This window comes from Medicago sativa, chromosome 3 (assembly GCF_051527215.1).
Source record: "Medicago sativa cultivar Bolivia chromosome 3, Bolivia_mono, whole genome shotgun sequence".
Lineage (NCBI taxonomy): Eukaryota > Viridiplantae > Streptophyta > Magnoliopsida > Fabales > Fabaceae > Medicago > Medicago sativa.
Window position 1 is genome coordinate 82,814,421 of NC_140751.1, and position 142,178 is coordinate 82,956,598.

Consider the following 142,178-nt stretch of genomic DNA (forward strand, 5'->3'; position numbering starts at 1 on the left):
TGTGGAGAGAAGCAATGAAAAACGAGATCGAATCGATTGAGAAAAACAACACATGGGAACTAACTATCTTACCTGCAGGTTTTACACCAATTGGAGTGAAATGGGTGTATAAAACAAAACTGAATGAAGATGGTAAAGTCGACAAATACAAGGCGAGGTTGGTGGCAAAGGGATATGCTCAGTGTTATGGCATAGACTATACAGAAGTCTTTGCTCCGGTGGCGAGGCTCGATACAATTCGAACTATACTTGCAGTTGCAGCACAATCAAATTGGGAAATCTTCCAATTAGATGTCAAGAGTGCGTTTCTACATGGGGAACTAAAAGAGAATGTGTATGTACGACAACCGGAGGGATTCATAAAGAAAGGAGAAGAGGAGAAAGTGTACAAGCTGAGGAAGGCATTGTATGGGCTCAAACAAGCCCCGAGAGCTTGGTACAGCCGTATTGAAGGATATTTCTTGGATGAGGAGTTCGAGAGGTGTCCAAGCGAGCATACTCTATTTACCAAGATGAAAGGAGGTAAAATTCTCATTGTCAGCTTGTATGTTGATGACTTAATATTTACTGGAAATGATAGGGCTATGTGTGATAAGTTTAAGAAGTCAATGATGATGGAATTTGAGATGTCAGATTTGGGAAAAATGAAACACTTTCTTGGGGTAGAGGTGAAGCAGAGTGTTAATGGGATTTTTGTTTGTCAAAAACGGTATGCTCGTGAAGTTTTAGCAAGGTTTGGAATGGAAGAAAGCAATGCTGTTAAAAATCCAATTGTGCCGGGAACGAAGCTCACAAAAGATGAGAATGGCGAGAAGGTGGATGCAACTATGTTCAAGCAATTGGTTGGGAGTCTTATGTACCTAACAGTGACTAGGCCGGATTTAATGTATGGTGTATGTCTCATAAGTCGATTCATGACGAATCCAAGGATGTCACATTGGCTTGCTGCGAAGAGGATCTTAAGATACTTAAAAGGTACAATCGAACTTGGAATCTTCTACAGGAGAAGTGAAAGCAGCAGTGCGAGACTTATGGCATTCACGGATAGCGACTACGCCGGCGATTTGGATGATCGGAGAAGTACATCAGGCTATGTGTTTTTGATAGGGTCCGGTGCAATTTCTTGGGCATCGAAAAAACAGCCTGTTGTCGCCCTTTCCACCACTGAAGCCGAATATATTGCTGCTGTCTTTTGTGCTTGTCAATGTGTGTGGATTAGAAGAATCTTAGAGAAGATTGGAGCTGAAGAAGAATCTGCAACCGTCATTCATTGTGACAACAGTTCGACGATTGCTTTGTCCAAACATCCAGTCCTTCACGGGAAAAGTAAGCATATCGAAGTAAGGTTTCATTATCTCAGAGAACTGGTGAATGGCAAAATTGTTAAGCTGGAGTATTGTGCTACAGGAAACCAAGTTGCGGATATCTTTACGAAGCCGTTGAAGCTGGAGCAATTCGAGAAGCTGAGAGCATCACTTGGAATTGTTAACTTGTCTGAAGTAAGCTTAATTCAGGAAAGTTAAGCTTAAGGGAGGGTATGTTGGAGTTTGAATTTGTCTTAATTAAATAAGTCATCTACAGCTGTAGTGGAGTTAGCTTTCTGTAGTGGAGTTAGCTTTCCTTGTTTCCTGGTTAGTGGATGAAGTGGAATTTGCTTTTGTTATTTTGTTGTTTTTCTCCTGTAAGGCTATATAATGCCATTGTCTTTGGTTTAATAAATATCACTTTCAGTTTATATTTCACAGAATTGCTGCCATTTCGGCGAGTACAGTGTTTTTGCAGTTCAGTGTTTTTTAGGTCATATTTCGTTCACTTCCACTGGCGATTTCTTTCTTATTTCTACTTGGTTTTGTTCCTATTCAACGTTTTGAAAGTGATAGTGTTCCTTTTTTTTTTTTGACAAGTTTTTGGTCTATACGTAGCTAACTCAGAAGGTACTCCCTCCGTCTTTTTTTATAAGCAAAAAACACTAATTCACACTTATTAAGAAAACCAATACTTAGTGATTTGAGATATAATTTTTTGTGTTCTCCTTGGAATAAGTTTCATGGAAAGATGTAAAAATAATTCTCATTGGTTAAAAATTATGGAGAAAATAAAAAGAGAAACAAATTGAATGCAACATGCATTTAATTTTATATTGGAAAAGATGATTTGTTTGAAAAAACACAATAATAACATAAAAGTTGGTGTTTTTTGCTTATATTTTGATACAAAGAAAATGAAATTTTTTTGCTTATATTTTAGGACGGAGGGAGTACCAATGTTACTTATTTTACGTAAAATTATTTGGATGGTATTTTAAGAAAACTATTTAAATGTTATGAATATTATAAGTGGATGTCCATATAACAATTGGGTTATTGGGTCATACTGTTTACTTATTGGGCTATATTCTACTTGCCCACGAAGTCATTGTATTTCTCTATAAATAGAGCTCATATGTAACCTAATTGTACACCACAATAGAATAATAGAATCATCTCTCTTCTCTTTCTATCTCCTTCTCTATTTCTCTTTACTTTATTCTTGTTCCTATTTCTTTAGTTTCATAACACGTTATCAGCACGAGACTCTAACCAGCTGAGGTATGTAGTTCTTTTTAATCTATTTATATGAAAATAAGTTTTAATTTTTATATCGATAATTATAGACTATATTATTACAATTTCATCAATTGGAATCAGTTTCTTATAGATACATTGTATTATATTATTGTGTTTATTTATTCCATATGCATTCCTGAAGTATTGCATAAGGATTGATCTCATATTATAAAATTAAAGAGATCTATTATGTAGTTCCTGAAGAACTCAATATTTTTTTGTGAATTCTGGATGAATTCATCAAAAGAGTTACATCTCTACAGGATGATTTAGAAAATTAATCTTATTTTTTAAATTTGTTGTATAGTTCCTGAAGAACTTAAACAACTCGATTTTTTCTCAATGAATTCCTGAAGAATTCAGTAGTGATACATCCACGAAGTATCATACAAATAACAGATTAAATCTGTTATATAGTTCTTGAAAAACTTAAAAATCAACCAATTTTATTCTCCATGAATTCCTGAAGAATTCAACAGTGATGCATGGATTGCACAAATAATTGATTTGATTGTGAGTAGTTCCTGAAGAACATAAAAAACTCATTTTTCTGTTGTGAATTGGTGTGTAATTTTTTTCTCCAGATTTCCATGTTTTATTGATTTATCCCTTGATTTAATTATTATTTTATCTTTTGGTTTAATTTTAAAACAAATCTCTATTAGATTGAGTTTGTTTCCTTTAATTGTGGATTGTTTTCAAAATGTTTGCTAAAACCAGTTTTGTTGGGTTTAAAATAAACCAACTTGTTTTTATTTGGATCTAAGTTAAAAAAAAATATATATTATTAAAATTGATTTGAAACATATCTTTAAGTTTGAGTTTGTTTCAAATATAATATTAAATTAAAAATCTAATTTCTCTTCCTAAATTTAAGGATTCAAATTGTATCAATTATTTTTTTTTGAAGATTTGATACAAAATTATTTTCATAAAATTATTGTTACATTGGGAAATAAATTACTGAAGGCTCCGGAAGAGCTAATTTATTGTTACATGGAGGAATAAAGTTACACATTGAGATTGCATTCTCATAAAATTTTAATGTTAAATATCTCTATATTACGAGATATACTCTCGAGAAAACAAGTGTAGTGAAAAAAAAAATATTTTTATCTTTGATTCATACTACACTTATCTTAGTGCGATGGAAGCATATATTATTGTAAACCTGAAGTTTACATATTATATTATTTGTGCAATGGAAGCACATAATATCGTAAACCAGAAGTTTACATATTATATTCAATTTATTGTTGGCAAGACCGGTTGGGTTATCCCGGATCTATTATGATGCATAAACTAGTTGGAAAAAAAAATTATTATGGATATATATTGAAGAGCCAGAAGATTCTTCAATTTGAGTGATTTTTGTGTTACTAGTTCCTAAGGGAAGCTGACAATTTAAAGGAATGATGTCTCACTTATATAAGGTGTTATTTAAATTAATACACTGATCATGAGAATCACTTGGATATTATATGATTTGAATCGATGCATCAACTAAATGATCACATGTATATTCACAACCAGAAGTTTGTGAGATTATTATGACAACAAATTTGACTAAGAGTTTATTTTCTGAAATTTTTCAGAAATCATTTGATAAGTATCATTTTTCAATTGAAATTGATATTGAACAAGCATATGCTAATCAAATGGACAGGAAGATCCATTCTTTAGACGTCTAAAGTTAATTGTATGATTGATACTTATCAGATCATATCTTATAAACTCTATTTTGGTTATGAGATCATGCCTTATAAACTCAATTTTGGGAATCAATAATCTTGTATATTGAGATATTGATATGCATCAAGCCAACACATTACTATATGTAAGTTCTCCCCTTAATTTATCATTGGTTTAAGGTTAACAACCTGATATTTCTCATCTAAGAGAATTTTTGGATGTGTTGTGTATGTCACAATTGCTCCAATATAATGCATTATGATAAATATTGAAAGAATATTGGAAAAATATATTTGATATAAATCTCCATCTATTATAAATTATATTGAGCCAACTTATTTACAGCCTAGTAGGCTGATTATCAATTGATGGATTAGTTTTCCCAATATTAGGGGGAGGTAATAAGCAGCTGCAAATGTGAACCTGAAGTTCAAATAAATTATTTGAAAGGAAATATTATTGTCTCGTCTTAATCCTCAAGATATAACTCATTTGCAAAGGTAAACAAATCTAATATCAGCTGCTAATGCTCCAAACGAAATAGATGTCCATATCGGATAATTTAATATTGCAAATGAGTTTCAATCGTGCCTGAAGCATGATAGATCAATCGGTTCCAAATATAAAAAGCCTTGAATAAGAAAAGGAGCTTAAAGGAAAGATAACCCAAACAAGGATATAGAAACTCTAAAAAGAGTTTTATGACATAATTGATTTTATCAGTTCCAGAAGAACTGATCAGGTACCTGAAACTTATGAAATATTAATAAATTATGTCATAAATAAAAGATCTCAGTGGAATGAGATGGAACCGAAATGAAGTCAACGTTGACGTGTTTTTGCATATAATATAGCGCTATATGTGATTAGTAATAATGAGGATCATGTGTTAAAGTCGACTAAAGATTATAGATAAAGAAAATATCTACAGAAAGGAAAGAGACAATTCCAGTGAAATCAAACTTGCTTCGTAAAGCATAATTTTTTTTTTGGACTTGTTATCTACACACTTGAAGGTGTGAAGATAAATGGATATATATGATTTTTCGCACGAAAAGGAAATTAAAATGGTAAAATACTTATATATAGAGTTTGATGTGTTCACTGGAAGTGAATCAATAAATGTCTACCATTTAATTTTAAAAGACATATTCACCTGAAGTGAATTCAAGAACTTTTTCATACTTGATCAAGTTCAGTAGCACATGAAAGGCTCAAATTATATGAAAGATGTGCTACAATATATTTGTATGGCTCACTTGATAGTGGTGATTATATGAAACTCCGTGAAGGATTTCATCTGCGTAAGACACACAATCAAAACTATTGATGAGGTGACATCATTTGTCCATTTTAAGGATTTAGAAATGAATTTGTTATAATCGATTTTATGATAATGGTATAAATATTATTAGAACTCCTGAAGAGATTCTAAAATTTGTTATATAAATGTTGATATGGACAAATTTAATTAATTATATACTTGAATGATTGAGATGTCACTTGTGTAAGTAAAAATCATGTCCTCAACAAAATTATGAACAACTTGAATTGGTCAAGTGAGGACACTAATGTATTTCACTTATTATATATATCGTGGTATTTTGTTTTTGTGAATATTAGTAAATGCAGATAATCAAGGAAGTGGAGAATGTTCTTTATTAAGGATTATGATTTTACACATACAAGAAACTTGCGGTTTTCTAATTTTTAAAGGAGGTTCTTTCAACAACTCAATATGAAGATATCTCAAGAGCTGCTAATTTAGAGAAGAATATGGAGATAAATCAGATCTTTCTACAAAGTCATCATCAAGTAAAGCTTTTGAGTAACAAGCATAAAAGATTATTTGACTTTCTTCGTCTCAAATATAATTTTCTTTATGAGGGGGAGAGATAAATGTGTTATGCACTCTTTTTCCCTTAACTATGGTTTTATCCCACTGGGTTTTCCTGGTAAGGTTTTTAACGAGGCAGATTATCACACAAAAGGATGTTGTACTCTTTTTCCTTCACTAGAATTTTTTCCCACCGGGTTTTTCTCTAGTAAGGTTTTAATGAGGCATATCCTGGATGGACATCCAAGGGGGAGTGTTATGAATATTATAAGTGGATGTCCATATAACAATTGGGTTATTGGGTCATACTGTTTACTTATTGGGCTATATTCTACTTGCCCACCAAGTCATTGTATTTCTCTATAAATAGAGCTCATATGTAACCTAATTGTACACCACAAGAGAATAATAGAATCATCTCTCTTCTCTTTCTTTCTCCTTCTCTATTTCTCTTTACTTTATTCTTGTTCCTATTTCTTTAGTTTCATAACATTAAACAAATTGTTTCCTTGGTTCTTCTATTGTAAATTTTTGTATGTTCTAATAGTAGAGAGTTTCTATTTTGTGAATTGTTTAATAGTAGAGAGTTTCTATTTTGTGAATTGTTTAATGGTGGTGAACTCTAATAGTAATAAGCAACGAAATCAGTTTACATTGATTAATTTTTTTTTAGGGAATATTGATTAATCTTATAGTTAAATATATTGTTGGTCCCTATAAATATGTTAACTTTTCGTTTTAGTCCCTCTAAATTTTTTTTCAACTTTTAGTCCCTCAAAAGTTTTTCATCTTCATTTTTGGTTCCTCCTTTAAAGTAAACTCATATGTAAAATTCATATTTTTGAATAAAATTTTGGAGAAAAATTTATAATATTATAAGAATCTCCTCCAAAAAAAATTAGAATTTTTTAACTTAACATGAATTAAATATAATTTTTTATATTTTTATGGTTAAAAGTTTATATTTAATTTATGTTTTGTTAAAATATTCTAATTTTTTTGTGAAAGATTTTTACAATTTTCTACACATTTCATCAAAAAAATACAAAAATTAACTTAAAAATAGAGACCAAAAGTAGTAATTGAAAATTTTATAGGACTAAAAGTCGAAGGAAAATTTTAGAAAAACTAAAACGAAAAGTTGATATATTTATAGGGACAAAAAACATATTTAGCCCTTTAATTTTAATTTTAATTTTAATTTTAATTTTAATAGACATTCTTTACATTCTTTAATTGTTGCGGACCTAACATTAACAAGAAGCCAAAAAAGTTTTCATTATTTTTTTTAAGCAAAGTTTTCATTATTTAATGGCTGTGGACATTGTTTAATTTTATTTAACTTTAGTTTACATTGTGTGTTAAGGTTGTAATACAACTTAGTTGCTTTCATCTACTATAGTGGTGGTCATCTTTCATGATGAAATACATGAATGTAGTGGTAGACAACATGCTTTCATTGACATTGACTTCAATAACGTCAAAAAAATAGACATTGACTTAGACAATTGTTTGAATTGGTGACGTTGTTCAAGAACATGTTGACTCGATGACTATGCAGTATGCACTACATCCAATTGTCCTTCAACATTATTAATGGAGAAAATTACATTCACCTTTTTTTAAGGGTCCGTTTGGTTCAACAGATGTGAGAAGAGGGCAGGGATTTTAATGGAGGGGAAGATAGGGGAGGAAAAATGTGATATTTTAATTAAATATATGTTTAGTTCAAAATATATGTTTGCAAAAAAAGTAATTTTCATGCTCCACGGTAGTTAACTATCGTTGGAGCTTTTTATTTTCTTAAGTTGTGTTGGTATACATCGATAGTTAGCTATCGTCGACGAAAACCGGATGGTAGTTAATTACAGTTGGGGACAAAAACGTCATTTTCATATGTTTTTAAGAAGTTTTGTATGTCATAAAAGCAATTTTCATGTTTCTTGGCTTGAATTGAGCTCTCGGCCCATACTATTACTTGAATTGGTCCAAAGCCTAGGAGTGCTACTTTCCTCATCCTCCAATATCTGCTTAGATTAAAAGAAAAATATCATAAAATTTGTGTGGTATGTATGTGTGATTGTGAACAATTTGTGTGAACCATATGTATATTTCCAAAATCATAGAGTTTTTACTTTTTAAGCAGTAGTGGAAAAAACATGCTGGTGAACGTGGGTACATGTGTTGGTAATAGTATGATGAAGCATCAAATGCACGACACATGAGGATTCAGAACCCACCAAGATTCTTCCCAATCTATCTGGATAGATAAATCATAATTTGACAACCCAATAATACCATAGCACAAAAACATGTATCAGTTAACTTGCAGTATATTGATATTGAGTACAGCTCAGCTCACAATCAAAAAATGATTTTGGAAACACCAAACATGAATGAGTCAAATCATAATATATATGAGTAATGATATTTTGACATCCATTTGATAACAACTTTGTTGACAACCTTGTTTTTCTCACTTCTTATTGGTCAAAAACAATGGAAAGAGAAAAAGGAAGAGAGATGATAACAACATCATGTGAGTATGAGAGAGAAAGTTGTCCAAAAGTTGTCAAAAAATGGTTGTCAAAATATCATTTCTCAATATATATAGCACTTCCCTACAAAATTTATAGATCACACAGTTGGTATGTATAACTCACTCTTTTGTCTAATCTATTGCCTATAAAATGTTTCTTGTCGCTTATGATTGTGACCTTTATGCATAATTGTGATTTCCCTCTTGCAATAGAGGACGTAAACAAATAGAATTCTATTGCGATTGTGACGTTTATCACGAATGAAGATTTAATTTGATCTTTCATAATTTTTTCTTGATGGTTTAATTTAGTTATGGACAAAAATCAAATCAAATTAGTCATTAACATTTTTAATTAAAGACAAACTTGTTCTCGTATAAAAATGTCATTGGGCCGCGAGAAATTTACAAGGAATCAAATCGAGTCTTTTACTGATTTTTCATTCCAAGTCTCCATCTAGAATCGACCAAAAAGTGCACCATGAATAGGAATGTAGACCCACTGCACTGTACTATGAATAGCATTTTCCTTTTGTCTACCCTCTAGGTGAACAATAAGTTGTGAATAATTTTTTTTGGTGACCGAGATTCGAACTCCGCACCTTGCATATATTATGCAGTGGCGGAGCCAGGAAATTTATCGAGCCTGAGCGAAAAATTTATCGCAAATTCACACGTGACATAATATATATAAATAGTCATATATCAAAATAAAATAGGATCGTCATTTTTTCTACAAAAGTACATGTTGAAATAAGAGAAATGAAATATAACCTGTCAATAGTGTGCTAAATATAATTAGGAGGTAAATGCCCTTTCCGAGACTTCTTTCCGGTGAATGTTCGAATAATATCAACATCATCAAGTGACTTGAATATCTCCCGCTCGGTGTAACATATCATCAAGTCATTTAACCACACATTGTTGATCTTGTTGCGCAATTTAGTCTTGATAATCTTCATTGCTGAAAAGGCTCTTTCAACGGATGTTGTCGACACCGCCAATATCAAAGCCAACTAAATGAGTTTGTAGACCAATGGAAATACCAAATGTTTCTCAGTTTGAACCATGGCCAAACTTTGAACATCATCACAAGAAGAAAAGGAAGCATGCCTTTTCACTTGAAGTACATAAGTGTCAAGTTGCTCCCTTATTGTTCCACGATCATCATCAGAAAAGTTTGCATGATAAATATCAGCAAGACGAGCAAGCTTATCAACATCAAACTTGAAGAAAGAGTTCTTGGGGTCAAGACATGAGAAGCAATTAAGCACAATGTTACTTCCTTCACTAAAGCGATGATCCATCTCCACACATATTTTGTCAATAGCAACATAAAAAATCTCGGCCCCATCATATCCTTGCCCTCGTATCCTTGAAATAGATAACTTGTAACGATCAAGAATATCGTAAAGAGCATTTTTTAGTGCCTCGGAATAGTATATTTGACATGATGTAGAGCAATAAATCGTTCCACAACTTCCCCTTTGTCGTTCAAGAACCTAGAAAACAAATTCAACAAGGTTATACTAAGGTATGGAGATAGATAGTGGCTGTAATTATTTTATGTGATGGTCAACAAATTCAATAGCTTCTATTTCAGATCATGGCATCAACTAGTGTCATTGCAATTATTTTCTGTGATGGATTCTGCCATTGTGTATCAACTAGTAATAGCTTCTAGGTATTACTATTTCTCATCATGATATCAACTCAAAACAATAGATATCAACTACTGCCATTGTGTATTTTATTATTAAATTGTGCACAAAGAATTGGAAAACAGATACCAATAGATATCAGTTACTAATGTCATTGCTTCTATTTTATTATTACTAATGTCAATAGATATCAATTACTATATAACCATATCAAGAAGCTTAAAGAATTTGTCCAATATTTTGTTTTTTGAAGTGTGTTAATGGGCTTTTTTGTTGGGCCTAGTATGCAAAAAAAATTGAGTGAGCCCAGGCGACCGCCCGGGGTCGTCGGGCGGTGAAACCGCCCCTGATATTATGCATTGTCCATACCAACTGAAGCTCATGACAATAAGTTGTGAATAATTGAAAACCAATTCGGCATGAGGATTAATTTGCTTAATTTGTAGCAAACACTAATTTCTACGGACTATAGGTACACTGCAAAAGAAAAAGGAGCATACTAGAGATGTATGCCCTGGCTTTGCTCAATTTCCAGCTATTATAAATTTTTTAAATGCACAAATTAATGATTAATTATTCAATTGTGAATAAATTCTTATAAAGTTATATATGGATTTTTGTTTTTGTAGAAAGTGATTTCATTTTTCAGAATTATCAAAGAAAAATAAAATATTCATAACAATGATGAATCGAGGAAAGAAATGATTTGTGAAATGTGACAATTGACCGAAATCCATGAAAGAAATAGGGTCGGATGTTGGAGGTGCACCTTGAAACACTTACACTCTAACCTTCAAATAAGTATAACAATTGTGCCATTAAATTTTGAAGGAAATTACATAATTACCCATGATGTCGTTTTTGTGTCAATATTTTTGTGTTCACTTATCATTTATCTAACAATAAGTGAGTATACGGGACTTACGTAGGGCTTGTTTGCTTAAAAATTTAAAAATAATTTTTTATGTTTTAGTTATTCTTGTGTGTAAGCCTTTTTTTAGATGTCATTTTGTTAAAATATGATTTTTATGTTGAAAACGAAATAGCTATTTTGAAAGGAAAAAAAATTAAAAAGTAATAGAAGAGAGAAAAGTTATAGGTTATTTTTTTTTTGTGGGAGAAAAGTTATAGTTGATTGTGTCTATGATTTTTCAACTATATTAATAAAAATCTACTATTTTACCATACGTAGTTTTTCAATTTGAATATTTTTGCAACCATAGTTTATGTTTTCATTAAAAATATCTAAAGAACAATCTCTAAATTACTTACGTCAAAATCACAGCTATTTTTTTATTAGCAAAAATTGCATCTATTTTGATCCATAATAAATGAAACTATAGTTTGAAAGAGATGATATTAAGCTTAACTGCTTGTAGGGTTGGGAATAGGCCAGACCGGCCTACAGGGGCCTACGGCCTGGCCTGTTTTGGCCTGGCCTGGCCTGGCCTGTTTCGTAGATAGGCCTAGGCTTAGGCTTTTTAAAAAGTCTGTTTAGTTAAATAGGTCAGGCTTAGGCTTCCAGAAAAGCATGTTAAGCCTAATAGGCTGGCCTATTAATACTATTTATTAAAAAATGTTTTTTTTTATATTAAAATAATTGCATACATTAAAAATATAAATATCTTTTTCTCTATCTATTAGTCCCTTAATAGGCTTTGTTGTTATAGGCTTTTAAGTAGGCTTTAATCTAGTTAAAATTTACTTGTAGTTAAATAGGCTTTTAAGTAGGCTTTAAGGCTTGTTTAGCTTATTTAGTAGGCTAAATGAACTATTTGATGACCTTAATATAAAGTAGGCCTGTAAGTAGGCTTTCAGGCCAGTCCAGGCTTTTAAATAGGCCAGGCCAGGCCCAGAAAAACGGCCTATGATAGGCCATAGGCCAGGCTCAGGCCTGTAAATTTTTTCGTAGGCCAGGCTCAGGCCTATCAAAGCCTGGCCTGGCCTGGCCTATTCCCACCCCTAACTGCTTGAGTCAACCAAAAATATCACTCCGAAAGAAAGTATATAAGATTTCTTCTGAAAATTGAAACGCGAAAGCTAAAATGTAGAAGATGAATCATTAAAATAACCTTGTGATCTAGAAGACCTGCTAAGCAAGAAAGTGAACAAGTAAAGGAACCCACCTTGCTTTTCTTGTCCTACCTTTTTCTTTACAATTCTAAGCAATGTGAGACTTCTTCAATATATATATTCAACCAACACTAACGACCTCCGTTACCTCTTCCTTTACAATTCTAAACAATGTGATACTTCTTCAATATATATAGGGATTTGCTAGAACATATCCACTAGTTTTTATGTGGGAGTGTTTTAGCAAGTTATAACTAAAAAGTTAATAAATACACATTAAGGTGTATGTTGCTATAACACACCTTCTAACAAAAACAAGTGGGTGTGTTCTAGCAAATCCTACAGGCATTTGCTAGGATACACCCACTTATTTATTAGAAGGAGTATTTTAGCAAGTAAATAACTAAAAAGTGATTAAATACACCCTAAGGTGTAGCTTTGCTAAAACACTCCTACATAAAAACTAGTGGGTGTGTTCTAACAAACCCCATATATATATATATATATATATATATATATATATATATTTCCGATCAACACCAACGATCTCCGTTAGAATTGACTTTTTTCTCTCACTATCTCATAGCTGCTGAAGAAGATGCTTTAGGTCTTTTGAAGACTCTTTAATTATTGTTGGAGTCAGGATACTCTAATGTCACTTTTTTTTTTTTTTTTTAAAACGGCTCTAATGTCACTTTTAAAGTTAATTCTCAAATTATGGTTCGTGCCTTCGTGGTATTTCTCATCCTAAACTAAGCAAATAATATGATTAGTCCTTGCAAAGGAATCGCTACCCATAGCATGTCCCCGTTCTATTTTGATTTTTTTTATTAATGAAATGCATTGATTTTCTTTTGTGAAAAACAAGTAGTGATGTATGTGAATATTTGTAGGGTTAAATATGTGATTCGTCCCTGCAAATAGGGCTCGCTTAAAATTTCGTCCCTGCAATCGCTAATCCTTTTTTTTTGCCCCTGCAAAGTTTAATCAGTTAAAAATTCGTCTCTTGACCCAGTTAATGACTGTCACGTCATCAAATTAACAAAATGGCATGAGAATTGACGAAAATACCCCTGGCTTGTTTTTTTTGTTTTTTTTTCCTTCAAAAAAAATTCATTTTTTTCCCGAATTTTTTTTACGATTTTTTCCCGAAAATTTTTCAGTTTTAATTTTAACAGTTTTTTTCCGAAATTTTTTTTGACTTTTAATTATTTTTTCAGATTTTTTTAATTTAAAAAAGAATTGTCAAAATTTTGAAGGAAAAAAAAATTAGCCCAGGGGTATTTTGGTCAATTCCCATGCCATTATGGTAATTTTGATGACGTGGCAGTCATTAACTGGGTCAACGGACGAATTTTTAACTGATTAAACTTTGCAGGGGCAAAAAAAAAGGATTAACGATTGCAGGGACGAAATTTTAAGCGAGCCCTGTTTGCAGGGACGAATCACATATTAAACCCATATTTGTAACTTACTATTAGCCATTTCTTTGACTGACCAATATATTTATTTGAAAAATGGCAGAAAAATAAAAAAAATAAAAAACAAGCCAGCTCAAATTGGTTATTATTACTGATCTTTAACTGATTCTCACCTTATATAAATAAAGATGTACTCCCTCTGTTTCAAAATGAGTGTCGCTTTAGCCAAAAAAATTTGTTTCAAAATGAGTGTCGCTTTACATTTCCAATACAAGTTTAATTTTTTTCTTCCAACTTTACCCTCTCCAACTTTTCTCTAACACAATTTTCAATGCAACTTTAATTTTGTCTTTTTCTAATAAAGTAAGGGCAGTTTAGTAAAAGTGTTATGTTCAATGATTATTTCATTCTATTTCTTAATCTGTGTGCCAAAGCTTAAAGCGACACTCATTTTGAAACGGAGGGAGTATAATAAGACAACACAGGCATACACATAAATAGAGACACATAAAAAGGAGAGTTCAAGCTTTTTTTTTTCTGACAGAAGAGTTCAAAGCCAAATTCAACACTAGTTATTATTTTTTTGACACATTTTTATTCAGCAAAATAAATAAAATAGTTTTGAAAATTAGTATAACTTAGATTAGATAAGAAATTGTTTATTTCTTAATATGATTGATACAAAAGATACATATTAAATAATACAAAAAACTGGCACATGTTAAATATTTAGATTTTTAAATTAACACTTTTTCAATTTAACTTTTTTATGGTGGTGTGTGTTCTTTTCAAGGAACATTTTTTAACATAATGGGTCCCTTGCTTATAAAATAAGGGAACTAAAGAATAAAAGGGTTTGTTTGTGTTGTCATTTTTCAGCAATTGGGAAGGGAAAGGAGAAGACATGAGTGGAAAAACCAGACTAGAAAGCCAAAGCCAAGGCCAATAAATTTCATTTTGGCTTCTACATAGCACGCTTGGCCCCCAAAGTTATTTTCACATGATATTTGAAAACATATATGCGGGTGTATGTACTTTTAACCCCACACAAAGAAAAATATGTTTTCTTTTTGGAAGAGTAGGGTCTTATAATTGAGTAAAAGTGCACCCTTACGGGGCTGTATATTGTCGTGCATGAAGATGCATAATAGTATATAGTAGTTCTTTCAAAAAAAAAAGTATATAGTAGTTTTTTTTTTTTTTTTTTACAAAATTATTTAGTAGTTGTTGAACAGTTGTATATTTATATATAGTTGAAGTTTAATTTATTATTCAAAATCTAATAAAGGGATAAATTAATCATTAGATGATGGGTGGATTGCTGTGGTACGGAAATCTTCATTCCCAATTAGTTTATTCTCTCAATCATATAGAACAAAGCAATCAATAAAAAAAATGGCACCAAATTATTCACAAAATATTTATCATGATATGTATTGTTTTAGGGGCTTATAGTAGTTCCACAAGAAATGTACCCTAAAAAATATGAGGAATGATATTTTGACAATCAATTTCCAACAACTTTTAGTGACAACCTTTTTCCTCTCTTTTTATGAAACAATAACAATAGAGAGAGAATCCAGAAGTCCTAGCTCAACTGGCAAAATGCCGAAATTGTTAGGCCGGATGTCATGACCGGGGTTCGAACCCCGGTACCTCCACTTGTGTGTGTGAGTTTATAATGGCTTTGCCATTTCGTCTATCTACCAAAAAAAAAAACAATAGAGAGAAAAAGGAAGAGAGAGAATAAAAGTACAATGAAAGTATAAGAGATAGAGTTGTCACAAAAGTTGTTAAAAATGGATGTTTAAATATCATTTCTTAAAAAATATAGAAAGGATTAAGTAAAAAGTGAAGGAACAAAAGAAAACATGCACGAGCAAGCAGCGTAAAATATGAGGCATTATTGCATTGGTTGTGTCAGAATCCAAAGAGAATTGGTTTACACTAGATTAAGCATTGTATAGTTGGTGGCGGCTAAAAAAGAAATAAACTTCAATTAAAACTAATCAACAATAGATTCTTGTGGAAAAAGTGTAGGCTAGGACCATGAGGTCAACCGTAGAACACAATAAAGAATAAGATTAGAATCTAAATTTGAGTTATCTTCTTTGTTAAAAGATGTTTTTTCTCTAAGGTGAATGGTAAACCCTACCAAAAGTTAGATTAAGCATGTGTTTGGTTTGGCTTTTGAGGCTGCAAAAACACGTCTAGATACGATTGTGTTGTGACTTTAGATAATGGACTTGTAAAACTAGTGCAATTTTTGAGTAACCGTAAAAGAAAAAAGGTGAGGTGAGCATTCACTATTACTGAGTTCAAAATACAAATTGAATTAAAATCTCGTTATCTCCTATTTGTAGGTGGACAACCCTACTCGAAGAGATTTCCTAACAATTTGAGACAATTAATACAGCTTGAGATATTGTTTATAGTATCGTTTGTGCATGACAAAAATCACACTTCTTGCTTAGACTTACCCACTAAAGATATCCTACTTATCTAAAGTGAGGAGTGCAATTGAGAATATGAGAGCACAATATGAGTCTATGTAAGATCAAAATCGGAAATTGACTCTTTAAAAATTGGAAATTGTCTTGAAGAGATCACTCAACGATTCGAGACAAGAAATGCAACTAGAGATATTATTTATGGTATTGTGAGTGAGTAAGGCAAAAATCACACACTTCTTGACGAGGTTTACCTAGGAGAGATATCCTACTTATCTAAAATGAGGAGTCCAATTGAGAGAATTCTTGCAATATTAGGTTAGATAAAAATCGGAAATTGACTCTAACTTTGATATTTGATGATGACTTTACTGATTTTAGCATATATAGATTTAAAAAGAGATGGATTAAAGATTAAAATAAATTATTTGGATATTTAGAGAGAAATGGTTGGTTAAAATAGAGATGAAGAGAAATAAAAGACAGAAAGGTAGATAATAATCATTTTTCAGTAAAAATCACACTTCTAAGTTGAACCTCATGAGTTGCATATGCTATTATCACCGTACCTGATAGCACCATGGGTGCTCTCATAGCTAGCATTGTACTAAGCAAAAAGACAAAGAACTTTTAAATAAATAAAAGTGCAAACACTAATTAAAAAATGTCATAATAATTTATAAAGGGAATAATTATGCTGAAATTTTGCAACTGTTTCTTTTCAAAGTAGGTGCTTTTTAATTAAAGAGTACTTTATTAAAATAAAACTATTGCATCATAATACATACATGTACTATATAAACTGTCCCAAACCATACATAAGATCAAGTGCAAAACCAAAGAAAAAACCTGAAAACCAAGTAAGGTACCATAAATATATGACAATGGCCTACATCACCAAGGTTGGTAGTAGCAGCATGACCAATGGTGTAACCACAGTGGATTGTCAAAAACAAGTTCGATCATGGAGGCTTCTACGTTCACTCATTGAACTACTAATCCCTACTTGCAACTGCACCTTAGTAGAACAAGAACAAGACCAAGATATTAGCATTTCAAAACACTCTCACCAAAACTATAACAAATATCCATCATCACATTCTTCACTCATGACATCTACAACAATTACTGGCACGATATTCGGATACCGTAAAGGAAAAGTAAGTTTTTGTATTCAATCTAACTCAAATTCCACAAACCCTATTCTTCTTTTAGAACTTGCAATTCCAACAAGTGTTTTAGCAAAGGAAATGAGAGGAGGAACGTTGAGAATTGTGCTAGAAAGTGCTTGTAACAATAACAGTAACTTGTTTTCAACTCCTCTTTGGATTATGTATTGTAATGGGAGGAAAGTCGGGTATTCGGTTAAGCGTAAGCCTTCAAGAAGTGATTTAGAAGCACTTAACTTGATGCGGTCGGTTTCTGTTGGTACTGGTGTTATAAATGGAAAAGACATTTGTCAAGAAGATGATCAACTTATGTATCTTAGAGCTAACTTTCAAAGGGTTCGTGGTTCTTCTAAATCTAACTGTGAATCTTTTCATTTGATTGATCCTGAAGGAAGCATTGGTCAAGAGCTTAGTATTTTCTTTTTTCAATCAAAGTGACCTTGTTAGGAAGTCGTGTCCACTGCATTTTTTTTCTGAGGTATTGTTCGCTTTGGATCTTGAGTATGCCCTCGTGACTTTGTCCTTAAATGGCGTGTGAATAGGTTGGAGAGACAGGATGTTTATAAACTACTAGTATTAACCTTGATTCTCAAGTCATGTCTGATTTTTTGGTGATCCGGACCGGTTTCAATCATTCAACTTGATTAATTAATTATCCCTTTTTGAGCTATGCCAAGCTATTGTGGTCAATCATGGCTTTAGCAGACATGGCTTTATGATTGTTAATAGGTTTAATTTCTTTTCTTCTTTTTTTTTTTTTTTGTTTTGAAAATGTATTTGTACTTTTTTCTTCATTGGTTGTACTAGCTAGGACCAGATGGGGTGACAAATTGTGAGAGAGAGCACGCCAAGCCTATAGGCTTTTTTTCCCTCTCTTCTAATGGAAAATAAGAGTTGTGTTGTACCTAATAATACTTACAATTTCCATTTAGTAGTGTGTTTTGTTTGAACATTAATCACACTTGGATTTTACTTGTTGGCTATGTATGAACCTATTCTTACAAGAATACCATCAACAATTACCAACTTTCCTAGTGTTCTAATTTGTAATTTCTTTTCTTTCTGTTATTTTCATTTTCTTTTTCCTAAGAAATAATATTTCAATTCACCTTTGTATCACAATACATTTGTCGACGAAGTGTTAACTTAGGAAGAGTCTTTATTTGTAACTTCAAAGAAAAGAGTTCAAATCCCCTCAAATTGTAAAATGATCAATAATGTCACTTTACTCAATAACAATTCATTTGACATATAAAGACCAACAAAGGAGCTATTTATCTATTTATTTTTTGAATAAGGGAGCTATTTGACATGAGGAATTTTTTAACATGCATATTCAACCAAATAGTTTATCAAAGCGAGATTAGATTTCTTATTCTAAATGTTTATTGAATAAGAATTTTAAGCTATTTACTTGCGCCTTCTTGGAAGTTGCAGAAAGACAACTATGTAGGAAAATAATTCAACACATCATATCATATATGATACTTAAAACTTCTATGGATCTAATAGCATTTGAATATTTTAGCATAAATGACAACTCATAATATTCTTATTTTTTTACAGGGCATAATATTCTTCTTAGTACGTTATCACCATTAAGCAAAGCAATGTTGGAGAAATTGTTTATAGCATACAGCTTTAGCAATTTAAATTAGAATTCAAAAGACATCGCATAGAAAATTCAATTTGAGAGATCTATGATGAATTAATTTATATAATTCTCCACCTTTGTCTAGAAGTGGACAACACAAAATTAGTGGTTTTTCTGGATATGTATATCAAAAAATTTGTTTGTAAAATGACCTTGAATATCAACCCAACTTATAAGTTTTATTTGAGTGAGTATGCATAACAGCATAAGTGGTTCACATCCTATATCATTGCATTCTTCAATTTCCAATATAAAGTTAATGGCAGAGTGAAACAAAAAATCTTGAAACAGCTGCATCAAAAATGCCTTCAATCTAAGTAAAAGTTGTCACAAAAAGTAAACAAGACAAAACCAGGTGAAAGCCAATCCAAAGAGTCCCAAAGTGTATATATTCTGATTGTTGGGTGATAACCCTGCAAAATCAAACATGTAATTTGTTAAAAATATGACAACTATATCTGCAATAATGTGCCACCAAATCTATAGTCCTTACCTAATTGAAGATAGTTGTTCCTAATGTTCCATTCAAAATCCCAGTGCTCCCTGTCATTTTTTAAAGTCCAATAACACCAACCAAAGGAAACTGCATTATAGACGTCTAATTGTGCCTTTCCAAAGTCTTGATAATCTGTTAGGGATCCGCTTGTCACATCCCACTCATTCACCCACTCTCCTGATATTTGAGATTCAAATTGTGAATAAGAAGACACCGTTTTCAATCATGTATCAAATTTTATTAAGAATCGTAAGATACGTGATCGATAAAAAATGTCATTTTAATTAAAAACAAGTAGCATACATAAAATACATAAGTTGATTTATCATATGCAACTTCAAAATAATTCAAGTCATGAATCAAAGTGACAAAAAAACAGTTGGCTACACAAAGTTAAAATATTCAACCTCTCAAATAAAAAGCACATTCTATCATAATGAATAAAGATTCATGTTCGAAAATCGAAATAGATAAACACAACAATCTGTAACTATTGGTTTAGATTTATTTCAAACCGAGACACGACTTGAAATGACTCCTGTGTGTCATTAGATACTGTTAAATAACCATGTCTGAAATCAGACCATTTTCAATTTATGGCCACTTTAAGGAGAAGAAAAACATGACTTTACAAAAAAATGTATTACAGATTCAGATAATTATGCATTCAAGGATTTTCATGAAGTTGATTGAGGTTTATAACTGTGATGAATCTATTGTAGTGTCAAACAAAACTGAAAGGAGAATTGTCTTACCAATAAAAATTAGCGGGCCATTTGAATTGTTGAAGGCCTGCAACAGACCTTCCCGACTTTTGAATATGTATTGTACATTATCACCAGCACTCATATTAACAAAGAATGTGTCAAAGAGGTTGTAGAAATGCAAATCCAAAACTAAGTTGGTAGATCCTATGTTGGCTTGATAAAGCTCCAAAGGATCTGCATTGCCAATTCTCTGGCACATTATCACATAAGCTGTCGACGAATATTTCCGAACGATTTGGTAGCCTTGCTTGTAATAGGAAATTAAAATATCTAAAGAAACTGTGCCAGATGATGGTTCATTCAAAAGCTCAATTCCCAGCAAGGCAGGATGCTTTGCAAATCTGCAAATCACAAAGTCTATTCTGTAAGGTCGACAAAGGTTTGTGAAGCATATAAGCAAATGATATGTTACTCATACTGTAAAAGAGATGATTCAACATATTGACTGATTCTCAGTAGTAACAAGAATTGCGTTCAACAGATAAATTATGACGAGCAAGTAACTTTACCCTCTAATTGATATTCTTGAGTACATGGGAGTTGTTTACCCAATAATAAGAACTTCTACAAATATAGTTAGCACATCCAAAACATACCTAGAAATTAAAAATTCAATAACATGTAATGACTTTGAAATGTAATCTGGAGAAGCTGGCCAGCCTGTAAAACCATCTCTGCTTGCACTATGCTCCATTCCATTTTGGGAACCGGGAGCAGCATGAAGGTCAATAATGCATTTTATATCATATTCTCTGCAACATAATAATTAAGCACATTCCTCAAAAGGAAAAAAGAAGTTTCAGTTGTGCCGTAATAAACCCTGGATGATAAATACAGAGAAAGTAAAACCTACTGTGCCCATGAAAATGCATTATCTAGAGCTTCAAGACTTCCTCCAATAAATGGACTTGGAGGATCAGGATCAAAAGCAATCCACCACCCAACCGGTATCCTCACAGTATTTATTCCATGTTCATATAGAAATTTGAAATCCTCTACTGTAATATAGCTATTTCTATGTCTCTGCAGTTACAGAAAGCGGAACAATTAACTAGGAAACAAAATCTGCTATTTTGTTTTTCAATATTATGTATGGTTTTCACTAATAGAAAGTATATCGCATAAATCAATACAAATAAGTTGGAGGAAGTAAACAGACAAATTTGTGGAGACTTAGGGCTTGGATTGGTTTATTTGAGTTTACCTACGGACATAAGCACTTGTGAGACTATTTGGGAAAGCTTATGGAAACAGTTTATGATATTTCCACAAGTTGTTTTCATCTTATTTCCATAAACTCTCCAGTATAGCTTATGAAAACAGCTTGTAACATGCTCATAAGTAGTTTTCTACTTACTTTCAAAAACTCTCCAGGATTGCTTTGAAAACAGCTTATAACTTACTGAAAAGACGGTGAAAACTAGAATGTTTTAAACACATTATGCCTTTACCGATTTTCAATGTGATAGTCATAAAAGATAAAAACTAAATAATGCCTAACAAGCCTTAATTGTGACAGTAGATAACTATATAGAAAAATATTATACAATGCAAGAGTTTACCCTAAGAACATCTTCGGCGCTCTCATGTCCATAACCATTTGCTAACTGGTAATCTCCATGTAGGTTATTAGATACAATTATCATTTCAAATGTGGCTGAATTATCATCCCACCCTGGTACGCCTGGATAGTCTGCTGTAAGCTGATTACCAGTTGTAGCCTATAAAGATAGTGGTATAAGCAGTCATGTGAATCTGTTAAAAGTCTAAGATCAATATGGTTTGCCATAGTAAAGCAACTTCATATAACATCTTAAAAGTCTTTAAAATAATGTTAAATGATTTATAGAGAGACTAACATGGTGGAGTGTGTTAAAACAGCATTACATTTTTTATGGAACTAATTGACTTCCAATTTAGCAGAAAGCAAAAGGATAAATACCTGCAGATAGGGTCCATTCTTTATCTTGATGTGAACCTTATTTTTCTCATTACGCTTAACTTCAAATGTCTCAGACGTTGAAGGCGATTTTGCTGTTGCAGAGACAGTGCAGCCTCCACCGTCACATGTAAGAAATGGGCCTTGATTGGTACGGAATTGAAATTCAGATTCAGATACTCTCCACAACTGCAACAGGAAAAAGGTCAATCTTTTTATAAAACTTCAAGTTCTTCACACATCACTCTAATAACTTCAAATTAAAATCATATTGAAGTTCACAATCAACAACGTTTATACATTCAGAAATTCAACTGATTTAGGTATGAAACCGTGAAATGGATAAAGTAAGCACAGGAAATGGACTGACAACTAGACACATAATCCTTAATCTGAAAAAATCAAATCGTAGCAACATATAATGCTGGATAGAAAATTAAAATATAAGACAATAGTAATTTTAGATCTTACCCTGAATGTTTCCCATGAAGATGGGGAATCCCTGTCAACTGTCACATTCATTCCTCCCCCATTGTCTGCAGATACATATTTCTGCAATGTCACTGACTTAAGCTGCACTTCTGTCCCATCCTACATTTTGTACATATATCATCAACACATTGATCATCCAGATAAGTCAATTTAGTCCCACAACGAGCGAGGTGGTGTCATTATAATCTCTGGATGTATCAACATTACTAAAATATCCCTAAATGTATCTTCTGTTAGTAATTTCGTGCACAAATTGACTAAGGGAAGACACACATCAACAACAACAACAACAACAACCAAGCCTTATCCCACTAAGTGGGGTCGGCTACATGGATCAAATGACGCCATAGTGTTCTATCAAAAACCATATTTGGATCCAACTCATTGACCTCTAAATCTTTTCAAATGGTTTCTCTAATGGTTTTCTTAGGTCTTCCTCTACCTCTTTTAACCTGACTCTCCTCCATTTGATCTACTCTTCTTACAACGGCATCTACGGGTCTTCTCTCTACATGTCCAAACCATCTAAGCCTATTTTCTACCAACTTTTCTACTATAGGTGCTACCCCCACTCACTCTTTTCTAAGGGAAGACGCACATGAGGACCAATTTAACCAGAAAACATGTAAGAGGACCAAATTGACTAACAAAAAACACATTCGGGTATGTTTTTGTAATTTTGATACATTCAAGTTCTGCAGTGACGACGACTCACACATTCAAGAACCACATTTAATATTTACTCAAATAATAAAGTATCTTGCTGAAAATTGAGGGAAACAAATGTAAAGTAACTCACAAGCATGTCTCCATTGGCAATGCCATCAAACAAAGAAGGTTTGATCCAACCTTCAATAACAAGCCACCCTCCGAAGTTCACTCCTCTAACTTTAAATCCACCATGTAACCCCTCCACTTCAAAGAAACAAGAACAATCAATTCAACAAAAAAGAAACAAATGAGATATTAGATTCATAACATAACATTGTAATGAAAACATTGAAGTTAAACAGAATTTACCTTACCTGAATATACTCCAGAAGTGATGAAAAAACAAGACAGTAAAAAAATGCATGCCCATTTGGTAAAAACAAGTCCCATCAAGAATGCTAGCACCAAGAAAGCGAAAATGCAGAATCCATCATAGGAAAAAGAATGTAATGTTGAAAACCGTATTCAATGAAATGAGGATGAAAAAATAAATAAATAAAAAAGAACCGAACCTTGTGGAGTGGGAAGAGTATAAAGGGAAGGGAAAAGTGTCTCAAAAGGGAAACTTTGCTTGTGGGATTCTTTCTTCTAATAATTAATTAAATAAAATTAATAATAAAAAATTGATTAATTACGAATGTTAACTTTCATTATCATTAGTTGGACTTGAAGGAGAAAAAGAAGAGACGGAAGTAGGAAGGACAAGGTGGTTAATATCTTATCTAGATCTTCAATGGTGGTTGGTGGTGGATAAGGATTGAGATCTTAGCATAGTATGATTATGATAGTACTATTGAAGGGACTAATTTTCTTTCTCCTCTGCAATAGTTAGTTAGTTAGTTAATAATGCTAATGCATGCAGTTAAGGAGAATAAAAATGCACTATGCATTTTTGAACTTCTTGCCTTTTCCAATTAGTTGAAAACATAAATTTTGTATGACTTGTCAAGGCATTAAAAAGTGATGATTCTAAGTAGACAAATGCTATGTTGTGCATTGATGTTCGACGATTGTTCAAAACTCTAATCAATGTTGGTTCGACAAAAAATATAGTCAAAGTAAATTATGTAAATAATGCATATTGTCAAAATGCGACATGTATTTTGGAACGGATGAGATAATAATTGTGTAAACATATTAAAACAAACAAGAATCTCCTTTCTCCTCATTTCCCCTTCTCCTCATGTCCTAAATCATTCATCTCAATGGTAAATCCTTCTTCAAATAACTTTTTATATACTCACGAATATTATATAATTAAACTGACATTGACATTGGCATTTTAATTTGTGTATTTTGGTACCAGTCAAAGACTAGAAAAGCATCCCCTCAAAAAAAAAAAAAAACTAGAAAAGCATGAAATAGACTTGAACGCTTCTCATTCTTATTCTCATGTAGTCTAAAAGCAAGTTGCAACTTGTCCAAAAATATATGTTAGTAGTTGATTGATGTCGGTTTAGTTGATAAGAAATTGACTTATATCTCGTAAAATTGAGGTTTCAACTTTCGTTATCAACACAAATACCTTTTTGCTCGATAATTTATAAGTACATATGTCAGCGCTCTATGCGTATTGAAGTTTATCCTAACCCTTAAATTCAACTCACCTAAATTTAATTTTATCGACAACAAAAAAAGTTGGTACACTGAGAATAAAACAATTGATTACATGACTCAAAAAAATTGAGGAAAAGCTGAGTCAATTCACAAGGATGTTCGTTCAATTTATGAAAGTCCAAATTTTACGGGATATATTTAGACAAAAGATTTCATGTTATGAATTAAAAGAAAAATGAGGTTGAAGAAAGAAAACATGTGGCGTGGCTTTAGTTTTATAATGAGATAGGAATCTCTCTCACTACTAGTAGTAATTTAATCTATATAGTTGAATTGATCCAAACTTGCAAGCAAGGTATTTTTCGAAGCATCAAAATCAGAGTTACTTACAAAGCAAACATATTCCTAATCACAAAAATTACTGCCTCTTCATCACGCTTTCTCCTTATGAATTCAATGCTCCCACACAACTACCAAGTCCATAACCTACCACCTTTTTTCCTTCCACGCCTTAAACTGCATATCTTCCTTTCTTCCTTGAAATATTCAACATTAGTCCATTAAATTAACCCATAACTGCATCTGTACAAACTTCATCATTCATCATAAAAAGATTGAACTTTTAATGGGTGGCCAACAAAAGAAGATTAGTCAAAGAACAAGGAATCATGTTATGGGTTTCAAAGTTTCTCACAAGCCTGCAGGGTTTGACCTTATGCAGAACTGTGATCTTCCTCCTCCTTCCAAGGTTTTTCTAGGTTCAGATAAGACCGTCATATTTTCCATGAATAAGGTCTGTAACATTTCAGGCAAAGAAGAGCAAGATAGCAAACAGTATGGTACTTACCAGCTCAAAAATGGTGATGCTGAAAAGGATAACATGGAGCTTCTTAAAGCGCTGGAAGAATCTCAAACACGGGCCAGAGAGGCAGAAAAGATGGCTGCAATTCTAAGAAAAGAAAGGGATGGACTCTCTATTGCTTTGTTGGAAGAGGCCATGCAGTTGTTTGCTTGTCGCCAACAGATGAGAATGCTTGAGCTTCAAGTTTTGAAACAGCAACAACCCCTTTGGCTGCAGCAACAACCAGCAATGTCAATGTTTGGTTGCTACGCCAGATCTTCAGAGGGAGCTGTAGGATTTCCCAATGAAGATGGCCACAATGAAAAAACCACTAGTGTTACATGGGTTCTGGCTTTGATTTTTTCATTGGGAATTGGGGTTGCCACTGCCCTTGCTTCGGGATACTAGTCCTGTTGCTATTGCATATCTGTTATTGATAGATGAAAGATGGTCTGTATATACATAATTTTGCTTTATATTAATACTAAAATATAATTTCTTTACCAATCCATTGTGCCAAACGAGCATCACAATATTGGTTTACTACCATTCTGTGCAACAGTTACTTATTTACGCAGAATACCTTGAACGGTCTTAATAGATGATACTGTGTAGTTGTTTGGTAGCTATATGATACTATGTATGAACAGCCAGAAAAGACTCAATCGATGCAACTTATATTAAACAAGTCTCGTTTACAGAATGGGTACAAAGTAGTACCAACTGCTGCTATATATACATTAGTTCGCGCGCACACATATATATATTAAATTTACATTTTCATCCATCTATGTACATAATATTATTATTTACCGCTATACTAAACTTTAAATGACCACACAAATAGCGATTTATATGGTCATGTGTATAGTTCTCAAATGATCATAACATTCATCACTGCTTGTAAAGATCTCCAAGCAAACCCAGCAGACATGTTTTCCGCACTTGCACTCAACATGATTGCACCCATCTATCTTCTCAATTATTTGACCACAAGCAAAACAGCTCTTGACTTGTTCTTTCCCTTTACACCACTCCTTCAGAGATGAGTCTGGGTCATCCTTGAATTCTCGATATCTCTCGCATGAAAGGTATGGATGATACTCTAAGTGGCACTTGGTACATGTCTCTGAATAACATGCCCCACAAACAAATGGCTCACTAGCTGTGTCGGAATCGGCAACTCGGTAAACTGAGGGGCAGTCAGGAGACGGGCAAAACCTATAAGTTCCCGAACTCGAAGCTACAAAAGCTCCCAAAGAAGCCCTGAAAAGTTCGTCCAACTTATCATTTGAAAGGAGAGTTCTAAAATCTGTAAGCAAAATAGGATCTCCACAGCCTTGGTGAGCACAACATATTGGGAAACTGCCTTGGTTCTTGATAGCAGATTCACATTGCTCCACCAGACACAACCGGCAGAACAAATGACCACAGCCTTCAAGTTGATATCCATCCTCAACCTCACACAGGCAAATTGGGCAACTAGGTCCGGTATCAAGTCTCTCAACTAAATGATGGCTTGAACGCGCAATCTCCAGAGTTATTTCCTCCACTCTTGGTTTCAACTCCTTGTTACCATGAAGAAAGATTATTTGTTGGCGTGTGTTAAGTTCGAGATCAGCCCCAGGTACCTTCTCTTTTAATCCGTGAAGATCTGGCCCAAAATTCTTAACCACTTGCTTCATTAAGTCAGAAGGTAGGTCCTTCCCTCTCAGAGAGATTACTAACTGCTTTTTTTCATGGAGGGAGAGTAGAGATTGAATTAACTTCTGCTGAGCCAAAGCAATCCTGTTGGGTGAACCAAAAATCCGTAAATTCAGATTTTGCCTGTCAAAAATAATGTAAGTTCTTGTCTCTTGCTGTATAGAGCTTTTAAGATTAAAGCCATCTCTGGACAACATGAGCTGTAGAGCTGCAGGAGTGATTCTGTCATGGTCAATGACCTTCCCTCTCGACAATTCTTCCAGAGGTCTCCTAACTTCTGCCACAGTCTTTGTGGCATTGGCTGTTATCTTCAATCGGTGGGAACCGTTGGCAGTTCTGTTTAGGTTCCACTCAAGACCTAATCAGAAAACCGTTGATCGTTGATTGTCAGCAGTCAAATTGTGATAACAAAATGCAATTAAATGCGTCTCATAATCACAATATAAATAAGCTTCCAACAAACCATGGATGGCCAATTTGTCAAATTTAACTTCCAAAATTTAACATAAATAGCTATATAGTGCCTATGAAACATTAACTTGACCCACTGTCCATGTTAAAAGCCTCAACAGTGGTCAATTTTACAATTGCGCAGCAAAAAAAATTTACTAGCTTTAAATGGGTGATATAAGATGATTTATCCGGTAGAAGAGATTTAGTTCAATCTGAGAGGTTGGTTTCGTAGAAATAGCTCATTCTTATATGTGACATTTAAAAAATTGCAAAGTTTTTTAAAAATACAGCATAAATTTTAGATCAATTTGAGAAGCTAAAATAAGTAGTGATTGAGAACAAAAAATAGATGCAATAGATGACGTTACAGAAACTAACAACCAATATAAGGATGATTTATTTTGGACAAATATCCTTAAATACAAGTTTCAAAATAGGTGCTTTTTATAATTAATTGTAACCAAACAAATAATAGTGCTTCCACTTTACAAAAAGTTCAAAAATGAAAATAACTTTGTACACTACCTTAAATCTAAATCCGTATATATAATGCATATATAATGCATCAACTACGAAACAAGTAAAAAAAAAAAAAAGAACAAACAACAAAAAACACTACTACTCGTTTCACCTTTCATTATCCAAACCTGTTTCACCTTTGTTTTGGGAAAGAGGGGGGAGGGGTACGAAAACAACTGCTAAAGTTTAACTGGATACAAGAAATATTATTTATATTTAAAAAAAACACACAATTGAACAATAGACATAGGAAAATCAACATTTTTTAGGGGGGAAATATTAAGTGGCAGCCATATATGTAAATAAAATGATCTTTTAAAAGGGCATCAACAGATGAATTACAAGCATCTAAAAAATAAGGAGTATAGTCATGAAATACCTTTTAAATTGTTGAAGCTTGTGAGTATTTTTTCCAGTTGTTCCGCAATAACATGATACACTGGAGCGGGAAATATCAAGGAACTATGAAACAACTGCTCGCACTTTATCTTCTGCCAAGAAAGACATCCAGGTAACACCTTTCCTTCAATTTTCTCCAGAGCTTTTGCTGCCTCTAAATGTAATCTTCCATCAAAATTAATTAAAGCTCTCATGAAAGAATCTTTCGGCTCAGGTGGAAATACCTGAACACGGCAAGAATTGATGTGAGGGTTTATTTTGGGAATTAAGGGGGAAATTTCTTTAAAGAGCGACTCTTCGCAAGCACTGTATGACGGATTTCCAACAGCATCACCCCTCACCAAGAAAAAGTCTAGAATCCTTCTACTTGTAGCAGTTCTTAGTACATCCAAAATTTCAGTTTCTAGAAGTTCTTTGTCAAGCCCACTTATCACAATACTGTCCATGGACTTATTACTGAGTACACTGCGGACATACCTCCCTCCGATTGCAAGGTTATAAAAATCTCTCAAGATAAAATCAACATCATTTTTATCACATTTAACTATACCAAATCCTCTGCTAAATCTACGAGGCCAATAAATTTTTGCTTTCACTTCAGGAAATGAAAATGTTTTATCCCCTCCAATAACTGAATGTGAAGGAAGTATTTTCAAGGAGGAGCCGCAAAACTCCTCTCCATCCAGCTCTGCAGCTCTTTTGGCAGCATCAGGGGACGAAAATGTTATCTTGCCCCACTTTTCTCTATCCTCAACATCCTTTGCCATGCCCGGGAACTTGTACACTGCACATATACAACCTGAGGTATTCTTCTCCAAAAACGTCAGGAGCTCCTTATCATTAATTTCATTTATGTTTGGGTGACACACATCAACACTCAATGAATGCTTCTCAAGTTCCAAATGCTTTATCTCAGCACCAGACCCAAACAATGCTATAGGTGATGAGGAACCTGACCCATGATACAAACATTTTTCCATACATTCAGTGCGTAACCTCTTTTTCTCATATTCTAAAACATCATTCACCATCATACTAGCTGTATTCATATCATGTGAAGTGGCATATAACTGGATGAGATTCTCATCAATATTTACTTCAACAAAGATTCTTTCATCCATACAAGCTTTCCTAATACGTGAAGCAAGACCAAACATATTACCGTTGCCTTTCCCACAAAATCTCTTGAGAAGAATAGTTCCAAAACCAGTCAATGTCTTCGTTTGTAACTTCCTCTCTTCCATCTTGGATACATCAAACAAGGGAGGAGGTTGAAGGCTGTATAATGATTGAAAGTCAACAGCACTCACACAGACCAAATATTCATTAGACACTGAGAGAAGCTCACCAAAAACTACCCAACTAGGCCGCTGAGCAAATACAAGCAAGGATGAAGATGGATGAAGTTGAACATGTTGCCCAGTTTGGGCTACTTCATAAAGTTGATTGCGTCCAGAGAACATGGCTACATTCTCAGCAAGTGAGGATAGTATAACCTTTTTCAAATTCTTATCATGAACAGAAGGCGTATGAGGGTTCCAACGCCAGTAACTTGGAACAACAAAGCCATGTTCACGCTCTAGGAAAGATTCTAACTCCAAAACTGTGTCTTGGCATCTCCTCATACATTTGGCATTGATGCTGTTTTCCCAACACCATTTATTCCTCCTTTCTCGAGGCTGAGCTTCCCATTCCTTGTATACCGAGAGAAGAGTAAAAAGGTCACCATCAGGATGGCAAAATTGCACTTTGAGACAATCAGATCTTTGTTTGTCACCTTCATTACCAAATCTGCAAAATATGTTACTAGCATTGGGCATCGTGGCAGCAAGGACAATGCCTTCTCTACCCAAACCTAGTCGGAAACAGCCAAGAATAAGTTTACCATGCCTAGGTTCAATCCCCATTCTTGCCAAGTACCTACCTTCATAAGTTAGCTCATGAACATTGTTGTTCAGTTTAATGAATCCTAATTGAATTAGATTCCTGATTGCCATCTCAATAGAGCTGGGGCTTGGAGCATCCACAAAATCAAAATCCTGCACATTCTTCACCCCTAGAGCAAGGATCTTCAAAACTGCTACACCAAGATGAACTCTTCGAATCTCCGGTTCTTGATTTAGTTCCATAGACCGATAATCAGCTTCTGAGTACATCCTATAGCATCTGCCAGGCTCAGTCCTCCCAGCACGACCAGCTCTTTGATTAGCAGAGCTCTGGCTGATCCAGCAAACCTTAAGTACATTCATCCCAGTGCAAGGATCAAATCGGCAATCTTTAACCAACCCAGAATCAATCACATACTTAACACCAGGAATTGTAATTGATGTCTCTGCAAGATTCGTCGAAAATATCACTTTTCTTTTTCCAGGGTATTTCTGGAAAACATGATATTGCTCTTCGGACGAAAGTTTCCCATGCAAGGGCAGAGCGACTGCAGATAGGGCTTTAAAGTTTTCGCAGGCCCATTCTACTTCTACCTGTGAGGTCAGAAAGGCAAGAATAGCTCCTTCTTTCTCTGTTTTGTGAATCTCGGTTGCCAGTTTGACAACATCAAAAACATATGGGGCCAAAACAGCAGAACCAGAATGTTCTCCATATTCAGAGGGAACGTACCTCACTTCCACAGGGAAGTTTCTCCCAAGCACATGGAAAATTCCACAACCATAGAAATAATCAGATAGCTGTTTAGCATCAGCAGTAGCAGACATGATGATAAGCCGCATTTCAACCCTCTTACAAAGTAAATTCTTTATCAACGCCAACAGTAGATCAGTATTTAAGCTCCTTTCATGTGCCTCATCAACTATGATACATGAGACCCCTGACAAATTCCTATCACTCATGTACTGCTGCAATAAACAGTGATCGGTCATGAATGCTATCCTGGAATCATCAAACTTCTGGCAGGATGAAAATGTCGAATAACACTGGATCGAATTATCTTCATAACACCCTTTACTTTCTTCCTGAACCCTTTCAGCCAATGACTTGGCAGCAATCTTGCGAGGCTGAGTGCACACAATTGTCTCATCAGCCCCAATGCCAGAATCCGCGAGAAACTGTACTATCTGAGTACTCTTCCCAGAACCAGTCTCTCCAATCAACACTGTAATCTGCACATATACTACTCATAAGAACAACCACAAAAATCAAAATAGCAACATAATCAATAGCATCTACCAGCAAAAACAAAAACAAAAAATATCTCACACAACCTACAAATACTAAAGTCGGAAACTAATATCGCTTCCCAAGATCACGTAATCGAATTACAACAACAAATACAATCAAAAAAAAAACATTTTTTCAAGCATCTATAAAAAAAAAAAAAAAAAAAATACCTGTTGATGATGAATTTGTTGAAGAATCTCCCTCCGGTAGGCATAAATGGGCAATCCTTCTTCGAGTCTACGCCGCTCCCTAACAATGAGGCTATGAATCTTACCCCAATCAAAACCTCCACCAAACCTAAACACCGGAAAAAAATCATCGCCACTCCCCACTTTACTATCCTCTTCCAGATGCTGCAGAATACACTCCATAGCAAATTCGAACTCCTTCAATCTTCTCTCAATCAAACTCTTCTCCTCATCAAGCCCTTTCTTCATCTGAATATTCTGCTCCTGCACTCTAATCGGAAAAGGCTTACCCAACAAACTCGCAACACGGGAAATCTCCTTCGATACACGATCCCACTCCTCCACCCACTTCTTCACTTCCTTCCCTTCCATCAACTCCTTCACATGGCTTGCAAAAACCCTTCTGAGACTCCCTTCTAGTTCAACCGTATCAGAAGGAACCATAACATTTGAAATCAACTCCGGCGTAAAATCATGACCTCCAGAAATCCTCGATTCCCAGAACCAAACAACAGCATCACGAGCATCAGTCCATTGCAGAAAATTGAGCGACGCAGCAACACCGTCGCAGGGGTAGAAACAATAATTATCAGGATTGGGTTTACACTTACCGATCAGAGGGTCTACATCGTCGCGGTTGAGTGCACGACGGCCGAGGTGGAGCTTGAGGATGAAATTGGGAGGACGATGAGGTGGATTTTGCTCCGGAGGGCGGTCGAAACGGTGGTTGGAGTAGAATCCAGGTCTCCGGTGACGGTAAACGGGACAGGCGGAGTGAGGTGGTTGACGGTGTAAATGGGGGGTGTGGTTGGTAGAAAAAGTTTTCTTCATGGTGAATTGATTTTGCGATGAAAAACGAAACCCTAATGAGTAATGCGTTACAGTCAGTATGTGTGAGTTGATCTTAAATATTTGGGTTTTCTTTTCTTGGTATCTACTCCTTCCTATTCCTACTGGTGCTGGTTAGTGTAGTGTGACCTTATTTTTCTCACCTTTAAACTTCTTTGCTAAACGACAAACAAAGGATATATGGTTTTGTAGTGTCTGAATGTATTCTCACATTTAAAATATGAGCTGTCAAAGTAAATATACTATATAGTAAAGGTATTTTATGAATCAGTTAATTAAAAAAATGGTATTATAATTAATTTGATTGAATGTATTATCAACCCAAATAAAGTTGTATTGTTAGTGTGTACAAATTAATTTTTTAACCAAAAAAAAAATTTAAACATTTGTTTATTTTGCAAAAATCAAAAGGGAAAATATGGTGTATTAATTTAAATTTGAGACAAAATTGAGTTTAGGTAAAAAAAAAAAAAGTGTAAAAGTTTAGGTTGTTTACGAATTACGTAATTTATGCATGAGTTGTATAGGTATGACATGACTTTGAGAAACTATATGATAATAGGTTATGGAACTTGTGAGTTTCTTCTTAAAAAAGATCACGAAATGTGTGCTTAAAATATTAGTTAGCAAAACGTTTTTAAATATCACGAGTTTTATTTTCTATGGATATCGTGATTTTTGGAGATAAAAATTAAGTCAGCGTCTTTTTAAGAAGTTAAAAGATTCTTGTTAATTGGTAGAAGTAAGCTTTAGGATTTTTTTTCGCACTTCTTTTATTAATTAGGAGGGAAGAATTTACCTAAACTAAATCTCGCCTAGATCGGTACCTTATCACGCCTAATCCTTTGTTAACTAGCTTAAACCATAGTATTTTTGGCCCGTTCCTAAACCACAATATTACTTATTCCCGCATTTCGGTTACACTCCTTGCAGCGTATTTTCATCGAGAAGGATCGCATACCTTATTTCGCTTAATCTTACCTATTTTTGATGTATTTTTATTTCCAAAATTTTCACAAGGTATTTAACCGAAAAGGAACACATATCTTATTTCGCTTAAATTTCGGTTACACTCCTTGCAGCGTATTTTCATCGAGAAGGATCGCATACCTTATTTCGCTTAATCTTACCTATTTTTGATGTATTTTTATTTCCAAAATTTTCACAAGGTATTTAACCGAAAAGGAACACATATCTTATTTCGCTTAAATTTCGGTTACACTCCTTGCAGTGTATTTTCATCGAGAAGGATCGCATACCTTATTTCGCTTAATCTTACCTATTTTTGATGTATTTTTATTTCCAAAATTTTCACAAGGTATTTAACCGAAAAGGAACACATATCTTATTTCGCTTAACATTGCTTATTTTCCAGATATTTTTACTGGAAAGGTGCACATGCCTTGTTTTGCTTAACTTTATCTATTTCTGATGTATTTTTAGTTCCCAAGTCATGATATTATCTCATAGAAGTATTTGGTGGTTGTTTTATCTTTTCTATATGTTACTTACTTTTTGGTTCATTTTGTACATTTATTTCTTGTTCGGGTTTTTTATTCGTTTTGTGTTTTGGCTTACTCGAAGTTGATTTCCTCCCATTAACATGCTTGGTCTAAATTTTCACAAATATAATCGTCTCATTGAAGGAACATCATTGTAGTAATTATGTTTTATAAATTTTTACACTTTTTGGCTTGCTTATGATATTATCCCTCTGATTTACTTATGATATTATCCCTTATACATCTATTTCTTGAAGGAACATCGAACACACTTTTTTATCATTTATGATATTATCCCTTTTTGGATTTGTTTATGTAGTAATTTTACTTTTTGGCTAGCAACAAATGATATTATCCCTTTTTGGATTTGTTTATGTAGTAATTTTACTTTTTGGCTAGCAACAAACTCGTGCTAAGCATGAGCTCGTGCTCCGAATTTATTGAGCGTTGAAGCACAGATTATATGTTAAAACGTAATTGTAATGTTATCTGTATTTAAAAATAAGAAGAAAAAATTAATGATAAAGATGACTTTAATGATAAAAACATTGAAATGGTTATTATTTTTTTAGGAAAACATTAAAATAGTTGCTATTAAATATTAAAGAATGGTAGACTGTAAATATGTTAAAATATTATAAATAATAAATATCTAACTAATAAAAAATATCTAACTAATAAAAAAGATGCCGTTAACGACTCCCATATGTTTTGTACATATTACCAAAATTATATCTATTTTATTTTTGCATATAAACTTATAAATAATAAATATGCATCATTTTTATGATTTTCTTTATATATTGTATCAAAAAAAATGATTTTCTTTATATTAAAATTTAATTAGTATATTATAATTATTGTTATTATTATTACTAGTGTATTTATCCAGCGTTTGTCGGATTAGATATATAATTAAGGATGGCCGAAATTTGAGACAAGATCGAGTGTAGATATAAAAAAGAATAAAAGTGTATGTTGTTTACGAGTTGCGTAATTTACGTATGAGTTGCATAGATATGAGACTTTGAGAAACTATTTGATAGTAGGTTGTGAAACTTGTGAGTTTCTTCAAAATGAACATGAAAGATGCGCTTAAAATACTAGTTAACAAAACCCTTTTAAATATCACGAGTTTTATTTTCTTTGGACATCATGTTTTTTAGAGATAAAAATTAAGTCGGCGTCTTTTTAATTAAGAAGTTAAAAGATTCTTGTTAATTGGTAGAAGTTTGTTTTAGGATTTTTTCGCACTTCTTTTTATTAATTACGAGGGAAGAATTTATTAAACTAAATCTCGCTTAAATTGGTACTTTATCATGCCTAATCCTTTGTTAACTAGCTTAAACCATAGTATTTTTGGTCCATTCCTAAACCACGATATTACTTATTCCCGCATTCCAGTTCCACTCCTTGCCCCATTTCGCTTAACCTTACCTATTCCTGAGGTATTTTCATTGGGAAGGGCCGCATGTCTTATTTTGTTTACCCTTACCTATCCCCGAGGTATTTATCGAGAAGGATCGCATGTCTTATTTCGCTTAATCTTACCTATTTCTGATGTACTTTTATTTCCAAAGTATTCTCAAGGTATTTAACCGAACATGATCACGTATCTTAGCTTATTCGCTTAACCTTACCTATTTTCGATATATTTTTAATGAAAAGGTCCACATACCTTGTTTCGCTTAACTTTATCTATTTCCGATGTATTTTTATTTCCCAAGTCATGATGTTATCGCATAGAAGTATTTGGTGATTGTTTTATCTTTTCTATTTGTTATTTTTTTTGGGTTCATTTTGTACATTTATTTCTTGTTCGGGTTTTTTATTTGTTTTTTGTGTTTTGGCTTGCTGGAAGTTAATTTCCTTCCATTAACATGCTTGGTCTAGATTTTTTCAAATACAATCGTCTCATTGAAGGAGCATCATTGTAGTAATTATGTTTTATCAATTTTTATAATTTTTGGCTTGCTTATGATTTTTTTTTTTTTTGAGGGAAGCTTTCTTATGATATTATCCCTCTTATTTACTTATGATTTTATCCCTTATACATCTATTTCTTGAAGGAACATCAAACATACTTTTTATCCTCTACGATATTATCCCTTTTTGGCTTTGTTTGTGTAGTAATTTTACTTTTTGGCTAGCAACAAACTCGTCTAAGCATGAGCTCGTGCTCCTCATTTATTGAGCGTTGAAGTGCGGATTATACGTTAAAACGCAATTGCAATATTATTTGTATTTAAAAATAAGAAGAAAAAAATTAATGATAAAGACGACTTCAATGATAAAAACATTGAAATGGTTATTTTTTTTTAGGATAACATTGAAATAATAATAAATATCTAACTAAGAAAAAAGATCTTGTTAACGAGTCATGTGTTTTTCCTTAAAAAAAAAAAAAAACGAGTCATGTGTTTTGTATATATCACCAAAATTATTTCTATTTAAGTCATGACTAATTTTATTTTTGCATGTAAATTTATAAATAATAAATATACATCATGTTTATGATTTTCTTTATATTGAAATGTAATTGTTGTATTATAATTATTGTTGTTATTATTATTTAGAAGATAAAAAAAACTCAATTGAACTAATTGCTAACGTTTGAATAGTTGTTGCTAAATATTACCTTAAAAAAAGTTGTTACTAAATATTATGTCAAATGTCTCCCGTGATCTTTAAGTTTGATTCGTTAACGAGTCATGTGTTTTAAAAAACGAGTCATGTGTTTTGTATATATCACCAAAATTATTTCTATTTAAGTCATGACTCATTTTATTTTTGCATATAAATTTATAAATAATAAATATACATCATGTTTATGATTTTCTTTATATTGAAATGTAATTGCTCTATTATAATTATTGTTGTTATTATTATTAAGAGGATAAAAAAAAACTCAATTGAACTAATTGCTAACATTTGAATAATTTTTTTTTTTTTAAGAAGCTAAATAGCCCACCTAAATTGGCACTTATTATTAAGAAGATAAAAAAAACTCAATTGAACTAATTGCTATTGGCACTTATTATTAAGAAGATAAAAAAAAACTCAATTGAACTAATTGCTAACATTTGAATAAATGTTTTTTTTGAAGAAGCTAAATAGAAGATAAAAAAAACTCAATTGAACTAATTGCTAAAGAAGCTAAATAGAAGATAAAAAAAACTCATTTGAACTAATTGCTAACATTTGAATAAATGTTTTTTTTGAAGAAGCTAAATAGCCCACCTAAATTGGCACCGGAGAGCAATTGAACTAATTGCTAACATTTGAATAAATGTTTTTTTTGAAGAAGCTAAATAGAAGATAAAAAAAACTCAATTGAACTAATTGCTAAAGAAGCTAAATAGAAGATAAAAAAAACTCATTTGAACTAATTGCTAACATTTGAATAAATGTTTTTTTTGAAGAAGCTAAATAGCCCACCTAAATTGGCACCGGAGAGAATCGAACCTGAGACCTTGCGGAGGAGCACACTCCCAAGACCTAAGCCAATACCACCAGGCAACATTTGAATAAAGGTTGCTAAAGTATTACCTTAAAAAAAGTTGTTACTAAATATTATGTCAAATGTCTCCCGTGATCTTTAAGTTTGATGTTAATAATAAATGAGTTTTTCTATCATGTGCAAATTTGCACAATGTGCAAATTTGCACATGTTAAGAAATTTAAATTACAAACTTTGACTTGGAACTTGTGTTTTTTATATTAAATATGTAACTTTTAATCAATAGTTGTTGGTTTTCAATGAAAAGTTAATACTTTTAGTTACCTTAATATGTGCAATATTGCACATGTTAGACAAACCCATAATAAATTAGTCATTTAAGTATTTCTTGTTACAAGTTGGTCATTTAAGTCATTGAATATTTACATTGTTATCCATTTTTTCAACAAACTTCATTAAAAAGTGCTTATGCACCATTTAACATTGAGGTGGTAGGTTTAGAAGTGTTTATGACATCAAACATGATTACTAATGCATATTTTATTCTTATTGTTTTTGAATTGTAATCCAATTTTATAGATTAATATTTCGTCAATAGTATTATAAATTCATTAAACTGTCAATTTTGTTTCAAAACAAGACTGAATAATACACATATGAATCACAGTTCTGAGAGCGGTAAATCTGAACATACCAACTTAACATTAAATGTCCACATAAACACTTTTTAACAAAGTTTGATGAAAATAAGATAATGATGCAGATATTTTATGACTTAAAGGACCAATTTGTAACAAAAAAAAAAACTTAAAAGACTAACTAGTTATAATCATATAACTTAAAGGACCGCAAATGATATTTGACCAAATGATAAATCGATAGACTAAAAATTTGTCAAACTATTACAAAATGACAAAGATGACATTGACTAAAATAAAAAACTATATAGAAGAGATCTTTTGTTACAAAATTACCTCAATTTTTGGACCAATTATTTTCTTTACCCTCTTAAGGAGATTTTTTGTTACAAAAATACACGAGTAAACAAAAATGTTAGTCAAATAATTGGAATAGAGCATTGTTGTTTTTTGTCGACAGTTAAGTGTCACAATTGAATTATTATAGAAAAAATTGTTTACCAAGGGATGATGAAACAAATGTGTAACATCACAAACGGCTTTAAGCATTATCGACTTACTCTACAAACCAACACGAGTGTTTTCAGCGTACTTTGTCATTAGTTGCACGCTTTCCAGGAAACTTCCCAGAAGGTCACCCATCCTAAAACTACTGAAAGTCAAACACGCTTAACTGTGGAGTTCTTATGGAAGTAGCTACCGAAAGAAAATGCATCTTATTGGTATAGGTAGTACCAAACAATTCTTATAAGTCATCCTTCAACCATGCAGTCTCATACCTGCACAACCTCAGGATCCCTCTCATTCAGATGTGAATTCGGTTGCTGAGAAGCTGCCAGGAGCCGCTCATTGCCATGTCTTGTGCATCGGCGATCACTCCTCGTCCTCGTCAGCCTTGCTCTTATACCACTTGCAACATCCCAGACAACTTTAAGCATTGCCGACTGACCCTACAAACCAACACGAGTCTTTTCAGCGTGCTTTGTCCTCACTCGCACGCTTTCTGGGAAACTTCCCAAAAGGTCACCCATTCAAAAACGATCAAAACTACAGTGCCATCTTTTGGATTTAATATTTATTTTTGATAAAAAAACCGACATACTTACTAATACAACTACAAATTGAGATGTACTTAGAGGACATTTCTCAAATGTATTCATTGTGCGTGTATATGTATTATTGATTTAATGTTTAAATTGACCCCGTAATATATGCGCAGTCTGAAAAATCATCGTCTAAAAAAAAAATTCTACCTCTATAATTTGTGATTCTTTTTACTTTTGACCTCTTATTTTTTCATGTAAACATAAAATCTAGAAAAGCTTAGAGGTTGAATTTTTTTATTGTTTTTTATAGGAATGTTTAGAACATTAAAATAAGACTTTCCACAAAAAAACTTAAAAAAATCCGACAAGAGCGGATTAATTTTGAATTTTTAAAGCACCAAAAACTAAAAAAAAAAAATTCGACCTAAAAATCAAAGTTTTTGCTTGTTTTTTGCCGACACCTCCATAAATGTATATAGGGAGTATCTCCAAAGTTTAAGAGGATTTCGACTACCTCTCAATTTATTTTGATTTTTCAACCAAAATTGCAATTTTGTTATGAGTAAGCATATATTCACGTGTCAAATTTTGTTCCATAGTTTTGCTAGTATATTCATAACAACATAAGAACTTCAACCACTAATTTTTGAAGTTTTTAAACGAGAGACAATTAATTATGAATTTTCATTCCCCATTTCTTAAACAATTCATAATTTCCCATATTTTTTACCACTTATTTCTTGATAATGCCCTGCTAGTTACAATAGACCTCTAAGATTTAATGGTTTATTTTTTATGAATAGATCAAACCGTTAAGATTAAAAAATCAATGAAATTTTTGGTGGTCCATCTTAAACATTTGCGGTTTATATCTTGACGAAAGGGACCAACTTGTTTAATATATACATATTTAAGAGACTCTGAAGAAACGAAAATTATTTATGAAATCAAAACGATACCTAAAAAATAATTAAATCTTGTTTTTAATATCACTTAACGGCTAGCAGTGATATTCTAAAAAATTAAAAAATGGAAAAAGAGTTTCATATTGTTGACATTTTAGTAGTTAGTTTCCTTAATAAATTCCTACTTGTAAGGAATACTGTTGCTTTTACTTATTCCTTAGGAGAATCCCATGTTATTAGGAATTGTTAAACGTGGGATTAGTGGTTCCTTTATTTTCTAGCTTTCAGTTACTTCCTCTTGTATTTAATTACATTTCAAGTCAATAAATTAGCATCCAATTCTGCAGTAAAAACTTAATAACAATTGGTAACAGAGCTCCCCACTGGGGCCTAATTTGAAAAAGCCGCAGCTTTCATTCTTGCAGCAGCAAGAGTTTTCTCTTTCCTCTTTCAATAACTTCTGAAAACAGCAGTTTTGTTCAACCTGCTATTCCACGCTTCAATGGTCACTATGATCATTGGAGTATGTTGATGGAAAATTTTCTGCGATCCAAAGAGTACTGGGTTCTTGTGGAAAATGGCATCACTGAACCTGCAGATGAATCCAATTTGACAGAAGCACAGAAAAAGGTGTTGAAAGATCAGAGATTAAACGATTTGAAGGCAAAGAATTATTTGTTTCAAGCAATAGATCGTGCTGTACTGGAGACCATCCTAAAGAAAGACACTGCTAAAGACATTTGGGATTCAATGAAGAAGAAGTACCAAGGCTCTGCACGAGTAAAACGTGCACAACTCCAAGCTCTTCGCAAAGAGTTTGAAATTCTTCACATGAAGGAAGGAGAATCAGTCAATGATTATTTTTCAAGAACGCTGTCAATTGCAAACAAGATGCGCATTAATGGAGACAAATTGGATGATGTTGCAGTCATTGAGAAAATCCTTCGCTCAATGACACGCAAGTTTGACTATGTGGTGTGTTCCATTGAAGAATCGAATGACATTGATAGTCTTTCGATTGATGAGTTGCAAAGCTCGTTGCTAGTTCATGAGCAAAGGATGACTAGATATGATGTGGAGGAGCAAGCCTTGAAAGTTACTGCTCATGGAGGAACCATTTCTCCAGGAAGAGGACGTGGGGGATTTCGAGGAAGAGGCAGAGGTAGATGACGTCAACATTACAATCAAGGAGCCCAGTTTGAAATGGCAAGGGTGGAGTGTTATCGTTGTCACAAGAATGGCCATTATCAATATGAACGCCCGGACAAAGAGAAGGAAACCAAGGTAAATTTTTCTGAAACTGAAGAAGAGTTGCTCTTGATGGCTTACATTGACAAGAACAATTCACTAGGTAATACTTGGTATTTAGATTCGGGCTGCAGCAATCACATGTGTGGAAACAAATCTTTGTTTTATGATTTGGATGAAACATTTAGAGAAACTGTAAAGCTTGGTAATAATTCTTGCATTTCTGTCATGGGAAAAGGGGATATTAAAATCCATATGAAAAACAACATTGTGCATACAATTTCTAGTGTGTTTTATATCCCAGATTTGGATGAAACATTTAGAGAAACTGTAAAGCTTGGTAATAATTCTTGCATTTCTGTCATGGGAAAAGGGGATATTAAAATCCATATGAAAAACAACATTGTGCATACAATTTCTAGTGTGTTTTATATCCCATATTTGAAAAGCAATCTCATTAGTCTGGGACAACTGCAAGAAAAAGGTTACGTCATCATCATCCAACGAAATAGGTGTCAAATTCAACATCCAGAGAAGGGTCTGATAGCTGAAGCAGAAATGACATCCAATCGTATGTTCCCTCTACACATTCAGCATGGTGTCCAAAAGTGTTTGTCGACAAGAGTGCAAGATCCAACATGGTTGTGGCATCTGCGTTATGGTCATTTGAGTTTTAAAGGCTTAAAGACACTACATGAGAAGAACATGGTGGAAGGACTGCCCAATATCAACAATCCTATAGAAATGTGTGAAGACTGCATTGTTGGTAAACAACATCGCGACTCTTTCCCGCGAGGAAAAGCATGGAGAGCTGAGCAATGTCTACAGTTGTTGCATTCAGACATCTGTGGACAAATCAATCCAACCTCGAATTGAAACAAAAGGTACTTCATTACCTTCATAGATGATTATAGTCGAAAAACATGGGTTTATTTTTTGCAAGAGAAATCTGAAGCTTTTATTGTTTTTAAAAGCTTTAAAGCTCGAGTTGAAAAAGAGTCTGGAAAGTACATTCAGATCCTTCGCACAGATCGCAGCGGTGGATTTAACTCACATAACTTTGCAAGTTTCTGTGAATCACATGGAATACGGAGGCAGCTTACTGTTGCATACACACCACAACAAAATGGTGTGGCTGAAAGAAAGAATCGGAATATTATGAACATGGTGCGAAGCATGATGGTGAAAACGGGTATTCCAAAGACTTTCTGGGCAGAAGCAGTCAATTGGAGCGTTCATGTACTCAATCGAAGTCCTACCCTTGCTGTGAAAAACATAACACCTCAAGAAGCTTGGAGCGAAGTCAGGTCATCAGTTGATCACTTTAGAGTTTTTGGATGCATAACGTATGCACATGTTCCAAATGAAAAGAGAACAAAGCTTGACGATAAGAGTGTGAAATGTGTTTTTATTGGGGTTAGTGAAGAATCGAAGGCGTACAAGTTATATAATCCCATTACTGAGAAAATAATCATTAGTCGAGATGTTCTCTTTGATGAAGAAAATACATGGGATTGGAGCATCACCGAGCAGCAACAAACTTTAATTGATGTCGAAGAAGATGACGAGAAAAGTCAAGAGTTCGAATCAGAATTGCAGCTTCCTACTCAGTCCCTTGGAGAAATTTCGCCAAATCCTTCATCAAGTGTCTCAATTCCAAATGAAGATCAGTCATTTGTTTCAGAACCACGACGACAAAGGACAAGGCCAGCTTGGATGATAGATTATGTGAGTGGCGATGAATTATCTGATGAGGATGCTACTGCACATTTTTCTTTATTTGCAGGTTCCGATCCTATATTGTTCGCAGAAGCAGTGAAAGAAGAAAAATGGAAAAAAGCCATGGATTCAGAAATTGAAGCCATAGAGAGGAATAAGACTTGGGAGTTAACTGATCTTCCTAAAGGACAAAAAACCATTGGTGTGAAGTGGGTTTATAAAACAAAGCTGAATGAAAAGGGAGAAATCGACAAATTTAAAGCAAGGCTGGTTGTGAAAGGCTACAAGCAAGAGCATGGAGTTGATTATCAAGAAGTTTTTGCCCCTGTAGCAAGACAAGATACAATTCGATTGGTGGTATCATTAGCTGCACAAAATTCATGGCCTATATTCCAACTTGATGTAAAATCCGCCTTCCTTAATGGTGAACTACTTGAGCAAGTCTACATTGAGCAGCCTCCTGGTTACGTGGTAAAAGGTAGCGAACATAAAGTTTACAAATTGAAGAAAGCCTTATATGGTCTGAAGCAGGCACCTCGAGCTTGGTATAGGCGTATAGAAGGTCACTTTGAGAAGGCAGGTTTCATAAAATGCCCATACGAGCATACTTTGTTCATCAAAACCGGAGAAGGAGGTAAAATATTGATAGTTTGCTTATATGTTGATGTTCTTATTTTCACCGGTAATGATGAGGCTATATTTTCTGATTTTAAGAATTCTATGATGGTTGATTTTGACATGACCGATTTAGGAAAAATGAAATATTTTCTTGGTATAGAAGTAGTGCAAACAGGTGCTGGTTTGTTTATTGGACAAAAGAAATATGCTCAAGAGGTTTTGGAGAGATTTCATATGGAGAATTGTAATCCAATTGGGACTCCAACTGAACCAGGTTTGAAACTCTCAAGTGATATTGATGGGGAGAGGGTTGACAGTACTTACTTCAAACAAATTGTTGGAAGTTTAATGTACTCGACAGCCACTAGGCCTGATATAATGTATGTTGTGTGTCTGATTAGTAGGTATATGGAAAGACCAACAGAGTTGCATCTCAAAGCTGCAAAAAGGGTGTTTCGTTACTTGAAAGGAACAATAGATTTTGGTATTTTCTATAAGAAAAATGGAGGATCTGTTTTGACTGGTTTCACTGATAGCGATTATGCGGGTGATTTGGATGATAGACGAAGTACATCAGGTCATGTGTTTATGATAGGATCAGCTGCTGTATCATGGGCATCAAAGAAGCAACAAGTTGTTACTTTGTCCACAACCGAAGCGGAGTTCATAGCTGCAGCAACTTCAGCATGCCAAGCAATTTGGCTAAGAAGAATTCTTGAAGAGTTACATTTTTATCAAGAGAGACCAACTGTGATTCATTGTGATAATAGTTCAACTATCAAACTCTCCAAGAACCCAGTTTTACATGGGAGAAGTAAACACATAGATGTGCGATATCATTTTCTTCGTGATCTTGTTACTGACAGAACCATAGATTTGGTGTATTGTCGAAATGAAGACCAAGTGGCAGATATCATGACCAAGTCTCTAAAGTTAGAAGCTTTTGTGAAGCTGCGAGCATTACTTGGAGTTTGTTCAAGTTCAGTTTTAAACTGATTCATAGATATGATTCAGTTTAAGGGAGGGTGTTGAGTTTTTAGTAGTTAGTTTCCTTAATAAATTCCTACTTGTAAGGAATACTGTTGCTTTTACTTATTCCTTAGGAGAATCCCATGTTATTAGGAATTGTTAAACGTGGGATTAGTGGTTCCTTTATTTTCTAGCTTTCAGTTACTTCCTCTTGTATTTAATTACATTTCAAGTCAATAAATTAGCATCCAATTCTGCAGCAAAAACTTAATAACACATATATGTATTCAAAACAAGAGGTTAACCAAAACTTGGAATTGATGTTGAAGTTGAAGTGTAGTGGTGCCTTATGCAAAGCAAATGACAGTTTTTTTTTTATGGTGGCCGGGGTTTGAACCCCGAACCTTGCATATCTTATGCATTGTCCATACCAACCGAGCTAAGCTCACGAGGACCAAAGCAAATGACAGATGAAGCACCTTTTCTCTAAGGATGAGGATGTTGGTGACAATAGTGTCAAAATGATATTGTTAACGTTGTAAAAAACGATCACATGATCTTGTAAATCGTGCATCAATTTTTTGTTTGTAGTGTACAAGTAAAACCTACTTGTTAAATCAAATTTTACATAGCAGTTATTTACAATAAATTCTAGTACATATTTAATTTTAATGACATTAATTTGCCAAAGAAACAAGAAATTCACCAAAATGTGTTCGTTAATTGCATATAGAAAAAAGTTATGAAAAATGAAGTGCATGTCAAGATTATATTTTCGCTCAATCAAATGGTGAGAAACCGGTCGACACATGAAAAATTGTGTTATACCACAATTCCTCCCACGGAGTCCAACATGACCATGACTTCGGCTGGTTCGAAACAAAACAGCGCATATATGCTTCTAAACAACGGTTAATTACCTACGTTTGACGGTTGGTTTGGGGATGATAGACTGATGACATCTTCACAACAATACCTAACAGTTTGAAACGCTCTTTTCAGAAAATACTCAGGGGCGATCACAGTCTCTTAAAATTGACTCTGGAATGCCATGAAGTCTTACCACTTCCTTCACAAACACCGCGGCAATGGAGCAAGCCGTGAAAGGATGCTTGAGAGGAATAAAGTGCCTATACTTAGATAAACAATCAACCACTTTTTGGCAAGCCGGTGATGAAATCCATGGAAATCTCACACTCGAAACTAACATCAGAATGGGGAAAGGCTGAAGTAAACCACTTGGTGTTATTGCAAACATACTTTTGTCTTTGTCCCATATCACATGCCTTAACAAAATCCTGAACCCTTTTCATCATAGTATCATACCGTGCCAATACAAGGTACCTGCTATCCTCCTATAAGTTCGAAGATAACCCGAAATGTCCCCCACTAGGGGATGAGTGAAAATCTCTTAACAAATCCTCAATGATGGCTGATTTTGCAGGAATCACCAATCTATTTTTGTAGAACAGAATTCCTCCATTGAGAGAGTATCTGCCTTGGAGTACGTATTAACAGTTATGGTGTCAATGATCCCTTTTAAGAGCTGGATCCTTCAAAACTTCTTGCTGCAATTGACTTCCATGCTGCCAAATAGGATATGACAACATGGTTCTCACCTCCATATCCTCATGATGCCAGACAACGCATCTGCCACTTTGTTTTCAACCCCCACTTTGTATACATACAAGATACAGCTTCGAAGTCAAAACCCCAATAACTTAGCTATCCATTCTTGTTTGTTGATTAGCCGTATTGATCCGTTGTTGAATCAAATATCTTAAACTTATAAACACATCATAAGTTGTTTTCACAAGTTTTTCTAAACAGCCTCACAGAACTTATTTTAACAAGGTTAAATAAGTCAATCAAACATACAAGGATAGATTAAATTTTGAAGGAAAAGAAGTCTTAAAAAAAAAAAAAAAAGATTAGCATTAAAAATGAATCAAAAGAAAATAGAAAATAATATTTTTGGGGTGGGGGGATTGTTAAAATTCCCTAGTTTGATTTCTGCCATAGAAAAAAACACTAATATAAACAATTTTTTTGGTGATGGTCAGGGTTCGAACCCCGAACCTTACATATTTACAATTTTTTTGGTGATGGTCAGGGTTCGAACCCCGAACCTTACATATTTATATTTTTATGCATTGTCCTTACCAACTGAGTCAAGCTCACGATGACACACTAACATAACAATTAATCATTGACATTAGTCATTTAAAAAATAACTTTTAATTGGGCTTTACTGTGTATAATAAATTATCCACAAAAAAAAAAAAAAATATACAACGTTTTGGCACCTTAGTCACACGCTACGGGTAGTACTTGGGTGTCATTGACTTTTGGTGTCATTGGTACTTTGTTTCTATCTCTCTCTTAACCACACATTCTCTCTAATCTAAATAATTTATTTTAATCATTCATACATCATTCTCTCATCTAAAATGAACCAATGACACCAAAAGAGACTATGTCACCCAAGTATTTCCCCACAGCTACATAGAATGAAAGGTATATGCCGGACCTTTTAGCAACTATTCACTTTTTTTCTTAATTTTTTTTTATTAATGTATGAATATAATATGTCAATGAACATATGAATATTTTTATTGTAGTATATGGCATGTTGTATGCTAATTAACTTATATAAAATTTAGGGTTAAATGTGTTTTTGGTGCCTAAAAATATATCAATTTTTCATTTTTGTCCTTCTAAAAAATTTCTTCCACTTTTAGTCCTTATAAGATTTTTAATCTCCATGTTTAAGTTAAATCGTGTGTAGCCTTTGTATTTTTCAATGAAAGTCAAATCGCGTGTAGCCTTTGTATTTTTCAATGAAATTGTGCACAAATGTCTAGAATTTTGCAAAAATATCTCCCAAAAAATTAGAATTTTTTAACAAAAATAAATTAAATATGAATTATTAACCGCAAAAAAATATAAAAGTACATATTTAATTCATGTTTAAAGCAAAGATGAAAAATTATTGGAGACTAAAAGTCGGAAAAAAATTAGAGGGACTAAAATAAAAATTGATGTATTTATAAGGACAAAAAACATATTTAACCCTAAAATTTACGCAAAAAAAAGGGGCTCAAGCCATGCTTGCCCCCCTTAAGTCCCTCCCTACCCAAAATATTTTTTATGCCACTATTTTTGTTAGGAACAAAAAAACTTTCCATGTCAAGATCAACAAAAGTCTTCAAAGTTTTTTACCATTTAGTTTATGTTTTGTTCAACGTTGAAAGTTACACGCGCACATTGCCCAGATCCAAACTTGATCTGATTTTGTTGTAATGTAGTTTGGTTTTCAAAAGTGAAATTGATATTATCCGATCGAGTTGAGTTTAACCGAATCAAGGAATTTTAGATTTATGGTTGTTTGCAGGGGCGAAGCTATGCATATTAATGCAGTAGCTTTGGCTACCCCATTTTTTTACTTTTATTTGAATAACTTAGCCTATTTTGTAGTTAGCTATCCCAATAAAATATATTTAACTGCCGCAAATGAGTTTGTTTGTCAATAGCTAGTAGAAACAGGAAAATCAAAAGATATTTACTTGTGTGATAGATGTTCTCTTATTTTAAAACTTTTGATCTCATAAACAACTACAAAGAGAGCTTTGTTAATGATAAAAATTGTCAAAATTGACTTTTGATCCCATAAACAACTACAAAGAGAGCTTTGTTAACAATAAAAATTGTCAAAATAGCACGTAAAATATATTTATTTTTTTAGATTTGGCCACCTCATAAAATAACGGGTAGCTTCGCCGCCGGTTGTTTGAATCTATTTTATTGCAAATTTTATGACAGTGGGAATTGCCGCGTCCCTTGTTATTCTATATTATATTTATATTATGGTCGGTTTTGGGAGCACTTCCAATTCAGTGAAATATGGATCGACTGATGTTATACACAATGACTATTATTTTTCCCACACTATGTCTTTCTCACGTGCCTCCTTTTTTTTCTTTTTACAAAAATGCTCTGAGAGATTTTTGGATTATAGAATTCGAAAAGAGTTTTCACCCTGTTTTTGGATGGAAAATGAGTTTTTCAACAATTCAGATTAAACCATATGAAAACCCCAATATAACATGACACATTTTTTGCTTTTTTTTTTGGGATTACAAAATCCTAACACTCTATACACACCCATCTTGTGCTAAGAATTCAAGGAAAACTGGTTTGAATTATATAATCCAAACTATATCAACATAAAGACTGAGATTGTTTAAGAACTATACTAAGTATCATAACCCTCTCCTTATGTTTCAAGTCATTGTTAGTTGTTCTTGTCTAACACTCGAAAATCCAGTTTTCACGTTATTTGATTAGATTGCTCTGAAACTTGGTCATAAAATCAGATGAAAAAGAAAATCAAGCATTATGACTCCCATAAAAGGGACCCAGCCCCTCAAAATCTAAAATATCATCATTTAGACCCATTTGTCATTTTTGTTCTTAATATTCTTAGGAAAAATATCTAAAAATTTCCATTAACTATTTGATTCTTAGATTTTTTTTTGTGTTATTTTTATATTTTTATGATTTTATTTGACATATCTTATGATTTTTTTTTTACTTTGATTTTTTGCTTGTTTTTAAAAGCAAAGTTTAAAATTGGTGAAATGAGAAATATTATGATTGTTGCTTATAGAGCTAGCATATTTCAGACTTTATAATCCCAAAATCACTAAAAAAGTGTTCGGAGAATATAATCTGAACCAAATGTATTTTTGTAAAAAAATTAGGCGTGTGAGAAACTAATAGGGTGGGAAAAGAAACAACGATACATAATTATACTCAAATACAACCAAGCTTACTCCTACATTGGCCCAAAATGGATGCAAGCCCAATTTTAGCCAAAGCCCAAAGATATATAAGCTTAAGTTAACGGGGAAGAGAAAGGAAACCCTAATGCATATGCGCCACTGCTTTGTCAAGAAAATTCATCATCCTTAACCTTCAGTTGATTTGTTTCCTTTTCCAAAATATTAATTATCCCCAACCTTCAAATATCGAACAAAATAACTAGAGCAACGTCAAGAACAATTGTTCACTTTCAGAGATCTCATTTTCTTTTCCTCTTCCCTCAACCTTCATTGCCCGTAACCTTCAAATATCGAACAAAATCACAACAACAACAATCAATTTGCTTCATTTTCAAAAATCTCTTTCTCTGACAAGAAATTCCATCATCCCTGAACTTTATCATCAATTTTTTTTTCATCAATGTCATTCTACGTATTTTTTTAACTGAAATTCCAACCAACCGATTCAACTCGCTCAACACATTGGATAAACCATATAAACCGATATGACAAACTGCATAAGCTGAAGTCATTCAAACCGAGGGCACCAAGCAAGTGGAGATGGGTGGGATCTTTTTACCCAAAAACTTGATATCTCCATTTAAGACTTTGTACCTATAAAGCACCCCTTATTGGGGAAAAATCACTCTGAGTATCTAATGAGATCAAGGTCCGAATGAAACATTTCAATTTTAAGTGGGATCCACATTTTTTTTAATATTGGAATATTAAAATGTAATGATATTGAGTTATTGATAAATGATTAATGAGTCCCGTTCAAGAAATTTGTGTGAGATGCTCAATTGGATGGATTGAATGTTTATTAGATACTACTATTAAAAATTAGTGATGTTAACACGCGACTCTCGTTTAAGTACCTAAAAGTGGATGTCTCCATTGTGGAAGCTCTTAAGCACCTTGATCAAGAGATCAACTAAAAGTGTGTAATGCTAACAAATGTCATAAGAAGGACATTGTTTGAGAAACCCACAAAATAAAATTTTATCTTAAAAATACAAGTTAAACATGTAAAAAAGACCTAATTTCACAATTCTTTATATAAAAATCAATATTTTTAAGTGTTTAAACAATGCTCAGAGATATTTGTTCCTACTTTTTAAAAAATATTACTTGTCCACTCAATGTTTTTTAGTAGTAATTCTTAGTCTTTAGAGAGCACTCACATTCACAAACTAGAAAAAGAGAACCCGAAGAAAGCTACCTACCACTAAAGGGTAATGAGCTGTCAGACAAACTTTAATCAGTTACTGTCAAATTTATTTTCCTCTCATCTTTTCCTTTATTTGACTCTATACATCAATTTGTAGGCCCCAGGAACTAGCCAAAGCAAAAGGTTCATCTCTTTTCTGTTTTCTAAAGCACCGGACAATGGACATAATGAAATCACTCTTGTGGAGGCCATGTGATCGTCTCATTGGTTTTTGGTGAGATTCAGGTTTTTTCCAATATGGTGCTAGCACACTTTTGGTCTTCATGAAACTTGCATGCACATTGATATTAGCCTTCTCCTTTCAAAAAAATTATTTAGTTAGGGTTACATCAGATAGGCTTTATACATTTCATAAACATTTTCAGTTACATTTAGACAGAATTTTGCATCTTAGACAAATCCATCAAATCTTGCAAGTCTCTTTGGGGGAAGTAAACATGAATTTGGGGGACTCTTCAATACCTAATGGAGTATTAAACATGCTTTCCCAACCTGTGCATGTGCTCAAGTTTAATTGTTGTCTTGATTGGGGGAAGTAATTTGATATAAAACGAAGTAAGAATCAAATATGTAAGCCCTTGACACATCCGATAAATCGATCAATTTAACGAAATTACGTAGCACTTTCAATTTGTAAAAACTCAAAAGTATAAATTTTACTATAATTACTCGGTCTAATTCATCGTCAATTCAAACATGCAATAACATTAACATAGCAAAATTGTCATGCTCTTTCTTAAAAAATAAAAAATTCATTGTATGTTAGTTAGTCATTGATTCAATCATATTGCTAGCCAAACCTTCGTCTGGAGTACATCTTTATCCTCTAATAATCATTTGTATTAGAGATTCATTTCTAGACTTTTATGGAGGAATGATTGATGAGCAAATAATTCCTGTATTAGAACTTGCTTTAAAGTTTGATTCTTTAAATATCCATTGAGAAATTATTACGTTTAGAAAAAATAGAAGAGAGTTATGCAGAATGCAGATACCTGTGTCAAAGTCAGCGACATCAATGAATATGTCCCATGCCCCATGACCATGCAAAGTGGGAGTCTCTTCTATAGAGCTTCTACATATCCATTATCCACTTGGTTGATAATTTATTTATATAGATCCAGCAGAGTCATGGTTTTTTGGTCTATACCACAGGGATCATGGCATGTGAAACAACTGCAATAGTATTAAGTATAAGGAAAATGATAATGAATGTTTTTGGTGTTTTCTTTAAGGAAATTAAACTGTAAATTATTATGAAAATTTGTGTTACTTTAAAAATTAAAGTATTTGACTTTTTTAATCTTTAAAATATAAAGTATTTGATATTTTTAAGAATAATTTTTAATTTGAAATTCTTAAAATGTGCACTGTGATACTTATAGGTAAGACCCTAATTATAATGTGTTCCCAATTTACAAAGGCATAAAAAAAGCTCAAACTTGAATTAACTTCTTAATTATATATAGGGTTTTAATTTGATCAAAATAAAATCGTGCACCTGTATGTGTGTTTGATGTTACATTGCGGCAGAGGTTGATCCTTCGCAGTGGTCGTCACGGCGGAGGAGAATGGTGCATGCAAGCATGTTAGCTCTCTGACGCTCAAGTAAATAAGTGAATGAGGTGAATATGTGCAAAATGATGTAAAAGCGAATCGTACCTTGAAGGTTACGCTAAGTCACCTTTATATAGGCGTGTAAGAGCATAGCCGTCTTCATGAAATGCAGCGTCTCTTCAAAAGCCGGTTATCAACAAGTTATATTATTCACTTTTATTATGTAAAAAATCAAGTAGGGAGTTTTTCTTATTGATTTATTGATCACTTTAGGCAGATTTTGATCGTAAAAAATAAGTAGTTAGTGAAATGAAAAGAAAAAAAATTTGTTTTTTGATATGCTGTTGTCCACGAAAATAGCCTGCTTTTTTTTATTAAAAAAAAGTCGGATTTTAATCTTTTGGTCACCATGGATTAAAGGCTACTGCAACCCAATTAAAAAAGGTTGAAGATAGTGTAAAAAAAATATAGCATGGAGAAAATATGACACGATCTCTGTAAACATCACTTGGTAGCTAGATACATTGCAATATACAAATTCTGGGTTTAAACTAGACATGACAACAAAATCCATATCCACGGGTATCCACCTGAACCAAGCTTAATTTGATGGGTTTTCCCTGCTTTGACTAAGTTTGGGTATGAGTTTGGGTTTTCCCCAATTTTAAAATACGGGTACGGTACGGGTAACATGGATATAAGTACTCACCCTGAACTCATACTCAAACCTGTTCCGAATGTAGAAAATCAATTTATTACCCCTTTTATATAAATAGAAACCCAAACAGTAAATCATTTCATTTACACGGTCAGAGTCTCTGACTTTTAGATGATACTCACTTATCATAGTCTTTCTCTCTTATCCTTCCATGCCTCACACTCTTGACCTCTCTCTACTCCTTCACACCATAGTCATCGAATGTCATCATCTCTTTGCTGGATAATGCAAAATATTTTTAATTTTATCAAAAAAAAAATCCATTGTGGGGATGGAGATGGGGCGGAAATATCCGAACCCATCGAGGACGGGGATGAGATTCAATTTCTCATCCCCGCTGAATATGGGTAAGGTAACGGGTAAATATATCAAAGTAGGGTATGAGGACGAGGAAAGTAAAACTCGTCTCCACCCCCCGCCCCATTGCATGACTAGTTTAAACTCTAAATTTTCTACTTATTTTTTTAAAGAGTACATTTCTAGCTAATAGATTATTTGAAGAATTTTTTTTGATATAAAGTGCAATATTTGTCTAAAGTTTACTCGTGGTCCACTTAGCCACACTAACTACAATTGGGTGGTTATTCCTCAATCTAACCACTCTCAAGCTCCTATGTTAATGAGTAACATTTCTTTCTCTTAAAAAAAATATTAAATTACACTTCATTCTCCTATTATTCAAAACATATTAAAAAACATGAGAGAAATTTGAATTACATTTCACTCCTCTTTTATGTTAAAATTTACACTTTTCTACGTTGATATTTTTTTTTTAATTCTAATAATCTAGCAAAAAAAAATCAAACACATTCAGAAGAAAAATAGTATTGCATATCCATTTTAACATAATCAACATTTGAATGCATATTATTCACTATTTTTTATTCTCAATTTCATTAACATATAGTTTTAAACTCTGTTATAAAATATGAAACAACATAAAATAAAAGTAAAATATGTGAAAAATAATTAAAGTCTCGAATGTATGGTTATTCAAAAATGAATTTTATAGTCTAAATTATAAAATTAATAAAAAAATATTTAAATTTAGTTATCAATGACATTAGATTATAAAAAATTAATTTAATTTTCTTAAATGGTGGTTCAAAATTAGTATATATATCATAAAAAGATTTATTTATAGTAAAATAGATTAAAGTGTAGTGTATATTTAATTATAAAGGGAAAAAGTTCTAATTCAAGCATTTCATAGGAGAGGGAAGTATAAATTTTGTTTAAAAAAAAGGGAGAGTGTATATTAATATAAGAAGGAAAAAAGTGTAATTCAAATTTCTCTTAGGAAATAAGAATGGAGTTTACTCTATTTTATATACAGTGATTGATACACTAAACTTAAAAATTAGAAGGCGTGGCTGCATTGTTGTGTCGATTTGTAACTTATGCTTGAAAGGTGATGAATCTTCCGAGCATCTTTTTCTTAGATGCCAATTTTCCAAGCAGCTTTGGGACTGGATAGGTGCTGAGCTCAATCGAGTTATTGATTGCTCTACACTAGACTCGCTCATCTCTTGTAGGCCGGTTAGGTGCTCCTCCCAAGAGTCGGACATTTTTTTGGCAGCAGTCTTGCACACGCTGCACACTATTTGGTGGGCTAGGAATTCCTTGCGGTTTACAACAATGACGCCAACTTTGCATTCAACCAAAGTCCGTATTCATTCCTTTATTGCAATATCTGGAAATATTTTTAAGGGTAAGTGTTTACCGTCTGATTTAGCTTTTCTTGATTCTTTTGCGGTTTCTCCTCATTGCCGTAGAGTCAAAGATATTATTATGATTTTGTGGAAAGTCCCTACCGCTCCGTGGTTGAAGGTCAACACGGATGGCTCAGTGATTGGTGAACATGCGGCTTGTGGGGGGCTGTTTCGTGACCACCTAGGCACGTTCCGTGGAGCTTTCTCTTGCAATGTTGGTTTACAGTTTGTTTATTATTCGGAGGTTCTTGCAATTATTTTAGCTATTGAGTTTGCTGCCCGGAAAGGGTGGAGGAACATTTGGATTGAGAGCGACTCCACAAGTGCTCTATTGAGTTTTTCGAACCATCTATTGGTGCCTATTATGTTATGCAACATATGGCATAATGCCCACAATCTTGGGATTCATGTTATTTCTTCTCACATTTTCCATGAAGGTAACTGTTGTGCAGACAAATTAGCTAATTTGGGTCACTCCATGGTTGCGGAGATAAGGTTACACACTCTTCCTGATGAGATGAAGACTGATTTCTTTCGGGGCAGATGCGGTTTACCTAATTACAAATTTCCATAATCTGTTTTCGGTTGTTTCGGTGTTTTTTCTGTTTCTTTCTGTTGTTTTTTTATTTGTTTTCATTGAGGGTTTTGGTCTAGTCCCCCCTACTTTTGTAATTTTTCCCCCTTTTTTAATAAATTTTTCTAGAGTTTGACGGCATAAGATGGAGGTCTCTCGGAGTGCCAACCTAGTTGGGATGTCGATGATGCCTTTGATGCCTGTCCTTTCTCTTTGCTTATAAAACAAAATACACTAAACTTAAATAAAATATATATTGAAACTGAATCATTGAATTGATCATGTCGACCCATATCCATGTACAACCCTATATGAGAAAATACCTTCTTCCTAAAATCTTCATCAAGGATGTAAAAGTGCACATAATTTAATTTCTTTATAATGACTTAGACCAATACAACGGCACACAATCCACTAATGCAGCTAAAATTTCTTTAAAAATAATTTCATGAGAAATGTTACTTACCCACTAATGCCACAATCCTTTAGGCAGAGACGACCTAGAAGGGATGATACTTAAGATCAATACAATAAAAAAAATACAACAACACACAATATTTAAAAAACACATACAAAGTTATCTTAAACACCCATAGATTTCACAATTTTATGTGAAATTTGTTTTCAAAGTATGAGATCTATATTTATAGAATCAAATAGAAGTGTTATAGAAAGTAAAAAAAAAAAAAAAGGAGTAAGAAAGTGAGTGTTATAGAATGTCAAAGAGGAGTAAGTTTTGTATAGATACAGAATCAAATATATAATGTTTAGGCTCACACATAAACAAAGAGTTATCCTTTTTCAAATGTTAAATTAAAAAATGACAGTCTGATACACTAAAGCTCCTGTATACGCATAGTCTGAAAAAAAAATGTCAAATAGTTAAATAAAATTAACAAAAATTTTATTTGACTTTTTGAGGATAAGGATTTTTTTGTATTGATCATGTCGTACCTAGGATCCCTAATGATGGCGTTGAATAACTTGTGAGCAAGGTACTTGCGTCAACGACAACCTTCTTCTGCAAGCAAATGGAGTGGTGTACTTGTACACATTCCGACGATCACGTATGTATGCTCCGTGGAATGATATTTAATTTAGGGTAAAAATGAGTGCACATGATCCAATTTCCATGAGTTACTATTGATCATTATTCTCTTGCAGTCTTGCGTAAAGTCCATATCATGGTCCCTACGAACCTTGTGCAAAGAGTAACTTGTAACACATCTTAAGTTAAGCGTTAACCTAAATCAAAACATGTTTAAGCATATGGTAGACTTGATCTTATGAACATACAATTGTTCGTTAAAAAGATAAGACTAATGCTATTTGAACAACTAAAAATTAGCAATAATATGATAATATGAAAGTATATAATTTATAAAAGATAGAAATAATAAATTAAAAAAAGAAAATAATATATATGATATTTTTAGAGTTTTGGACAACAAAAATTGTCTAGATAACATTTCTCCATATATCGCTCTTAGAGCATCCACAATGGTAGTTCCCTGATAAAGACTTCTTAAATGGACCCCACGTGACACATCACTAATTTATAATTTTTTTTACTAAAAGTACCTATTAAGGACTTAATGGCTCCAATGGTAATACACTAACAAGGACTTCAATGAAAAGTATTTAAATATGTCCCACTATCTTTATATCATTAAACAAAAATAATTTATCTATTACTCCTTTTTACAAGTGGGATCAAGTAGTACACATTTTATTACTCTTTTATATAAGTGGGACCAAGTAGTACACATTCTATTACTTTTTTAAATGTGGGACCCGTTAGTTATCTAGGAGAGAGATGATCCTTATATAGTTGTCCATTCTTTAACGGGGACTCATTTTTTCTTCCTCCAATGGAGGGTCCTTAACGAGGAGTGGTTCTTGTTAAGTAAGGACCCGTTAGAGTTGCTCTTAACACATTTCCTATAAAATACTACCTCCGTCCCAATTTAATTGACACAATTTTGTTTTTCACACATATTAAGAAAAATGTATAAATAAAGGGGAAAATGGAATATATTGTATTGGGAATGATAAAAGTAGTATTATTTAGTGTTATACTTCCTCTGTTCCTTTTTAATTGTCACATTTTGACTTTTTACACAAACCAAGACAACAAATACTTTTACTACTTTTGATACAACAATTTATCTTTTTCCTATAATAACCTTAATCATTTAATACTCCCTCCGTCCCGGAATAACTGACCCATTTTCTAAAAAAAAGTGTCCCAAAATAACTGACCCATTTCAATTTTCAATACAACTTTCATCATTCCCAATATAATATAACACTAAATAATAATACTTTTATCATTCCCAATACAATATATTCCACTTTCCCCTTTATTTATACATTTTTCTTAATATGTGTGAAAAACAAAATTGTGTCAATTAAATTGGGACGGAGGTAGTACTTCATTTCATATATTTCTTTTTCTGCAATAAATATATAGGGGTAATATAGGTAAAGTCACGTTTAATGATACTTTGAACTTTGAAAACGACGGTTAATTAGAAACAAAAATTTTATGCAAAAGTGACAATTATAAATGAACGGAGGGAGTATTATATTGGGAATTATGAAGGTTGTATTAAAAATTGAAATGAGTCAGTTATTTTGGGACACTTTTTTTTAGAAAATGGGTGAGTTATTCTGGGACGGAGGGAGTAATATTTTATGAAAATTTGCGATCAAGACCCCCACATCACATGGCACATGTTCTGTTTTCACACACAACTCATCAGAAGAGAACAGTGACTTTTCATGAGTTAAATTTGTAGTACTCTTACTTTTATAACTATGATGATGATGAGCCCACCTCACACGTGTTTTTGTCGTTTTAGAAAAATTGGGTCCCATTTCATATAAAAGTTGTCACATTTGTATTGTTTAACTTTGTCAGTGGGCTCCACCAGTCAGTGATGACGAGTGATGGGTCCTACTTTTATGCTGAATCTGTCTTTCCCTCCCATCCATGCCTGCCTGTCACTGGTCGGCATCTGTTTCAGAAAAGACCTTGTTGAATTGTTAATTCACATTGTTCTATGGTATTGGTGATAAATGATGGAGTAGATTAGTTTCTTGCTCAGTAGTAATAAATTTGTTAATTCACATTAAAAAAATTCCAATCAAGATATTGAGGTAAAATGAGAGAAAATATAATAACCTACATACTCAAATGTTAATTGAAATAACATCTCAAAGATAGTTATAAACTTGTGATCTTAGACTATCTTATTTATAAATTTATATCCATGTCATATTTTATTTAACGTAGTGCTTTTAACGCCCTTGCTTCATGCCCATAAATGAAATAATACATGAGGTTCAAGTAGTTCAATAACGGTGACCTAATAGTCGTGATGAACAAGCCAATTATGAATAGGTTTTATTATTATTTAGAATTTGAGTTGAGTTTGTAAAGAGAAGTCTCCCCCACATGATGAACAAGCCAATAACGGTGACCTAATGTTCATGTTATATCTCATTCAAAGCGAGAGTTATCTTTGAAAAAATACACTATAAACTTGTGAGAGAAAACTCTTATCAAACAACTTAACTTTAATCACAGAAACTTATTTGCATAGTTTGCGGTTTAATCTTGGCAACTAGCTAGAGCCTATATTTGTACCACACGGTTTTAGGTACGTGGACGAGTGTTTCATATGATTAATTTCGATGTGACAATTTGGTGGGTTTCCTTTGTAATGTAAAACAAGCAATTTCTGATTCAAGAGGACCAAAACGTGTCTGCCAAGTGCCAAGTGCCATTGTAATTGTTTCCTCCCTAATAAATTTTTGGTTTTTCAAGTACATTTTAATTCAGTTAATGAATTGAAACAAATTGCTGTCACCTTGTTATGCCTAGTGCACTGATTGATAACAATTTGTTCACTCCTTGTCGATTTTGTAATCCTAGTTTCAAGTTTGATGAATGTCTTGTTGAGCACATGATTTAGGATTGTTTTACAGCAATAACTAGTAGCATGATTATGATCAAACATATTCTTGTTAATACTTTTGACAAGTATTTAAAATTTATGTTTTTAACCATAACCCAGCTATTATATTTTGTTCTATATTCACATCTTGAGCCTTGAAGTAAACATGTTTCATTGTACCACTATCATTTTTCCCGAAACACAATGTACCACTATCTTTTTCACTAATTTTGTTGTCTTTATGCTTTATCTAAAGTTGTTTTCTTTAACTAGTTGGTTGATTGTTATATGGATATTCATCCTCAATAAATGTTTTCTTCTTGTGGTTACACATGTATCACAAAGGCAGTATATGCAGCTAATGTGTAAGTACAAAATGACTTATTTTGTGCAGCCATTGACGTGTTTCATGTTTGTTTTTTTTTTTTTTTTGTAAGAGAACGTGTTTCATGTTTGTGTAGCACCAATATATATAGCAGAAATAAATACCACTTAGTCCATGTTTAGTTTCTTCAATTAAAGAAAGATGAATTGGTTTTAGAAGCATGTGATTAATCTAAAATGTTTGAGGGTTTTTCAGTAAAATTACTTTTGTCCTCCTAAAATTAAGTTGAAATACAGTAAATGTTTGAGAGATCAACTTCGATCAATTATAAATTCAATCAACAGCTAAATCATCAACGTTGCGGATCAAAAAACAATGTATTTTAGTTATTTTAATTTTATCACATTATTTATATGCATGTATGTTACCGTTTTATATCATCAACTTAAAATAAAGAGTGAATTACTAGTTTCGTTCCAATAATTACTAATCCATCATTACTAATCCATCTTTTTTGGCTTTACTCTCTTAACAAAATGATTTGTTGACTTAATTGGACACCATTGTAGCCTCTATCTAGCCTATAGCCCCATAAAAATAACACCGTTACTAAACAAACGGTCGAAAAACCGGAAGCACCACCGGACACAACCGGTGTCCAACATTTGCATTTGGGTTGAATTTGGGTTCATTTCAATGCTATCTATCTAACTATGGTAACACTCCATCTAACCCAAGTCACATTCTAACCCCACTCGGGTTTACTATATAATAAACATTGTGCTATTGAGAACCCCGCTGGTTCACATCCTTTGCTCTAATCAATCTCCCTCCATCATATCATAATCTTATAATCTCATTACACTATTTTACTACTATTACCATAATAACAATAATTTTACTGTGTTAAAAAGAAGGATAAGATAAGAGAACATTGAGATTTGTGTTTTTTTTTTAATTATTGTTTATAGTATTGGAGTAAGTTTATTAGTTTAATTGTGGGAATTTTCCTATGTGTATGAATTGTTTGATGGATGAAGTAGGAGAAGTTGTGAAAAAACATGAACATGTGAAAAAACATTCACTAACGTTGTTAATAAGGATCAAAAGAGTAGCTACTACTAGTACTAGCTAGTTTCTTCTTCTAGATTTTATATAAGATCCTATTTTCACTCATGAAGAGACCCAACACCTCAGATTCTTCTTCAACTCCTCTCATCACAATCTCTCCATCAACAGGTTAATCATTAATTTCAGACATAGATCTATGTTTGTGTTTTTTTTTTTTTTCTTTCTATTTTTGGAGGGTACCATGTTTTTTTACTTTTACGTTGGTTATAGTAATTATGTTACTATTACTTATAGTTTTCTTTTTTTGCATTGATTTAGAGGAACATAGTCCAAGGAACAAACATGTGTATGGTATGGAGTTTCAATCAATGATGTTGGATGGATTTGAAGAAGAAGGGTGTGTTGAAGAAACTGGTCATCATTCTGAGAAGAAACGTAGATTAAGAGTGGATCAAGTTAAGGCTTTGGAGAAAAACTTTGAGGTAGAAAACAAGCTTGAACCTGAAAGAAAAGAGAAGCTTGCCATTGAACTTGGGTTGCAGCCTAGACAAGTAGCTGTTTGGTTCCAAAACAGGAGAGCAAGATGGAAGAACAAGCAGTTGGAAAGAGATTATGGTGTTCTTAAAGCTAATTATGATGCTCTTAAGCTCAAGTTTGATGCAATTGCTCAAGACAACAAAGCTTTTCACAAGGAGGTATAAACATCTATAATCCACAGTAGTAACTTAACTATAATTTAGTTTCTGAAGTTATAAGTGCAATAACAACTTAATTAAGTGTTTATAGCATAATCACTTATCATTTAAGTACTTTCGAATAAGCTACTTCATAATATAAGATAGAATAAAGTCACTAGTCAAACTATTTTCATGTAAGTTATTAGTTGTTTTCATAAATTATTCTAAAGCGCTTGTGAAAATAAGCTAAAAACAACTTATTTATAAGTTGTTTCTATAAAAAACAACTTATTTGATATATCAATTCACAGATTTTTAAGCTGTTGTGTTATTTAGTGTATGTTTGGATTGGCAGTGAATTTAGCAAAATCACTTTGGCACTTGAATTTGTAAAGCTATGTCCTCTTGTGAAAGTACTTGATCTTAGTTATGAAATTGTAGGCAAGTATTTAACTTTTCTAGGAACAAATGTATCATAAATTTGAAGTTATTATTGAAAGTGTGTGATTAATTTTCTCTCAAAAACAGAAAGTTGATTGATTTGTTGTATTTACAGATTAAGGAATTGAAATCAAAGCTTGGAGAAGAAGAAAAAAGCACAATCAATGTTTTGGTGAAGGAGGAGTTAACCATGCTTGAATCTTGTGATGAAGACAAGCATAACCCATCTTCAGAAACATCAATTCCTAGTTCAGAATCCAAAGATCAATTGGATTATGACTGCATAATCAACAACAATGATGTTGGTATTGGTGAAACTTCTTCACTCTTTCCAGTAGACTTGAAAGACGGTTCTTCGGACAGCGACTCCAGCGCAATTTCTTCATCCGGGGTTCTTCAGAGTCAGCAGCACCTTTTGTTGTCTCCTGAATCTTCCTCCATGAATTGTTTCCAGTACCAGAAATCTTATCATGTGAAGATGGAGGAGCACAATTTCTTAAGTGCCGATGAGGCGTGCAACTTTTTCTCGGACGAGCAAGCACCAACCCTACAATGGTACTGTCCTGACCAGTGGAGTTAAAATTAAAAGCAACAAAAAGGTTAAGGGTTTTAATGTGAAAAGAAATAATTTCTTAAAGAGATGTTGCAAGGTTTTATGGAACAATTTATAACTCTACATCTTTGTAAAAAAATGGCTGGTTTGGTTGCTTTGTGGTTTTAATCTTTGGACATCAAAGGTAGCAAAACTATGGCTATGAGTTGTTGCATGTGAAGAAAAGAACAGAAGGGTTGGGGAAGGCTGCTTGTGGCAGCTAGAAGGATGGTTTGGGGATTAAGGTTGATTATGGCTCTGGTATGATATGAATAATTACTATGTGGTAATAATGAAAATCCATGCTGTACATTTTTTTTTAATTCAAGCATCAAAATTTGCTTCATCTTTCTACTAGTTTACTGTTAATTAATAAAGTTCAAATTTAACTTGAAAAAAAATTCGGTCCTTTAGCTTAGTGGTAAAGAGCTCAAATTTTACTTGAAATAATGTGCATAAAGTTTTTTCCTACCCGTGAAAGGAGAGGCTTGATATGTGTTCTTAGGCCGCCAACACTTAACTTGTTGCTCCATGCTATCGATTTCTATGTGCAAGAAGGACTTCATGAACCCACCTTGGAGTTCCACATTGGAAGTCACAACCTAGTGTGAAGATTTATATAAATTATATGTGACTACACCGCATTTTCCTTCATCTTCTATGATCCTCCATCATGCTTTCGAGGACGTTCCTTCACAGTCAACTAAGCAAAGACGTAACCTTCGAGTCACTCGAGCTTTAATCAATTGATTTCCCTGATACCCAACTCTCAAAGCCAAGGAAGACTCGTTATCGGTTAAAATTTCGTAGGAATTATACCAATCTGGGTTGATAAATTTTAAAAACAAGCTACCATAGATTAATGCTCACACTTTTGAAAATTAAGAGACCTTCGAACCAAATAACTCAATTTTGAAAATCGTTATGATGATACCATCATGTAAGGCTTTTATGAATTTGTCTTGTTTATCAAATGTGGATGTGCCGGAGTGGTTATCGGGCATGACTAGAAATCATGTGGGCTTTGCTCGCGCAGGTTCGAATCCTGCTGTCCACGGTTTTTCCTTTCCTTAAAAAAGAACTTTTTTTTTTTGTTGCATCCCAAGGCTGTGGGAGCATATGCATGTTTCTACAACTTCATATACTGCGTCTGGTGCACTGGACGGACTTTGGTTGGAGCAAACATAGGCAAATAAACATCCAATGTTGGATCTGATTAATCGAGTCGCCATTTGAATATTGGGAACCTATGTTTATATTTGAGTTGCTAGTAGCATTGGAACACCGATTGCTTTAGATACAACCACAAGAGATAAAGTTTAATGCCATTTTCTAAGAATCCTTGTTGATATTTCATAAGATTTGAGACTCTTGAGTCTTAACATCTCCCTATGATTTTAACTTAACATTTCAATATGCACTCGAATTGTCCGATATTGGACGGTCTAACGAATCTTGGATAGACGTTATTCTCAATTTACCATCTTCAAATTTGAATTGAGTTGAACTTTATCTTTACAAAATTAACTTATTAAATAAAAAATATCTAATTTTTTTTCATCGTCTCATATTTTCATCCAAATGAGACTCTTAAATAGACTATTTTTTGCTAGAGTAGATGCGGCAGCAAAGAAGAAAAACTTACGATATGAGATAGGAGAGAACATGGTCCTACAATACATGTGGGTCATCCTTTCTCTGTTTGCTTTGATTCTCATATTGGTAGAGCCATGTGATATATGGGTCCCATACCATGGGTACATGGAACGTGTCATTTTCAAACATGTCCCAGTCGCGTAGAAATAAGAACAAACCCGGAAGCTGAATGACGGGAGAGTGTATAGTTCCTTGTTTGGACTCTACCATTCTTGATGATCCACCCACCTACCATTGTGAACTTCTTCACTTAACCTACAACATATTCATATTCATATATCTTTGTCCATTCTCAAATTGAGATTTGGATCCCGCTTCATCAAGATTATGTTTATATCGTCTCTCTATCTATAAAAAATTTTGTTTTGAAAATTCGGCATATGACCGACTAATCCAACTAGTCTAATTCCACCGATCATTTACGAGACCTCATTTAATGTTGAGAGTAAAGCTCTATATGCATTAGCCCACCAAAATTAATACAGACAGAAATAAAACTTGGGGAATTAGTCACTTTAGTCCCTGAATGGGGAACGATTCGTCAATTTAGTCCCTGAATGCAGATAAATTGCAAAATAGTCCCTGAATGTAGACTTTGTTAGTCAATTTAGTCCCTGAATGCAGACTCCGTTAGTCAATTTAGTCCCTGAATGTAGACTTCGTTAGTCACTTTAGTCCCTGAAATTGACCATGCAGGGACTGTTTTGCATATTATCTGCATTCAGGGACTAAATTGACGAATTGTTCCCCATTCAGGGACTAAAGTGACTAATTCCCCAATAAAACTTCATACATTGAAAGAAAATTTTAAATTTAATTTTTTTTAAGGGAAATTTTGAAGTTTTATAGTTTCTATAAAATTTTCAAATTGGATTTAAATTTTCATGTCACGAATATTAGAAATTTCAATTTTAAAATCATGAATTTATATCGTCTCAAAAATGGAAGCAACATAACCATTTTGTTCGTTTCTTTCAAAAAAAAAAATATAAGACGGGTGATTTCCTAAAATACACTTTTGATCCATTTAGCAATTCAAATACATTTTTATTTTATCACATCGTTTGAAACGAAGTTTCACCAGAACATTCGTTTTTAGTTTAGATTTGGTATGGAATTGATTCTATTTTTCAATAATTTAATTTTGAAATTTTATACTTTAGTAACTCATAAAAAACCAACATAGTAGTTAATACTCTTTGTAAGAGTAAATGAACCCACAATCGACATACATCCCTCATTTCTTAACATAAACATTTGAAGCTCAAATGAAATCATGATTGAGAGTTATTAACCAATTATGGGACTAATTTTCAAATTCAACTACAATTACTATATATTTAATTATAAAATTTGTCACTTCTTAAAGTACTTTTTCAAATGATTGAATTCAAATGATTAATGATGTTAATTAATAATGAATTGTTTAAGAGAATCGAATCTTGAATAACATCTCTTAAAGGCTAATTCTCTAAGAATAAAAATCAAGACTATTTCTCTAGCAATAAAATTAAGAATATTGTTTGAAATGTTTGTCGGATTTAAATTAAAAACCCTACTTTATTTATTCTTTGGTCGTACTATTCATCCATTAAAAAGAATTATAATATCTGAACTTGGACACTATTGCATTTTTGTCAACAAAAAAGAACTTGCATACACATTACTACAGGCTTTTTCTGTCTTCCCTGCAATTTATTTATTGTATACTGCTAGCACAAAATCTCTTTTATTTGTTTCCACTTTCTCCCACTTCAGTGTTTCACATTGTTTGTTTTATTTTTCAAAACCCGATTTGCTTTGTGTTTTATATTCCCACTTTTGCTAACCCTCCTCAATTACAGATTAAATTATCCCTATTTTCCCTGTCATTTGTCCTCTTTATTTTGGGTTTTCCAGGCAGGTTACACCTAAGGTAGCATGCTTCATTATCTTCTCACAACAAATAACATTAGTACAACATTGCTCCCATTAATTAAATTCAATTTTTAATTAATCGAAATATAACAAGATTCCAAATTACCCAAATCATGTGCTAACAACTCGAGGTGGAAATATGTCAAACTGAATGACATGAGCCTACAACAAGCCTATGCTAGGCCATTGTTTCTTTTTATATTCAAAAGGCTAAAGATTTTGTAAAAAATACATCATGCAAGCAAGAAAAAACCTTTTTAAGTCTATGAGATTGATTAATTTCAGTTTATATCAAGCCTATTTAAATGTATTATTATAAACTAAATTGAAATTTGATATAATCTAAAGTTAAATTCAGTAAAATATAATGTTGAACATCAAAATGGGACATAATCTCGATTATTAGTTCATTAATTATCATAAGTTGGGTCGAAAGTCTTCTCAATAGTATAGTCGAAAGGCGTACTTTGTTGGGTTTGTAACGACAATGTAGGTATAGTGATGTAGAAGACTCGATCATACTTGAAGATAAAATTGTTGAAACTCATGTGAATCACATGTTGTCCATAAATGAACTAGATGAAATATATACAACAATGGTGAATCATGCTCAATGTCTTCAAATTTTTGAAAGAAGATGTAATGCAATATCTCTTGACGGTTCTGATCATTTAGCCTGTGTTTGGTTGAGATGATTAAGAGAAGAGAGAAGTTGGTGAGAGAGAAATTGAAGAGAGAATGGCAACTTCTCTTGTTTGGAAGACCGAAGAAATAGGTGAGAGATACTAATTTGGTGTGGGTCCCACGCTTTGGCTCTTCTCCCCAAACCTGCGAAGAAAGACGAGAGAAGTTCTACTTCTACACTTGTTCCGGTTCTCGTTGGTGAGTCGGTGACATTTGCTATTTATTATCCATTTCCTTTTCTTTGATACATGGCAGGTATCATAATCAGATATATGTATCAAAGAGTGAGTTGAACTGTTGAATATATATATATATATATATATATATATATATATATATATATATATATATATAATATGAAGCAGAGGAGTATAGTGAGTTGATATTCATTTGATTTTTAATTAATATATATATATATATATATATATATATATATATATATATATATATATATATATATATATGGAGGAGGAGAAGGGAATGGATAACTGGAGATTGAATTGGTGAAGATGTGGTTACGGTGGGAGTGTAAACAGTGCATTGTTGAATTTTCTTGTATTATTTTTTTAAGGTGATTTGGGATTTAAAAAATCAGGGGTAGTTTAGTATTTTCAAAAATAACCAACATTTCTCTCTTCCCCATTTCTTCTGTCTTTCTCGTATACTAAACCATACATCAAATCTACTCTATTTCTCACCTATTTCTCTCTTATTAACTTTTCTCTTGTAACACCCCGTTTTTCCCAACATAAAAATTTCTTATTAAATCAAAGTATTTAAATCATAAACGGAATGTCACATACTACTTTAAAGTCATAAAATAGATATTAATAAATATCCTTCCAGGTTACATCATAAAAGTCTAGAAATACGCAGCGGAAATAGTTCAACATGAACAAAGTCTTGACACGCAGGCCTTATTAGAAAATCTCATAATTTGATTCAATACTTATTCATAAAAAGTTCATAAAGACACGTAAGGAATAGATATGAAAGCAAGCCCCATCCCGTTACGTATCAGAGCACCTAGACACAAGTGAGGAGTCCACTCACGAACACTTCTAGTCTTTATTACCTGCAAGTTACCCATACGAAGTTACCCATACGAAGGGCAACATTTTCAAGCAGAAGAGGTGAGATTTCACAGTCAATAAATTAAGCATATAATTCATCAAAATGCATTTAACAACATAAAACATCAGTAACATATTAACATTTATCATTTTAGCGTCGTATCAATCATAATCAATATCATCATCAAATATTATCATTAAATCATGTTCAACTCATCATCCTTTAAATCACCAACATATATCATGTTCAACTTAACACTTGACTCGACAACACGACTCAACTTTACAATGCAACTCTTGACAACTTAACGACTTAAATCATCGTGAAACTTCATGATATGAAAATGCATGTGGTACCATTCAACAACACATATGAGCGTAATTAGGCTCTTCAACAAGTGAGCATAAAGCTGACGGGCTTAAAACCCCCAACGTATTTGAGCATAAAGCTGCCGGTCCTAAAACCCCCAACATAGTTTGAGCATAAAGCTGCCGGGCCTAAAGCCCCCAACATAGTTTGAGCATAAAGCTGCCGGGCCTAAAGCCCCCATCTTTAATGAGTATGCAATGGACTCAATCTTCCTACAACTTGGACAACAACGTAAACATCTTATAAATCCCATTAAATGGACAACTTCTTAACTCATTACAACTTAGACCGACTCTTGCAACTTCAAGACATGAACTGTCAAGCATTAAACAACAGCAAGATACGGCATATAATAGTGCTAGAATGCATCAACATTAATTGGGAAATGAATTACAACAACATAATCATCTTAGAACATCATAATAATACTCATACATCATTACTAATAATCTCAGTCCTATAAACAGACTTCTGTAACATCTGGAATCATCCTAAACAACCCTCCTTCATACTCCTAAAATTAATTCATGACTACACGTGCGAAGGGATTGCAAACCAAAACTGTTCTGGGCAACTACAGGTCAACTCGCAATGGCGAGTGGTTCTACTCGCAGTGGCGAGCTCAATGGCCTAGCTCGCAGTTGCGAGTGATGTTGCTCGCAGTGGCGAGCGACGGGTTGCAGCTCGCAGTTGCGAGTGTTTCTGCTCGCAGTTGCGAGCGATGAATGTCAGTACGGCCAGAAACCTAAAAATCACAACTTTTCATCTAACCTCATGGTTCTTTCATCCAATTAGCATCTAATTAACACCCTAGGTAATATCTAAGGTCTGTACACTAATTTTGCATCAATCTAATATCTTTTCATGGTTCAATCCTCAAATTGGTCAATAACCCTAATTCTCAATTCTCACCAAACCTCAACCTAATCATGCTAAATTCATTTTTCAGAATCATACCCTTAATAATATTGAAAGTTAGTCTCACCCTTACCTGGTATTGGCAGAATCGCAGCTCTCTCTCCCTTGTTCTCCTCTTTCTGACTTTTCTCCCTTCTCTCCAAAAGTGTTACGTAAAAACGTTTTCTAACTTATGTTGTTATATTTATTTCTCCTTATTACTCTACTCACCTCTAAACTTACTCTTATCACCAAACAGCCCCATTTTTAATATTTTTATTTTACTTTTCATATCTTATTTTATTTAATAATAAAATAAGTCACACCAACATAATAACTTCACAAAATCATATACTTCACATAATTTATTTATAAATCATATAAACCACTCAACTTCATAAATCATATAATTCACATATATAAATCATGTAAATCACTTAGATCATGAATCATATAAGCATATATTTATAAATATATTCTAAACTTCATTGAATTAATTAAATAATTAAGACGGGCGTTACATCTCTCACCTATTTCTCTCTTCACAACTTCTCTTCTAAAACAAACACACCCTTAGCTTGTTACTTCCAACACTACTAGACTCGAACAACCATCAAACTTAAACATGAATTTGATGTATTTTTTTTTATTAATAAGAAAGGACAAAATAAACACGAGGAGGATGGAAGGAAAAAAGAAAGGACAAAATAAACACAAAAAGAGTATATTTTTTAGTATTAATTTCTTTTTTGGGTACAAAAGAGGGTTTGAGACTCAAAAGAAAAAAACTAAGCTTCACACAAATTCCTAAGCATACAAGCTCCGAAAATATCATCAAATATGGATAATGAAGTTTACTAGGGAGAGACTCCAAAACATACAGATTCCAAGAATCTAATTTGTTACAACACATTTGTTGCCTTCACACCAAGTGTGGATAACTCCGCTGAAGGATCTCCTGAATGTTTTGAACCAAAGAAGAGATAGTTCCATTTATCTTACAATTGTTGGTAATCATATCAATAAGCACCTTCGAGTCATTCTAAACAACCAGGTGAGAAAACCCCCACTCCAGCCATATCAAACCCTAGATAAAGACCTTACATCTCAACAGGCAGAGCATCACAAGTTCCAATTTTGCGACTAAAACTCTTAATCCATCTTCCATCAAAAGATGAAAAAAAGTCACCACACCCAAAAGGCTCCCCATTACCTTTACACGTTCCATCACAATTGAGTTTAATCCAACCATTCAAAGCTCTCTTCGAGCCAAGACACACAATTTCCTTATGCTGTGGATTGTTTTGCAAAAGATCTTAAGAGACTTCTTCAATGGCCCTGATCTAATTTTGTAGTACATAAGTTGGATTATCTGGTCTTTGGAATCATTCTTCAAAATTAGCTTTTGTTTCTTCAAGTCCTCAGATGCCAGCAGGTAATCATGAATGTTGTCGACCACCTAGAATCAAAAACTCCATTCCTTCTATCTTTTACTAAGGTTTTTGAAAACCAATTCCCTACACTCAAAAAAGTAAAATAAATTAGTTATCAAATCTTGAGGCACAAGTCTAGTCCATATCCCAAGATGCCTGCATATAATCACAAAGCACGTGAACTATCTCATCTGCATTCCACAACAAGGACAAGTCCTCTGACAGGAGAATCAAAAAAATTATTTATAGTAAGGCATTTTAGAATTAATCACGTTTTTTCAAATAAAAACGCCCACCCATACACTTGGAAACTTTCTTCATACAGTATTAATTTAGGAGTCACATTTTCCTAGTAGCGTGGTCAGTTTGATTAGTGGGCTAGGTGCATCACCTAAATCAATTTGATTAGTTTCCTGCCTTTGATTTTGCGAAGTATACAATTTCCTGCACTGCAGTACAATAAATTAAACTTACGCTTTCAACTCAGGGTCATGGAAAGTGATGTGGAGTGTATAAATCCCTCAAGAGTTTGCTTTGCAGAATACGTGAAAACATTGCAAGTTTCATGTGGTTTCAATCATCCAGGTGCTCTGGGAACCATCCAAGAGACACCAGGAAATTGTAGCACCCCTTAAGTGAGGGTGAAGCATATATTATCCATTGTTGTATTTTATCATTCTTTTCACAAGAAAACAAAATCACACATATATAGTTGCAAATAAAACTTGATGTACAAAACTTATGAAAAGAAAATTGCTTAAAATAAGAAGTGTATGCGAATGATGCTAGGGTTAAGATATATTTTGTTTTTGTTATTTGTGTGGCTAAACTGAGTTATTGAAATTCCTCTTAATATCTGAATTGAGGCATGCTCATGTCCTTTGATCTGTTCCTCAAGAGCATGGGCCTCCGTCCCCTGCCTTCTTTAGTTTTTTTTTTTTTTGGTCAAGTAGCCTAGCGGTTAGAGAAATTCACCTTAAATGTGAATTTTTGAATTGAGGCATGCTCATTCTCCTTTGATCTGTTCCTCAGGAGCATGGGCCTCCGTCCCCTGCCTTCTTTAGTTTTTTTTTTTTTTGTCAAGTAGCTTAGCGGTTAGAGAAATTCACCTTAAATGTGAATAAGTGGAGTGTCTGGGGTTCGAACCTCAGCCCTTGCATATAATATGCATTATCTCTTACCAAGCTAAGCTCACAGGGACCGTGTCTTATATACATGAACCATACAATTTAATACATTCACGAATCTAATTATTACAAGGCTATGATCCTATATTTATACATGTTGCGATTTCTCTAGAGTTAGTTTTCAATCTCAACTAAGTGCTAAAAATAATTATCAACAAACTTACAATTTAAAGACAATATCATACAAGTAAAGATTCATCTTTTGGTGGAGAATTTGAATGTTCAAGAGATAAAGAGAAACCAAAAAAATTGTCGGGACAATGTAAAAAGAGAGAAAGAAAAACGTGAAGGGAAATTTTCTTGATGCATGTGGTTGTAATAGAAGACATCTTTGATAAGTTATTGAGCAAGAAGGAATTGAGACTGCCTCTCATTCATAGATCTAAACTTTCAATATTTCAATAACTAAATTACTCAAGTATCTTATCTTATCCATTCAAAAAAACTACAAAATATATATCATGTGCGTGTTTTTCTTTTCAAAAGACAATAAAAAAAAAGGGGGATATGCTATATATCCCGATAAAATAGATGTACAAAGATCCTTCAAAAAAATAAAATAAAAAAACAAGTGCAGTACAAAGATAGTAAAAGATCATGCAATTGCCAATATTTAGGCATGAACATTTCACGAGCGTTTTCTTCTTACTTTGTCTCTGTTTTTTTTTTTTTTTTTTTAAATTTCCTTTTTTTTTAAAAATAGTTAGCGCTATTTATAATAAAATTAAGCATAAAGAATAGGCTAAAATATTGTATTGGTCCCTGTAAAATAGGTCAGTTTTGGTTTTAGTCCCTGCAAATTTTTTTTATGGTTTTTGGTCCCTGCAAAAATAGGCCAGTTTTGGTTTTAGTCCCTGCAAATTTTTTTTATAGTTTTTGGTCCCTGCAAAAATAGGCCAGTTTTGGTTTTAGTCCCTGCAAATTTTTTTTTTATAGTTTTTGGTCCCTGCAAAAATTTTTGTTTTTGAAAATAGTCCCTGAACCCAATTATGTGATGATTTGTCACTTTTGTGCATATGTGGCATATGTGCTTACTTAATAAAAAGAATATTATTTTTTATAATTTATATAACAATAATTATTTTTTAATTAAAAAATAATAATAAAACAGATACAATAATTATTTTTTAATTTATAAAAGTGACAAATCATCACATAAATGGGGTCAGGGACTATTTCCAAAAATAAAAATTTTTGCAGGGACCAAAAACTATAAAAAAAATTTGCAGGGACTAAAACCAAAACTGACCTATTTTGTAGGGACCAATACCATATTTAAGCCTAAAGAATATTTAAAGACCATTGTTCCATTCCATTCTCTATAATAATAATACATACATACACGTTATTGAACTTACATAGTCATACACATAATTTGTCAAAAAAAAAAAAAAATAGTCATACACATAATTTTTTTGTAACAAAAAAGGAGAAAACTTGTTCTTCTTATCGAGGGCGAAAAAATCTTCAAACATATAAGCAAAAACATAATCATATTATTATTTTTATTTTTTTGGTACAAACATAATCATATTATTACTTCTATTTAATTATCATGTTTGACCAAAAAAAAAAAAATTATCATGCAAAACGCTACTCCTACTAAATTTTCATGGGTTTGATTAATTAAAAAATAAAATTGCATGGGTTTGTTTGCATGTCACTTTCAATTACAGATTTCGTTAGAGATTATCTTTTAAAAAACAAAATCAAGTAGATGAATTACATTGAACGCAGACGTAACACAATAATCTCGTTCTTATATTCATTAATAATTGTTAATACGTTTTTCATATCCTGAAGGGAATAATAATAAAAAAATCATTTAGTTTAATGATATTAAACGCAGCAATATTAGAAAAACAGGAACCTTCGAGGTCATCGTCCTTTGTATTATTATTGCATTTCAAGTTTTCAACACATTATTTCCTTTGACCAATGTTTGTATAAATAAACAATACACACGAGGATTTACGTATCAAATCAAAAAAAGTTAGCAATAATGAATCAGATGAAGTGGTGCGAATTAGAAGCAACAAGAGTAAGGTGCAAAGAACATCCAAATGATAAACAATTACCAGGTGTTTGTTCCTCTTGTTTAAGAGACAAACTCTCAAATCTATACACCAAGAACCCTATTGATTCTCTCTACTATTGTTCTCCTTCTTCTCCTGCTTCTCCTCAACCTATTGATGATGCCTCAACAAATCATGGGTCTTCAGCTCATCGTAGTAGACACTTTCGCAGGAATGCTTCACAAGCGACCGGTTCTGCTTCTTGTATGACAAGCTTTAATCATGCGTTGAACTTGAAGAAGAGCAAGTCGCTTGCCGTTGTTTCGAGGAACCGAGTCAGGGAGAGGGATGTTGGTGGAGGTAGAGGAAGAAAGAAAGATGGCTTTTGGTCCAAGGTACTCAAATTGAGGAAAAGGGATACAGAGGAATCTGTAGTGAATTCTAGGACTTGAAGGTGGACATGATTTGTTAGATATTATATATGCAGTTGTATCATAATTTGAGTGAGGTTTCTGTTGTGGATCGTATCAGAAATTTCAGTTTCTCTTTACATTTCAATTGTCAATTATACGATGTTAGTGTTATTATTGTATTCGATCAACATAAATGGCAAAATTTTGCATTCTTTCAGTTTTCCATGTGTTCTATTTCGTAAAGAATTTTTAGCAGATCTTTTTTTTGAAAGAAGAATTTTTAGCAGATCTTAATTCTTCTGTATTCTGACCAGGGGCGTCCCTGAGGGGGTGCAAACAGCTCAAACGAGCTGGGCCTCCCTCAAGGATGGGCCTCAATTTTTTTTATACCCAGTAGTAATGGTATCTCCAATAAAAAAATAGTATTGCTTTTTAGGCCCCCTTAATATCTCCATTCCAGCAACTTCCATTCCAATCATAGATGGCTGGAAAAAGACTTCTAGGCAACGGAACCTCTCAGCCCCAATTATGATAACTTGTCCATTAGGAAGTTCATAGTTTTTCTACTCTAGAAGCATTAGTTTTGCCACATTATCTACTCTAGATAATTATCACCAAATTGACCTCTTAATAATCTTACATGTCTAACCTCACCAAATATACAATACGAAGAGTTGATTGATGAATTTGCTTCAGTAAATACACGTAGGAAGTCTCTTTTTGGTGCGAATGAAGACTCTTTTTGAAGGTATTCGCCTAAACTCGTTTTATATTATCTATTGCTCTTTTAAAAAAAATACTTTTGATTTTATCACTGGCCTCTTTTCATTCCCTGAGCCGAGCCTCCGAATTCTCAGGGACGGCCCTGATTCTGACATAAGAAAATGGCTGCCCAAATATTTTATTTTCATTCTTTATGTCTACAGTATTAAAAAATGAACAAGAGGGGCATCCCATAGTCAGAATGAAATATGAATAAAATCATGAGTGGAATTTCAGGGAAAACGCTTTCCAGCCCAACAAGTTCGGAATTACACGACTTAAGCAAATATTAATTTAATTTTATGTTGTCTAAAAATATACTTCTAACTTCTTAATTTTTTTTTTGGTTACTTCTAACTTCTTAATTAATAATATACCACAAATTTATTAAAGGTTTTTGAGCAGCGATCACATGGTGAAAAGTAACGTTTAAAATGAATATATGAATCCAAGCCAGGCAAAACATTGTTTTTATTTTTTTTATTTTTTTTTTATTTTGTTACAAAGCTAAAGCAGCTATATGGTATAACAACAAAACAAAAGAAAGAAAAACTACGCTATATGGAACCATGTTCCCATAGAGTCGGCGGAAAGGTCAATTTTAAGTATTGATTCTAACTTCTAAGGATCAGCTAGCTTTTATGTGACATTGATTTGTAATGTATACGAGTTCCTGTAGTAGCCTATCTTTTCATCTTTAGGCTGCAATGGGTGATCAAGCATTGTTTTTCTAACATTTAAAATTTTCCCATCACTGTACAAGATAATTTGGATCTGCATTGTCAATCCAATAACACTTTACACCTGTATGCTCTTGCCAAATGATGAATATCATCAAAAAGGACTACAAGCACCGGCTTCCATCTTAATCCTCGTCATTGTAAGTAACTTGGTTCAAAGATGGCTGTTTAAGTCTTTGAAATATCTCATCAAGTGACTCAGACGAGGACCCACGAGAGACCGTATTTTCCTGTGTTTGCCGTAGGGGTAAAAACTTTTTGGCCCCTATGTTGGACTTGAAACTCTGAAAGCCTGTCTTCATTGTTTGCCATGTCGAAGCCAAACCCGAAGATGGTGCTCCAGCTGAATTTCTAGAATTACTACTGCCTTCATCAAGCGCAGAATAAGAGGATACATTTTTCTCTTCTGTCTTCAATTTAGATAATGACCCACCCTGCCCTCTAATTGCAGCGTACTTGCTGCTTATGGCTTCTCTACTTGAGCCATATCTCCTTGTCTCTTCATCCATAGTTTTGGATATACCTCCGTTTTCTTCTTCAGTAATTAAATCGGAAGTTGTCTTCATTTCAACACCGTTCCTCTCCTGAAGAAATACAAGGTCTAAGATAAGTAAAAAGTATAGTACCAAAAGAAAATAGTAGTTCCAAATGTCATACACTGCAGCTAAAGAATCCATTAGGTCAAATTACTTCCAATTTTGTGAAGGAATGTCTACATACCACATAGTTGTTACCCGATTCAATATCAAGTCCGTTGAAATTCCTAGCAAGTGGAACAACCTGCTCTTCCCCGATTTTGCGCCCTTGTTCAAGCCAAGACCGCTCTACAAATAAAACAGAACCAATCAAGCATAAGTATTGCAAAGTCAGTATTCAATAACTCACATAAGAATTGTCATTTACCAACTTGAACTAAAGTTTTAACAACAATGGGAATTTTCAGTTGATACCTTTTTGTAAAATAATTAGTCCGGATGGATCCAAACCATCCATATCCTCTGCTTCAGTTTTGAAAATATATCTTTTCCAGCTCCCCAGAAAATTAAATACTTTGTCAAAGAAGTTGCTTGCAACCAAAACGGTGTATGTAACCATAATAAGCGGATAAATTTTGTTAAACCTGTCCCCAAATAAAGGGACGGCGTTGTCAATGTTCCCCATTCGCTGCAATCATAGATAAATTGTGCACTGGATTAAAAAAGTGAAGGAAAGGAGCAAAAATGTTACGGGGAAAAAGTTTAGATAATTTAGTAGTTGCTAACTAAGTCAGGCACAAATGAATGAAGTTGTCATGAAACAAATATAGAAAAGACGTGTAAAACTAAATAGAAGTCAACAAAACTGCAAACACATGAAGACAACAAAACTAAGAAATATAGGTTATCTTATGTTGGACAAAAATCAAAATAGACAGAAGGAAATAAATTTTCGTCCATAAATTTAATGAAGAAATAGTTGAGTGCATTATGGGAGTGTTTGGCCCAGCTTATTGCGGACTTTTCTACTCCTTCAGAGAAGTTGTGCCAAACAATTTTTGAAGAAAGCACACTAGGCAAGGTTGGCAAAATAGATGAAATGAAACGGCATCAAAATATCCTATATGAATCAAGTTGAATGATACACCATATTAAATCTAAATCCCTCTTTAATGGTTTGGATAATTAGAAAGTAATTTGATGTTTATGCCAAAAAGATAAGCACAAGGAAATATCACAGCAGACAGTAATACATGGAATCACATCCGTCGACAGTTTTGTTGGATTAGACAAGAAAAATAATATTTAAAATGGAATTGACGAATCAAAAGAGTCATAGGAATACCTTTTCAAATATAGTTTCTTTATTAGGACCGAGGCGAATGAGATTGAGGAAGTTGTATGATATAGGGGGTGCATAACGGGCAACCATCCTGGGAAAAAATAGGATATAAATATAATTGGTATTCATTTGACAGCATAGGTGAACAACAAACAAATATGAGTGGTGGAAATATCAAATGAAGAAAACATACGAGCATATCATAAGTAAGTTAACTGAGCTGGTTTGTCTGGGCGTTAGTGAGTAAAACATCAACATTCCGATTTTGAACAAAGAGTAGTATGTACAGATGCACATGTACATTAGTGGAACAAAAGCAAATGCCTGTACAAGAAAATGAAGGTAAGTGATTTCATACAATCTTACAAAGATCAGAGTGTGAACAAAAAAGTATACCACAGTACATGATTCACATTACAAAATATAGATTGTTGTATTTTACAATACAGGGACACTGAACTCTAAATTGAAGTGAATACATATTTGATGTTAGTAAAACAGTTGAGTACAACATTGACATGAGATTCAAAAAGAAGTTTGCCTTCATTTCAAATCAAAAGTAGCAACGTAGAATCAAAAGCAGTTTATTGAAGCAAAGACAGATGTGAGATTCCATTAGTAATTTGTTTGCATTACGTACATCCCTAAGCCAAAAGGGAAGTAAGCTTATTTCATAAAAAGAGAGACAAAGATACACCTATTTTAGAAGAAAATCACATGTGATGCTGACCAAAACACTAACAAAGCCCATCTAATCACAAAGAAGTGTACTCCCGTCCCAAAATATAAGCAAAAATTGGTCAACAAAAGTTAATGTATTTGGTTAAAAATTTATACCAAATACATTAACTTTCGTTGACCAATTTTTGCTTATATTTTGGGACGGAGGGAGTATATCGGATAGGATAGACTTCAATTTTGTTTAATACGTTGTATGATTTACAAAATATTTCTGTTAGAACATAAGATAATTTTTCCCAATATCTTGATATTATGTTAGAATATCTTAGTTTATTTATATCCTAATATTAACTTCTAAATTACTTAGTTATTATTATGACTTTCTTCATAACTTTCCAATTTACTTAGGATTAGGAGGGGCCTTGTATCCCTATAAATAGGGGTTGATGTTTAGTCTTTTGTATCAAGTTAATATCAATAATGTTCAAAGTTCTTATTATTTCTCTCCTCTTTTTATCTAAAATCTGATGAACACAAATTTTATAAGAATGGAGAAGCACATTTTAAAAGCATACTTATAGCATCTAAATGTCCAACATATAAAAAATTCTCTAACAGAATCAGTCTACCTGCACAAGTAGCTCCTGTGTTCGAACGGATTTTATAAGAATGGAGAAAAGCGATAGATCAATGCTAGGCAGTAGAGTAGCCTCTGCTAAAAGAATTGCAACAGACATGATACCAAGTAAAACAGCCATGCCTTTCTCAACTTGTTTCCTTAAAACGCATTTCCAAAAGAATTCTGCAAATAATAACCATTAATAAGAACCCACAATTTCAATGCCTCTAACCAAAATATTTCTTATTCGAAAGACAGAAAAATGAGGAGTTATCCCTGAATGTTTAAATAGTGCAACATAACATATACCAAGAAACCTTATTTGAGAAAGACAAGACAAAAGTGAGATAAAACTCAAGAAACTTTTATGCCAAAAACAAAAGTATGTATGAGCAAATATATTGACTTCTCACTAGGTTTGTCAATACCATATTCAAATTCTCTCATATCAAAACCGAAGGAGGTAAATTTATTTTGCTCCTATGCAATGTTGCAATCATGTACAACAAAATAAAAATATGTAAAAAGAGATCAATAATTTTTATTTTTTTTGCTAATAGAGATCAATATTCAATAGAATAGGAATTTTTAAAGAGGTCTCATTCACAATAGTAAATGCATGAGAAGTTAGATATGGAGCATTTCTTTTTGTTTGTTAATATCTACTTCACAGAAGAGATAATGTTCACGGGCCATCACAAAAATCTAATCAAAAGAGCTTTATATATATATATATATATATATATATATATATATATATATATATATATATATATATATATATATATATATATATATATATATATATATATATATGAGGGCATATCAAGTGAGAGGAGCTTTATTGTGAGAGGTGAGAGGGTTCAACCATAACCCTTAGATCAATCTTAATGGTTCAAATTTTTATGTGGTCTCTTATTTTTCTGTACGTGGGATTATTCATTCCCCTTTTGCTCCCCATTCCAGTTTCGACTTTTCCCTTACTTCACACCTCACAACAATTTGATCACTGGCCAAATGTATAGTTTGGAGATCCAATTCAACATCATGAAAAAAATTTACTGAATTTTATTTGGGATTTAAAATGATTATTCCTCCTTCCCTTCTCATATTCCAGATCTGCCTTTCCCCAATTCTCTCCTTCCTCATCGATTCAACTACCCTAAAATCTCCAACTTTGTTGTTCATGTCATCCATCGATTCTTCTATCTTCTCACTTAAATTAACTTTCATTCACTTCATAATCACCACCAAAGCAACTACACCCTTTTTGTACCTTCTTCCATGGAGCCTCTTACAAAGTTCCATTTTTATGTTTTTGGGTTCATGAGGATCTACCCTTGGGTTTCAATTTGATGATTAATGCTTAATGAATTTCTAATTAAAAGATGACCAGTATGAGGAAAAAAAAATTATCCCAATTTCTTTTCCGTGTGATTCTAAAGTTGTGAATCTATTTATTTATTTATTAAAAGTTAGAATTGATACATCAAATTTGCATCAGGGGAAAGAAAAGAAGTGAACGAAATATATCTAAAGCTGTTTTTCCATGTGATTCTTGCCCAATTTCTGGAAAATTCGCATGTGAAAGAAAAGAAGAAACGAGGGGGTGAGTTGATTATACAATGTGGTTTTAAAAACTAAACAACACAATAAAGATTAATCCAAGGGCTAGGATTCAACCCTCTCACCTCTCACAATAAAAAGCCCTCTCACTTGATATGTCCTCTATATATATATATATATATATGAGTCAGGATCCGTGGACACCAGGTGTAAGTTAAAATGATTTGCACCAAATCTCAACCGCTCATACGAATTAATCTTGTGGTTAATAATTACACCTCACAGAATATCAAAAGAGGACACACAAGTGAACATTTCTCCTGCTTCTTGAACTTGTTGAAGTCTAAGATCGGAAAAACGGCCTCCATCATCTGCTGCGAGGGGGAGTGTAAAATTGATAGGTTGAAGATCCAATTATTTTGATTCTGTGAAACAATATTTGATCCTTGGTATAATCCAATATTGAAAATCCATTCCCAATTTATTTTGTTAGATCTTTATTAGGTGTAAGATCCCAATAATTTTAAGAACAATCATAGTTTGAAGAAATTAACGAGTTGCGATCAAGATCCATGACTTATATAGAATTATTGAGTGGCTAAATCCAATGTAATATGAATTGTGATAAGGATACTTAATTTCTTACGATCCAAAATATTAAACCAATTGGTCCCCAGATTAATGTAAGTTTCAAAATTTCAAAGCAATCAGTTGAAAAACAACGAAAGTGCCGACCGGAGAAGAAAGGTGAACAGAGAAAACAATGAAGATTGGTTATCTTGATTTAATCGCGTGATCCTCTATTTGTTCTTTTAATTTTTGTTTTGTTGGGATATTACGAGCCTTAGGATCAATTAGTTCCGACAGTGCAGATTTGGTGTAAGTTAATGCACTTACACCTAGTGTCAACGGATCCTGACTCTATATATATATATATATATATATAATAATCACGCAATTCCAGATGCAGCAAAGAAATATTCTGTGAACTAATCAACAAACGGGTTTGATAATAAATTCTCGTAATTACCCAAAGTATTAAATAAGGATCCCAACTTGCCAGTCCGAACAGGTCTGATGCTTGAATTATATTCCCTGAAATTATAGCATGAAAATTTGGGTAAGGTGGGGGGTTATAAAACTGCAATATATTCTACAATTTATTGAATATTGAAGTATCGTCCTAAACCAACAAAACAGAAAACAAAATTAGGAGCAAACCATCCAGTTGACTTGCGGCGTTCATAATTCTTTATCGTATCTTCCAACTCAAGGGCTTCCAGTACATAAGTTATATACTCACTGCAAAAGCAACAATATCATATAAATTTTGACTGTCGTTGAAGGAAATCTATGGTGCCTTTGTTGTAAAGATTTGACAGAACAGAAGTAAGAGCTACAACAAACAATAAAGCTGCGATATATATATATATATATATATATTTGGTAGTGGCCGGGGTTTGAACCTCGGACCTTGCATATTTTTATGCATTGTCCAACCAACTGAGCTAAGCTCACGAGGACATATATATATATATATATATATATATATATATATATATATATATATATATATATATATATATCATATCACCACATATGGTTTAGGCATTATCATTGACATCCAGAGCAAAAATAAATAACTCGATCTAATAAATGCTTTCCTCAGTGTAAAAATATAACTGAATTTAGCATAAATGTTGTAACGGATTCAAGATCAAATAATACCACTAGATACTAAATTGATCACATGCTTACCTTTTGTATCTATAATACTCCTCACGAGCATTCCGAAGATGACGCCTTAGTTTAGCCATTGACTTCTCATCTGTGTCATAATCCATATCATTTTCCCCTAATTGCCCGCCTTGTGGTTTGAATGAAGGATCTTCTTTAAACTGAAAATTTGAAAGTTATGTCTAAACAAAGATAGAAATACGGATTCTATTTCAAAATTCTCAATCAAATAAGGTAAGCTTAAGTGCTCAATAATACCATTTGAGTAAGCATATCGTCAATAACATTCATATAAGGTCTCAAAGGATCCCGCTTGGACATCTGCTTGGAAGTTGCTTGGGCAACCTATATAATTCAAATAAACGAACATTAAGCTCCAAAAACTACGTGTAGGTGTTGGGGGGCAGGTTGTAGCATCACTTTAAAAATAGAGTTACTCAAAAGCAAGCAATTCTTATTTTAAATCATAACGATACCCGCACAAAAAAAAAATATTGCATTTGAGATATTTCGTATATAGAAAAGTTGATCAAAATCCAATTTGCATTGCTTATACCGCCAACAATACACTGGTCAAAAGCAATGATTTCCCCAAAAGGACAAAGAAATGAAGAATTGACGGGGACGCGCAAATGTCACTCACTGACACTGGAAACCAATACTCTACAATGCATATTTTCTGCTCAGCATGAGTTTCAAAAAATAAAAATTCCAATTGTATACAGAACTTGAAATGAAGCCAACTGGACAAAGAAAATTAGAGAGGGTGGTTCTTTTTAATAAAAGTAAGCCATATAAACAAGAACAGGTGGTTCTATATTGCTTCATAGTAAAAAATCAACAAATTTTCCAAACTTTATGTGCACTAGAAAGACTTTCTATAAATCAATTCACAGCAATGTCTTCTGAACAGTAAAATTGCAAAATATATTTTACATTCAACTTGAATGAATCACTTACAACAATAGCATTGGAAAGTTCTTGGTGAGCTTCATCCAGTTTGACAGCCATTTGGGCAATTTTGTGGGAAAGAACTTTCTGGCGGGTGCTCCAATCAGCATTTCTCCAGATGCTTTTAGGAATTTCACTTAAACCAAAACCAAGAAGAAATGCACCAGTAACAAGTCCAAAAGTATTTGAGCAAGTCATGGCAAATCCCATAAGGCTCCCACTCCTGCTTACAAAAGTATCAATCAACTAGAAATCATTCCTATAAAAAGTATGGCTCTATTTAAAATAGAAAAATAAACACATAAAGACAAGTGAAAAAGTCCTACTTCATGCTAACTTGTCAATCATGACAAAAAATAGACAAATATTTGAAAAATGAGCAGATATTTATGAGTGCTTGACTTGACAAATCATACAAGCCACTAACAATTGAATGAAGAGTCGTGACTTACATATGCAATTTAGATCTGTGATTTATTTATCCCATGAGCCTAGTTCTCACACTTAATTGAGACACATGCATACAGTTATGATTGGATTGATGCAAGGGAAAGGAATAGAATGAAAAAATAATAGGTTCCATTGTTTGGAACAGAATTCAATGGAACATGATGAAGTGCATTCGATTTCGTTCCATTCAATACCACAATTTGCCTTACTTTCCAACTCGAGGGTATTTGGGGGAAACATTCTTCTCCATCGTTAAAATATCCAATAATATGTTCCAATTTATTCCATTTCTGATAAGAGGCTCAACACTATTGGAACATCAGTCCCTCGTATTGTAACAATGTATGCAGTTAAATGTCATAACAAAGCATGTCTGCACGTGTGCCATTGAGGATACGGTAGGAAGTTACAAAGTGAAAACAACAATTTTGACGAGAGACTCTAAAAAGCAATAACTTGGAGCTAACATCATATTAAAATAAGCTAAAATCAACGATTACAAAAAGTAAGGCTAGGAGGATGAGAACAAACCAGGTCCTGTGCATCATAATGAGAAGAATAATTCCGAAAAGACCAATGGATCCCACAATTAGATAGAAGACCAAGTTAACATGCACACTAGTCTTCAATCTTTCTGATACAGTAAAATCCCCAGCATCTTCAAAACCTTGAATAAGGGGTGCCACAGCCCTGCTTAGGAAAATAATTTTAATATGAGGAAATTGCATCTTTGATCCGTAAAAACTTATATATTTCCTTGCCATATCATGATTAATATTTAGGCAAGCATATAAAACAAATTAGCAATATGTTGCATAGACAGAATCAACTAAACTTACAAATATACATAGAAGCTACCTCATGTGTTATTCATTACTACTTCTGGAGTGGATCAAAGTTTGTTTTGTAGTAAAAATATTGTAACATGCATTCATACTTACTCATAAGGAAGTTGAATATTTAATATATTTGAAGTTTCAAATTTGTTGTTCATCTACATTAAAGAGTTACTTCAGATTGACGACTTACAGATTATAAATTAGATTAGATGCATAACAAGGTGTGCAGTCCACCGACTAAAAACAAGGATTCTGAAGGTATGTTTGGGTTTAGGGCATTGAGGAAGCAAAGTAACTATCAAACTAGATCAAATAACTCTGAAGTTTGGATCATCAAAAACATGTGCAGCTCAGAATTGGCATGCAAACATAAAATCACAAAAACTTGAAATTGGCGTACCAAGTAAGCAAAAATGTACTCCAATATGACCAGCTCCAAAAGAAAGAAATACCTCCATTCTCATTGTGAGAAGCTATTGTCTGAAAGTTTCATAAAACACCATTATTGAATGAAATAATGCACGTATAGTTATTCAACTAACCACAATATTTTCACCTTATAACGATATAAAGTTGAAAAAAATGTATTGTTTGAAGGAAAAACAAAACTTATTATTAGCCCAATAACAGTCAAATTGAACTTAATATGAAAGAAGAGGCAATGCAGCAAATTAAAAACCTGACTTATTTGACACAAGCTTAACCAGAAAATAAAAAGGCATGAAGCTGTCTGGTCCATTATAAGGAGGCAGCATATTTTTTGTCAACACTTTGGAGTTTTGACACTAATCCACACAGTACATCATTCCTTTCCAACGTTATAAATCTTTCTCCTGGTTTCTAATTTAAAAACCAACTATTCACAACTTCTCCATGTACACAAGCCCCTTACAAAAGTTTAGGTCATTGGGTCATGAGGGAGCCTGACGATCACCACATTGGGTCAATAGCAACCACATAAGTGACTTTAACACCGCATCTTCATCCAAAACCTTAATGCATTAAGGTATATTGGTCATATCACTTTATGTTGCTCAACTAACATTTATTTTTCTATGCAATTCAACATTGTTTTTCTACCAATAACCTTCTAGATAGCATTTCTAGTGTCATGGTGAGTTTGTCAGAATCACAGTGGATTGTCTCATCGAGATTCGTGACAAACTCACCATGATACGCAATCCTATCATATCCTAAACCTAATATACTAACTAAGTTAAAAAAACTACAGAAGTAACACTACAACAGATTATATAAGAAAACAATTGAAATTGAAATGATGAAGATCAGAATGAGAAACAGTACCGCCCAAATATCAGCAGGGACGAGAATGATAATGGAAAGAGAACAGAACCAAGTATATCCAACGGTGAAAAGCACGTATCTAGGAACATCTGGACCAGCGAAGTACCTCAACGTGAAAAGCACCATTCCCGTTGTTAGAGGAAGCGAGATCAGGTAAAACACCCACATCTCTCTTTCTCCCTTTCACACACAAACGCGATTATAGATCGAATAATCGATTATAGATCGAAATTGTGAGGTGGCGATTGTTAGATACGCGCTCGCATCAGCGCCACCTCTTGGCGCGCCTTGAAGAGGTCAAAATTGGAGTTTAAAGTCTGAATGGGTTAAGTTAAGTTTGTTGCCACCGCGTTTTGGTTTCCGGGGGAAAAAAGCACTTATTGTGATCGCGCTTATGCTACAAGTGTTCTCGTCTGTGTTAAGCTTTTGTCTTTGTTAACACGTTTATAAACTCGTAAAGGTTACTGAACGGAAGTTCTTCTTTTTCCGTCGGCGTTCAACTTTTTATTTATTTTATTTAAAAATTTATTGAAGCAAATTACCAAATTAAGACTCGGCATTGTTTCAAAAAAGGAGAATTAAAAAAACTCAACTATGGTTTTCAGTTTTCACCTATAAAAAATTATTGAATTGTCGTTTCCCACTTTGTTTTGAATTTTCGTTCAACTTATGAATGTTTTTATGATGTTCTAAACATATCTATAAAATTAGGGAATAAAATTTAATTGTGAATATATGCTCGTTCAAAATAAAATTACGATTTTACACATTTTGATTAAAAAATCTTTATTTATTAATTTTGTTAAGTCTGCAGCAACTTAACCTAATTTTTTTCCTCCAATTTGCTATATTAGGGTAGCAGTAATTTAACCTAACAAATTTCATCTAAAAAAATACATTGAACCAATTTCATTCTTATCCTCTTGCCTTTTTTTGTCAATATTTTGTACACTTATTTAATACTAAAAAAATGCATCGCACAATTTCATGCCTTTTTTTGACAATATTTTGTACTCTTATTTAATACTAAAAAAATTCATCGCACCAATTTCATTCCTTTTTTTTGACAATATTTTGTACACTTATTTAATACTAAAAAAATGTATCGCACCAATTTCATTCCTATCATGTTGCCTTTTTTTTGACAATATTTTGTGCACTTATTTAATACGTTTACAAATAGAATACCCTAAATTTTCATGCAAACTAGGCTACCCTAATCCTTATTTATTAATTTTATACAGCAATTTAACCTAATAATTTCCCTCTAAAATGCTGCATTAGGTTAGCAACAATTTAACCTAATAAATTCCATATAAAATGTAGCAATCCCTAATATTTCTCCTAGCTTTTCATTCCTATCATGTTGTGTCATCGTTTGTATATATCTATTTATTTTGTAGACTTTTTTTTGACAACTTGTTGTACACTTATTTAATACGTTTACAAACATAATTGTATATATTTATTGTTTCTGTAGACTTTTTTTTTTGACAAGTTGTTGTACACTTATTTAATATGTTTACAAACAGAATACCCTAATGCAAACTCGGCTACCATAATTACAATGCAAACTCGACTATCCCTTACTCTTTAATCTTATTAGGTTTGCAACAACTAAACCTAGAAAATTCCCTCCAAATGATCTTCATTAATTGTTAAGTGCTAACCCTAATTATGTATTTCCTTCCAACACTTCTTCAATTTGAAATTAAAAAAATTTTGTTGGGAACCATGAACTGCATTAAATTACATCTATCGCTATACCCCTTGGAAAATACACAGCTCTTCTATTATTAAATTATATGATATATACAAATATGATATGTATTTTGTAACAACCCGATTTTTCGCTAGATTTATTTTATTATTTATTTATGTGTGTTATATGTGCTCTTATGTGATTATTTGCCTCTGTGTGTATTTTTGGTCGGGAATTGTAGAATTCGTGTTAGAAGGGTATTTTAGTCATTTTGGACTTGGGGGTATTTTGGTCATTTTGAGAGTAGGGGTAATTTTGTTGAGGATTATTTTTAGTGCTTAGTGAGATTAGTGTTATTTTACTAAGTTACTAGAGAGAGTGTAGTAATTATTTATTTACAGGTAAGTGACCGTTAGTATTACATTTTTACCGTTAAGTGAGAAGTAACCTATTGGGTTAGAATAGTAATGGGTTAGGCCCATTAAGGCATTGTGAGTTGAGCCTAATTAGATAGAACCTATATAAACTCTAGTTGGTAGAGAGAATAGGTTTTTACCAACATTTTTCACAATTGAGAAGAGATAGAGATAGAGAGAAGATAAAGGTTTGAAGAGGAGATCTAGAGGAGGCTAGAGGGAGCTAGAGATTCAAGCTTTGGGAGCTAAAGTGAAGTCTTAGCGTTAATTGTGAAGAATTAAGGTAAGGGGGTTAGTCTTTAATCCTAATCTAGTAGTTTAACTTCTACCCTAATTCTTTGCATAATTGTGGTTAAGTGCTTAATTTGATTTTGGTTGTAGAATTTCGTGCTTAATTTTGTTGACATGATTATGTACATGAATTGAATGATAATTGTGTTGTTGTTGTTGAATTTGTATGTTAAAAATGGGTATATATGAACATGATAGGTTTTGGGTGAAATTGATGATGAATAATGTTGTGGTTGTTGAATTGTTGATGAAATCATGTTCAAATGTTGTTGTTGTTGTTTTAACATGCGTTGTTGATGAATTGATGCATTGGGTATCATGATTTGATAAATTGGTGATGAGAATTGTTGTTGTTGTTGAAAGTTGTAAAAGTTTGGTGAATTGGTGAATTTTGATGAATTGATGTTGTGATTGCAAGTTGTATGCATGTTTAAGTGTTTTGAAGCATATATGAACTATAAACATCTTTGGGATTAAGTTTTGGGGTTCGGAATGTTCAAAATTGGGATTTTTGGGTGAAATGAGTTTGAAACCCGAAAGTTGGAGACTGAACTGATGAGACCTCGCTTAAGCGAGCCATCAGCGAGCTCTAAGCGAGCGTGCCCAGAACCTTCTGGACACAGTTCGCTTAAGCGAGCTGTAAGCGAGCCTCATCTGTAGGTTCTGGACGCAGTTCGCTTAAGCGAGCTCCAAGCGAGCGAGGTCCAGAAGCCTCTGTAAGCTGGTCGCTTAAGCGAGTGGACTTCGCTTAAGCGAGCCAAGCCCAGTTCAGCCATTTTGATTCTTTTGTTTCGCGTACTTGGGGACCAATCGGGGCTTTCTAAAATGTTTCTTTTGACTTGTTTAACCTCTGTTTATACATCTAATCCTACTGGAACTTCATTTGAATCAAATTGGACTTGGATTTGTGAAATTCTCTTAACTTTTGAAAAATGATCCAAGAACGCCGATTTTTCGGAAACTCGTTTTCTTCGAAAATTGAAGTAGGATTAAGGTTGTATAATGTTTATATGATTTCTAAAAATGGTTGTGATTGGTTTCATCAAGTCTTGACATGTTTTGCTTTGAAAATGAGATTCTTTTGTAAAAATGACAAAGTGAGACGAACTTTGTGATTTTCAAGATTACATCGTTTTTAGCCGGTGAAACGCCAAGGTATCCTCTACTGCACTCATATGTGGCCTAGAGGTATGCTTAGTTGAAGCATTGGAACTTGTTTACTTGGTTTTGGCTCAATTGCTTAATTATTTCTAATGTTGTGATTTTGAGAGACGAACTTTGTGGAAAATGGTTCCTTTGAACCAATTGCCTTATAAATCCTTCATGAATGATTTTATATGATTAATTGAGGATATGTGGATGATTGTTGAAGGTTGAATATGATATTTATCAAGAAATGATGTGTTGTGCCATTTTACTTAATTGTGAAGTATATGGAATGTGGAGATATATTGTGAATTGATGTAGATGTAAGTTGATGATAATGTGATGATGACTCTTAGTTGAATTATGATTTGATTGATTGTGTGGACGTGAATACTTGATAATGCAATTGTTGTTGAGTTGATTAATGTAAAAGGAGATGGACTTTTACATTGTTGTTGGTGATATAATTGTTGGAGTTTTTGCATTATCGGGTCTTTACTTGTATGTCCATGCATCATAATCATATTGAGTCATATGTTGAAATATAAAAGAGATGGACTTTACATAGGTGAATTGTAAGAGGAGATGGACTCTTACATATGATGTTTTTGTCGCATCATGGGTGACGACCTTGAGGAGATTTGGTACCACATGCATATATGTGTTGAGTATAGGCGCATTGCATGTTGACATGGTGTCTTGTTGTGGTATGTGAACGTTGTTTGTTGGTGATGAATATGTTTGATGAGTGCTAGTTGTGATGTTAAATTTGTTGTATGAATGTAATTATTGAGGTTAACTGTTCATGCAAACTATTTGAGATTTGAATTGGATTATTTATATCAAATTGTGATTTGTTGATTATGATTAATGTAATGCTTACCCCCAGTGGTTTTTGTCGCCTACCTGTCTGTATGGATGGGTAGACGCTGTGCAGGAGTAGTTGCTTTGGTGAGTGCTTGGATAGCGGGAGCTTTCTCCGTTGTCGTTTTTGGCATCATAGTCTAGGGCTCTGATTAGTTTGAGTCGGTGTCCTAGTTTTGTTGGATTATTTATTTTGAGGTGTACTCATTGTTGAGATTTGGAGAATTTTGTGTTAATGTTATTTGACCATGGCATATGTATATGTTGGAGATATATGTTGTGTCCGCTGCGACTGTTGAGATATGTTATATATATATATATATGCATGTATGTTTGGATTTTGGAATTTGTGTTAGACGTAGCGTTTATTTCTTGAATATTTGTTATATTCGCGTGTTTTATCGCTTTAATAGAAATAGGGCGTTACATATTTGGTTGGAAAAATATATTATTACTTTTAGTAAATATCAAAGTGTAATTATTCTTTTAAGAGATGTACGTGTAATTTAGAAATTTTATTAATTGAAGTGACTTTGTTTTTTATGTTAAGTAGAAATTTAAAACAATTATTACAAGTCAATTTTTGATGATTAACTATAAAAGTAATAAATAAAATTGACCCGTGCAACAATATAATAGTATTGTATTCTTTTTATCTTTTATCTTTATATTTTTTTTAAAAAAAAAAAATGAGAAGATAATGCCCCAATAATATATTGTGATAAAATAAAATAACAGTCTTTAATTGATTAGTTTTTCAAAACTAAAATGTAAAATTTGATAAGATTCAAGTCTAATTGAATGACATAGTAAGACAAATTTGATTGTAATATTGTATCTCTAATAATCTAATTTGCGTTAATTGATCGACCCATGATCTTACGGGTTAAAGATTATATTTGAGTTTATTGATCGATCCATAATCTTACGGGTTAGAGATTATTCATTGGTCTCTATTATAGTCGACAAGACCCGTGCGTCGCACGGGTCAAAAGTCTAGTTATAATAAATTGAGACGTCTTTGAAATGTTATGAAAATATGTAGATCCTACCTATGTATTTTTATAAAGGTGTTTGCAGAAGAAAAAAAACATCTCAAACTTCGATTTATAGTTCTAGGTTTTCATTGTGTTTAGTTTTTGGTATTTTAAAAATTTATAAGTAATATATTCTTTGTCAAAAAATTCTAATTTTATGTTGGAGGCCTTACTTTAATGCATTAAACATACTTGCAAAAAATCATGATATTTTTTAGGAAATGTTAACTTGTGCCCTTGGGGCACAGGTTTAAAAACTAAACACAGAAACTTTTTCTTGGAAATTGTACATTCATTGTATTAAAAGTCTAAAACTTTATATTTTCAATGCAAAAGTTGTCTTTTAATTCTATTTTTAGTTTCTTAACTTGTGCCATAAGGGCACAAGTTAACATGACCCTATTTTTTAGGACAATATTTTTAACTTTATTGCACAAGAAAAAATGGTCCATTTTTTCTTTATTTCAACCCTCAATTAATGTCGCATCATAAAAACATATGGTAAACTTATCTGCCAAGTCTACGTATCCTATATGATCTAAGTGTTGGAGGACAAATATATGAAGAATCTCAAATTGCATTGGTTGAATATGCGTTTTTTTTTTTACAATAACATTTTCCGTACTTTGTGTATATTATAGAGACAATTTGGAGCGATTAACCATTTTTATATAAAAACTAGACTTTCGACCCGTGCGTCACACGGGTTTTCTCGACTATAATAGAGACCAATAATTAATCTTTAACTCGTAAGATCATTAATATGGTAGAAAATATTTTCTTCAAAAAAAATGCAAGCAGATATGAATGAAATTGGTGTGCAATGCATTTTTTTAGATGAAATTTGTTAGGGTAAATAATTGAAAACCTAATAAAGCAAATGAGCGGGAAAAAATCAGGTTAAGTTGCTGCAGACGTAACAAAATTAATTAATAAGGATGTAGCGATTAACCATTTTTATATAAAAACTAGACTTTCGACCCGTGCGTCGCACGGGTTTTCTCGACTATAATTGATACCAATAAATAATCTTTATCTCGTAAGATCATTAATATGGTAGAAAATATTTTCTTCAAAAATAATGCAAGCAGATATGAATGAAATTGGTGTGCAATGCATTTTTTTAGATGAAATTTGTTAGGGTAAATAATTGCAAACCTAATAAAGCAAATGAGCGGGAAAAAATCAGGTTAAGTTGTTGCAGACGTAACAAAATTAATAAATAAGGATGCATTTTTTAGATGAAATTTGTTAGGGTAAATAATTGCAAACCTAATAAAGCAAATGAGCGGGAAAAAATCAGGTTAAGTTGTTGCAGACGTAACAAAATTAATAAATAAGGATGTAGCGATTAACCATTTTTATATAAAAACTAGACTTTCGACCCGTGCGTCGCACGGGTTTTCTCGACTATAATAGAGACCAATAAATAATCTTTAACCCGTAAGATCATTAATATGGTAGAAAATATTTTCTTCAAAAAAAATGCAAGCAGATATGAATGAAATTGGTGTGCAATGCATTTTTTTAGATGAAATTTGTTAGGGTAAATAATTGCAAACCTAATAAAGCAAATGAACGGGAAAAAATCAGGTTAAGTTGCTGCAGACGTAACAAAATTAATAAATAAGGATGTGAGAAAGGTTAAAATAGATTTTTTTAGAGGAGAGTGAAAATACGGTTCGAAAGATTGAACTAATTTTGTACAACAAATCCCTTTTATATATCCAAACAAAATAAATATATTATGCAATATCTCTACCAACTTAACTAAGCTACATCAACAATTAACACATTTTATTTTAGACCATAAAGTGGGATACCGACATTTATTAAACAACATAGACATTGATAAAAAGTTTTACGTAAAAGTGCAAAGAGATTCTATATTTCTACTCATATCTTAATTTATATCGATACACTTTAAGTTTAAAATGTCTACACCATAAAAAATTCAGAATCAATCACATGCGTGTCTATAAAAATAAATATGATTAATAATATTTTTTTAATGATTTGAGGATTACAATTTATCGACAACATATAAAATATTTACATTCATAATGTATATGAAAGCATTCCAAATTTATTACGCACAAACTAAAAAAATATTTACATTCAGGGAGTTGTGGAAGTGTAGGGCTCCGTCAAAGGCCTTGGCTTTCTCTTGGAAGTTGATTCTTGACCGTATCCCATCAAAGGTCAATCTTGCAAAGAGAAGGCTTTTATCTATTGAAGATTCCAAGAGGTGTGTTTTTTGTGGTTTGGTTGATGAAACAGTGTCCATTTGTTCCTCCATTGTAGTGTGATATCTCAAGTTTGGAGGGAGGTCATGAATTGGATGGAATTCAATTTGATAACTCCTCCTAATTTGTCAATTCATTTCATGGGTTGGTCCACTGCTATGTATCCGAAGAAAGCAAGAAAAGGGGTGTTGGTTATTTGGCATGCGGTGATTTGGATTATTTGGAAGATGCGAAATGATCGAATCTTTAATAATGTTATTTCGGGGATTGTTGAAATGGTGGAACAAGTCAAGATTATTTCTTGGCATTGGTGTATATATGAATAGGTTGAAAATTGCGACTTGTTTATTTTATGAGTGGTGTTGGAACCCAAGGGAGTGTTTATCTAGATAAGGTAATTGGTGTTTAGAGGTGTTGTGTTGTTTTTGTATAGTGTGAATTAGGTGCTGCTGTTATCACCTTGCTGTTGCCGTGTTGTTTCTGTTAGGCTGGCAGGTTTTAATTTTGGGTGTGTTGGGGTAGCTGTAGCGCTCCCTGTGTATTTGTTCTGTGAGATCTTTTCACTTTTTGTGGACAGATTCTCTTTTATATATATTATTGTTGATTCAAAAAAAAACTAAAAAAATATTTTGATTCTATATTATCTACCTTAATATGATAACTAAATTCATGCGACATGTGAATATCCTCTAGTATTTTGTTGTTTAAATAAACACAATACATATGCATCAATGTATCTTCGAGAAAATTGATCCCAACCGGGTAAGGTTAACATAATCTTGGGGTAAGTGATTAGGTACTCCAGGCACTAGTAAGCCAACAAGCCGAAATGCTCTTAAAACCCATCCCTCTTGATACTCAGGTCCATACCTAGACACCATAGTGAAGCTCCTTATGAGCTCCCAAAAAGCATTCACTGACATTGGAATTATAGCCGACAAAGAAAAGTAGTTTTTGTTTGGCACCTCTTGCACTTTCTGAAAATGTAGTATACAAAAAATTAAGTTATTAAACATAAATACACTTGAGTTAAAATGATTTGTATCACATGAAAAAAAAAAAAATTAGTTGAATTTTTTTTTTTTTTTTTTTGAGGGAAATTAGTTGAAATTATGTACCTTGCCATTATAGTTTCTATCAAAAAATAGACATGTCCCAAAGTGCTTAAACACAATGTCCTTTATATCAGGAGGAAACCTAGGAATAATATCATAGCTATAAACAAATCTGTAAAACTTAATACCATTATCTTTCAAATTCTTCTCCATGTATTGAGCAAATATGTCATCTCCAACTCTTGGTTGACCAAATGTGTAAACCCCTTGAAGCCTCTCCAAAAGAAATGACTCCTCATGCAACATCAATATCGCAGGAAAGAGAATTGCAAGAGCTCCACCTAGACTGTGACCAGTCAATATAAACTTTGCTTTATCATTTCCCTTCAAATGTTTCTTTAGTAAATCTCTAATGAAGTAGTAAGCTTCAAGTGTATGGCTATGATTTGTTTCAATTTGTTTAGGCCAACCCATGTTGCTTCTTTGTAAACCTAAGGCTTTCATGAAACCAGCATGAGTTTTTCCAAGTCCAGGAAGCTCCAACCATGAGATATCACAATCACCTGCCCATTGTTCGGCATCAAATAACTCGGTTCCTCTAAAAGTTACTATGTAGGTGTCGTGGTTGTCACTTTTATCTAGTACGCACTACAACATTTTTCGCTTTAGGCAACGTCACAAAACCGAGCCTTGAAGTGCAAAAACCGTAGCCTAAACGTTCACACAACGTTTATTCCTCGTGGTATATACGGCCGTTGCCTATTCCATATGCCACGGTTTTTTGACTTTAGGCCACGAATTGCTGAAACTGTTGACTAAAATGCATGAAAAGACCGCGGTTTATGAGTCTATCTTAGTCCACGGTTTCTTAATTGTCATGCTTTTACACTGTCGCCTATTAGTTTCGCCACGGTTAGCATCAGTACCTTTAGGCCACGGTTACCTTCTTAACCACGCTCTAAAACCGTTGCCCATTGGGGCATTTTTATTTTAAAAAAAAAATTTGGCTTACCTCAGAATGAGTAATATACTGGGTGGCACTACTTCACCCACAATTTTCGTTTCTTCAACAGAATTTATTTTAAGAGATTCTAATTATCAATTTTAAAGGTTCACACAACGGTTAAATTTTTTCAACTTTAAAACATATATTACTTAAATTTAACAAAGTTGAAATCAAATTCACAAATTTTTTTATAAGTACATTCGCAAAATTAGCATCTAAATGTCTAAGTTATTACATCTTAAATCTAAATTATCACCAAATAACAACAGACTTCAACTCATAAAGATAAGACTTTTGACACTATATAACATCATCTAAAACTTTCAACATGCTCGTGAGTGGAAGGCTTCTTAAAGTGTTGAAGTAAATTCATTCTTGAACTAAAAAATAAACCCTGCATGACGAATAAATGAAAACTGAAACTGGAATAAGGTTATCTAAAATGTACTTTTTTCAATATCACACCAAAATAATATGCTAAAACTAAGCATTCATTTCAAAATTGAATTCGATATAATTGATGTCAAATCTAATCTACGTCAACATCTCTTCATAATATCTCACAACTCAAATTTAAAGAATATAGTTCCAACCTTATATCAATATCAACTATGATTTTTAAACATATAATATAACCAAAAAAGACTCAATCAACAACTAAGGATTTACTAGAAAGCTTACAATCATCAATTTAACAACACTATAAACTTCGTCATAAAGGTCTAAAAGTTTTAAAAAAAGTAAAGAAGAATGTAAAGTTTAATTGAAATATACCATGTTAACACTAGACTATTGAGTTTCTAGAGCCCTCTTTATGATGTAACGCATACATGAAAGGCATACATAATATCTTAATTGTGATCTTCATAATATATTAATAATAATAATTAAAATCCAAAAACTTACATTTTAGAACACATGTCTACGGTTAATATAAAAAAAAGGTGAAGTTGAAGCTCAATAAAAAGAACACAACACTTGCTAATAAACCTTATATAACTTTCCAAAGTCATTCAAATATCTTAAATAAAACTCAAATAAACTCAATTTTCTTACCAGAATGTGGTTTTTCTTTCTTTATTTCCACCACAAACATTATGCTCATTAAATACCACAACCAAAGTAGTCATATTCATTCAATTGAAACTCTTGACGATTTACATCATTGGCACTAACAGATTCAGCAAGCTAAGCCTTCAAGCAATAAAACTAGCCCTTTAGCAAAAAAAATAATAATGGGCAAATGAAATGGCAAGTAAATGAAACTCATTTTGAAGTAGACCATCCTATCAACCTCGTCACTTTAAGTTCCCTCCCCACCAAAAGAAACCATGGAAGATAAACACATAATGAAGTTAAAATGAAAATCAATCACTCAATCTAGCAATTAAACAAACAAATCATCATAAGTCCTAATCACAATTACTAATAAACAACTCACATTTTTTCTTCTCAATAGTCACAAGAAATCAAGCATGTAATATTCCATAAAAGATACAAATTCAAATTAGACATTTAGGAATATGAAATATAAAACTAGGATGAAGTTAACATGTCCAAAAATCAATATAAATATAATAATGAGAGTACAAATTTCAGATTAAAGAGTGGGATAGAAAGTCAGGGTTTCAAACTAAAATTGGCTCTTTTGATTTCCTACATCAAAATCAGACTTGTGATTAATTTAAACAGAAAAATTAATGAAACATAGTTCTAATTTGGATTTGAGTGACAAGGGGAAAATTAGGACTTGAATATATGGGTTTTTAATTTCCTACAGAAAATCAAAACAAAGCTCAAATTCAGGCATCATAATAACAAAAACAGAGTCAAATTCGGATCTAAAAGAAGGAAGAATTAGGGTTTTCAACAAAAATTTGGGGCTTTTCAATTTGAAGAATAGACATAGAAATTCATCAGAGAAGATAACTTACTGTTGAAGGGGAAGTAACACATGACGTTAGAAAGTACTCTATTGCGGTGGTTCGCGACGAGAGAGGTTGAAATCTACGAAAGGGATGATATAACCATTAACCCACAAAGAAATAGAGGATGATGAATCTGACCTCTTTTTGTTTGTTGGAGGATGAAGATGAAGATTTATGAAGAGATCCATGGGTGTAGATCGATGAAGATGAGAGTGAGGAAAGGATGAAAAGGCTAAGGAACGATGAAAGAGAGATGGGGGTTCTTGAGTGTTTCACGTTACTGAGTTTTAGGAAGGTCAGTGTTTACAATTTTTTTTTTGGGTCAAGATTACAACTTATATTTTATTTTATTTTATTATTTAAATTTAATTATATTAATTAATGTAAATTTAATTTATGCATCTTTTTTTTATAATATTTTTACGCATCTATTTAATTATGTGCTGAAACACGTCAATTGATGAATTTAACATCTCATGTTTTTCATATTCATTAACTGAGATGTCAATACATCATTAGATATAGTTGTAAAATAATTGTAGAGTTTACTAACTAAATTATTATATTATTTTTATATTTTGACAATATTTTTATTATTACTACTAGCAATAAACATGTGCTAAGAAAATAACCACTAAAATAATATATTTTTTTAAAATCTACAATTAGATTCCGTCTGTTATATCTTTCTTAAGAAAATAACCACTTTAATAAGTATTGTATTTTTTTTTTGACAAATTAATAAGTATCGTATTTGTTTGTTATAGTTTAAAAAAATATCATAATTTAAATAAAATAAAATAAAATTTTAAATAAGAAGTTGTTAAGAGTAGCTTCTCAAAAATATAATTTTTTAAAGGAAAGAGAAATAAGTTTCAAAATATTAAAACAATCATGTAACAAAAAATCAATTTTATATAGTAAATACTTTATTTGAAGCTGTTTTCATATTTTTTGTAGATCTTGTTTTTTTTTAAACTATAACAAACAGATACAATGTTCTTTATAAAAATGATTTTGTTACGGATTAAAATAAAAATAATTTTGACATTCAATAATTTAAATATTATCTTTTTAGATATTTTATAAAAAAAATCAAAATTTAGTTTGGGTTTATTTATCGTAGTAAAATCACTTTTTTTTTAGATACAACTATATAATAAAAGGATTATTTTGTTTAAAAATCACTAAAATATGTAGAAAGTTATTTTCTCTCTCCTCTAAATAGGATGTTTTGTTACCACAAAAAAATAAGATTTTTGTTACAAAAGACATAAAAGTATAAAAGTATGTTGAGGTGTCAAATGATTTTTTTTGAGGTGCCAAATGATTTTTCTATAATAAATATTGTTGTCGGTATCATTAAAAAAAGAATTTAGATTATATTTTTTTGTTATATTGTTGAAATCATTGAAATATATAATCATGATTAGTTTGATTTGTAATAACTTGAAAGCAAGAAACATTTATATTTTTAGTTTTAATCAAAATCAAAATTTCTTAAAATAAACACCGTTCAAATTTTTTAAACGTTAGCGCAATAAAAAGAGCGGAAAGACGGACACGTGAGTGTCTCTCTTTTCGCTAGTAATATAGAAAGGGAATACAAAAATATAGGGTTAAATAAATTTTCCTTCAATGATTAGTCCCTATAAAATTTTCAATAACTACTTTGGTCGATATTTTCCTTCAACTTTTAGTCCCTATAAAATTTTCAATAATTTTCTTTCAACTTTTAGTCCCTATAAAATTTTCAATAACTACCTTTACTCCATATTTTTAAATAAATTTTTGTATTTTTTTAATGAAATTGTGCAGAAATGTGTAGAATATTGTAAAAATCTTTCTAAAAAAACTATAATTTTTTAACAAAAAATAAATTAAATATAAAATTTAATATAAAAATAATTTTTTTTGGGAGAGATTCTTATAATATAATAACTTTTTGTGCAAAATTTTATCTCAAAATATGAATTCTACATTAGAGTTTACTTTGGTGTTACTGAAAGATATAATTTTTTTTTATTATTTTCGTTATATTGTTGGTAAAAAGATAAACATAGTTTATTACCATTTAAAAGTCACGGATATCTAAACATATAATTTGAATAAAAATCAAAATTTCATAATTTTTTTTATGATTTACGCACTTTAGCAAAATAAAAAAAAAAGACTGACATGCTATTTCATTCTTCGAATTAAAAAATAAAAAATATTATATTATATTTGTAATATTGTTGGTGTCATTAAAAAAGAAAAATATGTTTGTTGAATTTGTTACAATTTGAAAGTTACAAACACCTATATCTATACTACTTTTAAGCAAAATCAAAATTTTATTTATAATTTACACAAAGTTAACACACTAAAAAGAAGAAAAAAAAATGGGTATGTGAGTGTCCATTCTTCTTCAAGTTATTATAAAAATTGAGAAAAAATCTAAAATTAAAAGAGGTAGATTCCGCTGGTTCTGAGAAATATATTAACCCACAGTTTGCAAAATTTATAAGCAACAGTTCACTAACCGTGGCCTAGAATACATTATAACCGTGAGCAGAAATGGTATAGGCCACGATTGTTTTACTCATTGCCTGTTATATAAGAAAAGGCCACGCTTTTTTATTAAGGTTTGAAAACCAACGAGTGAAAATCGTGGCCGATAAGGAATAGACAACGACTACTATAATTCCACGCTTATAGAGTCGTGGCCTAATATGAATAGGCACCGGTTTTCGGTTGGACATTGGTTAAATTATAGATACTTCTCGACGGGAAAAATTCTGTTGTCTATTACCTCTTAAGCAACGATTTTTCAGCCGTGGACTAAAGTTTCGTTGCCTAAAGTCAAAAATGTTGTAGTGACGATAAAAGCTTGAGTTGTAGCTTTTCCTTGATAATCTGCCAAGTTTCAAATACCAACCAATAATCAACCTTACTATTATTTTGATCCAGGATGACAATGAATAAGTTCTAGGCATGAAGTCGTCCTCGTACCCGCAATTTGGAGAGACAAAAAACTCGTACCCAGACTACAGTAGAGATCTTAATACCCACATGTGATACATGTACGCTCAAGCACCCATATTCATTACCTGCATTTAAACTAAAATAAATTGATAAATTACATAATGTCGTGTAACTTTTTTTGTAGCTAATTTGTCGTGATCATGATCTTTGATTTTAATTGACGCCCTAATGTATTTCCACAACTTAGACCCTTTGAATCCACTATGGAAATGATCGTTGAGTTGACAGCGGGACAAGAATTTCTCTTTGATAGATATTAGAAAATATACGGGAAAACTATTAATGAATCATACAAAAAAAATCGCGGGACAAATATTTGTTAATGATAAATATTTAAAAAAAGGGATAAATATTTCTAATTGGTACATAGAAAAGTACAAGACACCTATTTAGCACAATTTATTTTTACGATGTTTTTATCTTTGATAAATATATAAAAATTGGGACAAATATTTGTCATGATAAATATAAAAATATATAAGATAAATATTTATCATTGATACATAAAAAATTATGGGTCAAATATTTGTCACTGAGAAATATAAAAATATTGTAAACATATTAGCTATTGATAACCGAAAAAAATAGCCATTGATACCTAAAAAAACATGGGAGAAATATTTGTCATTTTTTTTTGAAAAGGCGAGAAATATTTGTCATTGGTAAATCTAAAAAAAAAAAGGGACAAATATTTGTGATTGATACATAGATAAAAGGCAAATATTTTTCATTGATAAATATAAAAAATAAAAGAAATACATTTTTCACTGATACATAAAAATACAATACATATATTTATTACTAATAAATATAAAAATATAGGACACAAATTTGTCTTTTGTGGCATAGAAAACACATGTCACCCCGTAGCACAGGTTAGCACACTAGTAGCAATAAAAAGTAAAACAAGAAAAAAAAATTGTTATACCAAAAAATAATTTTATTTTAATAAACAACAAAATAAAAGTTTTTTTTTGGTAGTGACAACAAAATAAAAGTTTAAAAACATTTAATTGTTAACTTAAACGTATCTAATTAGTTATGAAATATTTATATCAAACTCTAAAAAAGGTAAGTGGAGTTTAATCAAATTATTTGTTAATTTGGAATTTTATTTGTTAATTGTTAATTAATCATCTCTTAATTTTTTTTCCCGGTTCAACTTCAACATTGTGGTTCAACTTTAGCACTACAGAATTGATCAACAACAATCTGACTTTTTTTGGTTCTTGATTAGAATATGGATATTTTCTGTGTTAGTTACAATGATGACAATTTTTTATGTTTAAGAATGTTATTTACAATTTAAATAGAAGATTGTTCTTTTAATTTATTTATTTTTTGCATTTTTCTTTTATTAAGGGTCTATATTTACTATAAGAGTTGTGTCTCCACTTTGATTGGGGTGACCCTGGTTGGAGAGATGATATGTTTATCAAGTAATATTATTAAAAATTATAAAATGATTGACGTGCACACATGAGACTCACTTAAGCTCTAAAATGAGGAGCTTCATTGTAAATGCTCTAAAACTCATATATAGTAGACCTATTATTGTTGTGTTTGCATTGAGAAATAATATTTGTACAACATTTTGCGACAATTTTATGACAATTTTATCTCTCATACTCACATTAAGTTTTTCACTTTTCTTTCTATTGCTTTGACATTCGTGCCAATATCTTTCTTTGTAAATCTATGATTGTCCTATAAGTTCCCAATCAAATGATTGTTCAAATAACACTTAGCATTATGTAAAGAGGGAGGCACAATATATTTCTCCAACAAGTAATTTATGGCGTGAAGCCGTGAAGTACGTAGTTGGATTGGAGTAAATGGGTTGTCCCCACAATGACATCAAACAACATTTTATCGAGTTTGAGTCTTTTATAAAAGTGTAAAAGGTCAAAGTGGGTGAATTTTCAACATGGTTTTTTTTTTTTTTTTTTTTAGAGAACAACATTGTTTGTTGTAGTGTGGTGTTTTTAGGGTGCAAGGAATAAAGTCATCTTCGAAGGAGATGTTGCAGATCCTGCTAAAGTTGTGTATCTGATAAAAATTAAATTTGATCATGGTTCTGGTTTATAAATGGGGATAATTCGGGTGTTCAATTTTCCAATTGGTGGTGTAATCTTACATGTTGTGAATTGTCTACAATCTATTTGATTTGCGAGACATTTATTTGTTTGATGGATTAGAGTATCTCTTGTACTCTTACTAATATATATTTTACTTTTAAAAAAATCTATAACCATTTCTAAAATCGCACATATATGATATATGAGTGTTTTATTCTTTCAAAAAAAAAAATGAGTGTTTTATTACCCATATCATTCTTGTTTGTATTTTTTTTTTTGGAAAGAATCTTGTTTGTATTTTGCAAGCAATTATATGTGCTTGTACCTGTATTCATAATACAAATATTTACTCTACCTGTTGCAGATATTTTTTACTATGCTCAAATGATATGAATGGGAGAGTATGGTTAACTTTTTGTTGATTGAAGAGTATGCTTAATTTTTGCTCTTACCATTCCAGTAGTCACCGCATGCCACAACTTCCATCTATGCAAGAGCACAAAAATAACATTAATTAAGATAGACAATTTACTTTTAGCTAGTGGCCAATTTTATAGGTAAATTATAAACCTTTTGTCAACTATGAATTAATTCAAATGATATGAGATTTAGACCTTAAGTAAGTGGTTCATGTGTTCGATTCTTAGCTCTTGTCAATGAAAATAAAAACCGATTTCAAGAAGAGAATTCATCGTATGTGTCCACAACTAAACGGCGGGAAAACTCCATACCAATAATATGCTAACGAAAAAAAATGAACCCTTTGCTGAAAAGAAACTAATTAAGGAGTGAGAACATTTAAAAAAAAAAAACTAATTTATTTAACAGAATTTCAAAATGCTCAATTTTTACCTTCCAACGATTTTCAACTATGTCCCGTATAAAAGCTTCATTCTCGTAAGACACTTTAGAAGCCATCATAAACAAAGCAGCATTATACTTGAGGTCTTCACCTTTGATGCTTTTGTCCAACTCCACTCGCTTGTCCATATGACCAATAATAGACACAAAATCTGCTGAATTTGTATCTACTAGCTCCTTACCTATTCACACAATATATATAGGGTTATGTTAACAAGTGCCCTAAGAATACTTATTAAGGATTCAAAAAAGAAAATAATTGTTGAATTTCATATAGAAAAAGTTATTTTTTAATCTTTCAATAAGTTAAAATGGACAATTTTTAAGATAAAATTGTTACTTTAAGCTTCTTATCACTTGTTAGCATTTCTCATATATATACATCAAATGTTAATCATTTTTTTATTTTATTATCTCAATAATAAAAATTTGAATTAACACACCTTAACCCTTATTTAAAACGTAAATATTAAAAACACTTCGCCAATTCATGTCTACTTTTGTGCTATCAAAATACCATGATAGAATAGTTAGCTTTTGTTTGTATTTGATAGCCGACGGAACAGAAAAAGTGTGCAAATCCACAAGGAAAAAAATCTTCGTGGCACATTAATTAATATAAACATCAACATGCAAACAGTAATGAATTAGAGAACAACCCTGTAGAAAGTTCAAAATGATCTTGAAAATGTTGTAGTTACCGCTAGCCAGGTTCAAAAATAACTCAACAATGAAGCCAAGATATTTCAATGGATAAGCAAACAAATGAAGCAACTTTTGTAACAATATCGATAGAAGAAAGAGATACTTGTATTGATCGAAGCTTTCCTCTTCAAGAACCTCATGGCACTCTACAAAGTTAGCTGTGTGTAACTTGGTACCAAAAATATAGACTCGAAATAGTTCAAAGAACCCAATATTTTTGGAGTTCAAGAACAAAAAACCGGTAGCAGCAAATTTGTCAGAGCTACGATCCATGATTGAAAATTAAACCAAGGAATTGGATCGTGTATATGTTTGATTGAAAGAGGATGTACATATATATAACAATCAAGGGTAAGGTTAGAAGAAAAAAATCTACAAGACATCATTAAGGGTTGACTAGTATGGACTTGGTCCAAAAGTTTTAAACAATTTTAGTAAATTTTAATAAAATATTTCATATTAAAATTATAAAAATCTACACATATATATGTTTTCTATTTGTTTATTATTATAAAATTCCATTTTTATTAAAAATTGTAAGAGTTCATCTTTGAACTTTTTAAACATAAAGAAATGCGAAAATACCTCTATATTTTACATTTGAAACCCCTTTTTGTAAAAAATAGTCCTTTAATTACTTCAACTAAAACGACGACCTGTAGACACATTTTATACGTTGAGACATCAATTCGAAGTTTAAACATATAATTTTTCACTCCTCAGTATTTATTGAACGAGTTTCGTTGTAAATTCTTCAAACCAAAAAATCTAAAATATTATAAAAAGTAGCAATATTATATATCATAAAGCAAAATATGCCGTCCGCAAAGAGAAAATAGGACATTGAATAAAAAAAAGTGGATATCAAAAATAGTTTTCCATATAAGTACAACACGAGCAAAAGATCAAAAGAATGTTAATTAAGACTCAAGTGGTTGGTGAACTTTTCTTGAAACAAATCGTTTGTAAGAACCGAGTTTGATTTCTGATGAAAACAATTCTTAATCAGACTTTACTTATCTTCCAACGTAACTCGAGACTACTATGACTCATTTCCTCTAAGAACTAGAGGATTAAAAAAAAAGAGTGTTAATTAATTTTGTCATTGGTTCATATGAAGACAACAGATTGTTTGGTTTTTCCTTGGACAAATTTGTCATGACAATGGATTGGTTTTTTTTTTTTACAAAATGACAATGGATTTGTTGTTGAACAAAAGAATGTGAAGACTAAAAATATACTCTGCATTGATAAAATGTAATTTGTTTACATGATATATATATATATATATATATATATATATATATATATTGACAAATATTTCCACATTTTTCACTTAGATTACTTTTGATTTATTTTAGTTAAACCTCAAAAAATTTCAGTAACACTTCAAATTACCAAAAATACCCTTAATCCATTTTAATTTTTTCCCTTTTAAGTATCTTGTTGTTCATATGGAAGGAAATCCAAAAACATTGTCGTTATTGCCTTTGTAGGTTGATCAAATTTAAAAGAGTTTTTTTAGGTTGGAAATGTAGTAATTTATCCAATATGGGTAGTCCATTGTCGTTTCAATGATCACCTGGTTTTGGGTCGCAATGCCTGACTGACCTGGTGTCCTTGGATTCCTTGAATGAGGGTAATGGTTGAATTGTCACCAGAATTAACGTGTCTAGACTCTAACTCTCTGACTTGTTGACTCTCATTGTGAAGTAGTATAAGTTTTACAATGTGAGTTAGTTGTTGTCTCATAAAAGATGTTGTCTTTACCATTGGTTGTTCTGGTGGATACTGAAGCATTGCCAGAGTTGCTAAGAGATGGCATAGAGGTTGGCATTTTCATAGTATGATGTGGAACATTGGGTCTAGAAGGATCTAACTCTTTGATGCCAAAGTAGATGGTTGGACCATGCTGGTAAGATTTTTATCATAATGTAAGCGTACATGTCAAATATAATCGTAATTTGGTGAATTGAATTTTTCAATGACATTTGGTCGTAGAGTCCCACAAATTGGTTGTCGAACTTGAGAATTAACTGAGTGAAATGCTAATAGCTCTCAATTGTGATTCGTTTTTCACTTTACACAATTACATCAACGAATGAGTTTTGTCCATCGATTGTTGGGTTTTTAACTCCTTTGTATAGAGTATTAGGTTTGTTGTTGGAGTTTATTAAACTACTGAAGTAAAAATTGCACAGGTAAAAGTAAAATATAGACGACTTATTTGGTGTTGAAATGAAACGTAGAATAATGCATTTAAAGACAAAACTAAGAATTGTCATTTATACCTACTTCTAATTAATTGTATCTGTTTTAAACAAAAATACTAAATTTTCGCGTAATTTTCTCTAATTCATTTCCGCGCCGTGCACGTTTGTTTTTTGAGGGCATAGCCTCTTCCTCTCATTTGTTTGTTCAATTTCTCTTTTATCTTTCATTCTAGCCAATCACCAATTAGCTTAGTGATACGTCCATCTTCTCAACTTAATCACGTTTCCTCCTAAGCAAAAATCTTTGTTTTTATTTTCACTGTCAATTGCAATTTTGGACTTCCAACTAAATATTTCTAAGTTTTCAATATATGAAAGCCTCTTGTCAATTGATTGATATATAAAATTTTATATTTCTTTACTGATTTTTCTTACAAGAAACAAATTTGACTATGTTATTTTTAATTTCGTCTGGTCTAAGGTTAAGCCCATATCCCTAACTCGAAGCATACTTGCCAAGCAATCAACTACCTTGATTGTATCCCTCTATATATGTTCAATATAGATTTGCATTCCTTTTGTTCCCAAGTAATAATCAACTTTGTAATGTTTATGACTCAGTCCTTTTGTTGAGAAATGACCTGCTATATGCCTATTTGATGTGGTCTTTATCAACTTACTTAGTTTCTGAGGTTGGGTAGCTCAACTTGTTTGAGCTAAGGAATAAGGAATTTAAGATTCTAGACTCAAACATGGACAAAAGAGAAAAAATTAATCTAATAACTAACTACTAACATTTATCATTAAAAAAAAAAAATACTAAGTTCTTTCTTCAACTTGATTCTTTTGCTAAATACCAACTATAATTTCCATTCCAGCATCACTCGTGAACATATGGATATGGACTCGATCAACGGTGGCCATCAGGGTGTGCGGGAAATGCAACAACACATGGCCTCCAATTTTTAGTGAACCATTTGTATCTATAGAGATTTATGTGATACCAAAACCTTTCACCAACATTTATCGTTTTAAGTAAAAAGTGAGATTTAAATTTATAACGATCACAACACAAATAACTACAAGAAACTAACATAGAGATTGAATTGTTGGGATCCAGTTTCATTACTTAATCTTGTAATATATTTCCTTGATCGATTATATGCTCGTAGTTTTTCAGTTATACCTATAATATCGCTAACCACACATCTCCATGTCTGATATTATTTTTTTTTAAACTTCGTATCTGGTCCAATACGAGGGGTCCAATATTCCTACAGTCCATTTGCGCTCACACCTGAGACCTTGAGAGGAGCACTCTAAGGTTCCAATCCAACACCACTAGGTCAACCCAAGTGGGTTTGCATGTCTGACGCTTAACGAGAGATTTGTTGTACCTATTAACTTATGATGTCCCACTTAGTTAATTGATATGATTGCATTAAGTTACAGGTGGTTTGAGATTGTAAATCTAACTCTAGCAACTAGAAACCAACAAATGAATCTATTTTGTTCTCCTTAGATAAAAAGTCTATATCTACCACTTTCTAAATCAAATAATTAGTTTCAGAGTTAACGTCATAAGAGCATTAAGTGCGGGATTAAATTCATTGATATAATGAAACAAAACTTATATATTACCGCCCAAATCAAATATTTACATAAGATCATAATTAACTATACTTGATTCCAACAACATAATTTGAGCAACAAGAAAATTAGTTACGCATGACAACCTTACAATACATGATGAGAAGAGATGGAATGATTGTTGCAATGAATTCATCAACTCATCCTTGATCGCTCTCAATTTTCCTTGTTTGTTTTTTGTGTTTAGATGTTAAGGAATACCCCCAATTTGCGATCAGAGTTGCTATTAATAATGGTTCCGATGGTAATTTGGAGAATTATCAAAATTTTGTAAATTTATAAGTATTTCGTCCAAGTTAAATTTAAAGAATTTCAAATGAAATCTAAAAGATAGGAATTTCAAATCTTTTCATTCTAAAATTTTTAAATTTTGCATTTTAGGCTCCATTTTTTTGAAATTTTCAAATCAACCCCTCTAAATTTTAAAAGTTAAATTTAAAGAATTTCAAATGAAATCTAAAAGATAGGAATTTCAAATCTTTTCATTCTAAAATTTTTAAATTTTGCATTTTAGGCCCCATTTTTTTGAAATTTTCAAATCAACCCCTCTAAATTTTAAAAAATTGCAAATTAACGGCTCATTTTTTTTCAAAAATTATAAATTAGCCCCTCAAAATTTTTGGTATTTTCAAATTAACCCTTTTTTCAATTTTCAAAGTTGACCCAAAAAATTCAAAAATTTTAAAAGCAACCCAAAAATAATAACTCTATCCAAACAAAAATATTTAAAAATGAAGTCAATTCAATTGAATCATTTGAAATGCATATAATTCTAATTTCTGCAAAATAAAATTTCCAATATTTCGTACAAACACACTCTAAATGAACCGGTGCTTGCATTTCTTCACTTGAAGTTTTTGACAAGTCATCCACATAGGTTACTAAACTGCCATGATTCGTTAAATGGATTGCATTTTTCTAAGCGGATTGAGCTCTAAATATTGGGCCTTGAATTCTCTGACTTCAAAATCTATAGTGCTTGCTTCATATGCTTGTTAATTTGAAAGGGAATGAATTTAGTAGTCTTTAAAGAGAAAACTATCACACTATCAGAGGCTGTTCAACAGGTAGAAATATTGTCATGAAATTGGCTTGCTGGGGTGTAGAGTGTAATCAGTTAGCGAGGGAGGATTGGAAATTCGGAACATTGCATTGCATGTTCAGTTTCAACATCAGTGAGTGAGTGGAATTTTATTTGTAAAGGGGAAGAAATGGAGCTATTTAACTAACGCATTTTCTGCTGAGATTTTTGATAGCTTGGTTGTACAACTTGCAAGTGTGTCTCTAATGTGTGGCAATGGCAAGTATATATACAACAAATGGTGAAGAGCAGAGCGTCTTTTTTTAACAGCAAACAAACATTTTATTAATAAGTAGATACAAGTACAAATGGTACTAGATCCATCGACATGAAATGAAGTAAAAATATTAACCTTGAATAAGCAGAAAAGAGCTCTGAGCGATGAGAGGGGATGTGCGAGAGAATCGCGATGGTCATTGGCTCCGCCAAGGATCACCGCGCCGGTATGCTTCACCGGAAGTGAGGAACATCGGGGGGGATAGGGTTCCAGGCAGGGTGCCACAAAGGGGTGGGTTTGAGGGAGATTGGATCGATGTGAGACCGCGACGGAGGAAAGCGTTGCGACAGGATATTCTTGGTCAGGACAGGTTTCGGGAAGGTTACCGGCATCGTAATTGGAACGACTACAAGCTTCGTCAGGCTAGGGTTAGGTATTCATCGCGAGGGGACTACTACGACGGGGAATTTGATACGGATTCGGATTATGCAGACAGAAAGGTGTCGCGGTGGGCTGATTGTGATGTGGTTGAGGACTTGGGAATAGATTCTGATCGATCACGATGGCAGGAACGTTTGCATTATTCAGCACGTCCGACAGCAGTGCAAGGGAATGGCAAGGATAGTGCGGCTACTGTATGTGAACAGCGCGACTGTGTTGGGGACAAGGGAATGGACAGAACAGACTCATCAACCAATCTTAAGAGGTTTGTAACTTTCTATATAACACAGTTTCCTCCTCAAGCTAATACATTCTTTCTGAGAAAGGGTTTTGAGGTTTGTGGAATATTGGAAGATGTCTTTGTTGCAAATAACAGAAATAGGAACGGAGAGGTTTACGGTTTTGTGCGTTTTGCTAAGGTGCGGGATGTTGATAAGCTGTTGAAAGCGTTGAATAATGTATGTTTCGGACAATACCATGTTCGAGCAGTGCTTGCCAGATTTGATAGGAAGAGAGAGAGATGCAGGCAGTTGTGATAAGGGAGGGTGAAGGCGTAGGAGGGAAGGTAGGTGTTGTGAGCGGAGGGGAGGTGGTCAAGGAGAGGGAGAAGGAGGTAGAGGGAGAAAAAAGTAAGGTCGGGTTCAACGGTAGGGCTGAAGGGGCGAAGAGGAAGGAGGAGGTTGGTGAGGGTGGGGTGAGGGTGGGTTCGGTGTTGGTGAGGGTGGGAGGCTCGATGAAGAAGGGAGGTGTTGAAGGTGGTGGTGTGAAGCAGGCTGATCGGGCTGTAGGTAAGGTGGGTAGGCAAGCAAACACGGGAAAGGTTAATGATAATACCAGGATGATGAGGAAGTATAGGTCTCGTGAAGAGGACCTTAATTGGGCAACGTGTGGTTTGGTCGGAACGGTGATGGATGGGGCACAATCGGATGTTGTGCAATCGGCTAAATAATTTTTTGATTTTATTTTTTCTTCGTTGGTTGGTTGGACAAAAGAGGTGCTGCCCTTTCAGAGAGGAACATGGGTTCGCTTGTATGGAATTCCACTACATGCTTGGAACGAGGACTTCTTTAAATTATGTGTGATGGATGTTGGAAGGTTTCTGAAAACAGACAATTGCTCGTTGAATAGAGAGCGTTTTGATTATGCACGAATCTTGATTGCTACGTCATCGGTATCGGTGGTAGAAGTGTCCGAAAATCTTATCGTTGATGGGCTGAATGTTGAAATAAAAATTCTCGAAGAATACGGTTTTAATATGGGGGATGACGTTTGTCTATATGATGAGGGGGAAAGTTCAGAAGATTCTTCTCAAAGGAATGATGATGTTGATGAAGGCTTTGATATTGACAATAATGTAGAGGTTTTGACAGACAAAATTGTGAAGGAGTTGGTACAAGCTGATGACAGTAACTGTAGGGCTGCGGATGGGTTTAACAAGGAAGATTTTGTGAGTTCAGCGCCCAGTGAACGACAGATTACTGCTGCTGTCTCCAAGGAAAAAACGGACAGTCCCGTATCAGTAGTTAATAAACGACAGGCTTCATGTACTGGTGACAGTAAGCATAAGGCTGCGGATGGGAATAACAAGGAAGAGTTTGAGAGTTCAGCGCCCAGTGAACGTCAGATTAATGCTGCTGTCTCCAAGGAAAAATCTGACAGTCCCGTATCAGTTAATAATCGACAGATTACACGTATTGATGACAGTAAGTGTGCTTTACAGTCAAATGGAAGGCGCAGTATTGCTGATGAAGTGTTGGGACAACGTGACAGTCCACTATCTATTAACAAAATGGCTGCACTGTATGAACAGCACCTGGAGCGCGTGACTTCAGAAGGATCAGCTATGCCAACAGTTAAGGAAAAGTTGAATTCCAAGGACGGAGTATTAGAGACAACCGAAGGGGATAAACAATGTAGAGCAGCAGATTGTTTCACTATTCATGATATTACAGTTCCCCTTACAGGACGGAAGTCTAATCAAAGAAGTTACGGGCAAGAACAACGATCATTAAGCTCAGGTCCGTGGAGTGTGGAGTGGCTTCGAAATATTCAGAAAGGTGATATAGGGCTCATTTCATCAAAAACAAAACGGTTAAGGAAGGCGGGGAAGGAAACAGGCCGAAGGTGTGATAGTCAGAAAAACAAAGTTACAAAGAAAAAGAGTGGTGGTGCTCTTCGCCATCCGGTGCACACTTTGAAAAAGGTGGCAAGGCTACCAAGTAAAGATCGAGCAGAAGTGATGAAGGTTTTATGTGGTTCTAAATCGATGAAAGTGTTGAAACAAAAAATTATTTCTCGGAGGCGCCAAAGGGAGCATATAGTTCGGTCTCTTGACGAGGAGAATTCTAACTCAATTTCACACTCAGGTTCTGTGGCTTCCGTTAGTAACGACTGGAAAAATTGGGTGGTTTTACGAGGTAATGACAAAACAAAGGAGGATGATATTCAGGATATCGGTAAAACTATCGGTATTACGTTCGAAGGCAAAAATCACAATAAATTCAGCATTTTATCGCGGTCGAAAGTTGTGGGAGGGGGACCAATTTTGACTCCGGTGGAGGCTACCAGGGGTGAGGAGGATGGGGGAGAGTAGGGGAAGAGTAACGATGGTGGGAGGTGTGCGGGGCGGGTGTTTGTGATGCAATTGGTGTCCTGGAATTTGCGGGGCCTTGGGGGTGTGGAGAAGAGGAGAGCAGTGAGGCATTTGGTGGAGGAAAAAAAGCCGTTTATTCTATGTTTACAAGAGACAAAATTAGCAGTTTGTGATGATAATTTGTGTCTGTCGATGTATCAGACTTTCATCGAAATGGCAGACTGACTCGAGGTATCAATTCTACTTTCATAGTTCTTATTCCTAAAATTGATAGTCCGCAGAGATTGAATGATTTTAGACCAATTGCTTTAGTGGGGTGTCTGTATAAAATTTTATCCAAGGTGTTAGCGAATCGGTTGCGTCAGGTTATTGGAGGTTTGATTTCAGAGACCCAGTCAGCTTTTGTGAAGGATCGTCAGATACTTGATGGTGTTTTAATTGCTAATGAGGTGGTAGACGAAGCGCGGAAGACAAAGAAGGAGTTGATGTTATTTAAGGTTGACTTTGAAAAGGCATATGACTCGGTGGACTGGGGGTACTTGGATGTGGTAATGAACAAAATGACGTTCCCAGTGTTATGGAGAAAATGGATTAGAGAATGTGTGACAACTGCAACTGCTTCAATTCTGGTGAATGGAAGTCCCACTGAGGAATTTCCGCTACAAAGGGGGCTCAGACAAGGGGATCCTCTTTCTCCTTTTCTTTTCCTTTTGGCCGCTGAAGGTTTGAACACTATGATGAGGTCGGCTGTGGATAACAATTTATATACGGGTTATGCGGTCGGTGCTTCTAACTCGGTGGTAGTGTCACATTTGCAATTCGCTGATGATACGTTACTTTTTGGTAATAAGAGCTGGGCTAATGTTCATGCGTTAAGGGCAGTGTTGACTTTGTTCGCTGATATGTCAGGCATGAAAGTGAATTTTCATAAGAGTTTGCTGGTTGGTATTAATATTGGGAATTCGTGGTTGACTGAGGCGGCATCAATTCTAAACTGTAAAGTGGGTAAAATTCCGTTTCTGTATCTTCGTCTCTTTATTGGTGGTGATCCTCGAAGGTTAAATTTTTGGGAACCTATGATGTTTACTATTAAATCTAGATTGTCGAAGTGGCAGAGTCGTTTCCTATCTTTTGGGGGCCGTTTAACTCTTCTCAAGTCTGTCCTGACCTCGCTTCCTGTCTACGCTCTTTCCTTCTTCAAAGCTCCGTCAGGTATAATCTCTTCCATTGAATCTTTATTTAAAAAATTTTTTTGGGGAGGGAGTGAGGATAACAGGAAAATTTCCTGGATTGCTTGGAGCTCTGTTTGTTTAGGTAAGGAGTATGGAGGACTGGGGGTGAGGCAGTTGAGGGAGTTTAATTTAGCTTTGTTAGGTAAGTGGTGCTGGCGGATGTTGGTGGATAGAGGAGGATTTTGGTATAGGGTGTTGGTGGCGAGATATGGTGAGAGAGCTGGGCGGTTGGAGGTTGGGGGCCGGAGTGTTTCTTCTTGGTGGAGGGAGGTAGTGAAGATTAGGGATGGGGGTGGTGGTGCGGATGGTGGTTGGTTTGGCGAGAGGGTGTCGAAGGTTGTAGGCGGTGGAACCAGCACGTTCTTTTGGTTTGATAAATGGTTAGGAGATGTTCCGTTTTGTCGTAGGTTTGGGCGTCTGTTTGAGGTAGCAACAAATAAATTTAGTACTGTCGCGGAGATGTGTGTTCGTGGATGGGGGGATGGGGGAGAGGCGTGGTGTTGGAGGATAAGACTATGGAGGTGGGAAGAAGAAATGTTAGAAGGGTTTAGGACTCTGCTTGATGGTATATTTGTGCAGGATAATGTTATTGACAGGTGGCAGTGGGACCCAGACATCCATGTCGGATATACCGTTCGAGGAGCTTATCAGATTCTGACGAATCCAATCTCTCCCAATTTTGACGAAACTAGAGATCTCATTTGGCATAAACAGGTGCCCCTAAAGGTTTCCATTCTAGCTTGGCGTTTGCTAAAAGACAGGCTTCCAAACAGATCCAATCTTGTCAGACGCGGCATATTGCAAGTATCGGGGGCCATTTGTGTTGCAGGGTGCGAGACTGAGGAATCAGCAAATCACTTGTTTATTCATTGCGACGTGTTTGGTTCGTTGTGGCAGCATATTAGGGCCTGGATTGGAGTGGAGGGAGTAGATCCGTTTAGCATCACGGACCACTTTCTTCAATTCATTCATTATACAGGTACTTCGAAAGCACGTCGTTCGTTTCTTCAGTTATTGTGGCTTCTTGGCATTTGGATTATATGGAGTGAACGTAATAATAGAATTTTCACAAATGTCGAAACTCCTATAAATCAGCTATTAGATAAAGTGAAATTCCACTCATTATGGTGGATGAAGGCTAATAATGCCAAGTTTGTTTATGGTGTTCAGAGATGGTGGTCGGACCCTTTGATTTGTTTGGGTATCGACTGAACTGTTTTTCTTGTATATACTTTGTATGACACTTTGTTTTTTGGGATGCTCTTTTTGGTACATCTTGTACTAAGAAGCTTGCATCGCCTGTGTTAATATATATTTCATTTTTATGTCTTCAAAAAAAAAAATATTAGTCTACTCAATAAAAAAAATCAAACAAAAGACCTCGACCCCAACATATTTTACCAACGTTTTGATCTTTACTTCACTGTGATCTCGACGCAGTTGTAACACAAATTTTGATGTTATCTTGCCGATAGTGTAGTAGGTTATAGCTTTTTTTTTTCTTTCAAGGTGGCAGAGGGTAAATGTATTCAAACACATCAATATTGTTTTTTTAGTTCGGGCCAAACCGACCTATATGTGGAAAAAAGAACTCTTTGCCAACTCTAAAAAATTAGCTTCAAGAGCTCAATAAATGGAAACTCTAATTTCTATCATTTCTCTTCAATCCACGAGAAGATCACTAAAAAAAACAAGAGAATCTTCACTATACAAGCTCTTTAGAATGTGTTTCTCAACACTAGTTTCTTTTAACCCATTGTTTATATCACCAAAAGAGAAAATCAATTAAAACAAGTATATTTGAACATCCCTAAATTTTATACACCCATTTAACACTTTATTTTATCTCCATCTCTCTTTTTATATCCTATCAGCAACATATCACATCTATCATATCATATATCCAATAAAATGTTCACCAATCATTATTCTATTTAAAATGACTGTTGATATGAGAGGGAGAGAGTATTTGGTCACATTTAATATTGTTGGTTTGAGACGGTGTATGTGAGCCGGTTGAAGGCTGCAAATTGAAGAAAAATATTATAGTTAATCTTGAAGCTTTATTCTTAACGACTAAGGACATTGGTTGGTTCGACGTTGATTCCGTCCAAAGTCCAATATATCTTCCAAACTATTTTTTCTTCTCATTTTCATTCACTTAGCCTCCTATACCACAACAACCACAAAGGTAACCCCGGTCAACCTAGGACACACGTTCTCTTTGCTCTTTTTCTCCTATATTCCTGTCTCATTATTTTTCCAACATTCTAATTATATAGACCTTCCTAAATTCATGATTTACCTATCATTAACCATTCAAATCATTCGTTACCTTCTTTTCTGCACTTCACGTTCTTGATTCGAAAATTTCTTTCATTTGATCAATCCATTTTCCAACACCAAATCCATGTGAGTTTTAGATTTTTTTTTATTATCAATACACGTTTGTCTTTTCTTTTTTTTGCTTGATAATTGTAATCTTGATTGTTGAGTTGAAACTTTTCATGTTTATATATTTGTTGAATATGGCTCGTAGTTACTAATAAGTGGCCAGATGATCCAAACTTTTGTTGAAGTGTGCGGCGTTAAAGGATAATGTTGTAAACATGATCGCACTAATTATATACAATTGTACTATGTAAACCATAACTTTGAAATCATGATAAAAAGGAGTTAGAGGCGTAGGTATGACTAGTTGAATTTCATTATCAAACATTGTGTGTTCTTTGTTTCCCTTTATCGTCTCTTTATTCTTCGAAACGAAGTTCCTGTTTTAACAAAATATATCCTTTTTTTTCCTTTCTTTTTCTTCTGTTAATATTGATAGATACTTATTTTGATTTTTTGTCATTTATGGCTGTGTTTATTTTTTGAAAAGGATAGCTTGTGATCATAAGGTTCAAATGATGCAACAGCAGCATCGTATGGAGCAATACGATAGCAAGTTGAGTCAAACTAAGGAGCAGATGAGTAAAATGGAAGAAGAAAAAGGTCGAGCTTTCAATGAGCTCATAGAGATGAAAAAGGTAGCTGAGAAAACCAATGACATGATTGATGAAGTAATTGCCACAAAGAAGATTTCAGAACCAAAAAACAACCATAGCGAAATATCGTTAAAACATGAACAACAATTGTCAGAGAAAGACGATTTGTTGTCTGAGTACAAGAGGAAACTTCAAGAATCAGAGGCAGAATTGGAAAAAAGAAAAGAATCAGAAGCCAATTTGTTTGATACATTGGTGATGCAAACAAAACAGCTAGAACATAATAAGGTTTTACTTGAAGAGTCAAAGCTTGAAATTGCTTCTCTTGAAGAAAAATTAAAGACACTTCAATTAGGTGAAAACAAAAACAAAGGTTTAGAGGATAAGAAAGTAAATGAGAAAGAGTTGCCAAAGATCAAGGTAAGAGAAATTCAAGAGGGTGTTGGAGAGGGGCAATCTATGAAGGCGGAAAATTTAATTGAACAATTGAATATGCTTAAGAGCGAATTGAAATCAGCAACAAAAGCGGAAGAGAATAGCAAGAAAGCAATGGACGATTTAGCATTCGCGCTAAAAGAAGTGGCAACAGAAGCTAACCAAGTGAAAACAAAACTAACCTTAAGTCAAGTTGAACTAGAACACACAAAAAGCGACGCTGAGCGTTGGAAAACGATGTTAGAAAGCACAGAAGAGAAGTACAAAGAGCTTCTAGATGCGACAAGAAAAGAAGCTGAGAGGTTCAAAAACACCGCGGAGAGATTGAGATTAGAAGCTGAAGAATCACTTTTAGCATGGAATGGAAAAGAAACTGAGTTTGTTACTTGTATTAAAAAAGCTGATGAGGAAAGGTTGCTTGCACAACAAGAAACATCAAGATTACTAGATTTGCTTCAAGAAGCTGAGAATAAAACAAAAGTTTCAAAGGAAGAGAATCAAAAATTGCGCGACATACTAAAACAAGCTTTGAATGAAGCTAATGTTGCGAAAGAAGCTGCAGAAATTGCAAAAGCTGAAAATGGTAGATTACAAGATAGTCTCAGTTTGCTTGTTCATGAGAATGAGATGTTGAAAATTCATGAAGCTGCATCATTTGAGAATATCAAAGAGTTGAAAAAAATGCTATCAGAAACATCAACGAAAGAGTTTCGGATCGAAGATTTGGAGAAATATTTAACAACAAAGGAAGGTGCAAAAGCAAAGGGGCATCATCATCACTCAGGAGAACAACATCATAAGGAGCCTAAGGAATCAAAAAGTTTAAGCAAAACTTTTAGTCTTAATATAAAAGACATGATAACAACACATAAGCAGCAACACAAAGGGGTGAATAATGAAGAGGTTGTTAATAAAGAAATTATTATAGAAGATGATACACTAAAGGGTTCAATATTTGATGAAGTGGAGGATGATTCACCTGATTCAGAAACACATGTTGAAATGGGCATTCATGATGATTTTGATCATTTAGATGAATCACATTTTGATGATTCTGAGGCTGATAGAAACAACAGAAAAAGTAAAGCATTGCTGAGAAGATTTGGTGATCTTATAAGGAGAAAAAGTACTACTACTAATAATAATACCCGAAAAGAACTTCCAAATGAAGAACATCTACAAACGTAATGTGAATTCCACAGTGACTAAATACAATTAGACTGTAATATTGTTCATATTGTTTTACTTTGTGCATTTGTTTAATGTGTACATAATTTTTGTTTAAAAAAAATGTGTACATAATTTCACAGATTATACGTACACCTATTTTGAGACCCTCTTCTGTTTCATGTCTTTGTTTGTTTCTTCTTCTATTTATTGTTTGCTTTAATACCTGTTTGAAAAGTGAAGTATAATTTCTCCCAAATAAATCTAAACAATCATTTAGACCACCTAAGGCGAATTAGAAAATACCCTAAAAAGTCATCCTTATTTGGACCATTTAAATGAAGAGGAAAGATAGGTTATTAATCACATGACAATGACTCAGTCGTGCGATTGATAACCTCATGTTGTCAACGAGATTTATATTGGATACACTGAAAGATCGAGACAAAGATAATCTCACGTGAGCTATCCAAATTTATAAGGCATGGAGTACTTATTGATCTTCTTTGAGAGACTTTTACAAAAAAATGCAGCAGTTATTGAACTTGATAGAATGTGCAAAGTATGTGTATTTTGGATACATCTTGATTCAGTAAAGTTATTGAACATGTTTCATTTGGTATTGATCCTTGACACAAAACAAACAGGTACAAACCACCATTGCTTAAAATTGTTGATGTAACATCTACAAAGTTAACTTTTTCGGTAGCTTTTGCTTATTGGGAACATGAACAACAACAAGATAACTTTATTTGGGCATTGCAAAATGTTAGATAGTTGTTCACCTCAGTGAGATTGATTTCTAAAGTTATTGTGATTGATAAAGAACTTGTCATGATGAATGCAATTGAAGTTGTATTTCCAACTTCAATTAATTTTCTACGTTTTTTTCATATTGACAAAAGTGTTCTAGCCAAGTGCAAACAATAAGTGTTGAAGGATAACCAATAAGTGTGCAGAAGTGTGAGGGACACTTGCAACACATTGAGTATGTACTGATATTATCCTATCCTGTTTGTTGATTATGTTAAAGAAACATGATTGAGTTTGCACAAGGAAAGGTTTGTTGCTGTGTGGACCAATAAATGGATGCATTTAGGGAATACAAGGATCAAGTATACTTTTTGTAATATATACTTTTTGCTTGTTTTATTTTAAGTTATTGATTTGTTTTTAGGGTTGAGTCTTCTCATCTAAGATTAAAACGATCCTGCATCTAACAAGTGTAAACTTCTTCAATTTTTAGCCATGCGTAAACCACATTAATTCAAGAGAACACGGTCCTGCATATAACAATTTTATTTTTGATGCAGTAACAATAATTTTGTTAGAAAATATGTACTAATTATTTTTTGAAAATTGACCAAAAGAACATACATAACATTAAAAATAGCTCTCCTTGTCATAATCTCAAAGCCACATGTTGTTTCATAGAGTAAATGCAATTTTCAAGGTTTTGCATGTGCAAAATGTCCAAAAATTCCAAAGATTTTTCAAGGTACGTGAAAAATTTAAAGTCTTTAACTAAAATACTCATGTTTTTTAATCTATAATGTTGACGTCAAAATCATGAAGAAATTTTATTTGGGCATTGCAAAAGGTTGTTAGACGGTTGTTCACCTTGGTGGGGTGAACGTAAATGATTTTTGGCTTCATTATGAGGCTTTGGTGATGAATTCCAAACATGTGCGCCTTCCTTTTATGTATTTGGGTTTATCTATTGGTGGTGAAGCTCGTAGATTAAATTTTTGGTATCCTCTTGTGGGTCGTATTAAAAGTCAAATTTTATCTATGGGGGGTCGTTTGGTGCTTCTGAAATCAATTTTGTCCTCCATTTCGGTATGTTTTTTTTCCTTCTTCAAAGCTCCCCTAAATTTCATTTCTTCTCTTGAATATATTTTTAATGCATTTTTTTTTGGAGGAAAGTGAGGAAAATAGGAAAATTTCATGGATTGAATGAGATACTATTTATTTAAAAAAGAAGATGGTGGTTTGGGGGTTAGGAGGTTGAAGGAGTTTAATTTATCTTTACTTGATAAATAGTATTGAAGAGTGTTGAAGGAGATGGAAAGTTTTTGGTATCAGGTGTTGTGCGCAATGTATGGGGAGGAAGGGGATAAGTTGAGTCTTGGTGGAGAAGGAGGGTCGATTTGCTGGCAGCCATTGAATAAAATTATCGAGGGTGTTGGAATGTTGAATGAGGGTTGGTTGGTTAATAACATTGGTAGGGTGGTGGGTGATGGTTATATCACTCTTTTTTTGAAGGATCCTTGGTTGGATGGTGTTCCTTTTCTAGTCAAGTTCAGCAGATTATATGAGTTAATTGGGAATAAATTGACTACTGTAACTGAAATGAATATCTTAGGATAGGGAGTGAATAAAGACGCTTGAAAGTGGAGGCAGAGAACGTTTGCTTGGGAGGAGGAGTTATTAGGGAAGTATATGGAGCTTTTATCTTCAATTATTTTGCAGGTTGCTAAGGAGGATATATGGGTGTGGAAGCTTCATTATTCTAATAGGTATATTGTGAGTAGTGCTTATCACAGCTAGAGCGACGAAGTTAACCCGGTCTCTAATGAGTTTTATAGCCTTAATTACAATCATCTTTATGAGTTAAAGACTGTTCCTTTGAAAGTATCTTTGTTTGCATGACGTTTGCCTCTTGATCGAGTTTCGACTAGAGACAATTCAGTGTGGCGACATGTGTTTTCTCCCAATGATCAATATTGTATGGGAGGATATGGTTTATATGAGGATAGGGCCATCTGTTTGATAATTGTGATTTCTAATGTAATATTTGGTCGACGGTTTCTTGTTGGTTAGAAATTTCAACGACAACTCAAAGGAATTTATCAGATCATCTAACTCAGTTTTGTGGTTTAGGTGGTTTCTCGAAAAATTTATGTTTAGCTTTCATTATCATTTGGCTTTCAGTTATCTGGGTAATTTGGAAAGAGAGAAATAGACACATCTTTCAGCACAGGGAGGAACTACTTCGATCTCTAGGAGAAAAAGTTAAGCTCACGCTTTTTGGTGGTTTAAATCGAAATATCTTTTGTTCGATTTTGAATACCATTTTTGGAGGTTTAATCATTTTCTTTGTTTAAATATTGTAACTTAACTCTTCTCTTGTTGTTGGTTTGTTGTTCTGTTTGGTGATAACCTTATATCATTGTAATTTTTAAGTCTCCTTAGGGGCATCTTGTGTCGGATGATTTTTTCGTTTTGGTATTATTCCATTTTAACTTCTTCTTTTTTGAAAAAAAAAAACATTATTTTAGTACAAACTTAAATCTCAATGTGAATTTTATTCCACAGGACCATTTACAATGGTTTCAACACTCAACACACATTTTTTCTTTTTCCAACACTTCACATCATTTTCTCTCTCTTCCATCTAATAATTCAACACTCATTCAACTTTTAAACTCTCCAATGGTTTTTTATTCAACACTCTACCCCACCACTTTTTATTTCATATTCTTATTTAATTTTATATTTTTGTTTTTATGATTACATAAAATTACAATTATCGATTATAATTAAATTAAAATAATAAACACTTAACAATTTATCTTTTAAATTTTTGTAAAAACAAAATTTATTTAAATAATTTATTTTTATTTTCTTATCTTATATTATTAATAAAAAGGTTCATCTTTCAATTAAATAAACTCTAGAAATAGCAATAGTCATTTTTCGGTTTTTTTTGTGTCCAAATCAAATGAACCAAGTCTCTATTTATAGACAAAATAAATATCATGAATTTTGGTAAAAGAAAATTAAAAAAAATCATTTGCAATGAAATAATTGAGTTCAAATAATTAAGATTGTATAAATCCAGTCAGCCAACCAGCAAGTGCCACGTGTTCCTTCTTATCCACCAACATATTCTCTCTCCGCGTCTGGCCCATGCCACTCCCGCATGTCTGGCGCGTGGGCAGCACACGCTCTTTCGTCCAACAATTTCGCGCTGCGTGGCCTGCATATTCTTGCACTTTTCAGCATTCAACATGTTGAGAGTTTTCATCACCTCTCTCTTCCACATCATTTTTCAACAAAGGGTTAATAGTGGTTTACCCCCCTGTAATATAGGTCATTTTCGGTTTTCCCCTGTAAAATTTTCATTTTGGATTCCGTCCTTGTAATTTGAAGTTTTTTGATTTTGGACCTTCATGAATTTTGACTGTACAAAATCGATGATATGACAAGGGGTAACCCGAAATTTCCTCAAATTACTGGGGGCAAAAATTTTCATGAAGATCTAAAACCAAAAAATCTTCAAATTACAAGGTATGATCGTACCTGATCAGAAGGAGACTGCCGGTGCTTTGAATGCGGTGGTTGTGACGGTGGTGGACTGCGTCAGAATGCTTCTTGGAGCGGATGGGGGGTGTGTACCTGCAGGCACTCCGACGCTCAAGTCAGTAGAGATCAGAGAGTGAGGGTTTTAGAGGAAGAAAGAATTCTACCTAGGGGACTGCGGTGAGTCCCCTATTTATAGAGGTGGAGAGCTGCATAGCCGTTGAGGAGGCACGCCTGGCTCTGGCGGTTACGAAATCGTGGGAAGTGTAACCGCCAGAGATTTTATTGCGGGAACGTGCACAACGTGCAAGAGAGACGTTGGGGTTCGTTTGAACCGGTCTCTTTGCTTTGTGCACCCCCCTCCAGGCGAGGGGTATGTTGTAAGCAATAATGCCAAACGTGGAGTTTGGGCTTTGAATGATATTGGGCCTAAGTAAATGGGCCAAGAATCTCTTTGGCCGGTCCAGAACAAGGACGAAATCCAAAAAAAATATTTTACAGGGGAAAAACCGAAAAATGATCTATATTATAGGGGGTAAAACACTGTTAATCCTTCAACAAATTTCAACTACTCATTGCACAATTACTTTCAACACAACCATTGTAAATGGTCTTATATAGTAATTAAAGCAAATAAAAAAAACTCATGTCGACTTAGTTAATAAAAATTAAAGATATTTGTTTAGTTATGTCTTAGTTTTTTTTTATTTTATGAACGGCAGTTATGTCTTAGTTTTTAGTTTATTTATGTTTATGAGTAAAAAAAGGTTTATTCATTTTTATCTCCTTACATATTAGTGAATGCTAGTCAAATAAGCTAATACTTACCTTAATTTTTTTTTTTTTTTGTTGATAGAAATACTTACCTCATGAATGACATCTTTTAACAAAGATACATACCAGCTTAACTTTTTATAAAGTACTTTACCATCAGCAACAATACAATAATAAATTCAACGTTTTATTTGCCTTATCTCCTTTCTCAAGCACGTTTACTATATGCGCAACCATATATTTTTTTTTTTTTGAACAAGTATGCACAACCATACTTCAATTTAAAATTTAAACATATTTTTATGGATGGAAATTTTCCATTAATTTCACGAGTCTCACAATTAAGTACCGTGGGCTTTCAGATGAAAAATCGAACAAATCACTCAAGTACTTCCGTTGGTTTTTCTTGACAATTGAATTGTAATTGCAAAACAATCAATAACTCTTACAAAAGATTTTAGCCAAAATTGCCTGGTTTCACCTGTTCATCTCCATTCCGATGGGTTTAGTTTTTTAAATCCGGCCAATTTTTTTATCACGTGGATTTCCCCTTTTCGCGGAAGCTTGGCGGAGACAGTTTTTGAGTTGATTCAGGTTTGTTACTCAAACTGTTTTTTGTCTTTTAGGGGAATTTTTTGTCTTTTTGGTAAGATACTCCCACATCATAATCTTCTATTTTGTTTTGTTGTGAAAGTACAGATTCCTTTTGTCTCATGGGTGTCTCTTTGTTGAAATCTCCCTATTGCCCTCTTTGTAGTGTATAAATAGTTGTGTGTTCTGGTTGTTTTGTTCGGTTTTCTCGGTCCCCTTTCTTTTTCTGCTTCATCTGGTTCTGATTTTCTGGTTTTTGTTATCGGATTTGAGATGGATAACTGTTTTCATTCATTGGCAGTTGTTGCACTTGAAGGGAGGGGTGGCGTTTTAAGGTCAGGGTCCTTAGGATACGACCCTGACCTTAATCTGTTCAAGTTTTGCTGATTGATGAGAAGTAATTACTTTCATTTTGTTATTCATACTAGGTAGTGATTTTCCTCTTTGAATTATGTAATTGTGAATTATATCCTCTGTTATTGTTATAGGGTGCCACAACTAGGAAACAATTGCTGTATGTATTTTTTTAGAAGAATTAGGACCTAAATATGGAAAGTAATCTAAATACAGTATTGTATACTAATGGAGCTACTGTATTGCAGGTAAGTTTCTTGCCGACAGAGAAGGTGGGTTTAGGGATTGGGTTTGTTCAAGTCATTATCATTTTTTGTATTTGATTTTATGCTCATAACATGTTTGTGAAATTGTCTCAGGATAAGAAACTAATGTTGAATCTGCACAAATAACTTTTGCAGATTTTTCATTTCTCTAGATTATCATGTAAGTGCTGATCTTCTTACAATGGACTATCATTTGCATTGCTGAATCCTTTGTTTTTATTTGGTTAGTATTTTTAAGCTCCTCAAACTTTACATATGACAGGTGGAGCAGTTCCTAAAAGCATTCAAGTTGAAGAATTTTTATTTAGGTGTGGTTTTGTCAACTTATGAATTTATAGCTACAAATGAAAAATGGAGAATAATTTATGCAATTCGAGAAGGCAGGTTTGAGTTGTTATGCCATAGAACCTCTTATTATTTGTTTAAGCCATTGTTTTGAAGTTAAAAAGTTTTTTTTTTTAAAGGCTTTGAAATTAAAAAGTTGTCTCAATGTTTCATTGTTTATTTAAGTTAGTAGAACTTTGACTTTTTACTTAACACCAATTTTGTTTGACACAATCAAATATGTAAATGACACAAGAAATATGAAATATGACTTTTACAATTGTTGATCTTAATAGAGGAACAGGCTTAAGTTCACCTGTCTTCCTTTTTTCTTCTTCTTTTTAGTATGAAAAGCTTCTCACCATTTTTTTGCATGTATAAAATGACATGTCTATTTCCTCATACAAACAAAAATAAAATTCCAATTATGAATTTCAGAGGTCTTTTACACTTCTCCTTGAGTTAGTACCGCATATACTTTTTAGCATTAAAATTTATTGATCCCTTTGTTTTGAAGCAAACAACCAAACTCAAGAGCTTTGCAAACAAGTGTGATGAAGTATTATAACTAGCTTATTTGATAAACACTTTAAAGTGATTTATGTAAAGTGATGACTTCAGCTTATTTGATTTATCTATTTATTTATAATTTATAACTAGCATTGAATTTCATGGAGACTTATTATATCTTTATTTTCATTTTCTACCTTCTAGATAATGAGTTTGAATAACATGAGATAGAAATCAAGGTTGGGATTAGTAAAAATCAAAGGGAATTCACAGCTTTTGTTCTCTGCCCGTTTGTGTTGAGAGACTTCATTTTGGCAAGACATGTTTTGAATTTCATATTTGTTAGTGTAGATAAGTGATAAAATAATGTTGATTTTCATATTTTGAATTTCAATAACTCTTTCAAAAGAGAATAGCAAAATTGTTTACTATTGAAACACCAATTTAGTGAGTTCGGTTTTCACTCAATTGTTTAGCTTGGTTTTGTCAGATTCAATTGCCTTTTTTCTGTGAAAATCTGTTGTACTTCTGCTGTTGCATTTTGTCAGAATGATATCAATTTGATTGTGTTGTTTGTTATTGTCTGAGTTGCAGATAAGGCATTTGTTATTGTTGTTAATTACTATAAATATTTGCATATGGGATGGATCTGCTCATGTATCAAAACCTCGCTGATATTACTTTTGTTGTGCGTTTGTTATTGTCTGAGTTGCAGATAAGGCATTTGTGCAGAATGTGATGAATATAACTAGGCTCTTGATCAATCCTGACATTCCAGAGGCTCTTCAATTGAAGAATGGGTATGTTTTTTTATTGTATATCTATATAACTTTGGAAATTTTCTGATGTAGATGTCATTGTATATCAATTGTTGTGACGTGTGTGCTATATTTCTGGGTGGGCTTTGATGGAGTTGAGACATCCAAGACTGTTAATGGATTGGTTGAAGGAATTTAGGAGGAATGAGAGTTATGAATATGACTGTGGTTGGGTGGTTGATTGAAATGCAGTGTAATTTGGAACGGGAAGTGATTGTGTACAACTAAAGGGAGATGGGATTATTGTGGTAGTATTAATTGTTGAGGTTGTTGTCGTTGTCTATTCTTTTTACTATGAAGCCATTTCCTGTGTGTAGATTCAGTTGAGTTTTTTTTGGTTGAAGTAGATTCAGAAAAGTTTTTTGAAAAGGAAAACAATTTTTACCAAATATTCTACCTTCTTTTGTTATGACTTGATTTTTTCTTTATATTTATTTTTTTGGGTTTTGTTGGGTACCATTCATCTCGCATGTTATTTCTATTTGGCCTTTTTTTTTGTTGCAGAGGAGTTTCATGTCGAGCCTATTTGTCCACACAAGATTTGTTTTGCTTAATAATCAGTCACTTTCATGATTGTTGTCCTGAACAAAGGTATAGGCAATGAGAAACAAACAACTGCATTCATACTACATTCTCATGAGTATAGCCACAATTGATGTTCAATAATGAGAAACATGTTTAGTTGAAAATGCATGACATCTATGGGACAATATTATGCTTTTGGTTATTTTGTTTTATTTCATTGCTTTTTGCATTTTTGTGATTGTGAATTGGTTTGTAATTAAAATAGATAGCTTCTATAATTGCAGCTTCGTTTACAAGCAATGGTCAACTACACTCTGCAAATTATAATGTATTTTGAGCACCATCATCATTTTCATATATCATGCGGTGTTTGTTTTCCAGGTTGGTGTTTGTTACCCAGCTTAGGACTTTCAGTGAAAGTACAAAGGTATACCAACTCATTTCTTCATCTTATATCTTTCATTCTAGGGAATTTTTTTTTAGCTTTTAGAACTTTAAAATCTGACCTTTTTTGAGTTATAAAGCTTTATAATCTTAAAAGCAGGTTACCTTAAAGTATTACTTTGTTAAAAGCAGGTTACTTTTTCAATAGGATTTTAAAGAAGTTTTTGAACTTACATATCTGACCTTTTTGAATCTATGAAGCTGTATTAGTTAGTTTAAATCTCCATGCCTTTTTACAACTTCGAAAACTGAACTCTTTTAACCGTGTAAAGTCTTACTTAGTTTAAAGCTTCATTTATTTTTAAAGAGGGTTTTAAAGAGAAGAAGAAACTAACTAATATAGAAGATGAGGTTAAATTGACACAAGTTTAAAGATTGATGAGACATTTACGTGTAGTAGCTGCAATCAAGAAACGTCTATGGAGAAGCACCTTATGCTTGATAAAGCAACTTCAGCTACAACATTTAATTTTAAAAGGTTTACAAGAGGTGGATATACTGTCAAATAAATTTACAGTCATGTTAGTTTCTCTACAGATTTGGATTTTGACTCATTTTTTATGTAACACCTACTTCTCATACATTATCTATATGCAGTTATTGAGCATATATGATATACACCTAATTCATGACATTACTTTTGCTCTGTACATTCTACTCCAGAATTGACATCATTTGATGGATGATGACTCTTTGGTAAAATGTAATGGAAAACTCTTTTTATAGCTTAGCTTAACCCCATTTCATAATTATATTTATATAGGTTATGTTTGAAAATGAAAAGTTATAGTATATCCAGTATTGATTCTTTCATATACTCATGGATTGTTTGATTAATGCACACGCTTTTTGCAAAAATGTAAGCGGATAGGCACTAATGAGTTATAATACTTTGTAAATGATATATACATGCTTTGATGTATCATTCTTTCTTGACTCTGTAGAAATGTTCAGCAAGCCGTTCATGATAGTCTATTTGCTTCACCAACAAAAGCATTGAATAGCAAGCTTTCAATTATATTTAATTGAAATTCGGAATTTAGCTTTGTTTTCGTGGATCGATTGTCATTTTAGATTAAACTGGACAGTGCAATGTCCCAATATAAAAGAAGAAAAAAAAACAAATTAAATTGGTGTGTCATCCATTTCCAAGGACAAATGTATTGCGTAAATGTTGGTTTATACGTATTATTTAACTAATAAAAATGAACATGTCGTAGAAGAATTTTTTTTGTTGGTTTATACGTATGAAATGGAGAATCGATGCAAGCATATTTTGTAGATGATTTTAAAGTTTTAGTGTTCTTAGCTTTTGTGTTCGTGTGGTGTGCACATCATTTGATATGTGTCATGTCATCGGTTGTAACACACGTAATATTTATTTTTATACAAATTGTCGTGTAGATTGTCGACGACGTGTAGTCGAATGTCAACTGTTTTCCACCCGTGCATCGCACGGGCACGACACTAGTTCTCATACAAGAGGACATGGCTTTCAAAAGGGCCTTAAACAATTCACATACAAAGACTCACAACAATAAACTTAATTAACATAAATTTATTTTGTCTTATCTCCTTTCTTAAGCAAATTTATGTGCACAATCATATTTTAAAATTTAAATTTTATACATATATTTCTGAATAAAATTTTCCCATGAATGACAAGCATCTCACACTAGTTTCCTCAAAAAAAAAAAATCTCACACTAGTGACATATATAGAATTAAATACCATGGTCTTTCAGATGAAAAACCAAACAAATTATTCAATTCCTTCCTTAACAATTGAATTGAAATTGGAAAACAATTTCCTGGACAATGGGGACATGGATTTCTGATCCTGTGCCCTAACATAACATCCAAATCAAGTGGCAAATATCTTATCCAAAACACCACGTGATTCACGTGATGATATGCATAGTTACAAAAAGTGCTTACGTGGCAGTTAGGCATACCGTCTTACCATACACCGACACTACACAGAACCATAGCTCGACACGTTTGCTTCACACAAGAGTACTATAAAGTTGTAAACAAAGCAACCGAATCTATTCACTTTGGATTGGGTCAGTCAGAGAAATTATCATCTATTATATTCTTCTTCATTTTTTACTTCCAGTTTTTTCACCAATTGAATTGCAAAATTTGCTCACAATAGAGACAATGACATCTTCAGTGATTGAGGGTGGACACGATGAGGCTATACATGAGCCTTCGGATTTGATCGCAGAAAATATGAATCCTACGGTTGGAAATCTTTCACTTCCTAATGAAACATTCTTAAAAGCTGCAATCTCTCTCAAGGATGAGGTATGTGTTGATGAATTGTAGTTCATTTTGTTTCATTTCTTGTTTGCTTTGTAGCACAAAGGTGTGTCTTGTGTCAGACACGACATAATTATGTTAGTATATGTATCTGTGTCCGTGTTTGTGCTTTAAAAGTTTGAATTAGTCGTTTAGTTTTGTGCCAAAATGTTACTCCCTCCGTTCCTTTATAATTGTCACTTTTGCATAAAATTTTTGTTTCTAAATAACTGTCGTTTTCAAAGTTCAAAGTATTATTAAATGTGGCTTTACCTATATTACCCCTATATATTTATTGCAGAGAGAGAAATGTATGAAATGAAGTATTAAATGATTAAGGTTATTATAGGAAAAAGATAAATTGTTGTATCAAAAGTAGTAAAAGTATTTGTTGTCTTGGTTTGTGTAAAAAGTCAAAATGTGACAATTAAAAAGGAACAGAGGGAGTAACAAGTATTGAAATTATGGGTGCAGGTGGTGGAGGTGAATTGGAATCGGAGAGAAGTGATTGATCCAACGGTGTATACTGGCTTGCTTGGTACGGCTTTCACTTGCCTGCGATCGTACGAGGTTACCGGCTGCCATAAGGACTTGGTGTTATGTTCGGAGATCATTGACACATGTGCCACTGTTGCACGTGACTCCCTCAGGTACTCTTTACTTTACTAATTTACTTTCTATTATGTTTGAAATATTAGAGTATGCACTTAAATAAATAAACACACCTTGCGTGTACGCATTTAGCATAATTAGAATACATCTATATACAATTTTTTTTTATTTTTTTATTTTTTGGTATATACAAATTTATTTGCTAGGTAAAATATGATTTAATGTAATTGAATATTAACAAAAATAAAGACGTTAAATAATGAGCGGAAGTATATGTGCTATGCGGATGGTATAATTCTCTTTGGGACAATATGAGATTCCGATAGCGTAACTTTCAGGCAACTTTGCGAAATTTACTCCTGTTCTGTCCAAGGGACACAATATTGATAGAATGATAGGTTGCCTATTAATGACTAGTGACTACATTCTACCTTAGGACTCGATAGCGGATCGTGCCTAACATATTAAGGGGAGCGAAAAATACTAACGTAAAAGTCATATACAATTTTACTTAATTGAGAGGAGTCAAATGAGGGAGGGTCTAGTAATTTTTAGTATCTTCCTGTGTAATTTTTTTTTTTTTTGTGGGGATAATGCTTTGATGGGTTTCTTAAGAGCTCCGCCACCGTTCATCAACTTAATTGTACTCAAAGTTTTTAATAGTATCAAATTTGATTATAATTTTTGTGAAATGTTAACCAATGCCTCCGGGGCACCGGTTAAAGGAGCAAATATAATAATTTTTGAATTGAAAACTGTGTAATCAATGCATAAAAAGCTTAAGTGTCTTTTTTCACTTGCAATTTCTTCTTTTGGCTTCCTTAACCAGTTCCCAGGGGCATCGGTTAACATAACCCTAATGACAAACATGTATCTCTGACTCTTTTTCTCTTAGTTCAAACTAGTTAAGCTACCAAACTTCATTATTTGTTTTTAAAAATTTATTATCAACTTTTATAAAATAATAATATTGTTATCAACATGTTTAACACACAAGTGCGTGTGAATTGACTATATTTTATTCATTGCAAGATTGTTCATACTTGCTTATATAATTTCTGTTTCTCATTTTTTTTTATTAAATTCAATTTCTATCTCATTTCATACTAATAATTAATTTTTGTAAAGGTCTTGTTAACGAGTGCATTCGTGATGCTCTTTAAGGTTTTTAATTTAAAAAATGATTCCTTAAAAAATTAAATATCTCAATTTTTAATGTATTAAATACAATTTTTCATAAAAACTTATTATTTAAAATTCTTAAAAGTGCCTCCAGAGATCATACTTATCCGCATTTCTTTTTTTGGCTTGAACATCTTTTTAGTCCCTTATCTTTATTTCGGGTTTCATATTGGTCTCTTATTTAAAAAAAAAAAAAGTGTAAATAGGTCCTTTAATTTGTTTATTTAGTACCGCATTAGTCTTTTCTGTCCATCAATAGGCTAACAATGTTAACTTTAGTACATGTGACATGTAAGTCAACATCTCCTTCTTCCCACTTTACCAATTCCCTTATAAATTAAAATAAAGGTTTATTGAAACCCATGTTTTTCCCAATTCTTCAGCCCAAATTAGAGATCGCAACCAATCTTCTTCCTCGTCTGAGCTAACATATAAAACTCAGGAGGTTTCTCATCAACTTTCTTTATAAAATCGTTGAACAATGGTGCAGAGGTGGATCCAAAACAAATTCGCATGGATCTCGTATTTCAAAATCACAAATTTGCAAGGAAATGACTAACGTGGTACCAATTAAATAAATTTGACCTATATGCATTTTTTTTTAAATAAAAGACCAATATGAACCCTGCAATAAAGATAAGGGACCGAAAAAGTGTTTTGAGTTTTTTTTTTTAATAGAAAAAAGGTGTTTAAGTTTTTATAGATGGTGTGTAGTTATAGACTTATAGTGTGAATCAAGTCCACACTCATTAAGTCATTATGGTCCATTATTAAATCTCTAACAAAAGATATTTGCAGACACGTGACTTTTCTGTGTGGTAGAGGAGGCCTATACGCGCTTGGAGCTGTGGTTGCTAATTACATGGGGGACCTCCAAAAGCGTGACCTGTTTTTGGGTCTATTCATGGAGGTAATCTCAATAATACTACTAAAATAGTAATACCCACTTTCTATGCTCGTGCTTCATTATTCAGGTGCACAATTTGTGTGTTTGCATATTAGTTTTAAAGATAGTAATTTGTCTCAAACGTATGGACTAAAATACAACACACAAAATTTGTAATTTGATTTAATTGAAATTTTTTGGTTGGCTTCACAAGCTCTTAGATGAAAAAATCTATTTGATCTATCATGATGGACCTACTTACTAAAATTAGTTTGTGTGAAAGAAGAGAGTCTTTTTATCTGTTTCCATATTTGTGAATTGTGACCACATGAAAATTGGACCACTAATGTCTAATGGGATATCTCAAAATACTCTACATTTGTACATACAATCATGATGCAAAAATGTGATTATTCCACACACTGCCCCACATCCTGCTATGTCAACATTCATCACCAATTTACGATTCATTTCAAAATGACATTAATAACAAATATTAATCGATTATAAAACTTTATAATTAAACTATGATAAAAGTTAAAATGCTTTTAATGATGTGTAGGTGGCAAACGAGAGAGCCCTGCCTGTTGGACCCGAGGAAGGTGGTTTTGGGATGTCATATGATCTTCTATACGGACGAGCTGGATTCCTATGGGCTGCATTGTTCCTAAACAAGCACCTAGGTGAAGATACAGTGTCCAAAGACATTCTAATGCCTATTATTGATGCAGTATTGGCCGGCGGTAGAGCAGGAGCGTCTGATATCAAAGACTGTCCGTTGATGTATCGATGGCACGGGACGAGGTACTTAGGTGCAGCAAATGGCCTTGCTGGTATTCTTCATGTGCTCCTTCATTTTCCACTTCCAAGTGAATATGCTGAAGATGTCAAGGGAACTTTGAGATATTTGATAAGTAAAAGATTCCCTCATAGTGGAAATTACCCATCAAGTGAAGGGAATCCAAGAGATAAGTTAGTGCAGTGGAGTCATGGTGCAACTGGGATGGCTATTACATTGTCTAAAGCAGCACAGGTAATACACTATCTTCCAAAACAAATCATAATTCATAACTTGTCTTCATGGTTTGTGGTTAATTGATAACACATTATCAATCGAGTTAAATAAGTTTTTTGTCCCTATAAATATATCATATTTTGTTTAGTCCCTCTAAATTTTTCCTGCAAATGGTAGTCTTTCAAATGTTTTCTGTTAGCAAATTCCGTCATCATCATTTGTAAATGTTGCACACATACGAAAATTGATAACACCTCCGGATATATTTGTTTGCAGGTTTTTCCAAATGACAGGGAACTACGAGATGCAGCAATAGAAGCAGGGGAAGTTGTATGGAAAAATGGATTGGTAAAGAAAGTGGGACTTGCTGATGGCGTATCTGGAAATGCCTATGCTTTTCTTTCACTCTACAAACTAACCAAAGATATTATATATGAAGAGAGGGCAAAATCATTCTCTTGTTTCTTGTATGATAAAGCTAGAGCTCTGGCACTTGAAGAGCAAGTTGTTGCGGATGGCAATGGCTACTCTCTCTTCCATGGACTTGCTGGGACAGCATGTCTTTGGTTTGATCTGATTGCACCTGATAACTCTAGGTTTCCAGGTTATGAATTATAGATGGTTCTTCCCTATATAAAATGGTTATTTTGTAATAGGAATACTGTGTTAATATGCAGGCATGATAATGTGTACTAAAAGCCTGATTTAAGACTTCTTTTATATACAGAATTTACCTTAAACTTATAATTGAAGTAGCTTCAACTAAAGAAGCTACTAGTAACAAGTGAACCACCAAATTGTGACCTGAAATCATGAGTGTTGTATAATTTAAGACTCCAAATTTACAAACGTAGCTACGTCACATCAGTCAAAATATTAGCTTTGTCACGTAGCTACGTTAGACGTGCTGATGTGTCATGTTAAATGATATTGAATTGTTCACGTTAATGACATGTCATATGTAGAAAAACACCAGTTTCATGACGGAGTTAAATCGATCTCTTTACTTTCATTATTTTCTCTTTCATTGACATAACTGTAACAGAATAATTTAATATCATCTAACATGATACACTACTAAAAAACAAAAATTAGTGAGAGAAATTTAGTGAGGGAAAACATCAATTCCCTCTCTAATTCCGTCATTAAATTTTGTGATTAAAGAATTTGTGAGAGATTTTAATATTTTCCTCACTAACTTCCCTCCCTAATTTTGCTTTTCCTAGTAGTGATACATCGGCACCATCTTTCATTTTGGTCTTGTCTCCTATAGCTCCCCCATCTCCTAACATCATGTTTTTCACTTTCCAATACACTTTTGATGTTGATGTGATTTTTGTGAAGCTACAATTGCAAGCTTCTACTCGGTCGTGCTTTTGGGCCCATTTGGACGTTGTTCCAAACAGGCTCTAGTTCGTTGTATTTAATAATGAGATGGTCTTCTTCTTTTTTATCATTCATTTTCACTAAGATTTTTAATGCTTTTCCCGACTCTATATTTTATTTGTGGTTACTTTGATAAATTAGATTCAAATCTCCAGACTCTCTACGTTGACAGCAACAATAATCTGGGTAAACTAGTTTAAAGCATGTGTTTGAAGTTTAGTGTTTCAATAATAATTTATGGTGTTTGTTGTCATTTGATTTTTCTCATCATGCATGGTGTTTGATCCAGTTGCTTATTTATCATGTTTAAAGATCTAAATCAAATTTTATTGTCGGATTTCTTAAAATTAAAAATTAACACAAAGTTTTGAAAAATATGTCAAAACTTGAGGACCTCAATGTTCCTTGATTAAGGTTCAAACCTTGAACTTAACACAATTTGACATGCTTTGGCCGCTTGACTCTTGGACAAGTTCACCAGTTGAAGGGTTGTACCATATAGTTTATGGTTTGATGAGTAGAGAGATTTATAGAAAGTAGATAATTGGATTTCGTGATTTATTGATTAATTTGGGGATTTTTAAGTTTTAGCAATTTTTGATTTTGAGAAAGAAGATAAACTGAGACGCATGATATGGTTGTTGGGTCTTCCTTTCTTTTTTTTATTCGAAAATTTTTATGTCAAAGTATTTCATATGACGTGTCATCAACTAACATCGACGAGCCACGTTGTCATTTTAGATATATCAATATCTTTAATGAACTCTTATACATGAATTACCTTAGGTGACATACACCCTTTAATACGCACACACAATTGTGACATATGGCAAAAACAGTGAAAGAAGAGATGAGATGCGGTGGTGATGTGATGTGAAATTATGAAAATACCCCTGACATAGATGTGCATGAGAGATGAGATGCGGTGATGGTGATGATGATGAGATGTCTACCTATCTTTTTCCATCTTTAATAGAATTATTTGACAGAGGTAACATTTCTACTTACGTGCAACCCAATAGCAACAAGATTTGGCCGAATATAAATATCAAATTTGAGTTGCATCAAATGATGATGTGAGTATTTAGTTTTCGGCGCCGTTTAGGGTACGCTATATGGATGGGTCTCGTATCATGCGAGACTTATGTTTACTTGTTTTTTTTATTTTGTTTGACACACTAACTTGTGACAGTAGGTAAGTGTACTATAAGTTACCTCCTTTAGTGGGTAATTAATATTATAAAAATTATTTAAATATGCAGAGACTAATTGACTTAACAAAAGGACCAATTGCAAATATTTTACGTGCTGGGATTAATGCCAAACAAAAAAGAATGCAAAGACTAATGTCAAAATATGGTCAAAGTGCAGAGATCAATGACATATTTAAATCTTGTTATTATTATTATTATTATTACTAGCAGAAAGACGGACACTATCGTGCTCGTCTGTCCGCTCTTTCAACTGCGCTAACGTATGTGATTATTTTATTATATTTGTTTGTATAATTTTGATTAAAAATTTTAAATTTTTAAATATTAATGGAAATTATTGATATATTGATTTATAAACAAAATATTGTCAAGGCATATAACAAAATTATTTTTGAACTCAACACATTTTAGTTTATCTGCATATAAAATTAAGATAATATAATGATCATTTATTGTCTATTCTAATAGTAATCAATAACATCATAACATAAATGTATAAATGACATGTTATGTAAAAGAAACATTGTTACAATTACGATAAAAGAATATCTTTAAAAACTGCATTTTTCGTAAAGTCTCAATCTTCTCCTTCTATTTCCCTTCTTTAACGAGAACTTTTGTCGAATTTTGAGAAACTCCTCTTGATAAAGCTACATATAATTGACCATGGCTGAAAACATGTCGTGGAAGATAGATTCCGACATTGGGAATGGTCTGCCCTTGTGACTTATTTATGGTAATATCAAAACTTAGTATAACGGGAAATTGTTTTCTACTAAGCACAAAGGGAAATCCTGAATTCACATTTATTTTTAAATAAACCACGACATAACAATCATGTCCCATTACACAGACCATATCTAGGGTCTATGTTTCACAACAACATCAAAGGTGCAACTTTTTTTACCTTTAAAATATGTGGTGGGATACTTCCTTGAGCAATTGAGTTTAGGAATTCATGTTGATATAAGTTATGAGTATCCCCTTCAACCTCCTCAAATGACAACAAATTATGTTCTTCTCATGGAAATTGATTGATAATTAATATTTAATAAAGTGCTAACAAATCTTTTTCTAAAATATTTTGAGTCCTAATCTTTTTTTAAAGAATTTAAAGTTCAATCTTTAACATTATTTTTTGCTCACGTTTGTTACTAATCTTTTTTTAGAGGATTTAAAGTTCAATCTTTAATATTACATTTTGCTCCCGTTTATTAATAATCTTTTTTTCCAGAAGATTTAAAGTCAAATCTTTAATATTATATTTTGCTCCCGTTTGTTACTAATCTTTTTTTATAGGATTTAAAGTCCAATCTTTACCATTATTTATTGCTCACGTTTGTTACAATTGATCAAAAGCTAAGGAAGAGTAACTTATATTAATAAAATAATAAAAATATTGAAATTCTGTTTTTTGTGGAAGGGATATGAAAATACTTGGCAATCTTTGTCGGTTGTATTGAGGGGAACAACACAGATATACAACAAAAAATCGGCTGATAAAAAAGTAACATGATTTTTTGTTTTGTGCTAGTTTTTTGTGAGTTTGATCTGTGGTTAATGGAGGTAAAAGAATGTTAATGGGGACGATTAATGACATGGATTAGTAATCCACGTGTTATTTTATACTAATTGCCTAACAGTAAGAACAGTTCATAAGGAATTGTGTGTAAGTTTTCTCCATAAATTAAATTTATTATTATCTATTTGTTACATGTGTTATTTGTATTTAAAATTAAAATTAAAAATTAAGGGTATTTTTAGAAAGAAAAGTCTAACCCAAAAGTGTGCTGAAAGGGGTAGTTTTCTTTATATATAGTATAAATATATAGTATAGATTAACAGACACTCACGTGCTCGTCTTTCCGCTCTTTTTATTGCTAACGTTTGAAAATTATGAACGGAGTTTTTTTGTATAAAATTTTGATTTTGATTATAACTAAAAATATAAATGTTTGTTGTTTTCAAGTTATATACAGTATATATTACATGCTGATCCTTTAAGTTTATTTCGTATTATGTACATCTTTAAAATATTTAACTGTAACAATTCAGTTCTTTAAATATTTTTCGTATTATTTAGGTCTTTTAAGTTATTTAATTATGACTTTTAGGCCTCGAATAACTTATATTTTTGAAGGACCAAATTATTACAATTAATTAACTTAAACGACATATGTAGTAAAAAAACTTTAAAGATTAATTTATTACATTTAAATAAAACACATTTTTATTAAATTCAATTGCATTTATTTTTTTAGGGAAATTGCATTAGTTAAAATCAATATATATGTTTAAATAATAAAATGCTAGCAGGTCACAATTCAAGAGATCACATCCATTCATTAGATTAAAAGTACATCTAACGGGGTAAATTCATTTTGCAAAAAAAAAATAAAAAAATTTAAGGTCATGCACGGTACATGACCCATTTAGCTTGCGTACCATAGCCACAGCCTTAGTTTTCCGTTTGTTACATTAGAATTTAGAACTCATGTTTTTCACACTTTTCAATATGTTTATACCACAATTTTTTTGAGAAAAAATATTTTTTAGTAGAAATGCATTGGCAAGTGTGGCAATTATCAGTTTTTGTGTGACGTGTGACAAACGAAAAACAACAAATTGGTGTCATATATTCGTGTTTGAAGGATAATTCAACGAGATTCCTAAAAAAAACACACGTATATATCAAAACAATTTGCTTTCGAAGGAATAGTAGCTGTTTTATTTAAGAAGTCAAAATTAAATATATTAAATTAAGAGGAAATCCTAATATGCATAAGGAGAAGGCTAGGACTCAAAAGAATATAATGTTATGTTACAAACGAGACGTTGGAAAAAAAAAAAAAACCCAATGAAACACTAGCTAGGAAGCAAAACAAAACACTAGCTAAGATTCAAATATTGAAGATGATTTATCCACCCATGATAAAAATCAAAAATTAAGTTTGTTTCAAAATGAACGTCGCTTTCAGTTTCCAATGCAATAATAACTTTTTTTTTCAATTGTACCCTCCAATTAATACTCTGCATACTACTTCCAAAGTATTACTTTTAAAACTAACCAATAGTTAATAAGGATAATTTGGTAAAATAACCCTTCTCTTTCTTTTAATCATTGCATTTCTTAATATGTGTGTAAACACCTAAAACGACACTCATTTTAAAACGGAGGGAGTAAATGTTTCATTTTATCACAAAGCCTATGTAAGGACAACTGGAATTGTTGAAAAATGCAACAATTTTTTTTTTTTCTTTCAGAGAACCCATAGAGAAACCAACTGAAAACTGGATTTTTAAAGAAACGGCTCCTAAGCTTCCAAAATGAATATGAGGATTGTAAATATGCAAGTATGCTAAATAAATGTCTAACCATTTACGAAGGAATAATAGCTGTTAAAGAATTAAACAACCTTTGACAAAAAAAGAAAAGAATTAAACAAGCAAGAATCCAAAGTTAAGGAGAGCCTTGGTACAACGATAAAATTGTTTTCATGTGACAGAAAGGTTACAAGTTTAAGTCATGAAGGTAACCTCTTACATAAAAATAGAGCAAGATTGCGTACAATATATTAAATTGTAGAATCTTTTCCAGATCATGCGTATGCGAGAGTTTTATGTATATACCGCTCATTTTTAAATAACCAAGAACCCAAAGTTTTTTTTTTTCTTTGAAAGGACCAAGAACCCAAAGTTAAATATCCTTTTTCTTTTGTGATAATAAATGTTAGATATCCTTTTGCATCATATTGGACTCACTAATATAATATCTAACATAGGGCACCAAATTACAATTTTTGTAGACGGTGGCTACTATATAAGACATATAAAGACGCAAATTTATTTTAATTAAACAAAGCAAGCGTTACCAAATAAAAAATTAAAAAAAAGCAAGCTCCAAAAAAAAAGGAGATTAGTCACTTTAGTCCCTGAATAGGAAATGAGTCGTCACTTTATTCCTTGAATGCAGATAAATTGCAAAATAGTCCTTGAATGTAGACTTTGTTAGTCAATTTAGTCCATGAATGCAGACTCCATTAGTCACTTTAGTCCCTGAATGTAGACTTCGTTAGTCACTTTAGTCCCTGAAATTGACCAACAGAGTCTACATTCAGGGACTGTTTTGCAATTTCTCTGCATTCAGGGACTAAAGTGACTACTCATTATCCATTCAGGGACTAAAGTGACTAATTCTCCAAAAAAGAAAGCAAGTTGCACCACAAGGCACAAAATTCTTTCTTTGAACACGGCTGTCTAATAAAATAATAAAGGGGGATTAGTCACTTTAGTCCTTGAATGGGAAAGGAGTAGTCACTTTAGTCCCTGAATGCAGATAAATTGTAAAACAGTCCATGAATGTAGACTTTGTTAGTCAATTTCAAGGACTAAAGTGACTAACGGAGTCTACATTCAAGGACTAAATTGACTAGCGAAGTCTGCATTCAGGGACTAAATTGACTAATAGAGTCTACATTCAGGGACTAAAGTGACGACTCATTTCCTATTCAGGGACTAAGTGACCAATTCCCCAGCGATAAATCTACCGTAAAGAGTAATATTCATACGGTTATGCCCTGCAAAATAAAACGTGAATCTTTCTTAATATAATTTAACTTTTAAAAATCTTCATACAATCCTTAAAAAAAAAATCTTCATACAAATATTTTAAAACGTATATTTATAAATTATTTATTAACTACATAATTTCAAATAGGAAAAAGAAAGACGAAGTCCAGGCAAGGTGAGAAATGAGCACACAACATCAACGACAAAGATATGTCATAGTCCCCTAACCTCTCAATAAATAAGAGATGCAATACCAACTTGCTCTTTTGATGTAATCAACTTGACAATCTTCTGTACGCACGCGTCTACTTCACTTCACTTTCACCCTCTTCATAGAATTCAAGAATGATGAGTGTTATGAACAATTTCTTTTTAATGTTTGATTGAAATTAATATGAACGTTAAAATTTAAAAATAAATCTCACATAAAGTTATATGTGTTTCACTCAATAAACATATAAATGTTTTTTTGACAGAAAAAAAAACAACGAACTGATCAGCCCTACCATTTTTTTTTTCTTCCTTAGCATCCCATGTCTTAGCGTAAATCAATTTGCATAATGGTCCCAGATCCAGCTTGAATTTCATTCTATATTCAACGTCCACGTCATTCCCTTGTCTTCCTTTCATTCCTCTCATCGTACTATTTCTCTATTTTTTTATTTACTTACAGGGAAAAAACAATTATAAAATGCCAAGTTTTAACTAATTTCTATTTTTATATAAAACTATACCGATAAGAATGATTTTAGTCTACTTTCAAAATAAAAAAGATTAAGCATACATCAAAGGCTATAACACTTGTTTTTTTTTTTTGAGCAAATAACACTTGTTTTTTTTAAAAAAAAAAACTACTATTTTCTAAATCATTTTTCATATTCGAATTTGAATAGATAGAACTTTTACAACTAATGATAAATTTTGTATGGAATTTTTAAAAGAAATATATTGTGCTCCTAAAAAAAAAGAAATACTCCCTCCGGTCCTTTTTACAAAAGACAAATGGGTCAACTAAAGTTGATGTATTTGGTTCAAAATGTAGACCAAATACATCAACTTTAGTTGACCCATTTGTCTCTTGTAAAAAGGACCGGAGGGAGTATATCGTAATTAAGGTTTAAATATATTGGAATTCATTGTAAATTAAGTTACTTTGGCATACGTCAATTATTGCATTGAACTAAAAACAATCACGAAAATAATTTCCCCTAAAAAAAATCACGTAAATAATTTGGATATTATACATTTTATTAGGCTTAAAATCTTTAAGATGACACCCCTCATTTAAATGTTGTTTATAATGTGATATTATTTTTCCAAAAAAAAACAATTGCACATAGTATAAAAATCAAATCGTGAGCATAATTCAGTTGACAGAGACAATTCATTATTATATGTAAGGTCGGGGTTCGAACCCTGACACTTCACTTATTCACTTTAAAAAGTGAATTATAGTTACTAGACTATTTAAAAGAAAAAAAAAATCAAACAAAGTTATCCATAAATCTTAACTTAATCGTTAAAAATATTGAAATTGTTAGACGAACACCGTGGTTTGGAGTTCAAACTCAACCAATTCACTTGTGTGTGGTTTTCTATGGTTATTTGTTGTTTTGTCGATCGACAAAAA

General features: G+C 32.9%; 10 protein-coding genes, 1 long non-coding RNA gene and 1 other non-coding gene across 27 annotated transcripts; 8 read left to right on the forward strand and 4 right to left on the reverse strand.

Moving 5' to 3' along the window:
• The first annotated feature begins 17,060 nt into the window (after positions 1–17,060).
• LOC146941000 (protein MIZU-KUSSEI 1-like) lies at positions 17,061–18,474 on the forward strand. The gene has a single exon (XM_085754794.1). The coding sequence runs from the start codon at positions 17,068–17,070 to the stop codon at positions 17,884–17,886; it is 819 nt and encodes a 272-aa protein (XP_085610920.1). The 5' UTR covers positions 17,061–17,067; the 3' UTR covers positions 17,887–18,474.
• A 788-nt stretch (positions 18,475–19,262) lies between these two features.
• LOC146941001 (putative glucan 1,3-beta-glucosidase A) lies at positions 19,263–24,501 on the reverse strand. Of its 3 annotated transcripts, none has more exons than XM_085754791.1 (11): positions 24,020–24,501; positions 23,822–23,905; positions 23,596–23,711; positions 22,776–22,895; positions 22,308–22,493; positions 21,928–22,086; positions 21,219–21,388; positions 20,962–21,117; positions 20,354–20,706; positions 19,596–19,775; positions 19,263–19,515 (listed from the first exon to the last, which is right to left on the reverse strand). In XM_085754791.1, the coding sequence occupies exons 2-11, from the start codon at positions 23,895–23,897 to the stop codon at positions 19,430–19,432; spliced, it is 1,602 nt and encodes a 533-aa protein (XP_085610917.1). In that variant the 5' UTR covers positions 23,898–23,905; positions 24,020–24,501; the 3' UTR covers positions 19,263–19,429. The 3 variants fall into 3 exon arrangements, with proteins under 3 accessions (XP_085610917.1, XP_085610919.1, XP_085610918.1); XM_085754793.1 differs by having other exon boundaries at positions 23,817–23,905; positions 24,020–24,201; XM_085754792.1 differs by lacking the exon at positions 24,020–24,501 and having other exon boundaries at positions 23,817–23,999.
• A 921-nt stretch (positions 24,502–25,422) lies between these two features.
• Positions 25,423–26,412, forward strand: LOC146941002 (uncharacterized). The gene has a single exon (XM_085754795.1). It carries the CDS (start codon positions 25,690–25,692, stop codon positions 26,311–26,313), a length of 624 nt encoding a protein of 207 aa, XP_085610921.1. The 5' UTR covers positions 25,423–25,689; the 3' UTR covers positions 26,314–26,412.
• Positions 26,413–26,562: 150 nt separating this feature from the next.
• LOC146941003 (ATP-dependent RNA helicase DEAH11, chloroplastic-like) lies at positions 26,563–33,307 on the reverse strand. Its single transcript, XM_085754790.1, has 3 exons — positions 32,325–33,307; positions 28,961–32,096; positions 26,563–27,967 (listed from the first exon to the last, which is right to left on the reverse strand). Exons 1-3 carry the CDS (start codon positions 33,171–33,173, stop codon positions 26,757–26,759), a joined length of 5,196 nt encoding a protein of 1,731 aa, XP_085610916.1. The 5' UTR covers positions 33,174–33,307; the 3' UTR covers positions 26,563–26,756.
• A 27,688-nt stretch (positions 33,308–60,995) lies between these two features.
• Positions 60,996–63,380, forward strand: LOC146941004 (homeobox-leucine zipper protein ATHB-16-like). The gene is made up of 3 exons (XM_085754796.1): positions 60,996–61,437; positions 61,588–61,964; positions 62,503–63,380. Exons 1-3 carry the CDS (start codon positions 61,374–61,376, stop codon positions 62,965–62,967), a joined length of 906 nt encoding a protein of 301 aa, XP_085610922.1. The 5' UTR covers positions 60,996–61,373; the 3' UTR covers positions 62,968–63,380.
• A 574-nt stretch (positions 63,381–63,954) lies between these two features.
• On the forward strand, positions 63,955–64,036 carry TRNAS-AGA (transfer RNA serine (anticodon AGA)). The gene has a single exon. It is a non-coding gene; the product is annotated as a tRNA-Ser (tRNA).
• Positions 64,037–74,147: 10,111 nt separating this feature from the next.
• On the forward strand, positions 74,148–74,841 carry LOC146941006 (uncharacterized). Its single transcript, XM_085754799.1, has one exon. It carries the CDS (start codon positions 74,199–74,201, stop codon positions 74,661–74,663), a length of 465 nt encoding a protein of 154 aa, XP_085610925.1. The 5' UTR covers positions 74,148–74,198; the 3' UTR covers positions 74,664–74,841.
• A 988-nt stretch (positions 74,842–75,829) lies between these two features.
• LOC146941007 (LMBR1-like membrane protein) lies at positions 75,830–86,512 on the reverse strand. Its single transcript, XM_085754798.1, has 14 exons — positions 86,093–86,512; positions 85,188–85,267; positions 84,480–84,638; positions 83,508–83,721; positions 82,806–82,892; positions 82,569–82,708; positions 82,032–82,112; positions 81,841–81,905; positions 79,255–79,427; positions 78,138–78,268; positions 77,948–78,035; positions 77,077–77,290; positions 76,847–76,950; positions 75,830–76,710 (listed from the first exon to the last, which is right to left on the reverse strand). The coding sequence occupies exons 1-14, from the start codon at positions 86,258–86,260 to the stop codon at positions 76,252–76,254; spliced, it is 2,163 nt and encodes a 720-aa protein (XP_085610924.1). The 5' UTR covers positions 86,261–86,512; the 3' UTR covers positions 75,830–76,251.
• A 7,897-nt stretch (positions 86,513–94,409) lies between these two features.
• LOC146941008 (triacylglycerol lipase OBL1-like) lies at positions 94,410–104,727 on the reverse strand. The gene is made up of 6 exons (XM_085754800.1): positions 104,409–104,727; positions 103,741–103,931; positions 103,341–103,374; positions 100,647–100,681; positions 94,913–95,497; positions 94,410–94,771 (listed from the first exon to the last, which is right to left on the reverse strand). Exons 1-6 carry the CDS (start codon positions 104,725–104,727, stop codon positions 94,523–94,525), a joined length of 1,413 nt encoding a protein of 470 aa, XP_085610926.1. The 3' UTR covers positions 94,410–94,522.
• An 11,225-nt stretch (positions 104,728–115,952) lies between these two features.
• On the forward strand, positions 115,953–118,637 carry LOC146941009 (uncharacterized). 2 transcript variants are annotated; one of them, XM_085754802.1, is made up of 2 exons: positions 115,953–116,293; positions 116,768–118,637. In XM_085754802.1, the coding sequence occupies exon 2, from the start codon at positions 116,788–116,790 to the stop codon at positions 118,489–118,491; it is 1,704 nt and encodes a 567-aa protein (XP_085610928.1). In that variant the 5' UTR covers positions 115,953–116,293; positions 116,768–116,787; the 3' UTR covers positions 118,492–118,637. The 2 variants fall into 2 exon arrangements, with proteins under 2 accessions (XP_085610928.1, XP_085610927.1); XM_085754801.1 differs by having other exon boundaries at positions 116,012–116,293; positions 116,763–118,637.
• Positions 118,638–123,871: 5,234 nt separating this feature from the next.
• LOC146941010 (uncharacterized) lies at positions 123,872–128,506 on the forward strand. Of its 13 annotated transcripts, none has more exons than XR_015032218.1 (9): positions 123,872–124,143; positions 124,442–124,568; positions 124,743–124,766; positions 124,854–124,920; positions 125,023–125,144; positions 126,310–126,394; positions 126,917–127,003; positions 127,319–127,364; positions 128,326–128,506. It is a non-coding gene; the product is annotated as an uncharacterized LOC146941010 (long non-coding RNA). The 13 variants fall into 13 exon arrangements; XR_015032219.1 differs by having other exon boundaries at positions 124,442–124,537; positions 124,629–124,766; XR_015032224.1 differs by lacking the exon at positions 128,326–128,506 and adding an exon at positions 127,779–128,111.
• A 928-nt stretch (positions 128,507–129,434) lies between these two features.
• On the forward strand, positions 129,435–134,228 carry GCL1 (GCR2-like 1). The gene is made up of 5 exons (XM_085754803.1): positions 129,435–129,690; positions 130,159–130,334; positions 132,277–132,388; positions 132,927–133,397; positions 133,656–134,228. Exons 1-5 carry the CDS (start codon positions 129,544–129,546, stop codon positions 133,995–133,997), a joined length of 1,248 nt encoding a protein of 415 aa, XP_085610929.1. The 5' UTR covers positions 129,435–129,543; the 3' UTR covers positions 133,998–134,228.
• The last annotated feature ends 7,950 nt before the right edge of the window (positions 134,229–142,178 follow it).

Coding starts and splice junctions, on each gene's coding strand:
- LOC146941004 (XM_085754796.1), top strand. CDS start 61,374: ATGAAGAGACCCAACACCTCAGATTCTTCTTCAACTCCTCTCATCACA. Junction 61,438..61,587: donor CACAATCTCTCCATCAACAG/GTTAATCATTAA, acceptor GCATTGATTTAG/AGGAACATAGTCCAAGGAAC. Junction 61,965..62,502: donor ACAAAGCTTTTCACAAGGAG/GTATAAACATCT, acceptor TTGTATTTACAG/ATTAAGGAATTGAAATCAAA.
- GCL1 (XM_085754803.1), top strand. CDS start 129,544: ATGACATCTTCAGTGATTGAGGGTGGACACGATGAGGCTATACATGAG. Junction 129,691..130,158: donor CAATCTCTCTCAAGGATGAG/GTATGTGTTGAT, acceptor TTATGGGTGCAG/GTGGTGGAGGTGAATTGGAA. Junction 130,335..132,276: donor GTTGCACGTGACTCCCTCAG/GTACTCTTTACT, acceptor AGATATTTGCAG/ACACGTGACTTTTCTGTGTG.
- LOC146941008 (XM_085754800.1), bottom strand. CDS start 104,727: ATGGATCGTAGCTCTGACAAATTTGCTGCTACCGGTTTTTTGTTCTTG. Junction 95,498..100,646: donor CTACAACTCAAGCTTTTATC/GTCACTACAACA, acceptor AAAATGTTGTAG/TGCGTACTAGATAAAAGTGA. Junction 94,772..94,912: donor ATAGAAACTATAATGGCAAG/GTACATAATTTC, acceptor CTACATTTTCAG/AAAGTGCAAGAGGTGCCAAA.
- LOC146941003 (XM_085754790.1), bottom strand. CDS start 33,173: ATGAAGAAAACTTTTTCTACCAACCACACCCCCCATTTACACCGTCAA. Junction 32,097..32,324: donor AACAAATTCATCATCAACAG/GTATTTTTTTTT, acceptor GTATATGTGCAG/ATTACAGTGTTGATTGGAGA. Junction 27,968..28,960: donor AAGCTTCAACAATTTAAAAG/GTATTTCATGAC, acceptor TTTTCTGATTAG/GTCTTGAGTGGAACCTAAAC.
- LOC146941002 (XM_085754795.1), top strand. CDS start 25,690: ATGGGTGGCCAACAAAAGAAGATTAGTCAAAGAACAAGGAATCATGTT.
- LOC146941007 (XM_085754798.1), bottom strand. CDS start 86,260: ATGTGGGTGTTTTACCTGATCTCGCTTCCTCTAACAACGGGAATGGTG. Junction 82,113..82,568: donor GAGTATTATAGATACAAAAG/GTAAGCATGTGA, acceptor TTGCTTTTGCAG/TGAGTATATAACTTATGTAC. Junction 76,711..76,846: donor AATCGGGTAACAACTATGTG/GTATGTAGACAT, acceptor GTATTTCTTCAG/GAGAGGAACGGTGTTGAAAT.
- LOC146941001 (XM_085754791.1), bottom strand. CDS start 23,897: ATGGGACTTGTTTTTACCAAATGGGCATGCATTTTTTTACTGTCTTGT. Junction 22,494..22,775: donor CTTCATGGGAAACATTCAGG/GTAAGATCTAAA, acceptor TTCCTGTTGCAG/TTGTGGAGAGTATCTGAATC. Junction 21,118..21,218: donor AATGCATTTTCATGGGCACA/GTAGGTTTTACT, acceptor ATTATGTTGCAG/AGAATATGATATAAAATGCA.
- LOC146941006 (XM_085754799.1), top strand. CDS start 74,199: ATGAATCAGATGAAGTGGTGCGAATTAGAAGCAACAAGAGTAAGGTGC.
- LOC146941000 (XM_085754794.1), top strand. CDS start 17,068: ATGTACTATATAAACTGTCCCAAACCATACATAAGATCAAGTGCAAAA.